The following is a 144,179-nucleotide window of genomic DNA, read 5'->3' as shown; positions in this document are numbered from 1 at the left end:
TGTTGTATACATGGATTCTATATTTCTAACGCAAACATTATACTTTCCGAATAAATCGAACAATGGACCCTTTTAATTTCAGGAAAGAAATCTGCAAATTCTTTAGATTGAGGACAATCATCAGGCTTGACCCTACACGCTGATAAAAACTGCCCTTAGAGCTTCAAATCTATATGGTATATACATTTGACATGACTGTTGTCTCGTAGAAAGAGTATACAAAACGTATAGTAAATATTAAGAGATCCTGTATGGTCGCTGCTTTTGAAATATATTCTTATGTAGTGGCCTAGCTGTTGATTTGTGTACATTGTGATATCATTTAATCAGTAAAACAAATTCCAATGACCGACATGAAAGTATAGTCAGCGATGGTATCGACAATAAGTAGTGGATCCGTGAAATACTGACGTCATCTCTGTTTTTAGGACAGAAGATGTCGACATACAGAGGTTGCCATCTGGTCCTCGTTTTCTTCTGTCTTATTTCCTTTTATACTCCCTCGCATGTCATCATGGCTATAGATTAGCATTTACAAAGGACTTCAGGCGAGCAATCTGAACCAGACGTTAGTGTTATTTGAATTTTGAACGCAGCCCCCGCACAGGTTTGAAATCCCTCGCAATTACTTACCGGGGAAAAGTCCCAACAAATACGCTTGTACTAGAGAGTCATAACACAAACGATCTTTTAGCCTTTAAAGCACATATACGACTGTTATGGTGGCACCGTCGGCATAGGAAATCGAAAAAAGAAATATTCATCATGATTACCCTGTATCTTTCATGCCCTCCCACGACTCTCTCGAAGCGGAAATGCACATATAAACATCTATGAAGAGAGAGATAGGACAAGATTGTGATAAGGTATTTACATGAGGAGAAGGTTTAATCCTGAGAACGCTGAGAAAATGCACATTAACTACACGAAGAAATAAATGCCTTTGCCGATCAGATCGGCCGGGAATATTCAGCAGTGTATACCACAAATGGGTCAAGTGCTCAAATATGCTGTATCATTTGATGTCGAGATTCAAATACACATACACACACACACACACACACACACACGCACGCAGACACACACACACACACACACACACACACGCACACACACACACACACACACACACGCATGCACGCACACACTCGCCCGGGCGCAACCTTCACCATGAAAGTGTATACTCAGTAGTTAGAAATTGTCCATGACATATTGCATGTTATCATGTTATCCTTCACAAAACAGTGCAAAAGGCGAACCGTCTGTCTGTAATATTTATTAGTTAAAGGACAGTTTGAAAATGGTCTGTACGACGCGGGGTGATACATTACATTAAAATTTAATTCATGGCGCTATTGCAAATGATTGGCAGGGTTTCGTTCTTGTTTGGTGTAATTTTAACAACAACATCAACCCTTTGCTTGCACAATCTTGTACTTTGGATTCAGAACAATACTTTCAAAGGTGTCAGTGCGTTGTCTATTTATTTATTACTCAAGATAAGATCTATTTTACATTGTACATTGTCATATTGAATTTCAACCAAACTGCGTAGATTCCGTTTAACGCTATAAAATCCATATTTTCATTCGTCACCGTTATTGCTAGTTGCCATGGCAAACGTAAACTGACAACAATTTCAGTGAGATTTTGCATGTTTTTCTGTTCCAGTTTCAGTTAACACTGTGATAATGGATGAAATGGGGGTGTTTCTTTGCTGTAATGTGATGAATTAAAAAACAAACAAACATGAAGTGATTATTGTTGTGAATGGCCCTGAAATGTTTTCTTATTGTTTCCGTTATCTTTTATGTGACATAGGCATCAAATAAAAGACATGATAGACTTAACTTAAAAAAACATTATTTTTAAAAGATTATCATTTTGTGTCATTTTGAATCTTTCACAAAGGTTTTGCCTGTAGTATCATTTATTGAAATCATCTACAAACTAAAAATTCAAACATTATGGGAAAATAAAATATGATAACAATACACGTACCTATTCCAAACAATACATCATAGGTTTCATAATATGTGTCGTTATGCTCTAATGAATAGCATCTCCATAAGGACGAGTGGTGACCCTGAGAAATCTTAACCAAGATAAACAATGAAGTTTGACTTGATTTTGGTTTGTGGCAAGAAAATTATTGGTCCAACATAAAGACATACACTCTGAATAAGAAAAAAAATATAAAGAAAAATCATGTTTTCAGCATATTTCCTATGTATTTCTGTATATTTTGGTAAATACCGCCCTCAATGGATGACCTTAGGAAAGTTCAAGTATAGGGTCATGTAGAGTTTGAGTTGCTCTACGCATGTGCCAAATATGACGGTGATACATCAAATAATACAGAAGTTATATACGGAGGCATAATGTGCCAACCTCCCCCCCCCCCCCCCTACCCCTTGGGCCTGGGAAGGGTCAAAATAGCTTGGGCTTTATAGGGTTAAGCAATACAAAAATTATTCCTGTATCGTTTTGAAAAAAAAAACAAACAAACATTGACCATACATTTAGGCATTATATATATGCAGTCACTAACTACGGTTCCATTTAACCCAATCCTTACAACAATATCAATGGCAACAACAATAACAACAACATAAACAACAACAAATCTGAAATGCCTATACAGTGTACACAGGCATCAAAAAGATTCCGTAGGCAATTGCTTAAAGAAATGCATAGAAATTCAAAACAAAAAGATGTATAGGTCTACACGTGCAAAACCATTATGGTCCCCTCCTTAAAAGAAAAAAAAACAACAAACATAAAATTAAAAAAGAATACACACATAAACGTAACGATACGTTCTTGTCGGGGAAACCGTATTGCCAATTCAACAGTGTCTCTTGGTAATTTTCAGGAATAAGATTTGAAAAAGATGCACATACACATTTTTTTTTAACAACACATTGACGCTGTGTGCGTCTTGAAGGTCATTTTTTGCCATTTTTTTGAAACATTTTCATTAAGAATTTTTCATTAGAAAGAAATCCCAATGGTACTGGTGACATAAAGCGCGTGTGCCGTGCACGAAGTCTACAGGAAATGAACTCGGTCTATCGGAGGCACAGCTAGGGTTTAATTGTAAATGCATTATGAAGACGTGCGCAGTCTCCCCGAAACATTTCAATGAATATAAAGAAACTGTCTTGCTGTTGCTTTCTCTTTTGTGTCCGAGAAAATATTATCGTATAAGTTACTTATCAAAACAGAACGATATGAGAAAAAGTCGAGTTTGCCCTGCCACTTTGATCTTGACGAAGTGAAATGTTAACCCATACTCTTTGATCTTTAAATAGGGAAGAAATTTTGTCTAATAACTGCACCCATTAATATTTTCTTAACATTCTAGTGCTAACCTCCGGGCTTATTGATCGTCTTCTTTTTTTCCTTTTTACTTTCAGCTTATTCCCGCCATCCGCTGTCTGTGCCTCCATTAGAGAGTGAAATTGACTCTCAATGCCGAATTCTCGCCGCGTGCACACGGTGTAGTTGGAGGACGCTCTCTTCATAATATTTATATATCGATTCGCGGGGCACCTATTGAAATCTCCCCATTGTTGGGACGGAATGATAATGCGATTATAGTAATCGCTCTTTTCCTCTTTTCATTCCCCCCAACTCAAATCCATCGCCATCAAGTGGCAAGTGTGGCAAGATGAGAGCTTAACAACTGAGTAAGTATCACCCTTTCGCTGCTACCCCCCCTCCCCTCCACTTAGTACATATATCCGGCTCGCCAAGTTTTAATGATTTGTCATAAAACTCAGTCGTGCCTATTCGTTGTTGTTTCTTTCAACTCTCTTTTTTTTTTCTCTTCATGGTGACGATATGAATAACGACCAATCAAATGGCTCACTCTTGGCTCATAGTCATTACAGGTGCCTCTTTACCTCGATGGATGACACTATGATAGTATCATGATATTTTAATGTATAGTTGAGAGGGAAGGAAAAGCTCTGACCTTTGACACATTAGGAAGCACGTACTCGTAATGATGTTGGTCTCAACTTACCTACCATTCGTTTCCTAGATCGTATAAAAGGCAATGGAACCCGAGCTATAATGCAATGCTTTTCAGACTCCGGTTCTCCGTCAAACCTTCAACACTGGTTTTATCTATTTAATCATTTTTAAATTTCAGGAAATTCAGCGCTTCTGCGCTGCGTGAATGAAGAGTGCCTTGGAATTAACAGGTGAGTTCGGTGGGATTTTCCAGCAATTTCTTTTCCTCTCTGCACAATCCGCCTCATTGCATGCAGGTTCCAATAATGTTCTGGCTATTACAGTTGAATTACTAAGATAAATAGAAAGATATTCAAGCTAAAATAAAAAGAAAAAGAAAAAAAGAGAGATTTGTGTGTGGTAAACTAGCAATCTTTAATTTTCAGATTTTGTTATTATCATCACGTTTTTCCTAAATACTTCACCTCGGAAATCGCTTCCTGAATAATTTTTTCCTTCGTTTTATACAGTTTAACCAGATTTTTGAAAGCAACACAACGAAATTACGATAACCGCACATCAGTCATGAATATCATTCAGAATGTAGCGATATTACTCTTTGCATAAACTCTGTACTGAATCCTGATTTATTCATCATCAAACACTTGTGATATCAAAATATTATGCTTACGTCTGGTATTTAGACTTGTCAGATTGATTTGCATGGCTTCCCATAATCTCATTTTTTTTCTAACATTCTTACATAGCAAAGGGCAAAAAAAAAGAAAAGAAAAAAAAAAGAGGCAGATTCCACATAATATTCTTTCGCCGGAAGCTCTAATACGTCACTCTACCAGTGTGATTTTATTAAAGGGATGGTATAGTATTGGTTGAGGTGAGGATTCAATTTTTAACGTCTTGCGAGATACATACAAACTCCTTTATGAAATCTTAAAGAGCGTACAATTCTTAGAGAAATTCAAATTTCAATTGATTAAAATCGATTTTAAAGGGGAAGGCTAGTAACTGATCAGTGGGAATCAGTGGAAATGCAGGGGGATGATTGTTCCGATCCTTATGGGATTCATTTAAGAGTACATTATATATCTATTGTTGTGTGAAAATTATTTGCTTCAGAATGGTCTCATATTCAAGTAATGTGCAGTTTAATGTTTCCAGGTTAGCATGCCTGGTCAGTGACGGAGCATTAAGCTGCACATTACCTGAATATGAGACCGTTCTGAAGCAAATAATGTTCACACAACGATAGATATATAATGTACTCTTAAATGAATCCCACAAGAATTGGAACAATCATCCCCCAGCATTCGCACTGATTCCCACTGATCAGTTACTAGCCTTTCCCTTTAAATGGCAGAGATATCCAAAATCAAAGTAAAAAAAAAATCCAAAAACCCGATCCTAATAAAAAGTGGGTCCGGGTGGGTCCTACCTCTTATCAGGATCGCTTGTTTTGGATATCTCAGCCATTTAAAAACCAATTTAGGTCAAATAAACTTTGTATTCCTTTTAGAATTATATGCTCTTTCATGTGAGAAGTTTCTCATTTCATAAGCCAGAATATCATCAAAAGAAGTCGAAAAAGTGAAACCCCATCTCATCCAAAACTGTACCATACTTGTGATTAACCTTTACGATGTTTGTATCACTAACAGCTGACTTGTCATTGCGTCACTTCTCATTACAACAAGGAAATTAAAGCTGCGCAAAAAAAAAAATGAGATCAAATGGCGAGCAATTGTAAAAGCTTATGAGAAAATGAGTTTCAAGAACAAGAATGAAAATAGGCCACTGTAATGATGACAACTACAATACGTGACGATCGCTCTTTCTCTGTCCTCGAGTACCGAATGGACTTTTCTTCACCTTCTAAGGAGATTTTAGAATCTCGTCAGGAAACGGTGTAAATAACAGATATCACATCCGGAGTTGTACAACTTCTCACGTTTAAGGGAAGACAAACTCAACATTTACTGAAATGACTGATGGTTTTGATTACACATCTGTGTTTGAAGCTGGGAACTGAGAAGAATTACGTAGAAACTGTAAACTCAATCCGCTTTCTATGAAGGCGAATCTGAAAGTTGTCAATTATCATTTTACTGATTTCATGGAAGAAAATAAAAGAAAAGACGAAAGTATAACACACTTTGTTCTGTAGCTACTAATAAGTGTGTACTAATTGTAAACTATCTCTCCTTGGCTAATTGTAATTAGTCAATATGTGACTTAATTATTTTATTAGTCGCTCATTCGTCCCGTGTTTTCTATAAAGGCAAATAAACACTGGTAAATAAAAAGTATTCAAATACAAGACCCCACCATCAAATCGAATGGCAAGCATTCGAAGCCATGTCGTGGGCATGTAATTACACTGTAGTTATTTGTTTATCTATTTTTTTTTTGCGGGGGATTCTTAATTCATAGGACGAAAACTGTAGTATCTGAAATCATCGATATATAATAACTGTTACGTTACCATTTTTTTTTTTTTTTGCTTCTGCGTTGATACGTAGAAGCCGCTGACCTTATGTTGACGTTTTCATTGACTGGAAGATGGCTTTAACTGCTCACTGAAATCGGCACATTTTAAGAGAAGGTGTTTTTGTTGAGTATATATTCTATACATAAGCGCATATTTATCATGCACAAAGTAAATGTCATTTATAGAGAATCATACCCAATTATCATAGGGCATTAAAGTCCACTAAAATATGTGGATGAATTCGGGCAGAAGGCTTGCTAGATTTGATAATATTTTCTGAATCATTTTGTGATGCTGAAGCAAAATCGAATCTATCGACAAGAACCTGCATTTCCCCACAGTTTCAGCAGTGCTGTAAATTTTCCTTAAAAGCAAAGCTTTCTCGAGATTTTGTTTTTTCCAAGAGTAGTAAATGTTGACCGCACTTTGGATAACACTCGGTCGGGGAAGTTGATTGGTCCTGACTCAGCCCCTACCTTTTCTTTCGAATACTGCCCCATCTGCCAACATTTATGTCTTAGCTGGGTTTCTACAGTCAAAAATCGTTGGTACATCACTCACACACCTTTTATTAGCATTAGCTCCCCCCTTTTTTTGTACGGCTTGAGGCATGAAATGAGCGATAGAAATCAATGTGCACACTATAGCCGCGAAGGACGACATCAATGAGTTACAATGTGCATTTGATGTATATAATGTATTATGGAAATATAATATAATTAAACCATATACAGTGGCGCCGCGTTGATATGAGCCCTGCAGATTTTTTCATAATGTCATCGCATTTCATTTCAAATTTTCCCTTTATTTTATAGTAACCATAGTGACATAGGCTAATCATTGGCTCCAGTCTCGTTTTGAGGAACATCGACCTTGGCTACGAAAAAGGGACTAATGATGTTCACATACTTTCAAAACATATTATATATCTGGGCCCCGTTTATAATTTATCAAAAGATACAATCGATTATAAATTCCCTTAGTACACAGGCTGCCATTCGAAGCCATGTCGTGGGCATGTAATTACGCTGTAGTTATTTGTTTATCTATTTTTTTTTTTTTGCGGGGGATTCTTAATCTATAGGACGAAAACTGTAGTATCTGAAATCATCGATATATAATAACTGTTACGTTCCCAATTTTATTTTATTTTTTTGCTTCTGCGTTGATACGTAGATGCGGTTGACCTTATGTTGACGTTTTCATTAACTCAAAGATGGCTTTAACTGCTCACTGAAATCGGCACATTTTAAGAGGTGTTTTTGCTGAGTATTTATTCCATACCTAAGCGCATATTTATCATGCACAAAGTAAATTTCATGTATAGAGAATCACAGCCAATTATCATAGGGCATTAAAGTCCACTAAAATGTGTGGATGAATTCGGGCAGAAGGCTTGCTAGATTTGATAATAATATTATTGTCTGAATCTTTTTGTGATGCTGAAGAACAATCGAATCTATCGACAAGAACCTGCATTTCCCCACAGTTTCAGCAATGCTGTAAATTTTCCTTGAAAGCAAAGCTTTCTCGAGATTTTGTTTTTTCCAAGAGTAGTAAATGTTGACTGCACTTTGGATAACACTCGGTCGGGGAAGTTGATTGGTCCTGACTCAGCCCCTACCTTTTCTTTCGAAAACTGCCCAATCTGCTAACATTTATGTCTTAGCTGGGTTTCTACAGTCAAAAATCGTTGGTACATCACTCACACACCTTTTATTAGCATTAGCTCCCCCCCGCTTTTTTTTTGTACGGCTTGAGGCATGTAATGAGCGATAGAGATCAATGTTCACACTATAGCTGCGAAGGACGACATGAATGAGTTACAATGTGCATTTGATGTATATAATGTATTATGGAAATATAATATAATTAAACCATATACAGTGGCGCAGTGTTGTTATGAGCCCTGCAGATTTTTTCATAATGTCAACGCATTTCATTTCAAATTTTCCCTTTATTTTATAGTAACCATAGTGACATAGGCTAATCATTGGCTCCAGTCGCGTTTTGAGAAATATCGACCTTGGCTACAAGGGACTAATGATGTTCACATACTTTCAAAACATATTATACATCTGGGCCCCGTTTTATCAAAAGATATAATCGATTATAAATTCCCTTACTACACAGGCTGCCATAGATTTATGATAGAAATCAACTATATAATTAATTATAACTCTTCATAAAACAGGGCCCAGGGAGGACGTGGCCTTCCAGAAAATTGGTTCAGCGTTTAATTTGCTCTTCAGCTTTAATATTTCTTTTTTCTTCCTATATTCTTTTCCTGTGAATCTTTCCCTCATTATGGCTGTTCAGCTTGAGTTCAACTTTATATGGGACGTGCATGACTGAGACTAGGCCATTAGAGATTACGTAACGAATGAATAAAAAGAAGAAGAGTATTTTGAATGTAGGCATTAAAACAAAAGTCTCTATTTTTAAAACAAAGTATGAAGACAAATGATGGTAATAATTTACTAAGATATTAATGCGTCCTTGTTGTCTCATATTGATTATATTGATAAACAAACAAACAATGAAACAAAGAAACAATATGACAGTCATCACGAGGCTCCGACGTCATCGGTGCATTGGTCATTATTTGTTTTTTAAACCAAAGTTTTCTCATTGATTTCTACTCAATATCAATATGAAACGTCGCACCACTGAAACATCCTGCGTGACAGAAGAAGTCGGGTAAATCAATGGGAAAATCAGGATACATTCATTAGATATAACCACAAGAATTCAGAATCACAGGACGAAGACTGCCATTTTGGCAATAATGTTTGGACAAAAATGTGCGTGACGCCATGTCAGATGTTTCGTACAGACACTCAACAGTCACAAGCTTTCTGTACGTTCTTTCCGATTTCTGTCTTAGTTACAGGGGCGGATCCGGAGGGGGGCGCAACCGGCGCACGCCCCCCTTATTTTTCGTTAAAAACAAAAGAAATAAAAAGAAAAGAAATGAAATGAAACCCGGAAGTGGCACCAGAAATATTAGTCACGCCCCCCTTTACAGAATTCCTGGATCCGCCACTGGAGTTTTACTGTAGTGATTGCATTACTACAGCTCGATCTGAAACTGAAAATGCTGTAAACTGAAGTTGTTCGATTTACGTGATCTGGTTTTTATTAATTATTTTTTTCAAAGAAATACTTAATAGATGTATCACTTTACAAAAAAAAATCTTTTTAGTAGATTATGAGCGATTAATGATGATTTTCAGGGAAACTGAATTCTTGACTTGCTTTACCTTCTCCCACTGTTTCATCTGTAGGGCAAAAACGAGAAACCTTCACATACCATGGCACAGTACGACAATGTACATGTAGATGTTGCAACGGAAGCGCAACTACTCGACTATGAGCTGACAGGCAGTGACAGTAATACCTTGACAGCTATAACCGTGACACGATCTTTCCCGTGGTCATGGAACGAAATGATGTGGTCCTGGTACGAGATCTGCGAGTTGGTTACCAGCATCCTCGGCATTTCTGGAAACCTCCTAGTGGTCATCGTCATCTTCTGTCGTCCATCGCGAGGCCGATCAACGGACATCCTTGTGGGAAACCTGGCGATCGCAGACTTTCTGACGTCGTTGTTCCTCCTTCCGTATCCTACGGTGAGGACCATGCCGATGTCGTTGGCGGGGTCGCTCTTCTGCAAGTTCATGCGCGGCGATTATTTCATGTGGACGTCGGTCATGGCGTCCATTTACGGTCTGCTGACCGTATCGTTGGACCGGTTCCTGGCCGTCGTCTACCCGATCCGCTTCAAGAGGCTCGTCACTCGGGGACGGGTCTCCCTGGTCATCATGTCTGTGTGGATCTGGGCGGCCCTGTCCATGAGTCCGGTCCTCTTTATCAACAAGGTGGACGGCGCCACTGGAGACTGCATCTTTACCATGCCGAATCGAGAACTGGACGTCACTTTCGGGCTGTACACCTTCGCTGTCCAGTTCGCCATCCCGACGGTTACCATGCTATGTTCACAGCTCGCCATCGTCCGATCCCTAAACCGCGCCGCTACGAGGTTCAAGACCGGCGACGCCCAGAGGTCGACGGCGTCGTTCCACACAGCTGCCCGTGATCGAGTGCTAACTCTCACCTTTACCATCGTGCTGATCTACGTACTCTGCTGGTCACCTAACCAGATAGCTTTCCTCGCCTACAACCTCCGGATCATCCCGGCCACGTACCTCTACAGTCCTTTCAACCGAGTCTCGATCGCCATTGCCTTTTGCAATTCCTGCATCAACCCCTTTCTCTACACCCTCCGCCACCCTCGGTTCCGCGATGCGGTGCGATCGTTCTTTGGGGGAACCAGCAGGAGTACTGCACCCATCTTTGAGGAGCCGTTGAGTCAGAAACCTCGTTCCACCCAAGATGTTTTCACCCTGGATGTTAAGTAGGTCCTTCTCCTTTCATTAAAAAGAATAGAGAAAGAGATAGCGGGAGGCCATCAGCAGTCTTGTTGAAAAGCGGATTTCTTTCAGGCCTAAATGTATTTCAGAACTCACCTAGAAAGAATTGATGATTTTAATGCCCAGATGTTAGATGATAACAAGTATAGGCTAGAAATGTGCGAAGTTTATACTGTCATGCAATCATTTACAATACTTGAATATCTTATGAACTGCAAAAACAATAGGAATCATCTCAAAATTGCTGGAAAACAACTGTTAGCCTTTTGCCGTCCATGCTCAATAATAACTAAACAAACACTCTTGAACAGATTAGCAAGTTAGAATCGTGAAATGCGTCAAATGCCGTGCTCCTCGTAAAAAGTGTTGATGTTCTATTTAGAATACTAATCCCTGCACACTAAGGTCAAAATTGTTATTTGAAAACAATTTCCTACATTTGAATCATCCTTTTCACCTCTCCCTCTATGTACTAATTTGTATCACGTTGGAATATTGTTATGTATAAATGGAATATTGGAGAATTGTCTATCACATTTCCCTCAATGTTTGTTAAAGATAAAACACTGATCATCGATGATCATCGGTGATATTCATACTTACCCTAAAAAACAAAGCGGATCCAACCACTTTTCCACGTTCGCACTATTTTTGCTCCTAAGGCATTTCCTGCTATTGGCGCCTCATTTTGGAATAATTAGATTCTGTTCTGATTCAGCCAATTTCTGTGAGTTCCTTCTTAATTTCTTCAAGGTAAGTCTCAAAGCCAGTTTCTTAAGAATATAATGTTTAATTGTCCTATAACCTGTTCACTGGAATTATCATTGTGTGTTTACAATGAAGTTTCCCGCGGGTGACTCAATTTGTTTGACCAATTTGATTACAAGCTTTGTGACCTTACGTTTACGTTTGTAATCACAAGCACTGTGTCATTTTTCGTGTGTTACGTAAAATACATTATCGACATTTAGTTTCTTGTATGTTTTTTCTTTTTTTTTTCATCAGTACGTTGTAGCAAACCCTAAAAATCCTAATCTTGGATACCTGCATTCTAAAAGCTTCTACTTTTTGTAAAGCTTCCAATATGGTTAAAGTGCATTCTTCCGGAGGTTCGTTATTCCGAAAGTTCGTTTTTCTGAAGGTTCATAATTCCGAAAATGCAATAAGGTTCATTATTTCGAAGGTTCATTAATCCGAAAAGAAGAAAAAAAAAAGAGGGTTTGAATATCGAAGGTTCGTTAGTACTCAATTTTTCACCCTATGGATATAAGAACCTTCAGAATAGCAGACCACTTTCCATCTTCCGATTAACGAACCTCCGGAATAATGCCACTATGCTTTACGTAACAAGCATCTAAGTATACAGAATTGGTGTGTTTAAGAAAAACTAACCCTCGAAAGAGTTAACATTTACCTCCACATATTATTACACGTTATTCATGTTTGTGTACGTATTTGTTTCTTTACATCTGAAATATCATGACTATTTTATAAGTATTTTGTGTCGGATATCTCTCTTGATATCAAATGGAATGTAAATTTGTATCAAATGTGAAATACATGAAATACGGAACAATAAATGCAAACAGTATCTGCCAAATTCTATAGGGCATTTAGCCTACATGCTTGGTTTATGGAACGAGTTTAGAATGGAAAAGGTTATTCATCTGTCTATATCATTTTTAGATAAGTTCACAATCCTTGTGATAAATACTTTATATACGCATATAATTTATTTTCATATGAGGCTCATGGAAACATCATACATGTTCGTTGTCATTTTCGTGATACTTTTAGCATGACGAGACTACAAAGTGATATCAACATTGTTTGTGATTATACGTAGTTAAGGTATCCTCCTTTTTCGTTGGGCTATGTAGTAACTAATTTGACTGCACATACATGGGTGTTTTAAAACTTAAACACTATAGTTTCAACAGACCTTAGATGTAATATAGGCGCAGAAGGAGAAAAAGTACATTGAGAGAGCAAGAGAGAGAGAGAGACTGGGACAGAGATAGGGTCAAAAGAATGCAAAATAAAGAAAAAAAAAAGACAGTCGTGCCGAGACTTCAAATATAAAACTATGAACTTTAGGGACTAGTTTTCGGGGTACAGTTACATTTCAAAATGACCTCATCTTTCAAGTGTGGTATAGCATGAATCTTATTCACACATGAACAACTATAAAGGACACAAGTTTGAGCGTTTTGGAGAGGAATGATACTTACAGAAATGACTTTATGTGTCATGTTTGCAAAGAGTTATGATAATATATCACTGAATATGATAGATGACCCAAATGGTGTTTGTTACAGGTCATGAATACGTCAGTTAAAAGTCATTCCATCTTGAGAATGAGATGAACAAAGAGACACATGGACATTGAGATAGAATGGGAGAGAGGGACAGTGACAAGTTGAGACATGTTTGCTCCGGATTGAAGCAAATCGGACCGTAAATAGAACAGCAACAAATTAGGGCAAAAAACGCTGTTTTTAGTACTTCATACATTTTCATCGAGAGAAATTCTGCAATTTGAAGAAATCGAAATTGAGTGGTTTTCACATTACACATTCGCATTCATGATTATGTGACCAAGTGGGAGAATAAGACAACACATTTGGGAATATTACGATGTTTTCCATTTTCGATCTAAAAAAATACGCAACTTCTCCCTGTATTCTTAGAAGTCGTAATTGATTGGCTTGCCATTTGCTTGCGTTTATCGTCATTCTTGTATCTGACATCCACACTTCCGCGCAGTATAAATAGAACGTCATGCCAATTGCATTAAGTGATAAAAAGTGCACAAAGGGTCGGTGATAGACGCAAGTTGCATGGATGATTAGGATACTTCAGCTCAAAGCCAAAAAAATAAAAAAAAATAAAAAAGATAAGTTGATGGCTTGAAAGCAGATCTTAGATATTATCCCTTGAATCGTGGTTGATGTGGATGTGTCGATCGCAAGGGCAAAGGACCAAATAAACACACACACCACACACAACTCACACACACATACACACACACACACGCACGCACACAACCACACACACACACACATACACAAATCGAATAATGGGAATCCTCACCGCATGGCTACTCACGAGGGATAAAACGTGTCTTGGTTTCCGGCTTTGAGCACTCACGTGTTCCGAGATATGAATGTTTAAACGCGGAAATTCTGCAAAGACCCAGGCAAAACACCATCGTTTATATGGCGCTATAAACAAGACATTGCATGTGATTATCGTATCAATGACGATGATATTTGAAGAGGAGAGAGGAAACAAACGTAGAAGTACGTCATGAATTCGTCTCATACCTGAACGCTGTGTTTTCAAAAATAAGATGTTTAAATGCATCATCGAATATCATGACGAAATATAGGTATTTAACGATATATAATGTATATATCATGGTGGTATTTGTACGCGCATGTATCCGTTTATTAATAATCTTACTTACAATATTCAGTTGCCATGACATTCGACATGTGGCATCATTAAGGTTTTATTATAGCAAAATATATCTACCACAACATTTTACAGAATTACGATTGCGCTTCTGATGTTCCGTGTCTTTCTGTGTAAAGAAAATTGCTATGTACATTCAAACTAAAGGATTGAAGAAAAACTTGATCACATTCACTGGCGCATGTCTTGCTTTCTAGGAAATAACCACACCGATTTCAATGAAGGAAATGACGTGCTACCGCATCAGCGTTTAATAAAGACACAGCTTTGAACGAATATATGCAGATCTGACAGTTAAGATTTTACTTTGAAAGCAAGAGAACTTTGAGTAGAGAGGCGAAGGTTGAGATGTGGATCTTCTTTGTTTTCCCTCTAACAAATGAAATTTGTAAGATCACAACTGCAGATCTGTAATATAACAAACGTGTCGGAAAAAGAAACCACGGGACTCGAACCTGTCATCCGCTGCTTTCCGGGCAGCGACACTATACCACCACCGAAATTCTAGTCCAAGGCGAACAAGGCATTAATGAAAGCGAATAATGAATTAATGACAGCGAATATTTAAGCAGAGGGGTGAAGGTTAAGGTGTGAATTTTCTTTAATATGTCTCCCTCTACAAATGAAATTTGTAAAATTGCAAGTGCTGATCTATATCATTTAACAAACATGCCGGAAAAAAAAGATATAAAAACTGTAATTGTTAAGTCATAGATCATCAGTTGCGATCTCAGGAGACAAATTGAAGAAAATTCACACCTCAAGATTTCACTTTGTTTGCACTTTACATAGAGCCAACGTTAAGTTTGGGGATTTAACTAATAAACATATGTATGTATGTATGTATATATGTATATGTACATATACATATATATATATATATATATATGTATATATATGTATATATATTATATAAGTATATATATATACATACATACATTTGTGTGTGTGTGTGTGTGTGTGTGTGTGTGTGCGTACATACTTTAATTCAACGTCTTCACGGATGATACACCAGATTGAAGTGACCATACATTAACTTCTTGTTTGGAGTTTGCATTTCATTATTTATACTCATTGATAAATTCTCTAATGATTGAAGTGCAGGCGTTCCATCAATTTAAAGTGCATTAATTTGAAGAGTTTGAATACAAATGAAAAGGTAAAAGCCAATTCCATAAGTTACTTAATATTATTAACTTATCAACTTATTAACTTAATTTTCTTAAGTTAGGTCATCATCAAATACAGAAAAATTAACTCTTCAATAATACTGCACTGACTACAAAACAAGAATAGCTTTGAAGATGTTATCAAAATTATCACATATATCTTGATCGTTTTCTTTTTTAGCAGACTAAATCTCAAATTTCTCAAATTGATAAAAAAACTGGATATCTGGGGTTTGGGCATTTAAACTCTTCATATACACACCGTATTCAAAAGAAACCTTTACCAGATTAATTTTTAACGGACAGCAAGACATATAAATACATATAACAAGACATAAAATAAGAAATAAACTTAAGGTGTCACATTTTCTGTGAATGGTGATATCCATTACAACCACATTCGAATTATCTGAAGCTGCTTAATGTCATCAACTTCCAATTTTCATATATCATAAAAGTTATGTTCTGATCGATACTTGAGCAACTACAACCTGGTTACAGTTCGTTATTCCGATGGTTCGTTAATCTGGAAATGAAATAAGCTTCGTTATTCCGAACGTTCATTTTTCAGAAAATAAAATAAGCTTCGTATTTCGAAAGGTTCGTTGGTACGCACCTTATTTTCGTTTTCGGGTTAAGGAATCTTATTTCATTTTCGGAAAAACACCTTTTTTTCCCCTAAATTTTCGCATTAATGAACCTTCTGAATAACGACCTTCATTTTATTTTTGGATCAACGAATCTTTGGAATAATGAACGTGTCACCCATACAAACGTATACCTCTGTAGCATAACGCAACAAATATCTTGATGAAAATGATATAACTCTTTCTTCCGGTTGAGTTCCTGTCGAAAAAAGAAGGAAATCAGGCGAAAATTCGTGTTTTTGACAGTGGGAGACTTGGAGCATATTACTTAATAATCAGCTCATCTAATTCCAATATGTGAATACTAGTTAATTGTTGGTGTATTGGTTTTGAGATGTAAGGAATTACTGTTAAAGCCGTAATAATAATAATATGTAAACTGCATGATACTTGTCTTCTGTTCTTCCTTGAAGTACAAATCAAGCCTTATTTTTTTTTTCTCAAGAAAAGGGAAAAACCTGAACGTGTCTTTCAGTCTTTTGGGAAAAAGTAACGATTGCCGTTTCTTAGCAACAATTACAATTTGCTCAGGCAATACCCCGCTTTCCTTTGGCACCAGACACATTCATGTTGGGTAGCAAGAGGGTGGGACGCATTAGAATAATTAAGCAAGTTGGGGTATAGCAATGGTAAAGGACAACTGCATTTATGATTTTTAGGAGGGCAACACATTCTGTTTTCCCTCGAAAATATACTTGCCCACCAAAATTTTGAAGGTTATACATGTCATGCATGTAGCACAGTCTTATGGAAAGTGATGATTATTTTGTTGTGTTGCAGTAAACATTTCTTGTTAGCCACTCTAAGGGAGAAAGGGTTGACGTTGTGGGTCATGTTCTTTATTCCAAAGGTTCGTTAATCCGAAATCGAGGTAAGGTTTGTTATTCTACAGGTTTGTTTTTACTATTAACAGGTTCGTAATCCGAAAACGAGTCAAAGTTCGTTGTTTTAAAGGTTCGTTATTCCGAAGATTCGTTAATCCGTAAATGAAATAAGGTTCGTTATTCTGAAGACTATAATAATAATGATGATGATAATGATGATAATGATGATAATAATGATAATAATAATAATAATAATAATAATAATGATAATAATAATAATAATGATAATAATAATAAATAATAAATAATAATGATGATGATGATAATAATAATAATGATAATAAATAGTAGTTGTAATAATATCAATAATGATAACAATGATGATAACAATAAGGTCATCTTTATCCAGGGTAGCCTCCGAAGTGTTGCACTGCATGCTCTACCAGAAGACCCTGCTTTTATTATTACCCTAGCGTTGCCGGCTACCCATTTATACACCTAGGTCGAGAGGGACATGGTGGGTAAAAACATCTTGTCTAAGGATGTAAGCACTGGGTGGGATTCGAACTCGGGTCCTCCGATCGGGAGTCAGGAGTCTTAGCCACTATTCCACAGCGCCCCCACACAAGGTTCATTATTCTGAACATTTGCCGAAGGTTCGATAATTCCGGAATCACGAACGATTCGACTTCGGGTTAACAAACCTTCGAGAAAAAAAAAACCGAACCTTTTTTTTTTTCATTTTCGGTTTAACAAACCTTCGGAATAAGGAATCGTAACTGGCGTTGCTTTAAACAACCTTCCAACTAAAAATTGATAATAATGACAATTTTGTGCAGAAAGCAGCGGAAGAGATGACGTCATCATTTTAGAAAACATTGTGGCTGCGATCACTTTAATCCTTGGGTATAAAGACTTGTGGAAACTCAGATTTCCTAACTTTCTTTGGTCAAGCCCGAGTTGGACGAAACTTCAATAATTCTGTCCGTCTTGTTTTGCTCTGTTTATTAAATGAAGTGGATAAAAATGTGGAGCTGAGCTTTTTCATGAAGATATAACTCTTTGCTGCTAGTTCTATTTTTGCTTCTTCTCAAAAAGTTACGATTTGCTTTTTTCCCCTCTCTTTCTCTTTCTTTTCTTTTTCTTCGAAATGGCTTCTTGATCCAAAACAAGATGCTCCCACAATGCACAATAATGCGCCCACTCATTTCTCAATGCAGTCCAAGTCTGTTCGGGGTATAACAGCGAAAGCTGATTCGTTTATCTCCTACACAGATATTTTAGTATGCATGGGTGGCATCGTATCGTTGAGGAGAGTGATATGACTCTATGAGTTGATGATAATAGCGCTGCCCAAGTGAACGGGACCCGGGTCTTTGGCATAAACTTCATTGATGTCATTGTTAAACGCAATCACGCCACCGCAAAATCTACGGCTGGAAAATTCCCTTTCTCCCTCTTCCATTGCCTCAAACCACCCTCCCCATTTTTTTTTTCTCATTTTGTGATGTGTTGTTTACAAGATTTGCCTGTAGCTTGTCTATGATTATTACGTGGAGAACGTGCAGTATGTAGAATTTTAGCTTCCTTTGGACCTATCAGGATTTGTCACATCTTAAACCATCCACTCCAAACAGAGATAATCAAGTGTGCCTTCACAATTATCAGTCCTAGATTCTTCTCCCAACAAATGGTAAAAAAAAAAAAAAAGTATAGGGAGAAAATCACTAGAGAATCTGGAAACAATCTATTCTTAGACTCGCCCGCCCCTTTTTCATTATTATATCTGTTCACTTGTGGAAGAGAAGTAATTACTGCGTGAAATACACTCTAATGCACACAATATACAACTGTGCCCAGTCCATCTCACGGGATTTTGAAGAGGACGGGTGTTGTTAAATCGAACGCTGCACCAAACGATAAATCCTGTGATAATTTCGTCAGATCAACCAGAGCTGTACAAACATGATAACAAAGCACTTGTTAGCAGGAAGTGGAAGAGAACGCGTTAGAATGATATAGCCACACGGGATGTTCAAACCGTGACAGCTGCGTAAAACAAGATCAGATTCGTCAATAATTCAGGAGAGATTTGAGTGACAAACTCTTTTTCGAGCACCCTGCTTTTTCTTCATTATCAATTTGTATCTTAAGGCGGGGTTGTTGCCACCGGAGCAGCGCGAACGAATTCTAACCCAAAACTATCGAGTGTGTTGGATGAGATATACAAACATAATCATATACTCCTAAATCCTCCTATTTCTGTGGATGCAAACAGGTCGACACTTCTCATCGTTGATTGCAATGACTTTCTTCTTTCCTGCTATCTCGTCATCGTTTTCTTCTTGAAATAATAATAATGATGATGACTGACAATGATAATGATGATGATGATGATGATGATCATATTAATAATGATAATGATAACAATAATAATAATAATAATAATAATAATAATAATAATAATAGCAAATTTATCAAACACCATCATCAGCAGCATCACGATCATGTATCATATTATTCGACATGAGGCCAAATTGATATTTATCTATTTAGTGCCTATACATTATGATATTTTTCTACTATTTCTCTTCAGATAGCTTGGGTACACGCCCACAAAAATAAACCCTTCCAAACCAAGGTTCTGTAAATAACATCATCATGTTAATCACTGGTAAAGTACTAACATGATTAACAAGATTATAATTATTACTATGCTCAGTCTTGGTGCTGTTCGTTATTCCGAAAGTTCGCTATTCCGAAGGTTCGTTATTCCGAAGATTCGTTAATCCGAAACACACATATTCCACAAATGTTCGTTAATCCGAAAATGAAAAAGGGTTCGTTAATCCGAACATTTGTTGCGTTATTCCGAAGGTTCGTTATTCCGAAGATTTGTTAATCAGAAAATAGAATCCTGAATAACGAACCTTCGGAATAACGAATCTTCGGACTGAAGAGCCTTCGGAATAACGAACCCTTCGGAATAACGAGCTGCAACCCTCAGTCTAGGGGAAGACGCTTTCCAGTTTCTTTTGTAAATCATATCAAAGTACCGTATGTCCCCCAAAAATTACAACGGGACCCTCCGCAATGATAACTTTAAAAATAGTGAATCAATCCAAATACAACTTCAAAACTACAAAACTATAACTCATTGCCCACATCTCACAGAAACCCCCATTCGATTTGCTTAAGTGGTCAAAGAGAAATGATGAATTTTGTAGAGCATGTCAGGAATCTCTTCTCTCCAAGTTCTGTCTATTGTGTTCACATACAAGAGCATCCAAGTGCTAAACTTGGAAGAATCAGACTCATATTATGGCATGCTTTATCACAACAATTCATATTTCTCTGTGACCAAATTGAATGGGGTTTTCTGCAAAATAGAGCTAAAATGATATATTTAGAGAGCCTGAAGTAGCATTTAGACAATTTAATCATATTGGGTGTTATCAATGCGAAAATCTGATTGTATTTTTTTTTTTTTTGGTGGGGGGGGGGGGGGGGGATAAACTGTACTTTACCAGTCGTTGACAGATGATGTCATCAACAGGTTTGGTTTGGAAAGGTTTTTTTTTTTTTCTTGTGGACGTATCCAAGTATTCTGAGCTGCAGAACAATAGTAGAAAATTAATAGAAATGCATTAAATGGCATATAATATATAATTCAGATATTCTATTGGACACACAGAGTGATGATCAAGGTATTCTGAATCAATACAAGTCAACATGCATTTGCAAAACATTGTTCCTTTAAAGGGGAAATCCAGTCCAAATATAGGTTAGTCTGATAAGAGACAGTAAAATGGTACGAGTTCAACGGTAAAATTTTGATCGAAATCGGGTGAGAAATAAGGAAGTTATGACAATTTGAAGTTTCACTATTTTTTTTTAGGAAACAGTTCCTTATAGATATGCAAATGTCAAAGTGAGCATGTCATCCCCTCACAACTTGCCATATAGTTTGCACATAAATTTTGAAATGTCCATTTTTTCACTCAAACGCGATTATGCCCGAGGCTCAAATCCTGGTATATCTAGCTAGATCACTATTCTGAAGTTATTCAACCAGGATTAACATCATGTTTCAAACGTCAATGACAGAAACATTGAATTTTCGTCTTTTTTTGCACACCGTCAATGGAAAACTGTGAGGTTGTGACATGGTTAGCTCACTCATGTGCATATTCATATCCACCGTACAAGAACTGTTTTGCAGAAATGCCATCACCTCCTTATCTTTCATCCAATTTCAGTCAAAATTTTACCGTTGAACTCGTAAGATTTCACTCCTTTTTATCTGACTATAACTTATAATTGGACTATATTTCCCCTTTAAGCAGGAATCATTAAATGTGAATCAGGCTAATAACAAGCTCACACTTTATTAGGCCAAGTGCCCCCCAGTTCTTACAGTTGTGTTGTTTACCTCTAAACGAGTTAGTGTCTTTTAACTCATTGGCATTCATGTACAAGCTTCACATGTCCAGTTCTCCCTCCTTATTTTTGGATTTGTTTGTCAAAAACTCAGTTGTTCATTCCCATAATACACGTCAGAAAAACCTTCTGCATCTACCTCGTGTAGCTACCACTATTGCCCTAAATTCTTTTTATGTGTCTTGCATAAAAGAATGGAACATGTTACCCTCAGATGTTAAAGATAGTACCACTTTTTTCCAGATTTAAAGTGTTGGCTCGGAAATATTTGCTTCATCGATATTCTCAGTCTCATTGATGCTGCTCCTTTTAAATTCTAGATACATGACTTCATCTCATCACTTTCCATCTAAGTAACATAGTCTAATGCCAATTATGTTTTGCTTTAAAATCCCATAGGTAGTGTGTGTGTGTGTGTGTGTGTGTGTGTGTGTGCACTTAGAATCCATCCATGTATAATGTTAAAGCCACTGTGTAATTCTGGTTTATGGTAAAAATTTAATAGAAACTCTCCTTTTGAAAGGGTCCTTGCCTGTGGAGAAGTGAGGGTTCTGAGACCATACCACAAAGTTGAAAAAAAAAACATTACTGCTCCCTCTCGTGGTCATATCACTAGCCGATAAAATAAATTTTAAATTGACTCGAGGGGGGGGGGGGGCAATAAATTTGGTGTCAATTTCTTTGGTCTCTGGGGTGTTGTTGCTGTGCTTCTTGAGGGATTCCACTAGAATTATTCTATGGCTTTGATATGTTTGTATATAGTAGTGAGTTGTTATATTACATGTCTTAACTTGCCTTTTCAAGGGTTCTTATTATACAAGCTTGCTTTTCTAAGACCCCTCCACTTTACATCTATATGCATCTACATGCATTGTCAATTTATATTCAAATATTCTGCAAATTGTTTTAATCGCATATATTCAACAATGTATTCCTTGTTACATATTATTGTTCTTATGTAATTTTTGTATTGTGGAAACTTTGAATAAACTTGAAACTTGAAACTTGAAACTTGAATGTGACTCGAAGCGATTCATGGAATACCATAAACGTTGCAATTATGTAAATACAGATTGGCTCGTGACGTGTAGTACGGTATGTATAATATATCGTCATTAATGGCGGGTATGATTATCTGGGGATGATCGTCCCGACAATTACATTTCTTTCAACTGTCGGCGATTTGAATCAAATTCATCAGCCATTACACCCACTCATCCATCCACCTACTAAGTAAGCCTATACCTGCCATCACTATTTGACCATTAGGAAATCTAGGAGAAAGAGAAGGAGATTTTTTTTTTTTTTTTAAAAAGGAAGAAAAGTAGCTGCTGTAGATTCTTCATTATCATTCTGTGATTACGTTCTGCGTGATACCCGTTATCATAAATGTTCTGCCTTTTTACCCATCTTCGATCACCAACAATGACTAAAAGGAGTTTGAGTGTTTCGTTTGTATGTTTTTTGTTGTTGTTGTTTGTGTGTTTGAGAGTTTGTTCCTTATATAGATATATTCCATCGATATCATTACGACGAAAACATTGTGGGTGGTATGTAGGTGTTGCGACTCGGAAACAACTTGAAAACACGCAGAAAATGACAGGTAACTAATTTGGATTGCGCAGGATAGGATTAAAAAATCAGACTGTTTCCTTGAACATGGTTTTTACGCAAAATATCGTCATCGCACGGCCACTGGCTATACTAGTGATTCGGGATGTTTTAAATACGTCACTTTATTGAACAATTATTGTACAGTACCAAAACGCATTCAAACGACCGCACATAGGTCTAATATTTTGCTGGTGGACAAAATAAGAAAAAGGATGGAAGAGACATAATATTATGAAATGTTTACAAGGCGTATAATATTATACAATGTGTTTCTGTGAGATCACCAACCAGTGATCATTATTATTTCCTCATTTTTCCGAAGACAAGCAGATGTATTTGAGTATGTTTAAGAGTGTATTTATTTTGTTCTTTTAGTCTTTGTATCACTGTTGTCCTGCGTTCATGTAGGGTTTGTTTGTTTGTTTGTTTGTTTAACCATCTCATTCAAAAAAAAAACTGAAAAAGAAAATCAATAATGACAAGGTCACAAAATATATTTGATCATTGTGTTGCAATCATTATCATTATCATTATTATTACAATTTTTATCATCATCATTATCATTATCATTATCATACTCAATATCATTACTACTATTGCTACTACTACTATACTGCAATTATCATTTTCAAGACATTCACACCCAGCTCATAATCACTATACATGGTAATATGAACAGATGTACGAGGACATATAATTTGCGACCACATACACATGGGAACACAACACGTTCATGTATATGTCTATACTCAATCAAAACATTTTTTGGTGATCTGCAGTAAACGCACAATTGAAATTGCACCCGATTCACTTAATTTACCACTTTGTACACTTATTAGCCATTTTTTTTTTTGCTTCTTTCCTTTCTTACCTATTACTCTTCCTTTGTTGATTCCATTATGTTTGGGCAAAACAAGTTTTAAAGTCAAGTTGCCACTTCTATGGGTGTATTCTTTCTTTCTTTCTTTCTGTCTGTCGGTCTTTCTTTTTTTTAGCTCCCATCAACTATCAAGTTATTGCTTTAAAAACTAGCATATTTTCTCTCTTAGTCTTTGCAAGAATTATGATTATATCTTAGATCTTTTTTATTTCAATGTATTTGCTCAAATATTCTGAAATTTGATAAATATTACTGAGCATTCATTTCGTAGATTTTGTTTTGAATATATGCGTTATTTGATGTAAAATTTTCAAGGAAAATGCAGAAATAAAGTCAAACTCAAACTGAAGACTGCGATCTAGATAAACCCTACTGCTGTAATACCTACATTACTTACTTTAGGATTAATTTCGTCATAATGGTTATGATAAAAAAGAAGAAAAAACATACTGTTTTTTTTATCAATGCCCGTTTTCACTGTTTCAATGAAAGGTGTGATTAATAATGCAATCATTGTCGGTATGATAACAGCAATAATAATAACGGTAATAGTAATGATGATGATGATAATAAAAATACTACTAATAATTTTGATAATAATAGTGATAACGATAATGATAGTAATGATGACAATTATGATTATAATTGTACCACTACTACCACTGCTACTACTACTACTAATAATAATAATGATAATAATAATAGTAATGATAATAATGATAATAATAACAATGATACTAAAACTAATACTAATATGATTATGATAATAGTGATAATAATTGATGAAAAGAAGAAGAATAATTTCTAGTGTTATTATCACAAAGAGCTTGCCATTAGTAGTGAGGAGAAAAATCTCTTTGTATTATGATCATTAGGCCTATTGTTATTATTGTTGTAAAAACTATTACCATTATAAGTCATCATCATTATGATCGCTTTGTTATTATTGCTATGATGACGATTATGCTAATGACAAACTGACAATGATTGACAATACTAGGGGTTATCTTGATATGAGCTGACCTAGTATTATTTAGTAATCGTCGGCTTGGTACCATGCCATAATGACCTTCGAGCACTTTTTTGCAACCCTAGCCTACATTCCAGTTTTCACACATACAGTTGTACTCGCGCTTACAAAAGATTGATGGGAAATGTAACGAATGTAGGCATCAAGGAATAAAGACTGGTTAGTTGTATCTTGGAAGGTAGGTCTCTCTCTAACTTAGATGTTGCAGACAAACGCAGTATTTGGAAACAAAACAAAACAAAACAAACAAACGCAAAATAGCCCAAAACGGCTGAAACAAGGAAATCATAATGTTTCCATCTGTGTTGCAATAGTGTCGTGTGTGAATGTTGCAGAGATATGGCCAGATTTTGCATCATGCCCCTCTTCTCGTGTATAACACAGAGAAATTTGTGGACGTCCACCAGTATGTTAACAGTCTAGCTTACCGTGAACAACGTCACTTGTATGGTAAGTAGCTGGTAAAGTTGATAAGAGCAAATATATAGCTCTGACTACATAGCAGACTACTCGTAGTGATGTTCTGCGGTCCCATGTACTGGTAATCGTGTTCGTCGTAGTATGGCGTATACAGCGATGCGTTGACACTGCAATGCATGCTGCACTGGCTGGGATCGTGATACTGACAGTATTGAAGACACAGCGATAGCGTTGCGTTGCATTGCGTTGGTCTGACTCCATGTGTTTTATTAAGGACTCTTTTTTCATACTGTGGTCAACGGCGACGTCATTTTTGAAAAGAGCCAAGATTGTGTACTTGGCGGCAGTGGAGGATAAAAGGTGTAGCGTAAAGGTGGTTGTACTTAAGTTTATTCAAAATGATTATGGTGCCATAACACAGTTAAAATCAATGCAATGATTGACGCAGACAGTCTGAAAAAAAAATGGTTTATTCTTGCAAGTATGGATACTGGTAACTACTGTAAAAGTGGATATTTTCGCGCGACTAATTTTTCGCGCTCGGCGGGGTAAGAAGAGTTTCGCGTGTTTTTAATTCCGCGGAATCAAGACATCGACTACTGGAACATATGGCAGCAAAAATATTCGCATGCTTTAATTTTCGCGCTAGTTTAGGTTGTGTGAAATGCGCATAAGTTTCAACACCGCGAAATTTCCACTTTTACAGTATAGTAGAGAATACCTGCTTGCTTGCTATATGATGTGCAAAATGTCACATTTGGAAGATGACTTTGCTTGAACATACGTTTCTTGGAACAATAGATTGTTTTGCAGTGTAAAATGTAGCCTAATTCTTCAATTGTCGACTGAGATGAGATTAAAAGATTTTTACATGAAGGAAACTGCATTACCGGAGTTCCGTGGGCACTATCCTTTGGTAGGCAGCAATTTCCAAGTTGCACAAGTTTTTAGAAGGTGTTGGAGCCTTTTTTATATCAAGCTGGCTGGCAGTAGTATCATCCTCTCATCTTTTGTTGTTTTCTGCACAGATTTGAAGTTATGGCGTGTCCATCAAGAGTCACCCCCGATCTCTCCTCGGAGGCAAAAGATGGGGAGAAGGAATTCAAGGGAGACGAGAAGTTGGGCAAGAAGATGGCTTACCTCCTCAGATATGGAGCCATGAAGGAAGGGCTGTCGGTGAGAGAGGGAGGTGAGTATTGCAAATATCTGTGGCAGGTACTGATTTATTTGATCAAGAATTCTTCAAGAAGGCCATTTACCATTGAGATCGTGAAGCAGTTCAACATGATTTAGTTTTCAAACAAGCCAACAAAATTTACTACAGTATCCTACAAATGATTTTCTTATCCAGATAAGTTGTTGACATTGAACTAAATTACTTTAACCAAGATGATAAATGTGTTGACATCAGTTCATAAAACTTTGTTTGCTTGTGTGTTTGTTTGTTTGTTTGTTTGTTTGTTTGTTTGTTTGTTGTAGTTTTTTTGCTGATATTACATCATAGTGAAATTATATTACACCAGATATAGGCCCATAGCATAAAATCCTTAGTGAAAGAAATCGTGTGTGTGGCTGTCTTCAGCACTGCTGCTTGACCAAAGTCAGGAAAGAAGGAAGTAGTGTTTTTTTCCTTTCTAATGTGATTATTTATGCGTGTACGAGGGTGAGAGTTCCTTTTGTATCCCCCCCGCCCAAATCTAAAAGAGAGAGAGAAAAAAAACTACAACGTATCATACATGGCAGGAAATAATATTTCCAAGTGTGAAGAGTGAGAAAGTTGAAAAAATTTGATTGGGTGTTGGATTCTTGGGTCCTAGAATTACAGTAAGGCTTTAAAGGGTCAGGGTCATTTATGGGGGGGGGGGGGGGGGAGGTGCTAAAGTAACTCTTTATATATATACAAGCATACATGCATGTACACATACAGACATATGTGTGTGCTCAGTATGTCTCAGATTACTTTATATACTGCACATTATCAGAGTGGACGCTAAGATACAACATTGCAATGTGCAGAAGTTGGTTAGACATTGATTACGACTAGCTATAACCATCACCCTCATGTTCTCAGGTTTTGTCAAGCTTGCGGATTTGATGGAGGTTCCCATGCTGTCGCGCTTCTCCGTTGAGGACGTGCTAAAGGAGGTCAAAGGGTCATTGTCCTACCAGGGCAAGAGGCGGTTTGAGTACAAGAGGGAACACAACGAGGTTTTCGTCCGTGCCGCGTATTCGCGAAGACTTGAAAGGGTAAGCTTCCCTCGCTCAGGGGGAGATGGTTAACCCGTTGAGGACGAGCTGATTTTGCTATAACACATGGTTCCCATAGACACCTGCCCGAGTACACTAAGGACTAGTCTTCAACGGGTTAAGAGATGTGGAATTATGATATGCTTCTTTTTCTCTCTGTCTGTCTGTCATGGCATACATTCACTTTAGTAGTGACAACCTGCAGCAGGCTTCACTTGGCAGTGCATTGTGGGAAGGTTCCTTTGTTTTAACATTGTATAAACATTGTCCTGTGACAAATTGTTTTGTGACCCTGTCTTTTGTATAGTGCTTGATCAGAAGGAATACAGTTGAAGTCTTTGTATTGATTGCTTCTACTTTGTAGAGTCACTCAACAATGCTTAGAATTTTACAAGGAAATTATTTCTCTGATGTAAAAAAAAAAATGATAATAAAAATGATATGTTCACCTGATGAAAGGCAGAGGTGCATCTTCACATCTGTCTCAAAATAAATTTTTGGGACATTGCCTGCTGCAATCACACATTGCTTTGTTCATTTTGCATGACAATACACTAACAGACCTTTTTGGGTCACTTAGGATACAATTCACAGATGTCATGTGATGGTAGATTCATTGCCTTCTTTCACCTTAGTGATGAAACTAGTGGTGGCGTCTCAAATTTCAGCCAAACGGGATGTGTGATTTCATTGCTTGATTCTGCAATCAAATTTTAGATTCGACGTGGCAAAGATCAGGATGCAAATTTCACAAAATTTATTTTCTTTAAACATGCACACACACCCCCAACACACACAGAAAACATATGAAAAGAATTTGTAGATTTCTTACATTCTGGATATGAGATGAATTTGAAAGTATAAGAGGGCAAGCAAATAAAGATGTAATACAGGTGACTCCCATTAGAGCAAGGTCCTCGGGGCAGCCTTGTTTATTTTGTTGTAAACTTTGTTATAGCCAAACATTGTGCTATATAGTATATATTCATGGTGCAACTGTAGATAAAAATGGTTGGACCTGAATTTTTGCTTTGTTGTATTTAAATGAAAGTTTCAGTGTAACTGTGTTTGTTATAATGAGAGTGAACTGTATGTCGAGTGATTGTCAATTCTGTCCAGCCTGAATCTCTATGTAGGAATCTTTCAAGCAGTCTTTAATATCAACCCCCATTTCTGCCCCTATTGATGGTCTTACAGAACCCCTACCACGAGGGCACCAGGGTGCCCCGTCTTCTGGAGCAGTGCCAGGACCAGATTTGCCTCAACATCAAGGATTACTGTCTGGAGGACTGTCCTGATGAATTTCTCATCGGGTAAATTTCATTTCATTTCATTTCATTTCATTTCATTTCATTTCATTTCTTTTCGTTTCATTTCATTTCATTTCATTTCATTTCATTTCATTTCATTTCATTTCATTGTCCCCGCCGAACGAGTTCGAGCAGGGGACTATGAAACGGGCTCCGTACGTGTGTGTGTCCGTGTGTCCGTCCGTCCGTCTGTCCGTCCGTCCGTCCGTGTGTCCGTGTGTCCGTGTGTGCGTCCGTGTGTGATCAAAATCTTCAATTTGCTACTTCTCTGTCATTTATGAGCCAATTTTGATTCTGTTTGCTTTATATGATAGCACTACATGGGAGCTTTGAAACTTCTACACAGAATTTCAGTCGTGACCTTTGACCTTGACCTTTGACCTATATTGTACATTTTGCTACAAAATGCTACTCCTTCGCCATTTCTAACCCGATTTCGATTCCGTTTGCTTTATGTGATGGCACTAGGTGAGGGCTTCAAAACTTCTACACAGAATTTTGACCTTTGACTTCTTTGACCTTTGACCTTGATTTTTTGACCTATATTGTACATTTTGCTACAAAATGCTACTCCTTCGCCATTTCTAACCCGATTTCGATTCCGTTTGCTTTATGTGATGGCACTAGGTGAGGGCTTCAAAACTTCTACACAGAATTTTGACCTTTGACTTCTTTGACCTTTGACCTTGATTTTTGACCTATATTGTACATTTTGCTACGAAATGCTACTCCTTCGCCATTTTTAACCCGATTTCGATTCCGTTTGCTTTATATGATGGCACTAGTTGAGGGCTTCAAAACTTCTACACAGAATTTTGACCTTTGACTTCTTTGACCTTTGACCTTGATTTTTGACCTATTTTGTGCATTTTGCTACAGAATGCTACTCCTGCGCCATTTCTAACCCGATTTCGATTCCGTTTGCTTTATGTGATAGCACTAGGTGAGGGCTTCAAAACTTCTACACAGAATTTTGACCTTTCTCTTCTTTGACCTTTGACCTTGATTTTTGACCTATATTGTACATTGGCTACAAAATGCTACTCCTTCGCCATTTCTAACCCAATTTCGATTCCATTTGCTTTATGTGATGGCACTAGGTGAGGGCTTCAAAACTTCTACACAGAATTTTGACCTTTGACTTCTTTGACCTTTGACCTTGATTTTTTACCTATATTGCACATTTTGTTACAAAATGCTACTTCCGGCGGGGACATATGTTACGCACCGCGTAATTTCTACTTTTCCTTGTTTCATTTCATTTCATTTCATTTCATTTCATTTCACATATTTATTTTCATTTTCAATGAGTAAAAAAAAATTACAACTCATATCATGCTTACAAGAAATAACAATCAATTTACATATTCTACATACATTTATGCCAAAATATAGTACTGCATAATCACAACACAATACAAGTGTTTTGTCAATGATTTTCACTGACAAATGTGCTCGCAGCCAATCAGATGCAAGAATTTTAGGAGCTTAAAACAGTTATCTATGACTGACAAGTTTCATGAAATGCTGCCCTTATGCCTACTTTACTGTTTGTGGAGATTAAAATGGAGCTGTTTTCATATGCTTTATAACAAACACCAACTTCGTATGGCAGTGATAATTGAGATGATGGAGTTAAGAGTGTTTTCTTGGTGCTTTATGTCCTCAGCGAGCTCCTCCACAGGCTGAAGCGGAAAGGAAAGCTGACGAACAGAGCGCTGGAAAATCTCCTGGGTCCCAACATCCAGACACTCGACCTAGGGGGCGCCCTTGTCACGCAGAGCGCACCCAAGATAATCGTCCGGCAGTGCCCCAACCTCATGCACCTCAGCCTGAAGGATTGTGGGTATCTTGTCACCGACCATGTCCTCATCTACCTCATGAAGGTTTGTGTCAAAATAGGTTTGTAAGTTTTGGTGGGGCTGGGGGAGGGAGCATTGACCTTTGACCCCACAAACCATGAACCTCTTCCCCTGTACTTGAAAATGACTGCTTTGTTCAGTGAGTAGAGGCTCAAATGTTGAATATGGAGGACTGACAATATTAGTTACCCCCTGCTTGTTCACATTATATGAGAAATATCTACAGTCTGGGGCCATATTCTGGTCTGATGCCAGAGGCTGAATGGAATATGGCACCAAACTGCAGATATGTCCCATATGACATGAGAACAAGCAGAGCACAATGATTTTATCTTTTAGTATAATCTCATCGATAAATTTTTGATGAAAATATGTTAGACCCATAATTCATATTTCAGATATTTTGGTCTACCTACCACTTGTGCTTTCTTCTCTTTCTTTCATATAATAAACTAATTACTGCATGCATGTACCGTTAGATAGTACATGTAGTTACTAGATTTTAACCTGTTGAGGACAAGTCCCGAGCATACCCGGGCAAATGTCTATGGGAAATGCGTGATGTAGCAAAAGCAAACCATCCTCAACGGGTTAACAGATCAAGTGTGAACAGCATGAAAATTGCAAAAAATACAATGGGGACAATCTGGCCCTCATTCACGTAATACGGGATATATATTGCATGGTTGCTTGACCACTCAGATTACAGAATTCACCATCACTAAAAGATAAACCATCATGTCTTGGTACGGTTGAAGGTTTGGTGGAAGAACAGCTCAGCCTATCTATGTGTTGATGTTGTCATTGCAGGTGATACAGGTGATGGGGAATGAAATGCCTCTACTTTATTAGATTTAAATGATGGGGGGGGGGGGAGACTTACTCATCAAATAGCATAATTGCGAGCATAATATGAATTCTATTTTTTTTACACCATTATTGATTCTACAGATATGATTCATTGCTCTCGAAGAAATTTTTTCGAAGATTTGCATGCAAATGAGAGACATGTAAGGCCACGACATCATCATATCATCTGATTTGCGTGATGGATCTTGGCCATTTTTAACTAGTGTGGGAAAGTACTAGAAGCTTTGTTATTTAAGAATGTTCTTTTTTGTCACTGACGTTTGAGTAACTTTTCCCATTCTATTCATTACTTCAAATTCAATTATTAAAGCAATGGAAAATGTGGGTTGACTTTAACTCTTTCTGTGCCAGACACTTTGGACAGTGTGTACAATGCTATGATGTTTTCTGTGCCAATCAGCACTCAAAAGCACACTAAGTGTTAATAAACCATCACTGAAACAAAGTTTCTGAAACTTTTGTTATCGCCACAGAGACTGCCCCACCTGAAGAGCCTCAACCTGTGCAGCTGCAGCCACCTCACCACCACCTCCCTGCATGTCATTCCCAGGCACCTGCCACACCTTGAGGTCCTGGACGTGTCCTGGGTGAGTGGCCTGACCGAGCGGGACATCCTGGCGGTCCTCGAGGGATGCCCCAGCCTCCGGAAGCTGCTCCTCCTGGCGGTCAAGCTCACCTTGTCTGAGGACACCTGCGTGAAGATGGCGACATTGTGCGCTGAGAGGGGGTTAAAGGTCACCTACTGCAAACAGGATGTGACGACGGTCAACGGCAGTTGATGCGGGGTTGGATTTTGAGGAGTGAGGGTAATCCACCCCCCCTCCCCCGCCCCCTCCTGCTTGCTCCTTCACCATAAAGAGGAGGAAGAATACTGCCAAACATTGATGACCGTGTATGTTGGATCATTATGAGGTGTGACAGTCTGTAATAGAAGTTGAAGCACCGGGTCAATGCGATGTGTTACAACAATATTTTTAAGCACCATCAAGATTGCCAAAAGGAGGATGTGGATAACTTTTTAAGTCTCTGCTTACTACAGGTGCACTGTCGCACATCCAGTCCATGCAAGTCCTGTGGTCCCACATATTGCTTTGCACTGAAGGTTTTAAAGACGTCGTAGACCACTCACAAACTCCTCAGGCAGTGCCCCGCACAGAACTCTGGATGAGTCTGAGATGAGCATGGTGACCCAATGATTAACCCATTGAAAACTAGTCTCAGGTATACTTGGGCAGGTGTCTATGGGAAACACATGTTATAGCAATATCAGCCTGTCGTCAATGGGTTAATGGGGTTCACAGGAAAAGAGCCAATCTGCCACTCATACTCCTGTAGCCCCCCATATCTTGGCCATACTAGCTGTCAGCTCACCTGCGGGTGCAGACTCCAGTGTTTCAATACACTGTACACTCAATTTTGAATAATGGTCTTCTGATCGAGCTAGACTTTGCAGTCATGGGTGTTGTCTTTCAATTTTTTTATTGTTTTATGTGCGCACTGTTTTGTGTATGTTTGTGTTTGCAGCTATGTGTGTCATTGCTGAACACTGCTTACACAGCCAAATATGAAAAAAAAAGATAGGGATTCTGTACATTTAATAGTATGTCAGTTAAATAGAGATATACATAGATACAAGTGTATATTATTTTACCTGATATATTAATTTCAATTTTTTACACAGTGCATTATTATCTTTTAAAGGTATTGAAAGGCTGCTAATGTCTTGTATCAGCTATACCTTGTGACGTGCATAATACATTTATAACTGAAATTGTAAAGTAGATCGAGTATATTGTAGTAATTTGTTGGTGTGTGTCAGTGTTTACTGAAAATAGTGACGTTTAAGTATGTCACCAAATTTTTGCATCTCCACAAAAAGAGAGAGGTAGGATTGTTTCTGTACTCTTTTTACAATTCACATTTTTCCTTTTTAATGCATAATGAATCATCAACAACAGTGCATGCAGTCATTATGATATGATAAGTTCTCTGCATGAAATCTTGGTGGTGTCAGATTTTCTTCCCATTTATATTCTTATGATTCCTTTTAACTTCCACTTGCCTCTGTTATGTTCCTGCTCTTCTCTTATTCTTAATCTATTTGTCTCTCCCTCTATCTCATGTACAGCATTTCACTCTAATTATTCATCTACCTAGTTATCTACTTATCTATCTATCTATCTATCTATCTGTCTATCTATGTGTATCCCTATCTATCTTACTATCTATCTCTTCTAATGTATCTAAGTAACTATCTGTGGGTATCTATTTCACTATCTCTCTATCTCTTTCAATCTGTCTGTCTTTGTATATTTCTGTCTATCTATCTATCTATCTATCTATCTATCTGTCTTTCTATCTATCTATCCATTTTCCTTCTGTCTATTATATGCTGTACTCTTTTGTTTCCCCAGTGACAAACCAGTATCCGTACCTCAGTTGCAATTATAGTGCAATATAACTTTGTTTGCCATCATGAAGTGGCATTATTTTTAAATGTGTGACATCAGACCTTTGACCTCTTGGTCACACATAAATGGATATTATTTGGCAGATGCAATTCACAGCTTGAAGCATTTGACAGACGAAAACGTGGCCCGAGATGAGCGAACATAGTTATAACAAAGTTTCCTTACAATGAAGTAAAAATTTACGTCCTAAAATTATTATTTGTGCATCTTTATTTAGTTTATTTGTTTTGCTGTTATAACATTTCGATATGACAGAAGAAAACTGTTGGTCTGGAGGATTTGTGATAATGGAGTCACCTATATGAGTCTCTGCAAAAATGAGTGACATGTTACATTTTATATCTCCTATGAGAGGAGTTATAAAGAAAAGTATACGACATATTACACAGCTCAATTAATAAAATATTTTTTTATACCTTAACTGAAGTTTGATGTGCTTTGATTTGATCTGGTCTCAATAATAAAAGACTGCTCTTGACTACTAAATGCAAAAAGGACCAACTTGGATGTTAAAGTGTGTGTGCTACTTTACAAAACATGGAATAATCTTTCAGAAGAGCAGTTGAAAAACGAATCCAAGCAGAAAGAGGTATGTTTTTTTCAACTGCTCTTGTGAAAGATTATTCCATGTAAGTGCTGCATGAATGTCTATCGTTAATTTGATTACACATTCACAAGTACATTCAGATATGCACCTAGTCCATACGTGAATATTTATAACACAATTTTCATGAAGACCTATCCAGTTTTATACCTCTGTTACAACTCAATTTCAAAAGAAGATCGGCATGAACAAGTGGCCTTTATCCGCACATGCTCAGATTGTGTAACTGTTCATCCATTCAAATGTATGGCACAATAGGCTTTTAATAGTTGATACCGTTTGCTGACTATTGCTAGTCACCTGGGGCGAAAGACGAGGGGTCGGCATCATTCGCCCGTTTTCTTGTGTAGTTCGGTAGGGGGACCACGACTGTCCGGTGAAATGGCTTCTTCTCAAAACCAATTTCAAGTGTTGCAGCGCACAGCCCCATTTGAACTGGAATAGCGCCACCTATTGTTCTAATATGGCTCGTAACTTGGCTGCCGAATTTTCACAATCAAAATGTCCACTTCCCTGAAGGGAAAAGGCGGCGGAAAAACAGGTGACTGATTTCCAGAGACCAGTAAGCGAGGAAACATTTTGAGAAGTGAAGCTGGGTGCGTGGCAATAGCAAAGTTTAGCTCTTAAGGCTGGGAGGCGTTTGCAAATCCTCGGATACTTCCTGCCTTTATTATGTACAATCCATTGTGAATTTCAATTGGGGAGAGGGTTGATGATAGTTAATGGCGACCTTCATGTTTGTTTTGCTGTACAGTTTTTTAGATCATCTGCACATATACATGCACGCACGCGTGCGCGCACACCAACACACAAACAAACAGACGCACCCACACTCGAAATACAAATACAGTCAAACCTGCCTTAGCGGCCACCTGTCTATAGCGGCCACCTGTCTAAAGCGGCCACTGCAAAATCCCCCCGAGAGAAAAGCCCTGTTAAAGACCCTGTGTATAGCGGCCACCTCTCTAACGCGGCCAGCAGCCACAAATTTTGTTTCCCGCGGGAGATATTAACCTGTCTATAGCAGCCAAAAACCCAATGGAGCCGTAGCCAAGTCGATAATTCAGCGTGTTTTTCTGTTTGGTAGCCGTGCGGGCAGCGTTCAGTGATCGCCACCGCTGCATTCATCCCTCATTCAGTCATAATAATGCACGATTCTTCACGACAATAAACATGCTACTGTGCAACAATTTCATGCACCGGCATGGTTAAATGCATGAAACACACGGTGTATGCATACGTACACACATACACTTGTACATGTACATGTAAGGATACAACGATGATACATGTACATTGTACATGTAAGCAATGCACACAAAGTTGGATTACCTGTCTGTAGCGGCCACCTGTCTATAACGGCCACTTTTTCCGTCTCCCTTGGGTGGCCGCTATAGACAGGTTTGACTGTACAGTCATAATATCTAGAGATAGATAAATATACAGATAAATAGATTATATTATAAAATGTGCCTTTCAAAAAAAAAATCAGAAACTACATGTATGCAGATATGATTATTTAAGTTATTGCAAGAGCTTCTGATGTGCTTGGTTGCCATCACAATATATGTGCGTGTGCGCGTGTGTGTGTCATACCATGGAGCTGCAGTAGCCCCATGGTCGCTCGTCGATAGACCATGTATAGTATACGAATAATTTATGAGTTGTGAGTGCATAGGGCACGAATATCGCACGAGGCGCGAGATGAGCCACTGGTCTATTCAACAAGGCGCGTAGCGCCGCGTTGAATAGACCAGTGGCGAATCTCGCGCCGAGTGCGGTATTACGTGCCCCAATGCACGAACAAAATCATAAATTATTCGTTTTATACAACACCTTGTCCACAATCACAATACAAAATTAGTGACCGCCAACTCAGGAAGGCCCAAAAATAAATGTAACAATTAGGCAGAGAATTGTAAACCACCCTGTGTACTGCTTTCAAACACTCGTCATGATTCGACCACACAGTCACAGGAATCACGAACTCCGCAGGGTCTATACCCATTCTACGCTAACGTTAGATCGAGTTAGGCCTGACTGTTAGGTCGATCTGAGATGTCGGTAGATCTAGTAGTAGGTCTAGACTTTGTCTATTTCCGAAAATGATTTTGTATAAAAACACAGAAAAATAATCAAATTACGGTTTCTCAACTTGAAATGAAGTCTTGATGTTGGGATCACTGTGGTCCACGTAGCAGATCAGAGTCAAAAGTAAAAACACAGCAGTACCGCTAGGTGTATACAGGCAACTAGCTAGGTAAAGTAACTGCGCGTACACGTTAACGTTGCAGTACTCCGCCGCGCCTGGTCTGTGAGACTTACCGGCAGCGCAGCGCAGCCGGCCAGCACGTACACTGTACAATGTAGTTTGCTGGCGCTTTGCTACGGGTGTGAGCCACAGAACTCTGTGAGCGGCCATGCATTAGTAGCCCCCCGCGAAGCCGTGCTATAGTACCTTCGAGCCGTGCTATAGGCCCATGCCAGGGGCCTATTGTATGGCTGTCACTCTCAATGAGTTTGATAGGTATTTTCTATTGAATGTCATGTGACATGTTCTTGGCCAATAACAATTCGACATCATTCTGAGGTGTTGTATAAATGAGTTTATCCAAAGCCTGAGTCTACCGCTCTCTGAAAACGAAGAGCTCCATGGCCGTATGTATAATACTGTACTAGTAGTCCCGTCCATGATCCGTGACTACCACTCTCCCAAAACAAAGAGCGCCATCTATAAACCACATTTCTCGGTCCATATGTGGCGTCACTGTATTACTTATTTTATTATTGCTTGGCTTCATTGTACATTTACCATTCTTTTCCTTTCACCCTGCTCGCTCTACCCGTGATCACTCCAAACAACGAAACATGAAGATAGACAAATGTAAAATATATACATAGAAACAACAACAGAAGGATCAAGTATCAAGTGATTAATTGACGAATTGAAAATTTCAGCAAATCAAATGCTCCAAGACCAGAGTATCACGTGCGTTTTAAAGAGGAGCAGGAATATCTTTGAAGGTTCGTAAACACAAGTGTGTGTCTGTTTGCGTGTGTGTATGTTTGTGAACGTGAATTAGATTTTGGTGACTATGACACGAAATAGAGATGTCTGTCCCAAAACAATCTGTCAAAGGAAGTTGACAGGTCATTGGATTATTGAACGAGTAATAACTTTGAGTAATTTCACTTAACCAATGGACAGCCATTGTAAGATATAATTATGATAAGGCGCTGGAACACACAAAAACAATTTTTTACGAGTCTTTGGAACGATGACTCGAATGTTCTTATAATGATCAAATGCATCGGGAATGTTGAGTTTGTGTTATTAATTAGGTTAACCTCTCTCTGAAATTCAAAACTTATATACACACACACACACACAAACACACACACACACAAACACACACACACACACACACACACACACACACACAAATAATAATTCGGTACCTAAAAGGGCAAGTTACTGCAATTGATAATGATTAATGATGACACCCTTTAAGAATAAAACACAAATCATATTGACGCAGCATTTAGGGAGCATTTGGAGAGCTTCCATGGTGATGGAACCTCTTTGTTGGTTGGAACGCTCTTTACCTATCACGTTCTAGTAACGCTTTGCGTTCTTGCGGTGTTGGGCTCCTGATCGTGTCCCAAGTTGAAATGGAACTCTGTACCACCTTGAGACATGTCGATCACTTCCTCGTCGACCGATGGATTTCGACGAAAATGTGCTGGGTAGATTTTTCTTCCTCGGAATTGAAAATATATAATGCTATACCACTACTGGAAGAAATTTAGATGAAAAGAGAAGTACGTCCTAAAATAAAGCTAAAAGGCTGCAAACTGACGCCTTTATTTGACATAAAACAACAACAAACAAACACACATACACGCACACACACATACGTACACAAACTCTCTCCACGTACACACATATCCGTGGATTCACGATCACCCATTCATTATTCTGTTCGATTGCTGGTGTGTATGTATTTATGATGATCGCATAATATGATATCATAATACATTCTCATTTTATATGTCTAGGTATTCGCGTATGGTTATTTTATAGCTGTTTATCAAAACTGTCCTGTCTAGAAGTACCGTCATTATGATCGCTTAGTATGATTATCATGATTCGTCTTTCCATCTCTCCCCCTTTCTTCAAGAGAATCAGAGAGAAAAACAACAACATACCTCTAGCTTTGCTCATTTGTTTCAAATCTCAGTAAAAGGCTGGACCCACGTCTACCGGGTCTACTCGTCAACTCGCTTGGGGTTGCCCACCACCGTTGACCGTCTCGTACGGGCACCGAAGACGGAGCGTTTTCGCTGATGACTTCACCAGCTGTTGTGGTAACGACAGACCGGATTAACACCTTCGGCCCAGCGATCCACACCTTCCCCAGGCCCAGTGCTTTAAGGGGAAGAACGGTATACCTTCTACCGCTCTCGTTCCCCGCTGATTTCCATCGCCTTTTTGGATGGTATTTCAATATCAGTTAAGAGCACATGAATAAATTTTAGATGAAGACGCTGTAAAGTTCGGTTGTGGGAATTTGCATTTTTGACGCTGTCTCGATTTAGGAAGATTTTTCCATCAATTATGATACCATATCATCACTAATAGATGAAAATATACATTTGTACTATTTATAGGTTGTAATCTTGATAGTCTTTTTTTCAGATGCAAATGCAATATTATAATGTTCATGTTTAATCTTTAATATACTTAATGATCCACGCTGCATTATGTATTTCTTACAAATTGCTAGAACAATGAAATTATGATTTGTGTATCAAATGTATAGGCCTACTTTACTTAATGGAACTTTGTTGGATGGAAATAAATGACAGTTGATTTGAATTGCACTGAATTAAATAATCAAATTATATCGCATGAGGATGGATGACGTAACAACAGATGCCATTCTGATTCGTATACGCAGTAGACGATGCGTAGGTTTGCCTGAGAGGTGCAGAAAGTGTCAAACACAAGATGGAACACCTTCATGGCTTCTGCGATTAGAAATGAAAGAGAGAAGAGAACACAGCATGAATGAACTTTATCTTGTCCATGAGAATTTCTCGTCCATGAGAACGCAGAGCAAATTTATGTTGCTATATATAACAAGGTGTATTCACCGATTACTTCTTGTGCATGTTGACCTCGTAACCGCAAATTATAACGGTTACGACCTGATGTTGAATACTCGAGGTGCCATTTCTAGTGGGCTATTCTCATATTTTTTTTTATTAAGACCACCCATGGTGCTTGTCAATGAGGGCTACTATCTTATCATAGCTGAGGGTCCGGATCATGCTGGGATGCCATAGGAAATGACAGACTGACACACAGACCGACACATACACACAGACAGACAGACAGAAAGGCACGCACACACACATACACACAAGATGTAATGCATAAAATGATGATGCATATATTATAATGAAAAAAAAAACACCTCCACACACAGCATAGACTTTGAAAGATCAGGACGATAATTATCAATATTTGATGCAATCTATCTGTAATTACAATCAATATCCTTTAAAAATAGATTATCGATATCGGGTGGATTTTCCTGCCACACAAGGTTTAGTTAAAAATACATTTGATAGGTAGCTGGTAGCTAGCCCATTATTTAATATAATATGGCATGATGATCTAATATAATGAAGTATATTATATTGTGTTATATCATATCATGTTATATTATATTATATTATATTATATCATATTATATTATATCATATTATATTATATATTATTATAGTATAGTATATTATGTCATATTATATTATATCATATTATATCATATTATATTGTATTATATTATATTATATCATATTATATTATATATTATTATAGTATATTATATTATATTATATTATATTATATCATATTATATTATATTATATTATATTATGTTATATCATATCACATTATAATATATCATACACTATAAATGTATATGTGTAAGTAGTTTTCTCCCACTTATACATGAAACAGTGTACAATTCGTTTGTTTACCAGAGGGTACACGCATGTTATGAAGTAGTCTGAAATCGTTGTGAGATTGCCTCGTACTTTTCTCTCCTTGGTTTCACGTTATTGATTTCGTGCGAGTAAAGTGGAATGAAAATGCCAGTAGGAATCGAAATAGCCATAAATCTTATGCTCTATAAAGACAGCTTTTGACAAGAGATGGAATACAATGGTAAGGAGAAAAAAAAAGAAGATGAACCAATTCATCAAAAAACTGATTCTTATGCGCTGTCCCTTTGCCGCTTCATGCCTCTAACGACGAATCATCGTGTAATTACAGTTTAGCGGAGACAGGTCGCGTTTCCAAATCAAGACTTCTCTCCCAGGTGGCCGCGAGTGCGTGAAAGGTTACGGAACGATGTGCGAAGCAATCATCAATCACTCGTATACTTAACAGACGACAATATCGCAATTTTGAATTTAATCTGCGCATATCGCGCTAATTTGTTGCACCGTAAGTATATTGAATAGGCATGCGATGCACCGTGTATACAACGAACCTCACTTTGCGCCCTGCGTCAAGATTTGTCTCGTTTCCTCCTTTGATCGACTGAGATTTTTATTTTTGTTCTGTGTTGTGGTTCTTAACACAGAGCAGATCACCACCAAGCGACCCATATCTTGCGCTGTCTTGATCGTAGACAAAGATCATGCCGTGGCTTATCAGACTCAAACGCGACGCATTTTCGGCGCATGTTGAACATGGTGCACCCTTTTGACGGGAAGCCCTACTTTTTCCATTACGTGAGAATGACACTACAAACAAGACATAGTGTTTTTATTTCTTCTTATGTTAGGTTTCCAGCAACAAGAATGGGTGAACGTTATTGTCAATTCATTTTTCCTTTCCATTTTTTTCTCTCCGGGTTTTGGAATCCCTTGCCTAAAATATGATGCTTTGTTTCCATAGTTTTCTTCGTTCTTTTACAAGCATTATATGACGTTGAGACAACATGGATTTTGTTCGATGAGATGTGCTGATACTTTCACAATTCAACTCCATATTTGAGTTCCTTTATTTCAGGCAACTTGCCCAGTTTGTTAGTCCAGTAAATAGTTGTTGCTTATGAGGTATCTGCAAAACACAAGCTCTCTTTTTTGGCTGCCTCCTCCATTTCCTACAATTTTGATTCGTACTGTCATCAAAGTTACATTTATTGTTCTTCAGTTCGTTGTGTCTTCTCTTATTACAATGTTGTATTGATATTGTGTAATTATGTGTATCTACATATCTTACTGTGATTTCGTTTGTTGGAAATGAAAAAAAAATATGAAATGAAATGAAATGAAATGAAGTTGGATATAAAGCAAACACAGCCCTGACAGTGGTACAGATTTTTATCGAAATCAGACCTTAAAATAGGGACAATTATGGAAATGTGAAATTGCAGATGTTTTCATAAAACGGTGATATGAAGTAGGTACCATATTCGCAAATTAGATGAGGTATAGCGATGCAATGGCCGCACAAGCCTCCTGTTTGACATACACATTATATTGTTGGTTTGATTTATTGAAGGCAACTAGCACATGGTATTGGAATACACCCCAACACTTCCCCAATGTCATCCACATTACAATTTGTAATACTGCATTTTTTTAATACTGTACACTGAATTTGCACCGACCAGCTGGTACTATATATAATTATTATAAAACATAACTAATATACTCGGTATGGTGTTTCCTCATAATTACATACTACTGATTTCTAGAATGTAGACAAACTGCGAAAGAAGCTTTTTTATCATTATGAGAAGGAAACAGGATGATGCAACTAAATATGTAAGTATTTCTAAGTAATAATGATAATGATAATAGGAGCCTACTAATGAAAATGATAACAGCAACGATGTACTACATTTTCAATTACATATTCACTCTCGCGATACTTTGGTATTTTTGTTCTGAATAAATGTGAGCTTAACAAAGAGAAGACATGTGGGTTAAAAAAAAAAGAAATCACATAAGAGCCTGCAAACGGCTGAAACAAAATGACTCCTATATGGTTAACTAATTTGCCTTTCCATGTACGTTATGCATTATTTCGTTACTTTTGTTTCTCTTTCAATGATTGTTGGTACTGTTCATTATACCCGTTTTGGGACGACAGACATGATTCTAAATCGGAAAGAACCTGTCTCAAATTGGAGGCTAGCCCATGCATCTATCGACATGATACCATGTATAGTTAGTTACGACGAATAGCACGACTAAAAACAAAATGGGTATTAGATTGATTTAAAAAAAAAAATGAGGAAACATATCAGCAGCATAACTCGAGTAGATATGAGTTCCATATGTGGCAATGATATTGTGTTCAGCTTGAGATTGAGCACCCCTCCCCCCCCCCTCCATAAAAGAAGAGGAACAAAACCAGGAAATGTTGTTCAAAATGAAGAAAGATAATCAAATTTGAAAGGAAATCACATGGAACATTGGCTGGAAACCGAAATGATAACTGCAACTGCGACCTGTGACGAAACATGGGAGAGAAGTTAGGACGACTGGGGGGGGGGGGGGGGGGGGAAAGGGGGGGGGGGAGAGGAGAGGCCGGGAGAGATTACGATTAGATTGTATGTCTCAGATGATTTGCGCAATTCATCAATGTCGAGTTGCGTCTCTGACGGCAAATTGTCGGCAAGCCTATATTCTCTCCTTGATCAAACCCATGCGCGAGGGCCAAGAGAACGAGGAATTCCTCTCGATCGCATTAAATACACTTTTCTCAATCCCCTGACACAGAAATATCGATTGTAACAGTGGAAAAGACTTCCCCCCCCCCTTCTTCTGCTTCTCTCTGGATCCACGTGAGCCTGTGAGAGTCGCTTATCGGGGAAAAGAAGAAAATTGGCCAACTGCTCGCCAACCTTTGGAGGGCCCGGCACTCTCCGGGGACCGCGTCGTCACGTAGCACCCTGTCATCCAGCGGCTCCGAACGGTCTGTTCGCAGACAGGTAGAAACGAAAAAGGGGGCCGGTCCTCGGGATGCGGGACGCAGTGGGGCACACTAAGGAGCTCCCGAAATATCAATTTACCCTGCTCGATCCATCACTGTCGGACCCAGTGCGATGCTACGATCGTCCCCCGATGACTTCGTATGTTCTGCTACAATTGTTTTTAATCCATCACAACCTTTCGTCTTCTTTCAATCTTAAAGGCGAATGACACACTTTACTTCTTTTTTTTTGTCAAGTGACTCACGGGACCAGCCTTACCTGCTTCGATCATTACGTTTCTAGAAGGTGGTTCAAAAGAAATTATTGATAATTCATGACTATCAATTAATCATTCGTCATCGATAAGATTTTGAAAGGGACATGATCATCAATGATTGAAATAAAAATACCAAACTCCTCAGTCTCCTTCATTTCTGAGCTCGTCATCCACTGCCCTTCCTCGTCATTGTCATCATCGTTCGTCATCGAGTTATCGTCATCATACATCCTCAGCACCCGACCCTCTTGGCATTGTCATCTACATTTTTCGTTCTTCGTTGATACACAATTATCGTCATTGTTTTAATCAAGAAGGTGGGTTGTCACACAGATCTCGAGCTATTCGACATCAACCTTTTGGCTGTCTTTATACGCGGAAACATACATAGATACGACACAGAGCTGTTCGCGTGTTTTTCGTTTATTTATTAAAAATCAAATCTAAAAAAAAAAAAACCCGAGGATATTGCTTATACTTGACCATTTTGTTTCGTTTCGTGTCCAAATTTGTAAATCGGAAGATGAATGTATAGAAAATAGACGTCACGACAGCATTTCACGTACCACGTGTTAATACCAACTTTTGACGTCTTATGCTATTGTCTTCCGCTGTGATCTGTTTTGTGTAATTCTCATTAATCATTGTTGATTTATGCTCTCAGTTGGGCAAGATACGAATCTTATAACAAAGCAGAAGCTTTGCTCGGTCATCAAATAATCATGATTAAGAGAATGATACCCAGCAGTTACAAAAGTAGATTTTATATCAGCGTGAATGTTTGCAGAAAATACATGAATATTCATAAAAAAGGAAAAACGCTTCATGCAAAAGATTTCAAAATAACCCTAATTGGAACATGAACCAAATAAAAACGCCAAGATTCTTTACGTTTACCTATCCTCGCACACCCTTCACTTACAGTAGAAAGGCCGAAATTTACAACAGATGATGTCATGGAATACTGTTTGAAAGAGGCAGAGCGTGACTTTAAACTTTCGGAACACGTGAGACGCGTTTGTGGTGAAATACATACGCCTATGGCACCTGGCGTACGAATGTAATTCCACATCTAAACACGAGTTAACTATCATCTTCTTTTCATCTATTCGAGAGAAAGAGAGAGAAAGAGAAAAGAAGCTAAAGTATCGAATGATTGTCTTCACAGACCGTCGGCTACAATTACAGAATAACGTTATGGAAAAGTATTGCTTTTGTTCATGTTGTCTCTGTCTTCTTCGTCAAAGAGGGAAGGATGATCGAAATTAAATCGTTAGGATTTCGTAATTACATTTTGAAGGCATATTGTCTTCCCTCATTGCCTTAAAGTTGGTAGAAGAAAGCGCAATCAAATTTGGTAGGGATCTCTCTCTCTCTCTTTCTCTCTCCCTCTCTCTCTCTCCCTTTTGAATTATGAGTAGTGCCATCTTAACAGGCAACGAGAATCTTACATACGGCGGGCTGCGAACTTAAATAACTTTCCTTGAGCGCTTTAAATATATTTTGGAAAGGCGCTATAAAATGCTGGTTATTATCATTATTATTGTTATTATTATTATTGTTAATAATAATAATAATAATAATAATAATAACAATAATAATAATAATAATAATAATAATAATAAATATATATATATAAATTATACATGTATATTATATATATATATATATATATATATATATATATATATATATATATATATGAAGAGTTTGTTTGCAAAAACCGATAAGTCCAGTTTTGAAGATTTTGAAGTACGGTCTCGGTCATAAAGTACAAAATAGTACCTTTTAAATGACATATTGGTTACTACATATAAGGTACATTTTTGAAGTTATGGTCAAAAGAAGCAAATATTTTCTTATTATTCTATTTATTTTTCTTGACCTTTAATCGCAAGTATTTCAATTTGGCAAATATGGACTTATCGGTTTTTGCGAACAAACTCTTCATATATATATATATATATATATATGTATGATAACCGAAAGCAACAAACTCAGCAGGTTCTTCGTTAATTCGACATTGTTTCGATTTTCCATTACAATGCTGTATTAAAGGTCCTATCGAGCAATGACCAGACATGATGCAGAAGTGTGAATTATGGAAAAAGCAGTGCCAAACAAGAGAAGAACGAGACAATTTTGACTGACGCCAACTTCCGTTACTCGCTCTGTTGTCCGCCGAATCGACTGTCCCGCACATTGACTGCCTGTTTGATTGTATGGACACGCATGTCTCATTTCAAACATTTTCAACCTTTGACCTCCAACACTGACCTCTGACCCCATAACCCCATTGAAATGAAAGGGGGACGGAGTGATAATTATTTTAACATGATCTGGGAGGGACAAGGAGTCTGACAGGGGGGGGGGGGAGGGGACGGAGGAAGAAAGAAACTGCACAACTATTTTCTGGCATGTGTAACAACGGGCCTTGGGGAAAAGCAATCGACTGTTAAATGGAAATTGGAAATAGGGCAGAACACAAACTAAGCAATTATTTTCACATATGAAGGAGGAGAAAAAAATAGCCAGGGCACAACTTATACGCCAAAAGTTCAGTCATTAGTTTCTATTCATCGAGTTCACTTGGGACGGGGCAGGATCGAGAGGGGCGGGTATATAGGATGCAGAGGGGAAAGAAAGGGGGGGGGGGGGTTAGTGACAGAGGTTGGAGCGGCTAGATCACGCGCCCAAGCAAGTACTCTGTAAAATGTGAAATCAAAAATCTTTAAAAACAGAAGCTCTTTGGTGAAACATGAGGACTATTCCTCGGAGTTATATATTGTGAGTCATCGACGTGACATTCTAAGGAGGAGTGTCTCTATCTATCTATCTATCTATTTATCTATCTATCTATCTATCTATCTATCTATCTATCTATCTATCTATCTATCTATTCATCTATCTACATTGTATCTATTTACGCATCTATACATTATCTTTAAGAATTCCATAATCATCCGTTTGGTATTTAGGCCTATGCATTTACGCAGGTCAGCTATTTTATTGTTGTCAAGTGTGTCTGTATTAAATGTGTGATATGAAAAGATGAAAAGAAAAGCGGAGATAGATTTGTTAAAAAAGAATGATAAAAGAACCAAATTTTAAGAAAGTAGGTGGGAGGAGAAAGTGATGGACGACTTTGTGCATGCGACAGCGAATAATTTCCTGCAGATTATATCATACCGTTTTTAATTCGGAAGTACACGGAACATTACAGATCTATATGCATGCAAACGACGGTGACTAACTCGGACGACTAAGTTACAGCGAGATTTCATTTCATATCATATCTCCTGTCTATCCTCCCTCCCCGAAAGTCTCTTCAGCGTCTTCCGTACAGTGACGCTTCTATTCTGCCAGGGCTGTATTATCATAGAGCTCCATGGTATTACTACACATTCCAGTTTTTCGAACTGAATGCTGCTGCTTAAGTGTTATAGATGACGTGTCGGACTCTCAGATGCACCCAACACCAGAGGGAACAAAATATCTTGAAGCTCGTTGGAGTCGTCAGGAGTCTCTAATGATCGCCATTTTTCACCTGTCACGTGCTTTGGCTGGCCTACAACAAGCAGCGCTTCTCTGGTTTATTTTACCTATATCCCTGGCTGCCTGAGCAGGATCGATTTCCAAGAGATTCTCAAGAGATTAAAAGTAAGACAGTGGATAACGGAAAAAGACAGGGGGAGCAAGGATGAAAGGTGAAAGAGCGTAAGTTACTATCAGGAAGATTAATATATCGTCTATACGAGCGTATCCTATGTAGATTGAAGAAACAGAGAGAGAGGGAATGAGAAAGATATAGAGGTATAGATGGATGGATGGAAAGTCAGTAGATGGATAAATAGAGAAAGGAATGAATCTTGGTGGTCGTCAACTGATTATTCGTCAGACATAAATATTTGCGCGGACGCAATTAATTTGTCAAGCTCGATTTGTATGCATCGGGATTTTCATAAACCCTGGATACGGTATAGTTCGCATCTCCGAAACTGATCGAGAAGACATCCGGGAGACTCCGCAACCCCTGCCTGTAGTATTCCAGGGTGGAATGAATAGATTGATGTGCCGGAAAACAATAGACCAAAACTATATCATAGGCCTAATACTTACATTACAAGCCGACGAATATCTATCCATTCAATGATAAAAACGATCTTATATAAATCAACCCGACTCGCTCGTCTTCATTGATTTCATGTAGAAAACGGTGACTTTATTGACTTCTATACTACACTATGCTACAACATTACACTACGCTACACTACACTACACTACACTACAGTATACACTACACTACACTACACTACACTACAATATACACTACACTACACTACACTATATATTAATATATGATATTTTGAAATTTCTCCTTTTTTCGGAAAACATTTCAGCAAGTTGACGATGTTATGCTCTTACAATTTCTTATTATTTCACACTCAGAAATTACAGAAATCTCACATTTCAGCTGTATAGATATAAAACTCAAAATGAAAAAAGAATAAATGTTACCTCTGATATATCTTAGTACGGGAATATGCTTTATTTACTACCTGTATTACCCAAAAATAATTTTTTTTTTCTGAATTTCATATATAAATATATATGTATATATATTACATAATTGAAAATTGTGAAGGCATGACATCATCAACTCGTTCATTTGAATATTCATAAGGATTGGACAAGAAGTGTTTTCCGAAAAACTGTGAAATTTCAGAATGTCGTAACTTCCTCATTTCTTATCCGAATTTGATCATTTTTGCTCTGTTCTGCAGGCTTTTTTTTTTGTCTCTCTCTCTTTCTTATGAACTTGAAGAAATTTTGGGGTGGATTTCTTCTTTAAGAACACAAAATTTCATCTAGCAGTTCAATATAATTTAATTCAATTCAATTCAATTCAAATGAAATTTTATTTCGAATAACACATGTTTGTTGTACAAATTCAATGAAAACAAAACGGACAATGTCTAGAAATTCAAACGTATATGCTTGTATCTTGTCACATCAAGTTATTCAGCGAAACTAAACAAAATATGCTTGTGTGTTGTTGATCTTTCAACGACTCAAGTTATTCAGCGAAACTAACAAAAAGAAAGACACCCCCCCCCCCCTCCAAGAAAATCCACGAAAAGGGGGGGGGGGCGGGGAATCGGTTCCACAATGGATAACATCCGGGTACGCGGCCGAATATTTTGCGGAGCACACCACGGACATGGCACTTTGAAGGGAAAAACAAGAACTGAATAGAAATGACGCGATCTATGTGTGTGTGATGGACCAGGTGTGTCCGTCTGTGTATGCGTGTGTATGTGTGCGTGTGTGTTGTGTTATCAACTGCAAAAGTCATTACTGTACTTACATGAGTGGACGGAATAAGTAAGTTCTGACAGCGGTGAGTTGTTGTTATTGTTGTTGTTGTTGTTCTTGTTTTTTCTTACCTGTGAGTAGCCCTAGGGTGGTCTCTGGGATCACTGCAGATCGTCCAACGTGTGGGTAATTATGACATATCGCGTGTAATTAACACACGATCCTTTCCAATTAGAAGGCAATAAATCACAACCGTGTCCATTGCTAATGGTGCGTGACAGCCAGGGGGATGATTCGCCCGAGCAGAGGCCGGTAGTCTTCGGCCGCAGACTTGGAGTGCATCGACTTCATTTCTGTGTATGAACAACGTGGTGTCGTCTCATCACCTCATGAAAACACCTGCAAGTTTAACATGTTTGATATTTATGTCATAACCATTAATCATTTGTAGTAGCTTGTACGTGTGAGACTAGGCGCAATTGTCTTTGTGTTAAAGACTTAGTATGTGCATAGACATTTTTTGCGCGAATTTGTGAATTCTGGCACATAAAATTCCTTCTTTCTACACGCGCCACTATACATGCATGCTGTAATTATGATTGCATACTCATCCCACGCGTGCGACATTTCTAGCATTACTTACAATGGACACCGGCAACGAAGGAATTGAGACAATAAATAAGTAGTTTTCCTAAACTTGTTCCCCCTACTCGAGGTAAATTAATGTACCTGCGAGTCACACAGACAGCGAAGGGCTGCACTACTGCCAGCACTGCTAGTGTTATTCTACCTTTTTTTCGGGTTGAAGTTACAAGAGAAATAATAGATATCATGGTATGAAAAAAAAGACCAAGCATAATATTGTGCGCCCTCTACGCTAGTGACTGAGAACGTAATGACTGGTGTTCAGTGTGCGTTTGTTCTTTGACGAGATCGATCGTTTTCTTCTAATTGTATAATCTAAGAGAGAAAGAGAAAGAGATAGAGCGAGAGGGGAGAGAAAGATTAAAAGGGAGTAATGATGTAAATTTTTGGGAAAACGAAAAGAGAAGAATAAGTTAATGCTGTTTAAGACAAAATTTTAGATGAGGTGATTAGAGCGAGATCTGCTTGTGAGGATGTGCGAAATACAGACTGTAATTGAAGAGTTTGTTTGCAAAAGCCGATAAGTCCATATTTGCCAAATGGAGATACTTGCAATTAAAGGTCAAGAAAAATAAAGAGAATAATGAGAAAAATTACTTCTTTTGACCATAACTGAAAAAATGTACCTTTATATGAAGTGACCAATATGTCATTTAAAAGGTATTATTTTGTACTTTATGACAGAGATCGTACTTCAAAATCTTCAAAAATGGACTTATCGGTTTTTGCAAACAAACCCTTCAATTTCTTCTGAACATGTCTATTTTTCTATTAACAAAATAATTACACTTAAAAATTTACATCTATTTGTTTTTATACATTTGTTTTGCTTATTTGTTTGATGTATCATATATATCCTTGATTAGTCTCTTCCCGTCAAGACTGGTCCCCCTTTTTTCTTTTTTTTTGTGTGTGAAAAGTTAACGCTTTCTGGCATGGATTACATTTAATTGGAGTTGTGTTAATGGAAAAAAGAACAAATAAAAAGCCGAAACAAATCCAAAAAGGCGAGAAAGAGAGGAAAGGCAGAAGTAAAAAAAGAAAGCGCATAAAATAATATGAAATAGTATAAAACCATTTAGACCATATAAACTCCTATAAACGATAAAAGAATATAGTCACATAGTTTTCTCTCACACACACGCACACACACGAGTCATAAACCACACTTATACTCCACATGTGCCTTCTACAATGATATACTAGCAGAATATAAGTACATATCCGCCAAGAAAGCATTTTCCTATATCTTGGACACAACTTGCATAGTTTGTACTTTACTATGTCAAGATGAATTATAGGATCTTGTTGCTTCGTGTCATGGTGGTTTGTCGTGCAAATTTAATAGAAATGATCCTTATTTGAACACGTACACACAGAGATGTTTTCAAACTATGTATCAAACTATATCATGACCATGACATAAACAGGTCTGTTACGCCACATCGCCTCTTTTAGTCAAAGAGTGGTCGGCTCTTGAAACAGTCTCCCTTCATCCGTAATCTCGGCTCTTTCGTTTAATACATTCAAGTCCAGGTTAGTCAAGCACTAGTCCTCCCTACACCAATTTCAAATCAAATCCGTTCACCCACCACGCACGTACACTAAGTTTTAGGTAGGATCACGTACAACTCGAAGGAACGACCGGAAGTCTCGACAGGACTACCTACTACATGTACAAGTTGTACTTCCTTATACTGATGCTGATGCTGAAGAGACGCTGCTCAAGCCTAGCAGATAACGATGATTCTATCCATGGTCAACCCTGACTGATCGATACCTGCAAATTTTTAGATCTTCCCTATAATATCATTATGCAACTCTAGCATTCCTGAATCTTTCGTGAAGACAATCTCCTTCAACTACTTTCAAAATACATCATAAAAGGACGTTTTTCCCCTCACATTTTATATAAATTCGTAATCACTTTGGAAAAACATATACGACACAAGGCCGATATCGGTTAGGTCTTCCATAACGGGTCGCTGAAATCATCCATCCGTTAAGAGAGAATTCCGTCAACCCCGAGAGTTTGAAAAGTAAAGAATGGTGAAACACGCCGAGCCCGAGAGATCACGGGAAACCCAATGAGGCGCTTCACTTTCCCGCCATCTGTGTTTTCTGGCCCTCCGACCCCAGCACGAGCAGACGATGCATCTTGGCGCGAGAGAGCGACGTAGCGTGACTAAACCTGTATGCCTATGATGCATTGCCTTTGAGCACGATCCTGATAGTCGTAGAAAATTAATGACACCAGTGCGTTGATGTGATTATCGATTCATCTCTTTTCCTATATTTTATTTTTTCCTTTTAAAGAAGACTTTTCGCAACATCTTTCCTTCCTGCGACCACTCTTGTTTCAAATTATTTTTATGTCTGTGTCATGTGTTCTTTGAGAAGTGCACTTTTGGAGTGTACAGTTTAAAGGGGATGGCTAGTAACTGATCAGTGGGAATCAGTGGGAATGCTGGAGGATGATTGTTCCAATCCTTGTGGGATTCATTTAAGAGTACACTATATATCTATTCTTGTGTGAAAATTATTTGCTTCAGAATGGTCTCATATTCAAGTAATGTGCAGTTTAATGTTTCCAGGTAAGCGTCCCTGGTCAGTGACGGGGCATTAATCTGCACATTACTTGAATATGAGACCGTTCTGAAGCAAATAATTTTCACACCACAGTAGATATATAATGTACTCTTAAATAAATCCCACAAGGATTGGAACAATCATCCCTCAGCATTCCCACTGATTCCCACTGATCGGTTACTAGCCATCCCCTTTAAAGGTAGAAATGACATAAATGCAATACAGGCGACTCCCGTCCGCGGGTTCGGCAGTTTTCTTTATATCAGAACAAATAAAGTGTATAAAGATATCTATGGTAATTTTGATCACTGAATTGTACTTCTTTGCATCCGAAATTTCGTTATGACCGTGATGGTTATAACGGGAGTGATAGTGGTAATTGTACATTTCATAGTTTCTCATACTGCGTAAATGTTTGGTCTCTTTACGTAACAATCTTGTGCTTTAAAAACACAATATGAACAGTGAGGGAGTAACATATCTATTCAAAATATCAAGTAGCTATGCATATGCCCAATTATCACCACTGCAAAGGAGAAGTTCTGTCTGTATATTATCAAAACTACTAAAAAGAAACTCTAGATTTTGTTTCTCTCATTGAAATAGAATAATGGTAACGCTTTGCCATAATGGCCACTGTCGTCATCGTCGCCATCGTCATCCTCCTCATCATGGAACTCTGGCAGCACTGTCACCTACGTACCAGTGTCATCCTCCTTACTGTCATCATTGTCGTCATTATCACAATCTCGTTCGTTTCCATCGTTATTTTCCACATAGTGACCGTCAACATCGTCACCACCACCACCACCATCACATTTCCATAAAGTTCGTCACCCTCACAGTGTTTTGGATTGGACCTGTATTTTTTACAGCACAGTCGTCATCATCAGCAGAATTACGTGTATTATCAATGCACATCTTAATAAATCCCAACCACCATGATCATCATCACCACCACCACCACCATCACCACCACTACCATCATCATCATCATCACCATCATCACCATCACCATCGTCATCACCATTATCATCATTGTCATCATCACCATCGTCGTCACCGTTATCATCATCATCACCATCGTCATCATCGTCATCATCATTATTATTAATACAGTTGTATCATCATCATCAACTTTGTATCCATTAGCATCAGCAGAGCAAAGTTCACAATATTTTGTTGGTTTACTCATTGATACAGCATAATCAATGAACGAGCTCATAATGGTGGAAACCGCCTGTAGAATGTTTCTTTGGAAACGCGTAGAGCGTATTCCGATTGTTAAAAGACGACAGTGTGTCATTTTGTAAGTGACTGCATTATTGCTGTGAATGTTATCATGCAATATCATTACGTCGCCTTTAGTGCCAGCTACAGATTAATTGAATTTGGTTTGGAATGATCTGAATGTTTTTTAGATAACTGAATGAATGCCGTTATAAATACAGTAATTACAGAATTTTGCTTCACTGAATTGGAATACATGGTATCGTGGTTAATAGTCTCACGAAAGAGCCAGGAAAACCTGGGCACAAATCCTGTAACACATACATCCTTGGACAGTGTGTATTACCCACAAGTGTCCCCTCCTGGTGTAAACGTTGCTGGATAACCATGCTTGAAAAACATTATTGACGGTGGTGGCGCCCTCTGGTATAGAACAGCGCTTACATCGCAGTTGCTATTCTCGGCGAATACGACCGAAAACATCACCGTTATTCTGCATCCGCATTAACATAATCAGATGAAACATAATTTTTTTTTTTTTTTGGACGACGTAATAAAAAATCAGCAGCAGAAGAAAGTTATCCTATCAAGCACGGTCTCAACATACAGGAACGACATTTACGATACACTCAAAAGATATGCACACAGATTGAGGGGTTTCTTTTTACTCTAAATTGACTTTATTAGTGATCTGTTGAGATCATTAAGAAACAGTTGGTTCGCGACCAAAATATCAACATCTCCTCGGCAAAACGAAATCCATTAATGAGCTGTTCACTCCATCCATCCCACACGGCACATGACTTCTTCGCAATCTTTTCCCCTTCACTCTGGAGTTTCCAACCCTGATCAAGACGAACACAAACCCACTCTATTCAGAAGAGTTTTCATGTATTAAAACTCGAGATAATGTCAGCCTGCTGGCCTTGACATTTAGCCTGCAGACATAAATGAATACTACCCATAGTGTCTCATTATCGTTCATATTTTCACATTCTCTAAAACACTGACATTATGACAAAACGCCCTCCACGCTGAATGAAGGAACAGGAGTTGATTACAATCTCTAATCACACGACATGATTCTTACTACAGACGATACTGTATAGGCTGTCCTGACAACCGCACACGACCACTTCGTGTAATAGGTCAGCGGACATTGGAACAATATTGGCGTTTTACTTTTATAAGTTTTAGATTATCAATGCAAGACATTAACGCTGGCAAGAAATTTGACATGACATTCGCTCTCCAGATCGTAACAGCTGAACAAAAAAAAAAAAAAGTGAATGAGTATTTATGAATACAAACAAGATTTGTTGAGTAAGATCCGTGTTGAGCAGTTCTAAAATATTTGCCTATGAATACTGCGAAATTTTGCTACACTGCCAACGCAACATTTGATCGCATGTCACGAACTAATTCACTTTCAAACCTCGGGTACCGTTTGGAAAGAAAAAGACAGGAACGTCGAATATGTCATATACTGAACCTATCCCTAAACCTCTACCGAGGGTAGAGGTTTAAACAACAACTGAAATTCACACTTTGGCCATCGATTCACAGGAGAAAGCCTGATTCTACCTATAGAGTTGAGTGTAACAAAAAGGACAGGAAATCATAGAAAAGGGAACAAATGCATCACGGTATATTCAATATTGTCACCACTCTGTTCTACAGTTCGTGGAAAACAGGAGAACATACGCTGCCAAAACTGAACGAAAATTCGTAAATCAAATAATAAATGACCAAATCTTTGGTTTTTATTTGTTTGAATGATGTAATACTGATGGAATTTCAATCTATTAATGTAAATGGTATAATTAATTTCATTAATTTCTCTACTAAGATCAAATTTAAACAAATACTATCAAGTTCATACTGATCTCCAAGCATTGAAACACGTTTTATTCTGTTCTTGCTCAGTGCAGCTAACTGTCAACATTAAAACATCGAAATCAGGGCAGCCGTTTGTAAGAGCCATCAGGGATATATTCGTGTGCTGTAATCATCTAAATGGGTTGAAATAATTCAAAACTCAGGAACGATTTATATTCTTTTGTAAAGACATAAACAAATTATTAATTCTTATGGAACCTCTGGCGAACTGTGGGCGACCCAGCACGCCTGCCTTTGGCTTCGGTCTGGTACTATTCATCTTTATTCTATTCATATCCACTGATTGGAGATTTCACTCTGTACCAGAAGTAATGTTAAAACATGACATCCTTTTCTTTCTACTCTGAATGCATTGACATTTTCCACTTCTTAAAGAGTTTGCAGTCTTAAAGAGAACACTGAATTTAGTCATCCCTTAAACAATCTCGCACCTCATCTCGTCTCCCGGCCGGACTCCGTTCAAATCATCATCCTATACTCCTCCTCCTCCGATAGGTCATTCGTGTCAAATCGTGTCCATGGTAACACAGCACAAATCCATCTTGCAGTACATTTCGTGACTTCCGTCCATCATTCTAAAAATCTTCATGATAATCATGGCGACTTCTTGTCTCTTTACTTTTTATTCTTTCTTTTTTTTGCGAGGCTTAAAATCTCTATATTTACACATGTCATTTTGGAAAAGAAATCATGATTTCTCTCCAACAATAATAATTCCTTTTCGTGCAGTTCACACGGGTGAAAAACATCCCATGATTATGCAATAATACAACATCAATAGATATCATTGGTCGTCATGCTTTTTTTTTTGCATTTCTTTCTCTCCAGCGTGGGAGTTCCTTTGGTAACACTGACCATTCCGTGGGCATGGCTACTACATACAGTCAGAATGTGTCCAAGTCTTTCAATGTCTCACTGATCTAGAGTTTACAGTCCAATGAACACTGACAGGTGTACAGACGTGAACCAATACTCGCGATTTCAAGCAACATCGTCCTGTTCGGTCCCGACTATGACGTACGAAAGAAAACCCACTCTGATCGGTCGGTCTCCGAACTGTACATGATGAAAGCACTATAACGCAAAAATTCCCTCGGCAAGCGATATATATACACGAATACTTTGGGTCTTCGATGACTGGGCCTGATCTGGAGAACCCCAGACTCGAAATGTAACAAAAGAAAAGGAAATCTTTGTACAGAATTCTTTTACAAACATAAAACATGTTCTCCATTCAAAAATGGGCTAAATTCGACATTTTCTCGTCTTTTAACAAAGGTCCGATCCACAGATACATCCTCTTGCTCCCATCTGGCAGAAAATTGCTACATCATCGGCTGCGTGTAATTTCTCCTCGGATCTATGCCGCCCATCATGGTCATTGCGGAAGGGTCATACGGGAACTGGCCATTCGTCCGGCCCATGTACGACGTCAGTCCGTTGGCGCAGTAGCGCGAGTCCCTCATGTATGACGTCATGTCACGTGAGTAGGGCGTGGGCCTGGTGTTGGACCGGAAGTAGCAGCTGCCGTAGTTGTACTGACCGTCCGTGGCTGGATATGACGAGTACGTGGCGTCCCCGGTGATCGTGCCGTTGGTCATCGAGCAGGGCGGGGCAGCGAGGTCGGGAAAACCTGGGTTTGGGTTGATAAGGGAGGCCGTGTTGGCGAGGGCCGAGGTGCTGTTGTCTGTTGACATGGGCGGCGTATTGGCGTTGCCTACGGACGGAGTTACTTGCTTCTCAGAATCTGTACATGTGAATGGATATAATAGTTCAAGCAGTCAGACTCTTCTAACGGCAGGTAAGCTCCAGAACAACCCCCCCCCCCCAAAAAAAAAAACAAAACAAAACAAAAACCAAACAAACAAAAAACAACAACAACAACAACAAACAAACAAACTGCGCAAGTAATTTACACCAAACACAGACACGACGGCAATGTGTGTTTGTTCTCTTAAAACGTATTAAAGAAAATCCCCAACTAATACTCTCATTGGTTTCTATTACATACAGAAATCAGAATTAACACAGAATTACAACGGAGTCGGAGATTTACCGAATGGTTCGACTGGTATTCCACTGAATTAATTTCATGACACACTCGGTTCGCGGAATTAATTGGGTTCATACAGTGACGTCACTATGCCATAAAAATTGACAAGACTATTTCTGACATACATTAAACGATTATGAATCATTTCATAATTAACATTTTAACAACGGCATTAATATTGATAGAACCATTGAAACATAGGAAGGAATAAGAGGCATTAGAGAGTAGGGAATGTTGATAGTAAAACATAATTATTCTTACTGTGTTCATTCTGATGCTGTGTTCTTTGCACGGGCCGGCTCCGCGTGATGCCGACGATTTGCAGCGAGCTGGGACGGTGGTGGTTGCGGGCTCGCGGGCCGTTGCCGTGCGGGAGGATCTCGATGATGCTGTGGAAGACAAGGATGGTATACGAACAAGACAACACGATGAACAATATGTAAGGAAAACGCTCAAAGAAAGGAGAGAGATATGGTTAGAGGCTGACAATGTTATGCGACGCGGATGTACGGCTCTATATTATGAAGCGATCGAGTTACAATAGTGCTTGAAAAATCGTCCATGCAAAGCGGGATTTTACCCTACAGGCAAAAACATTTGGATTCAGTAGATGCAGGGACGAGGAGAACGCATCAGTGAAAGTTCGAGGAATATTGGACGATCGGTTCAAAAGTTATGAATTTTTAAAGTTAAGGTTAAATCCTTGTGGCGCGACCGCTGAATAAGAAGACTACAACAATTAGTGACGTCACAGCAATGAAACGACATTTAGAAAATACAGAGAGAATTCCACAAAACTTTATTTTTAATGAGAATACTTGTTGCTGACATAATCATTATGTCAGGAGTAATTCTTCTAAATCCTTCTACCTCAAGAAGAAGGTAAGTCAGTTGCTCTTTCATTACGGAAGAAAGGGAAAATAATGCTGTCCAACTGTCTGTGTGTTAAATAGTTTGCTTGTGTCACTTTCAAGCTACGAATAACACTTTTCCACCGCGGATGGCGGCTATCTCACAAGGTTTACCACATTGATGTGGTGTTCTGGTACTTAGCAGCTCCTCCTCCTATCGAATGTGGCGATAAGTATACCTCCCGCGCTGGCATAATGATTAATGGAGGACCACGTGAACATGTTATCGTGAGAAGGGTGCTAATTGTTTCTACCACCACCACGGCACCATCCCGTGGGCGTCATTTGACGGAAACGTGATATGCAACCAGTCTTTGCGTTTTTTTCACTGGGGGCGTTTTGAGATACATTAGTGGAGTCACGTGCGCGCAAGAGGACTTCCCTTTTACACGATGTGCCTTACAATGTCTCCATAAAATGTTACCACTACCTCATGGCGTTAAATAGACTTTCAAAATATTAGAAGAAATAACTAGCTTATCAAAACTCACTGAACAGGTGAGAATGATAGGTTAGTTCTGAAAGCTATAAAGATAATTATGTCACACCATCAAAAATTTTTTATGGCTAATGGACAATGGTTGTAAATAAATAAATAAAATAGGTATAATATATGTATATACATATATATATATATATATATATATATATATATATATATACAGAATATACATATATATATTCAAAGAACATAGGGGACTTGATCGATAGTAGAGTTGATGGATTTATCTTCCCTATCATCATAAAACCATCACACACACACAAAAAAAAAAGATAGAGCGTATGTTCAATACGAAGAATTTGACTTTGATTAAATAATTAAGATCAGTAGAGCTGTACACAATGCCTAGACTTGGTAATATCATTTTTGTCTTCAACCACGAAGAAGTGCCTTCATCCTATTAAAAGAATAAGGATATTTTCGGTTTGTGCAAACAATCACCTAGGTCGCTTGTTTTCAGTTACTTTAAAAAGAAAAATCAAGACGTAATAATATGCCTGATATCCGTATCGTATGAGTTCTTATAACCTACATGTAATTAGTCATATGAACATCGTTCCATTTTACGAACATGGTAAAAATCAAACAAGCATTTTTACCCAGTATATCCTAACCACCCCTATTAGACTGACAACACTAATCTACAAAACAATTCGATTTTAGCCATGGCATCACAAGGTATCAAAATGTGATCCCCTAATATCATCATAAAAGGGTACACAAAACAAAGAAATCAATGGAAAATAAATATTTCTCGAGTAAATATGCGGCTGAGTGACATCGAAGAAAAAAAGAATCAAAACATACAAATTCAGAAAAAAAATCTTTTTGAACTAGATGAAATGATATGGGGGGTTAATTTATTCTTGCATGTCAAGGAAAATGGGGAGAAGTTTGATACAGCCAGCCAATGAGACGCTTGTTACTCTAATATTTATGACACTTGTTATTTTAATGCTCATGGCCGCTTAAGGACCGCAAATAATCAATTTCAAGAAGTTACATTTATCATGTGGTTTGATTTTCTTTTCTTTTTCCACTTGAAAGAGTATTTGGAAGGATTCAGAGAGTCGCGGGAATGCAAGTCGAATAATATTTTCTGTGATATCTATCTCTTCATGAATGTATAGATTAAGTTTAGTTTAGGTTAAGCTTATCATCTTACGTATTGTCCACGAATAAACAATTTAGAGTTGAAATGAAAATGTTATCACTTGTATTGGTTAACGTCTTCACTTCAGAGTTTGAGCATTTCACTACATCATGCCTTATGTTGACACCACATTTACAGTTTGAAATTAAATAAAAGTTAGGCGAAAACAAATGGAATTTGAAATTTGTCTACAAAATGTAATGTTGTTTGAGCAAAACAAAACAAAAAATGTGGTTAAAACCTTTCCTAAAGTTTGTGACGCCAGGGGGGAAGATGCAAATAAGAAAGTACAATGTATGCATTTCTGGGTTATTTTGTCGATCAAAAGTTTTGATGAGAGAGCAGGGGGTGAAAATGGATATTAGTAAAATAAATGATAATGATATTAGAAAGGATAAAATATTCAAATTACCGGGGGCAGCTGTTCTTGTAGTTGGACGCAGCTACCCCCAGATCACGACACGGCCCATAACTGAAAATAATCAAAACCAAATAAAATGAGGAAATTATATAGGAGGCCTCTTTACAGAAACAGAAATAACAAAACAATAATAACACAAAAAATAAATAAATGAATAAATAACATGACAATTAACAGAACATTGCTGAAATTTCGCGGTACAGTTTACAAGTGGCATCAATAACTTTCCATACTCACTGTATTTTCATTCTAGACATGTCAGAAAACAACAAAAAACAGAAGAAAACTCACGAGTGATTATTTCATTGGGGAACGCCGACCAATTCAATGATGGTCTGCATCTGATTAACAGTGAAAGTGGACTATCGAGGTGGAAAAGTGGGATATGACCAAAACTGTGTTCCATTTGCGGTATTTTTGGTCACAACTTTTCCATTCGCAACTCAATGCACAGCGTGTGGCATGAGAACACAGCACCAACACAGGTAAACAAATACTCCTCAATGAAATAACTGCTAACCCAGAGAGATTCCTATTTTCCTCTGTTGCTTTATTTCTTTTTTTTTTTAATTTAAAACAAATCTCGTACGAAATGGCTGTAATCTATACAGGGATGGTATTGATTTGGTTGAGATGGGGGCTCACATTTTTATGGTGATTTTTTAGATAATGAGAGACTTCTCATGGAATATGTAAGAGCACATCATTCTAAAAGGAATTCAAAGTCTATTTGACAATGTTTGATGAAAATTGGTTTGAAATGGCTCATATATCTAAATCAAAGCAACCCTAATGGACCCACCTTTTATTAGGATCGCTGTATTCTACTTCGATTTTGGATATCTCAGCCATTTCAAACTCGCTTGTCATCAAATAAACTTTGAATTCCTCTTAGAATCGTATGTTCTTCATAAAGAGATTTCTAAGTACCTCGCAAAAATTTAAAAGCTGAATCCTCATCTCAACAAATACTATAACATCTCTCTAAGGTACTTTTACTTCCTTTCCTGGACCGGAAGGGACATTGGGGGAGGGAGTGAAATATTACGCAAACCGTTAACTCACCAGTCGTCTGGATCGCACTCTCTGAAGCCTTTGGCGAAAGGATTACTGGCGATCTTGAGTTGTGTTATCTGCGAAGAGAATAATAATCATGTCAAGAGATAAGTCCAGATCAATCAAGGCCCACATATCTGTCATGATGGAAATCATCTATAATATATAATGTAAGCTTCGAAATGAATAAGGAGTTACCGATGTCTTCAATAATAAAAAAGAGAAATATGAATAAAACCCTTACATATAATTTTGAACTTTTTCACTGAATTTGAAAAGAAGAAAAAAACGTTACACACACACACACACATATATATATATATATATATATATATATATATATATATATATATTATTTATATGTACGTTTGGAAAAATGAGATGTAAAAATGATTTTCTCATTATACTAATAAAAAGATTTAAATGAAAAAAAAAATGATATCATCTTGACCTTGAATAGAAACTTTGTTAACCAAAAAATCCATTTTGAAAAATAAGATTTGATTTCGAACTTTTGAACCAAATACGAGAAAAACCAAAAAGAATGGAAAGCAACGTTGTAATTAAACATTCAAACAAAACTACTGAGACGTAACAAAACTAGATTGACACAGCAATACATTTTGTTCAACTCTAAAATTCCTCCTTAAGTATCAATGATCAAAAAGAGTGTATTTCAAAAGCCAAGCAAAAGCCTGAATCTAGATTTTGAGCTTCTGCACTGATTTCGAAAAACGCTGGTATACTTTCGTCTTTTTTTTTCGTGCTTTCACTACAACGAATTTCAACAATAGCTGCAATCAGCTTTGAGATAAAGCAGTCTTAATGAAATATGGTCATTGCTATAAACACGCTTTATGCATTCCTTGATATACATTTTAATAGGAAGATTAAATGAGAACTTACCTGTTTGAAATTTAATCTTGATTTTATAAGTAAGTCGTAGAGAAGAGACTACATGTCTCATCGGGTGTAATATGAGATCCCGCTGGTCACGTGTGTGGCAATTTTTTAAAGCTGTACGAGACTACAGGATATATTGATAGGAAGATGAAGATGTTGAGAACTTTACCTGCATAAGGCTACGTAAGTCGCAGGGTGGGAAGAGGAGGGATGTAGTCTCTTCTCTACGACTTACTTATAAAATCAAGATTAAATTTCAAACAGGTAAGTTCTCATTTAATCTTCCTATTTTATTACGTAAGTCTCCGATCGAGACTACATGTCTCATCGGGTGTAATATGAGATTTCAAAGCCCTGTAGTCACGTACAGAACAATACATCTGTAAGCCATCAACGGCATCACTACAGACAGACATACCTGTGCACTCTGTGCAGACTGCCATTCCATATGCAGACTGAAGTTGCCAAGTCACATTTTCAGTAAAGCCTGGGCAAATTGGTTAGTATCTTGTAAGGGCTTGCAATAAAACTTGCGGAATGTCTTCTCAGCCACCCATCCAGCCCTTGAGAGGATTTCTGACACAGGCACCTCACTCCTTTGTGCTGCTGACGTAGAGGCCGCCCTTGTGGAGTGAGCACTGAAGATCTGTGTATCAACACCAGCGTCATGTAGGACAGTCTTAATCCAACGTGCAATTGTTGCTTTGATGCACGACGGTGAGGCTTCTTATAAGCTACTAACAAATGTCTCTCCATCCCTCTTAGATTCTGTGTCCGCTGCACATACTCTTTCATATAATTCACTATGCACAATCTCCTATCTGGAGGGTACGCATTTAGTGTGACACTGAATCCCGTATTTCCAGGCTTGTTTTGTTTCAGTGTGTTCTCAAAAGAAATCTCCACAGATGATTTTTTCCACCTCATCCTGTCCAGGTGGATAACATGAAGAGACTGCACCCTTTGTGCAGAAACAAGTGCTATCAGCATAGTCAATTTCTGAGTAAGTTGCTTCAGATTAAGTGCCTTGGATGGAGACAGCTTTCTGAGGTAGTCCAATACGACTTTAACATCCCAGATAGAAGAGTAGCGAGGAGCAGGCGGCTTTAAATGAAAAACTCCTTTCATAAACCTATTTACAAGTGGGTGCGACCCAAGAGGCTGTCGTCCACCATCAACTATGAGAAACGTGGAAAGGGCACTCCTGGCTGTATTCAGGCTACTGTATCCAACTTTTTCTTTGTCTAACATATTTGTAAGAAATGCAAGGACATCACAAACTTGGACATTCAAATAATTAATGTGTCTCTCTGCACAAAATCTTTTCCATTTTCTGATGTACACCTGGTACTGTGCTTTAGTGGATCCTTTCCACGACGCAGCTATGATGTCTATTGTCCTTTGTGTGAGGCCCTGCTCTGCGTAAAGTCCCTTCCAAGCCTGCAACATAATAGAGACAAGTGATTATTCAAAGGATGTGGGGTGCCTGAAACTGGTTGACATAATAATGTCTTACTCTTTCGAATTAACATGGGTTCCTCAACCAGCATACTCTTAAGGATAGGGTACCAAACCTGTGTTGGCCAATTGGGCACCACTAAAATCCCACATGCCTCATCCTTCTGAATTTTCTGCAAGCACATTGGCACTAGATTGAATGGGGGAAAGGCATAAAACTCCCACTGACTCCAATCAACTGTGAAGGCATCTACTGCCCAGGCCTCTGGTTCAGGCCTCCAAGAAATATATCGGTCTACCTGTTTATTTAGGCGGGAGGCAAACATGTCAATTTCAGGCACACCAAATCTCCTGATTATTCGTTGAAATATGCTCTTATTCAACATCCATTCTGTGCTGTCCGAGAATTTTCGAGACATGCGATCTGCTTCAATATTCAATCGCCCAGGTAGGTGAGCAGCTGTAAGCCAGATGTCCTTACTAATACACCATTCCCAAATATCAATGGCCATTTGATTACATTCAGGAGATTTTGTGCCACCCATATTGTTCAGATATGCGACAGCCGTTATGTTATCTGCTCTAACAAGTACATGATTGCTCCTTTTCTCTGAGCAAAAGGCTTTTAGCCCATGACTAACTGCTACCATTTCTAGCAGGTTAATTTTATTCTGATTTGCCTCTTTCAACTCATCACTATTCCATCTGCCACCTGTTGAAGTGCACAGATTTGTTGCCCCCCAGCCTTTACCACTGGCATCTGTGTGGATTTCCACATCTGGTTTTGCCCTCTGCATTGGGCTAAACTGTGACTCAAGGTTCCATATCCACCACTGAATTTCATGGATGCTTTCTCTTGACAAGGTCATATGCCTATCGAAATGTCCCTTGTTCCTTGCAAGGGCAAGAATCTTGTCTTTCTCTAAGGCTCTATAATAGAGAGGGCCATATTGTACTGCTGGGAATGATGCCACTAGTTGTCCAATAACCTTTGCAACTGTTCTGATAACAGGTTTCTCAGTAGCCAACAGTTCTTTACAAGACTGCTTTATGTTCTCCTGTTTTTCTTTTGGAAGCCTAACACTCATATCCAGAGTGTTCAGATTGAAACCCAGAAAGGTAATCTCATGAGTAGGCTCTAAAACTGATTTTTCAGGGTGAACAATAAACCCCAAATTTGATAGCAACTTAGTAGTTGCGCTCACTGCTGCCTGCATTTCCTCGGCAGTTTTTGCAATGATGAGTGTATCATCTAGATATGCAATTACAATGTGGCCCTGCTCCCTGAGCGTTGCCAAAACAGGCTTTAGCAGTTTTGTAAAGAGCCTTGGTGCTGAACTAAGCCCATTGGGAAGTGCTTGAAATTGCCATAACCTTCCCTGCCATGTAAATCTCAGGAATTTTCGAGAATCTGGGTGGATAGGAACCGTGAAGTATGCGTCTCGGAGATCGACTGAAGCTAAATAATCTCCCGGAGAAATAAGCGGTAGAGCTGTCTTGATATTATCCATCTTAAAATGCTGATACAAAATACTCTTGTTTAATTCTGTCAAATCCAAGATGACCCTGAGGCCGCCATTCTTCTTTGGCCTTGTGAAAATATTTGATATGAATTCCCCTTCTACATGTTCACATGCTTCTATGACATTTTTCTCAACCAGCTTGTTGATTTCTTCCTGAATCGAGGCCATTTCCTCAGAATTTCTTTTGAATTCATGAAGGGGTTTTTCCCTACAAGGGGGATATTTAGCTGGGTCAAATTCAAGCTTGTAGCCCTGTACAGCTTGCAAAATATATGTATCAGATGTAAGCTCTCCCCAGTTGTGCATATGTAGCTTCAGTCGACCTCCGACTGCAATATCATTGACATTAGATGTTATTGTCTCCCTTACCTCATCACTGTTTGGGAGTTGCTCTATTTCATCCTGCCCTGCCCTTGGCCGAGCTTCCGGTACTGTGGGGCTTGGCGTCCCTCTCGAGACGCTGTCGGGGTAAACGTATGGGGAGCTTGTGGGGTCCTCTTCCTCCACTGGTTTCGTTGGCCTAAAAAAGGCCTAGATGTGCTCCCTGACGAATCCGCGTAGGATGTCCGCGACACCCAACCAGCTTCCTTGTATCTGCGTTGAGACCCTTGGCTTGGGTAGGGGTGATAGGCCGGCTTGGGTCTTTTAAACCCGCCTCTCATCACTCCGGCCGCCGCTTTGTGCTGGTCTTGCAAGTCCTTTACTTGCTTGCCCAAGTCATCCCCAAAGAGATACTTGGTTACAGGGTTTGTTGGTTTGCAGAGATGAGTAAATTTCGCATTCAGATCCGGCTTGATCAATTCTTTACGAAGAGCATTCATCTCAAAGTTTGCGTTGCACAACAAAGCTAGAACGTCTTGCTGTTCGGGGGATATGTTGCTTGGATCGAGCAGGCTGACGTAAGCCGAGATACCTCTTGTTAGGGATTTTTGGACCCTCTGAAGTTTCACATCCTTCGTACGAACAGGGGCAGAGAGGTTGTCCCAGATCGTCTGATTCACTTTCGGGGTGTCGATCCCTCGACAGTTCGACGGCACTGGGTATTTGCTACTTGTCTCATCGAGCACTTTCTCTTCCAGATGATGGCTCATCAAGTAGTTGACAGAGCTTGCTAGCTCCTCATCAAGAGGCTGTCCAATATCTGATGCCACCGCAAATTTAGCAGCAAAAGCTGGTACTGTCTGTGCTTCTGCCCTATCCACGCACGACTCCAGCTCTGAGCTATGCCCTGCACTCAAGGCATGCACCATGTCATCATCCTCAACATCCATTTCTTCTGTATGTGCCAAGTCATAATCTGCACTAACGCTAGAAGTTGAAGCAGAGGCTGAATCACTTCCACTGCGATCAAGATGTCGGTCTGGCTGTGCATGTCCCATGCCTGCCACCCCTTCCCTTTTACTGGGAAGAGCCTCCATGAACTGACAGAGCAAGCCTTCGAGTCTATCAAGACGACTGTTTACGGTCCCAAAGTTATCATTTGTCAACTTTGACGAGTTGGATTTCGTAGCAATCCGAGGCCGAGTCGCCGCTACCGCCGCGCGGTCGCCAGCCTCCATCACCGCCGGTACTCCCCGTCCACGGCCCGTGTTGGCAGCCGTACCTTTCGCTGCCGCTGCGCGGTCAGCTTGGCTAGCACTCACCGCCTGTTGTGACTCCATTGCTGCTCTGTTTTCGCCCGAAGATTCTGCCGCTGCGCGGTCAGTTTTCTTCTCTTTGTTTTCTTTTTCCGCGGCCACGCCAGCGGATCTTCTATCCTTCTGTTCTTTCATTATTCTGATAAGTCCGAAAGGAAGAATTTCCGCGAAATTCTTGAATATTCGAGGGTTGTGAAAAATCCTTTTCACACACACAAAACGCGCCAACGAATTGCCACACACGTGACCAGCGGGATCTCATATTACACCCGATGAGACATGTAGTCTCGATCGGAGACTTACGTAATAAAATAGACTGAGTGTTCATATCGAAAATAAAAGGCTGCTCAGCAAATCATGGGACACTCGCTCGAGTTGATTTGGTGAATGAACACTCATTGGTACAGAGTTGCAGAATACTCTCAGGAGAAACGAACGCGAGAGAACGAGGGACCTAGTCCAGCGGGGTGTCATGATTTTGAGGAGCCATCGCTCCTCAAAGAAAAGGGAACAAAAAGCAATGTGAAAATAATATATTCCATAACCGTGTAGGTTTCAGCACTTCATCGAGTTCATGAATATCATGCACTCCTAAAAAAAATCATCTCCGATGCTTTAAAAAAAAAAAAATTCCTTTGTACCAATACAGAGAAAGAGTGAACGGATTTCGACAAATTTCTATCTAAATTGTTAGAAAATTATGCATAAAAAAGTACGTGCAGAAAACACGGAGAGAAGAGCTATACGACTCATCCGGTCGTATCTTTCATACACCAATATCACCTGAGCGATCCAGTTGACCAGACAAGTTTTATGTCACACACGTATGGATGAATCTAAATTCACGTCGATATACGACATGTAAGTCATGATTAAAATTCGGACCCTTTCCCCTCTCCCCACCCCCCCCCCCCCACCAAGCCAGTAGTTCCTTTTAATCACCCGAATTTCCCGCCTTTGAGATTTCAAGTAATTGGCTGGACAATCGCGCCCAGGGGGTGGTAACCTCCTTCGACGGACATCGAACACAATCCGCCATCCGCAATAGGCCAATTAACCAATTAGCGCGGTAATTTAGACGTAATAGATTCCAACTGTCACGTGGTCTGATATGACCGGAGCCTGTGTGTGTCATAATATACTGGGTTGACGCGCTCACTCAGACGGCTAACCATTTTGGCGGTAAAAATTCTCATTTGACTTTAACGGTGTAATTGTGTACATTGGATAACTGTTATGACGTCTCGTGTGTTTTCGAGTCCTGAATTCGTAAACCGCATGCAAGGAACTATGGGTAACTTAAAAAAAAATGTTCTTAATGAGTCACAAGATAGACAAATCAATATGAATTTCAGTAATGGACAGTGTCATCGCTTGGATGAAAAAAAAAAAAGAAAAATAACTGGTATGACTGGACCGGAAGTGATTTTAATTTATGCGTTTTAAACATGAACTAACCATATCTTCCAGCATTCGCACCGTACAACTTTAACACCCCCTCCTTTAACCCACTGAAGACTAGTCCTGACTATATTCAGGCAGGTGTCTGTAGGAATAGCATGTTATAGCATAATCAGTTCGTCCTCAGTGGGTTAAAACAAAAGATTCTAGGTAGGAAGAGGGACCCCAATACTGTCATCTTTCCCTGCAGCCTGCGGGCGCAAGGGTGCGATCGGCGAAGAGGCGCCAAGCATAATTCCTCGGCGCGAAATCCGATACAATATCTATTTTCTTCTATTGGGGGCAAACGGGAAAAAGCAAAACAATATTCATGTTGGGGCGAACCGTGGCACCGATGACGGACTGAAAGTAGGGAAACGTGATGAAAACTGTGACAAAATGAGGAAAAATAGAGAAAGAAAGCGAGAGAGGGGTGGGGGAAAGAAAGATGAAAGGTTGGAAGAAGGGGAGATCATGCAGCGGAAGATGGGAGTTTAAGTGTTTGATTGGAGTCCCTGCGGTGGAACCTGACGAAGTTGTTTTGTGATTGGATAGGGGATCATACGGGGGAGTCAGGTCTATTATCTGATGGGGAACATTGTTTCCCCCCTCTGATCCTTGAACCGTGAGAAAAAAAAAATCGTGACATATTTCCCTCTGGCCAAAGATGCCAGTATATTATTATCTTCCTCAACATTATCAGCAACTTTTTTTCGTCGTTGTAAGCTCAGCTTGTTTAATATTTTCTCATTTAATTTGCCAATACTTTACGTAGTTCCTATTCTTATGATTTCATCTACAATCATTCGTCAGCTTCATTGTTACTATCCATGACATTTTATTGTACCATGCACATAGCTCCTATAATTTATGGTCAACATCCTTCTCTCAATCACAATGTTTTACCGAATGAGACACACGAGAAGTATGCACCGAGCAGCTACACTCTGTATCCTTCAATAATTTTTGCTATACATACTATGGACGTCGACTAAATCACGATTGGCACAAAAAGGTTTGCACCGTTAACTTGTTTTCATTATCCTATAGAGTGTGAATTCAGTGATTGGTTTATCAGTTCATGACGTCAGACTAAAGTTCTTGACACATCTTCATGCATGGGACAGGGCTACAATGCGCACTTTGTCAAGACGAACTGTCAAGTAAAAGCCGACACTCTGCTACGCCATTCTTGTCATATTCCTTCTCCTCTGCCACACACCCTTGACATCCACACATACCCACATACCCACGCACACACATATATACACACACACACACACACACACACACACACACACACGCACACACATATATATATATATATATACACACACACACACACACACACACGCACACACACACACACACACACACACACTTATATACACAAAAAAAAGAGAAACAAAAACACGAAGTCATAGAGAGTGCAGACGTCGCGCTTTTGGTTCTGGAGTGGGGAATAATGCGAATTCGCAGCCAAAATAAAAACACTGACCCCATTATTTCCGTGTTTAGATATACCCCTCCCCCCGGAAAAAAAAAGAAAAAGTAAAAAGGAAAATAGGGTCATCTGGAATACCACAAATTGTACTCTCTTCACATCGGAAGGCATGAGATTGGCTGTTCCATAAGAGCCTGGACTCTTCTGTGTCGCTTTTGTTGAGATTCATATTTCTTTCTTCCCTCGACCCCCCCCCCCCCACACCAAACCTGCCTCATTGCCACTTCAATCGTTCCTGCGTGTTCAAAGGCTTTCAACATCGATATTGTAGTCAATCGCCTCATTCACATAATAAATAACTCTTTAAATGGCATAAACAAGACCACAACCGAAATGTACAGTTTGGCTTAGTATAGAATGAGAATGCCAAAGTCGCAGTAGGCCTATAATATATACACCATAATCCTATAAATAAAAAGGTGGAGAATTGAGTAACGAAGAACACAGTAAAAGAATATACACATAGTACAATTAGCAATACTGCATTTATGACATTGCCACCATCGCATTGTATAGGCCTACACCTAAAAAAAAAAGTGCATTTCTCTAAACACACATACGGCACAGACATCCACAGGCCTCGAGACAGAGCAGTGGCGGGAAGGAGAGAGATAGGGACAGTAATACATGGAACGAAAGAAGCTGCTCTTGAAGACTTACCCTGTGATTCTGGTAAGCTGTGACAGCCGTGAACTGCGTCTCGGAGAAGATGAAACATTTGAAGTCGCGCTCGGGAGCGTTCTCGAAATCCTTCCGGCCACTTACGTGGACGACGTGGAAACGAGGTTGGTAACGATGCATCGAGTTGAGAATAATCTGAGGAGAAAATAGATTGATACGCGGAACTCATCAATTCAGTACACGTTGTACCATTTTGTTTTTGGCTATCGTAAAGTTATATATTATTAAGTAACTTCTCATTTTAAGCAACATTCAAAAGGCAAATAAGAAAAAAAATTACGTTGTCATTACATTACTGTAAGGTTCATCAAAGTTTAAACATATACATACATAGATACATACGTACGTACATACACGCACACATGTTATAGAAATAAAACAAATATAAAGGTGTTATTCAGTAAAATGCATTTAGATAAGTACATATATCTAATAATATAAGCACACTATTTATTCATGCGATATGATTTACTGTTCAGCCTTCTGGATATCCGTCTAATCCGTGTAGGCTACTTTTCTTTTCACATGTATTATAATGTTTCAAGTTCGCGTCATAATAATTCAGTGACATTACATGATATTGCCATAATGTTGTCATTGTTTGCAGCACCCTTCTCTGAAGTCATTGGATATTTCATAACCATCGTTTCACAACCAATTGGAATGTGCATAAAACTCACACGATGCCGACTGATTAAGGTAACATGAATGGGTAAAGCTCTTCTTTACAAAACAACATTCTGAAGTAAGAACAAAATCTTGATTTTTCATTCCAATGTTCGAATCTGACTGACGTTGAACGAAACAATACTTAACAGTTTTGTGTAACACCGCTATTTTGTTGATTTATTTGTGGCTTGTTTGCTTGTTTGATTGTTCGTTTGTTGTGTCCACTCACGTGGCCGTTGTCGTCCAGTAAGTTGTTGGTCAGCTTGAGTTTGTCGAAGGAGACGATCTGCTTCATCCACATCGCCCCGCGGGCGGGCGAGTCCGGGTGGACGTGTATTCTCCCCGGCATCTCCGGGTCGGCCTTTCCTGCGACCAGCCAGCTGGAGCTGTGGAACGCGTAGCGATAGCGTTTGTCGTCGACCTAATGACCACAACAACAACAATCATAATGTATTGTTTTATTGACTGCGTAAAGAAATGATTGGGTTTCTAGCCATTAACTGTATACATGCAAAGGCAACAACTTTCGTAATAAATTAGTTTACTGATCTCTTTAAAACGAAAACAATCAGAAAGGGATCGGCTTATCGGATTTAAAAACAATCATTACGAAATAGCATACTAGTCGCTGTTTTCAAACAACAGCGACAACAATCACAGCAATCTTTAAATATATAAATCATAGTATTGTTCCCATAAATATTAAGAACACGTCATAATCATAAAACAGATCATAATAGAAGCCAAAACGTGATGTAATCTCACCCGTCATGACAGCATGAAAACATGATGATTTTCGACCACGGCTGAATTTAATCTTGGCAGCAACCACGTATAATGGAATGGATGTTTCTACTTCTTTTGATTTCTTTTAATTTACAAATTTTAAGTTCCTGTCAACACGTATCACTTCACTGTAAACCTTAATACTTTGTTCCGACCACTATTAATTCAATTTCAATTTTCAATTCAATACAATTAATTATTTCCATCATAAAAAAATGCATTAAAGTATGCATTGTTTTTTTTTTTGTCGGTTCATGTTATTGAGCAATTTGAAAAAAAGAAGAAGAAAAGAAATACAGATCTTAAGATATAATACAAACGTGCAGATAATTATATATGACTGTATGACTATAGTTCCATCGCTGATAGGAAATCAGTCCACTCGGCGTGATCAATATCAAAGAAAAACAAATAAAACTATAGTTAATAGATGTCAATTAAAGCCACGTAAACCCTAAGACATGTAAGATATAAAGGAATTCAAGTCAAGATTTGTTCCTTAGTTTTTGTTAATCTTGATAGAATTGACTCCCCTACATTAATATAAACATCCCTGAGTATTTAGCCCCTGCATTACGACAGAAATATTGTCTGAACATAGCGCATATACTTACCGGAACAAAATCCATCATTAGGATATACTCTGCCATTGGATCCATTCCCGAGATCTTTACCTGAAATGTTGGGAACATTCGCCTGTGAAGCAAGATAAAAGATGACACCCATGAATGTACCTGTCACGGAATTTTAGAACTAAAGTGTTAAGTCAACGGTCATTTTGCGTCTTTTGAGAAAGATGAACCTTGCATTTTTAAAGATATAAACTAACGGCATTTTAAACACCTTACGTGGTATTGGAATTAAGGCTGAATTCACGGCAATGGTCGATGCAATGAACTGGCACAGAATGATACAAAGTAATAAAAAGATCATAAAATAACCTCATTTTCACTGCAATTGGTAATGGAAATTGTCGTTCAAGTTATCGCTGAGACCATTTTTAGATCATTCACGGATTTCAATAGATCACTTATCACGGGTGCAACCACGATTTTTCATCTTCAGTGAGAATGGAATGGAGTACATCGATGTTAGGTGTGTTGGAATGTTTGTATTTGTATTCACCTGATGTGAAATACAAGTAAATGTATCATCACACTGTTTGGAGAGTGCGCTGATTTGAATAAAAGCAATTATCATTTCATTTCATTTCATTTCATTTCCACAACACATAACATTTGCATAGACACATAATAACACAAAATCATACAGTCCACAGTAACAGTCGGCGGTATTTTCGTACAGCATATGTGCATGTGTACGTGTGTGTATATGGTGTTGTTGTTGCTGCTGCTGTTTTTGTGTAATTGTTGTTGTTGTTGTTGTTGTTGTTGTTGTTGTTGTTGTTGTTGTTGTTGTATGAATGTCTAGTTAATGCATCCAGTCTGGTCTTAATCTCCGTTATTTTTACTGTGACCTTTCAGGTGTAGCGTGACTCAACGCACACCGTACACAAGATGAGGAGATTGATGCGACACGAAGTGCGTCAATTAGTCATCAATCGCAAGTGCTTGAAAATTAGTGACAGAATCAACATGAAGTCCCAACTGGTAAGGTAAACTGCACACCTAATACGCACAATTATACACGTCCGAGAATTCATAATCTTGGTGTTTCTCCCCCCTCCCATATCTCTTTATCACTTCCGCACTCCTCCTTGAACGTCGCAGTCTAATCACGACGTTAAAACAAAATGGCGCAAGTTTTCTCGCTACATTGCGAGTTTGGACAACCCTTCGTAAACAACAAACCTCGAGTTTGTTTTTGACACTGTCATGTTGATGGAAAATTATTGCTCAACATATCAGTTTTATCCCTTACCTCGAGCACTCCCACATTAAGAAGCAAACATCAATGAAAAGTGCTTCTGAGGTATTTTTGCAACTTCGCCATTGCATGCATCAACTGACGTACAGGCATCTTAAGTTTCTCTCAAACGCTTGTTTGTGCAAGCTACATTCCGACAACAAACCTTGTATATATTCGACAATTCATCATTTCACATTCAAGGAGTAACTCGGTCAACCCCGGACTGCCAAGTTCTCTTCCGCGCCGTGCAGTTTACCCGGGGACATATTGGACCTGTCGTCTGCAAGTTATATTTACGCGCGAAAACACTTGCACCCAAAAGTTGACAACAAATTTGTCAACGTCAGATATCGGTGAGACTGTGCATTGTCAAAATGACGTATTCGAGCGGTCCGAATCGGGGTAATATACAATACGTGTGTTTCTTTTTCTCGCTCGCTGTCCCCCTTCCCTCTCGGATCTTAAATGCGATGGTTGGCCAACTTGACACATTGTGGCGTATAACCATCTCATATTTCTCATCGACTTTGTGACCTTATACGAATTTGTCAGCCCCGAGGTCAATTACATGTACTGAACGGTACTGACAGCATAATTATATGACAGAAAGTTTTTTTCCCCTCTTTCAGCACTGACAGTTTATAGAAGTAGAAACATTCTGTTCCTCGTTTCATTTTTGGAATAATCATTAACCAGTTTCACTCCAACATCCTGCTTGTTCTATGTCTAGAATTGACGTCCTCGATGTTGGAGGGATAAGTCCTGATCAGTGGACAACATCATTTCAAATATTCGAATATTTCTTATTCTGCGTGATTATATCTTTAAAAACGAGCAACTTATACTTCACACAAGACTAAAGGATTTTCATAGGCCATAAATACTTTCACTTTTAAATCTGGCGGCAAAAACAGAGTCCGTGATTTCAGACTGGACATCTCATGCTAGAATGTACTAAAAAAAATTTACTGTTGTTACTTCGTCAGATGATACAAAGAACGAATTTAGTGAAATGATTTCGGCTGAACTCGAATAAGATGACAAGAGAAAATATAGGGCAAATGAGTAAAGCTAACAAACTTCGGTTTCAATTAAGAAAAAAAAAAAGCCCATGTAATAATTATTAGTATATCTTAATATTTCAAAATCTTAAAAACAGATGATTTAGAGTTCCTGACTTCACTGGAATGTAAACATCAGAACATGCGAAGTTAGTTATGTTCATCTTCAGAAAGACCTACCAATGCGACATAAAGTTCACATGAGTTGCATAAATAATTATTATTCTCATGGCATGTAAAGAATTCTCATAACATAATACGAATGCCTATTGCTCAGTTATTTTCGCAATTCTACATATTGTATTGCAGGAGAAAGTGCTGTGGACAATCACCAATATCTCTATAGCACTGTATTCAAAATCATATTCTTTAATATACGCCTAACACTCCAGTATATCTACATTCTCCATCTATCTACTTATATAGTACACACGTTTAGACACGTATATCGTGAGATATAAACTTATCTCTATCTGGCATCCCGTATCTATCAAACGATTTCAAGATGTTATCTGTTCGATATTACGGGGTAGCGATTCACGTCCGATTTGGTTAAAGGCATTGATGTGAATATCATGTCGCATTCCCATGAAACCCCCTTCACCCCCTCACAATTATCATCTTTTCCAAGAGTTTCAAACCCCAGATTTTTTTTTCGAAATATGCCATATGTATAATTTATCATCAGATTCTTGTATGAATCACAAAGAAAAGGAATAAAAGGAGAAAGTGAGAGAAAGGGGGAGGGGGAGGGGGGGGGGGAGAAAGTGAGGAAGTATGTAGGCGAAAAAGAATATGCTCGTACAATTACTAGTAATTACTGGGCAAAATTTGAGGCGTTATCATCCGCCATCTACAGCGCGCACCAACGATGCCCGGCTGCCGATACTCCGGGGTTCGCCTCAGGCAAAATATGACCTCAGGTTCCGCTAGCACCCGCGGGCATGTCAGTGATGTGCAATGGTCATGGAGGAAACAGGCAACTTGTATCAATCTCAAGTATTTCCTCTAAAAGAAGAAGAAAAAAAAATCATTTCACTCTTACGCCATTCATTCCTGGGCTTGTTATCTATTTTATTCTTAAATGAATCTATACTTGTGAATCAGAATTCAATGGTTTTTCGCTGCTATGACGCTATAGGTCTGTTGGGAGAAGCGTAATTGCACGGTTACATTGTGACACGCGACTGCCGCAACTGTTGGCTGCTCTGAACGCTGACTCTAATCGATCAAGCACGTGATTACTATGATTCACCAATCATGGAATGCAATAAGCGCGCAAGGGTAAATCAATAGAGAACTACTCACTATTTCTCTTCCTGAAGTCTGTAGATGGCAATCAAATGGGATAAATTTCTGTCTTGTATTTAAATTTTCTACTCACTTTTCACGCATTTGTGTTTTTGTTATTTTGTTTTTACACTGCATGAAAGATGTTTTCATAATGGCAAAAAAAAAAATGCGTGCGTCGCCTGTATACTGGAAGCATTACAACCTGTAATGGTAAACAGTTAATTTCATGAAACTCGTTAGCGCAATAAGACAGTTCAAAGTTACGAAATAACCTTTCTCTTTTTCTCTCAGTTGGTTAGGCCCTTCATTCATTTTCAAAGCGACAATATGCATAAGCTTGCCCGACATGACAATTCATAGAATTCATCGGTCATGTTCAAACAAAATCAATGATGCGCATGCCTAAACTAGATGACCAGAATGGTCCATCAATTAACACTCGGGAAAGGCGTCAATCTCATCATATTTTGCATTGAATACATTAACAATCTTTTTCTATTGTCTATTGCCAAATATCACCTTGGCTGTCAGGCGGATGTGCTGGCAAGCACCATTCATGATGATTTCTTGAATAATCAGTACATTTAATACAGATTTTTGTCTCAGTGAAGTTAAGAGCCATGAAACATGCCGTGTTGGTACAAATGACCTTTTTCTAGAAGCTCATGTGCAAAGTGGAACCCCGAACTGCCTTGTGGAGTCGAAGGAATCGCATGGCAGAGAGAGCGACGTGCAAAACGCGCAGGCACGAACCCATGTAGCCGTTGCCATTCCTGAATACCGCAAGTTGCGTCCTATTCATTCCCGCCTACCGATTTCGCTGCGACAATGATGACATTTTCGCCAGTATTTGACAGCATTCATGAGGCAGACAAGGGGATAATACCCGGCTGTCAGCGGGATCAAAAACTTGAAGCACTCAGCCAACGAGTGATTGAACTATTCGCTATCGGGTTGAGCGAAAAGTGCAAGGCAGTTTAGGCGCTATAAATATAGCGGGATGCCTCCACATTTTTTTTTTCCTTTCTTTTATGAGTGGCGACTCGGATCGTATACAACGCACCAGTCTGTGCGCATGCGTACGCGCGCGGGTCGTGAAAATCGTGTCAGAAATTAGCCGACAGATGCTGCATACAGATTTGGAAAATACATCGTGAGAATGTGTGGGATTTGATGTGCCCGTACTTTCAAAATTCCCCAACATTTTTTTGCAACGTATTCCTTCACATTCAGCGTACATTACACAAGTTCTAGTGGCTTCACTGTGCATCGTTTCTCATTATCTACTACCTCACATCGATAACACTCGACCAATCGCCAACTGTTTGTATGTAATAATGTCACCTGTTTGAAAAAAAAAAACTGTTGCAATGAATCAAGAGCTGATGCGTTTATCCTCGCTTTTTAATATACCTTCTAAATGGATATCATAATTGTGAACGCAGAAAAAAAAATACATATAACGGGCGAAAGACGGGGGGAGGGGCAGAGGTATGGGAGGGGAGGAGGGGAGAAGGGGTGGAAGGGAATAACGGATATCATTACCCCATGCAGTACTATCCAGTTATCTATTTACGATACCAGCACAGTGTTTGATGTCGACATAATATAGTTACGTAGTTACCGAGCAAAATCTGTATAGGTTTCCTATCTGTTTAGGAGGGCATAAAACGAGGTATTACGGACAAGTACATTAGAGGCCAAAGACTTTCTCATTCTCCTGCAAGATGCAGAAACTTGTGTCAGATTATGTTCGTTTCTAGATTTCGTTTAAATGTTATTTTTTTCCACGTATAAGTGCTGCTACCAAAATATCGGAGTTTTAATAGCACGCGGCATCTGCCGTGATATGTTTGTCGTCCCGTTGTAAAAGTAAATGATTGGCTTACACTTGAGACAGAATGGAGCATTTTGCATCTAGCGATGTAACACAACCTGACTTCTTGGACATAGTAATGAATAACATCCTTTCGCTTGGTTTAATTGGAGGACGGCTCTCTTCAAATACCGCAACCACCCCATCAGTACGTAAGTAGTAGGCCTACACCGTATGTGATGTGGTTGCGCTGACCGAATTAATAATTGAACACTATACAAAGGCCTATATAGTATAGGAGCTTACGTGACGCTGAGTCTGAAACAGCAATAGTTTCTCAGTTTCCGACTATAGTAGTTTTTAAAACTGTTTCTACGGTAGAGTTGAAAGAGAATGACAGCGACTTTTTCACAATAAGCGTATCGTGCCAAATCTGGTACAGCTGACGAATACGAGCAGAAATCCGGTAAAATGTCGATACGCGGACTATTGAAACTAAATTGATGGGAAATGCGTTAAAAAATTACTCAACTCCATATTTCAACAAAGCTGAATGAAAAAAAAAAATGAATAAGACATTATCCAAATTGAAGAGTGATTTTGTGCACATGAGAAGGAAATCGACATAAATGTCAATAAAAATAGAGGCCGCCGAAACTATCGGCAACTCCGACAGATTGATAGAACACATCCGAAGAAAGATAATAAAAAAAGTAGAGAGTTCCAGCAAAATCTAGACGAAACTGATGACCTGTCAGGAACAATAAATTTCACGAAAAAAAAGTGTCCCACATAGTAGTCATGGTAGTTTCCTCCTCCTCCTTATTGCATTCATCACCTTCAATTTATTGTAGAAATATAATTAACGGTTCAAACTGTCAGTTTGGGATTATAAACCATTATGTTGGTATACGGTATGCCGATGTATGGATAATGAAGTTGTATGGAAATAAAACTTTTTGAATTTGAATTTGAATTTGAATTTGAAATTGTATCATCGATAACTGTGTCAATCGATGAAACTTTATATACGATATCTTTCGCCATCATGCTTGATGATTTCGGTTGTCCGGCATGGACTTTGTTCTGGTCAGTGTTTGTCGGCGTCAACGTCCGAGATGCATTGTGACTGCGATGACCACGCTGCCGGAACTCTGACACTCCGCATTTCCCGCCTTAACAAATTAGAGCGATGACAAATATCGTCTGCAGCGTCCGCAACTGCTCAGAAGCCAATGTTGTGTATATACACACAAAGAGAGTCACCCCGCCAATAAATAATTATCGGTCACCCCTGGATAATTACATTACACACTGAATTAATTGATCGTGATTGCACAACACCGCAAATAAAAAAAAAAAGCTAGAGTATAGGACCGCTAATTGTGGCAGAGCATGCAGTATTTTGACGAATCACGAGGTTTGAAAATAACCGCTAAGCAGACCATGTCAACTGATCAATCTACAAAGTGATGGTACATGGGGGTGGAGTGAAAAAGTGTTAAGCACTGTATCACTTCAAGCAAGATCATGATTGAGTATGTCATACTAGAATGTCTACATCTCAAGAACAACGGGATATCGATCTTTGGGTAGGTATGAATCAAATCAGTCTAGAATAGAATTCACATTAAAATTCAATAGAATTCATAAATGTGGGTAAACATCGGGTGATGGCAAGGAGATATTTTGTTCTAGAAATCTAGCCCGATTTTTACCGTATCGTTTCTTCTTTACCTCCTTTCGCCCTTCTCCGCATTTTCGTCAACTTTCACTCGTTCTTGCTTGTTTTTTCTTTTTGCAAATCATCGTTGGAAAAAAATGGTCGTATCTTTCTGCGTCCCCTAACTTCAATTGTCGACGTAATTTATAGACCCGAGACTAATGTTTCCGATTGATTACGTAAGATTGTGACAATATCTCTGAAGTGATCACACATGTGCTGGGCTTTCCCGCGCTGACACGTTTACGATGCACTTCGAAGTCGGTAATTATCTAAAGGGTTAATGATCGACTTTAAAAATAAAAATGTTGCATGCAAGTAAAAAAAAAAAAAGAAGTAAAACTTATAATGATGCATGCAGGTGTCTGCGGTCCCAATTTTGTTCCCATAATTACGCAGATATTAAACTTCGGAGGTCTATTTTTGAGAACTTCGTTTGTTTGGGGCAGAAGGTTTTTATTTCTTTTCTTTCTTTCTCTTTTTCTTCACTCTTAATTCTCTTTTTTTTCCCGCTGAATGTTAAGCTCTGAACGACAACAGGAAAAAGAAGGTGATTTACGATTGGTAATGAGGACGAGTTTTTGTTTGCCTTTCATAATGAAATATAGGGAAGTGAGGCACTCATGATATAAGTGTTGGGCGACGACAGATCCTACACAGAACCCGTGAACATCCGCCCACTTAATGAGCAATGAATGAATGTCTACATACCACTTATGGAGCGCAGACTTATTATATTTCGTCACCCATTCTCATTCAACCGGTGAATCGATGTGGAGGATTCGGCAGTTCGCAAAAACCCTTCACTTTTAACGAGAGATGGAGCGGGCTCCATCGAATTCAAATGTAATTGATTACAATTCCAATTGTAAAACAGAATCATTACTTTCGTTCTTGTAAATTAAATTGCCAGTATGTTGGATAATATCTTCGTAGCTAAGTATCGATCTTGTAGCTAAGTATCGATACACTTCGGTGTCATCATAAATAATCATTAAGGCGATTAGGTGATGAATACTAGCATCCTCACCATAAGATACCCATCACCGTGGAACGAATAATACGAGAATGTAATTATTGTACTCTATTTAAATCTATTATGACTTTTATTACAAATGATGATATTACTGCACTGCAGTGACCTAAATTTTGTATCATTATGTCGTATTCGTGCTTCAAAAATAGCAAAATCATTGCTTTTTGGTCAGAAGGCCCTATACGACACATGCTTTGTTGTGGCAATACCGCCATGACCGCACTGTACCAATACTCTTGTCGGTGCCGTTGATGGATATTATCACACTATTACTAATATTGTCATCATCATTCATCAATACTGCACTAAATACTGCTGTTGCCGCTACTACTACTACTACTACTACTACTAAGTACTACTACTACTACTACTACTACTACTACTACTACTACTACATTACTAGTAGTAAGATAGTGCTACTACTGCTTACACTACACGTCAATACGGAGTAACCCAACAAAACACAAACATGGAAACAGAATCCATGTGACTCTTCTTTGAAAACAACAGCTGACGAACTCGCTTGAAGCCTAGAGCTGATGGGCACATCATTGCAGTCCGCGCGTCGATCGCTTGCCAAGCCCAGACGACACGACACGGTAATCAGACATTTTTTCCACTGACGTCATAGTTTTCTTAACTCGTAGACGTCGCCGCCGCCGTATGTTTGAGGCCACCATACACAGGGGGACCCTCTTGCGGGTCGATATCCTCGCCCCTTTTCCGCCCAGCTACCATGAATGTTCACTGTTGGCGAGGCCACGCGCGTATTAAAGATTCCCGGATGTTCACCTGTTGTGTGTTTACCGATAGGCCAATTAAATTGTCACGGGTCATTAATATAACTGTCTTCATTACGCAGGAGGAGCACGAGTAGTCATTGAGAAAAGTTTAGAACGCAGTAAAAAAAACCCCTCCTCATTGAAATCTCATTTTGCTTTTGAAGGTTTGTGAAGTAGACAATATTGTGTTTGGCATGATTAATGTCCCTAGTGTATACTATTCAAAGAACTACAATCGTTGTTTTTACATGGCGGTGTAAACAAGATCAAAAGTACCACAACGATCTTTCATCACAGTGATATTGAGTCCAATATAATATGAGATTTATAAATGTGTATTAGCGTTGGCTAGACAATGATAGGGTGAAGACAATAACCCCAAAACTACCTGTACAATGATCTTTTGAAGTGTCCGCATACATATTACTCGAAAGATCGCTTCAAAATCAGATACATGCATCAACTCAGTAGTGACGTTGTGGTGGTTTTAGGGATATGAAATACAAAAAAGTACGAAAATTTTACACGTTTTGCCAGAAAAATCAAATACAGAAAGTATAGATATTGTGATGATGTCATGATCGCACAAGTTTTGTATTTTTTTTTCTGGGAAATAAAACTTTACTATATCAATGTTTCGCTTTAAATTTAAATTCAAGAAGAAGAATTGTCATCCTCCACATCGAATTAATCTGGAGTGGTATCGAATTACTGTCGGTGACCTTGAAGGGAACTAAAATTGTGATTTGGGTATAATTGACGAGGAAAAAATAATTTCATGTTGCTTTTATACAATAGACAAGGTAATGGCATTCTTAATGCTGTAATTTGTAACTTTTTTTTTTCCGTACGCACCACGGTTACATGGGACAAAATGTACATCAACCTGAAAACAGATCATAGAAACATATTAAGAAACGGCTGAGATGACCCTCTGAAAGTCTGCTTTCTGCAAAGCGTCTCTCATGTTGTAAACAAGCACTTAACATTACTCACATTACATTGATACGGTGAGCCTCTCCTTGCCTTTTTTTTTCTGGCCTCGACACACTCACTCTCTCCCTTTCTATCTCTCTGTTTTCCCCTCCTTTCTCACTTTCTCTGGCAAACTGAGCGAACTTTTTTGAGTCATCACGCCACGACTCCGGGTATGCGATTCGCTCTCTGATGATCTTTAAATTGAGACAGATCGCAGCTTACGGACGAACAGCTGATGCGACGTTTGATCGTCCAGACGGTGCGGGCATCTCCACAGATAGATCACTCGTCGCTTCCCGCCTAAACGATTTCTACCTCTCTCGAATCCAGTCTGAATAAGCCATTGTCCGGTGACCTACGTTCAATAGCGCTGACCCCTTTTATCTATTTCGTTACCAGCATCCCAGCGAGGTGTCTCTTTCCACCTCTCTCAGCGTGCATCCCATCGAAAGCATCAAATTCCTTTGTGAGATAAAAAAGAAAATACCTGCGTAACCAAGGAGGTACAGTGTGCAAGCCTAGTACCTCTTTGGCGCCACTATTACCTTCATGCACACTATGGAGCTATAACACAAACGCACAGACCATACCGATAGGTAGTGCAGTAATGAAGTTCAAGCGGTTAAGTGGACTAGGAGCCAGAATATAGAATCGGTTCGAAGCCTAGCTCTGATACCTCTGACCAGGGAGGTGGCCAGCGTTTGCCGCATTCGCAAATTTTGAAATGTGTCTCAAAGATTCGATTCTCATGATTTAATCTTAACTCTGGGGTCACAGTCCATGTCAGTTAAACCATCATATCTCATTATTCGGCCGTGCCGATAAATGGAAGGCTTGATATTACTGAATGACCTTCATTGCTGCACTGACAAAAAAAAAAGAGCCAAACTTCCTGGGTACAACTTTGGCGAAAAACAGTGAATTCTTAATGAAAAGCTCATTATATAGCGCCATAAAAATATGCCATCCCCCCCCCCCCCAGAAAAAAAAAAAATAAGCATAGCAACATTTGAAATGATGTAAGAACTGATACACCTCCGCAACTCGAGTTGTGTTTGACCAAACCCAAACAGAACGTGGATCTATGTAGGGTATATTTGCATCCTATCACCCCCTCATTTTTGACTTCAGTCCATCATTTTCTATCAATTATCCATAAATCAGCTTTGACAAAATTTAGCCGAATGTAGTTATATACTTCTTCACAAATACACTGTGAACATAATGAAACTTCAGAAGTTATTTACTTACACCTTTCTCCCCTTGGCCTTAACTAAGATTTTGCCCAAAATGAAACAAAGTCGATGTCACGTATTCAAGCATCAAGTTCTTCAAAATGATGTCAAATATATCTTGATTTATTGCAAAATTAATAAGACAGCCACATTTGAACCTTCCACACGTTCATTCCCGAATTTTCATACCTCCCCACAAATCTCATCGCATGAATAGTCATAATAATATAACAGCAATCCCGCGCCAAACAAATACAAAACTCTCACAGGTAATGTACCGACTAAACATTAAAATCTTCAAACGACAAACAAACAAACAAACAAATAAAGTTGTTAATTAACAAACAAACAGGCAAATAGAGTGCTGTCCTGTGACCCAGAGCGTCATTGGATCCCTTTATCTATGTCTTCTGCAATGTTCCAAAATAGATTATTCTTAACTCATCGATTCCTTCCGTTGACAAGGAAAAATTCGCGAACAGTCACATGCATATCCGGCACTGATGTCCATGCCCACACATTCTTAATCAATGGTGAGAATGGGTTAAGCAGCTATCGAGACAAATGCACCACGTATTCTCATTCTTATACATATCTGGGTGTTCTTTTTTTTTTCGTCAAGCACCAGGGCGTAAAACGTATATATACGTCATCTCTTTGACGGAGTGAAAATTGAAAATCGTTGCCGTAGTGTAATGGCAGTAAAGCGAGTGTCGAAGTAATTGTAAGAGATGAGTCATCGCTTTAAAGGGGATGGCTAGTAACTGATCAGTGGGAATCAGTGAGAATGCTTGAGGATGATTGTTCCAATCCTTGTGGGATTCATTTAAGAGTACACTATATATCTATTCTTGTGTGAAAATTATTTGCTTCAGAATGGTCTCCTATTCAAGTAATGTGCAGTTTAATGTTTCCAGGTAAGCGTCCCTGGTCAGTGACGGGGCATTAATCTGCACATCACTTGAATATGAGACCGTTTTGAAGCAAATAATTTTCACACAACAGTAGATATATAATGTACTCTTAAATAAATCCCACAAGGATTGGAACAATCATCCCTCAGCATTCCCACCGACTCCCACTGATCTGTTACTAGCCATCCCCTTTAAAGGCAGACGACATTCTCTCGAGATCCTCAGAAAAAAAAAAAGTTAAATATGAACGCAGTGACATGTATGCAGCCTTTATAGTCACGGATAGTAAAAATCTCGTGGTATACCTACAAGAAACGAAACAATTTCTACCTGTCAGTCCCGCATACTGATATCCGTGGAGGTGTCTATCTCCTGTAAGATGTTTGATGGTAAAAAATGTTCATTTTTTTTCTCGATATCTAGTGTCATGTCACATCCTCGTAACTAATTCAGAAATTCAGACTAGAAATCTAACGAAATCGAACTTTTCCATCAAATAAAAGTGCAGCCATTTTTCTATCATTAGAAAACTCGCCATGATCGGAAACAAATTAATCAACTAAATTCCAGTCTCCTGACCCTATAATAATGTTCAATCAAGAAGATTTGCCTAAAAGGGTTTCCCGACGTTGGGAAAACAATCATGTTTCATTTTTTGGATTGTATGTCACCGAGTTTCACTTTGGCAAGATAGATAGATAGATAAATAGATAGATAGATAGATAGATAGATAGATAGATAGATAGATAGATAGAGATGAATAGAACTATAGATAGACAGAGAGAAAGAGAAGAGCGATTACGTCAAATGTGACGTGAAATATGAAAAAACATGCATGGTGCAGTCACAGATCGGACAAACATATCATTATCCGTCTCAATACTTCAGCATAATAGAGAACTGAATCTGCCTATGTTTATTTCAATTACCACTGACAGGACACCCTTGAGCTTTACTATAAGATGAGGGTCAATTTGTGTCTTACAAGTTTACAAAAGTCGCATTAAAGAAAATGGCAGATTGATAATCATGGCGATTGTCTGCAAAAAGAAAAGAAAAGAAAAAGATGTGTGTTACAGTATAGAGCTTGGACGGTACTCATGCAAGAAAATCCGACTGAGCTGTGAACATCATGCTGACGCATTCTGTTTGTATGGTGTTAGCTGGGAGAAACTTATATTATATGAGAAGAGTCCTGATGGATTTCACACGAGACTCCGGCAGATGGTAAATATTGCGCCCTCCACACTCCATCGCAAATTGATGTTGTTCTTCCAGCGTTTAAGCCCAATCCTTCTTCACCTGTTCCCACAGTGTCAAGACCAATGTCAGTCGCTTAATAGATTCCCCTCCCCCTTTTCCTCCTCCTTACCCCCCCCATCTCTCTATTTTCTCTCCCCTCTCTTCCCTTTTGAATATTCCATCTTTCTCCAGCCTTTATATTCCTTCCTTTTTCTCAATGGGCAAACTATCGTCATCCAACGTGCGGTGTCAAGGCTTGGTGAGTTGGCAATACGTGATTTCGTATGTTTCGTTTTTTTAGTATTTCTTTATATCTTCAATTTCTTTCGTTATTTTCGTAGGGTGGAAGGAAGGGAGGAGGATGGGTGTTTGCCTTAATCAGATGACATTTTGCAGCTTTCGAAGATAACCTATAGCATAATATGTCACTGATGGCAATGACCTGGCCACGACTTGTCTCGTTATATTGAATATTATTATTATAACCTACTCGACTGTATTAATTAATTTCGTAACATTTACATGTAGTTACATCATACACATCTGTATGCTACAATGAAATCATCATTGATGAAAATGGAATAACTGCCGTCGGAAATAATCTATCACCCTGATTCGCGAAAAGTCAGACAATGAAACTGCTGAAGCATCCTTTTGTTATCTCTATATATTTTGTTCTAAATAATTTCATAAGTATAGTATGTCCACATGAGTGAGGATGTTCAGCGTGAAATTGCAAAAGTCTTGCAAGAGTGACACGTCTGTTTTCATCCCTTTTCATGAAATTGCCAATGTCATGACGACACGCCCATGCCGAAAGCTCCTCTCCAAATCCACACATGATGAACTGCCTTGAGTGGTTGTATGTATTATTATTGTGGTCGCGATGGCGGCTTTCTCCTTTGACCAGCCCCCCGTGAAGCCGGTGTGTCACCCTCCGCTTCCCCGGCTCCATCATCATCGCATTCTCGTCCGGCGCTCCACGACGAGCGACTGGACTCGAACGAATTCGTTGCCGCCAATGCTTTTATTCTTTCCTTCTCGTCCGTGTACACGTGCGGAATATTTGAACGTAAGTTATGTATACCAATGGCTTGGAGGTGTGTTGTAGCTCCATGGTATACACCCATGAAGCTACCGAAGCCGCCATGAAGCTACTGAAGCTATTGTAGTTCCATGGTAAGAATACCTATCATGCCTATGAAGCTATTGTAGTTCCATGGTAAAATACCTATAAAGCTATTGTAGTTCCATGGTAAGAATACCTTTGAAGCTATTGTATTTGCATGGTAAAATACCTATGAAGCTATTGTAGTTCCATGGTAAGATATGAAGCTATTATAGTTCCATGGTAAAATACCTATGAAGCTATTGTAGTTCCATGGTAATTGGTATACCTAAGTACTAAGGGAGTATCCAAACCAATCTGGAACATGCCGTCCCTCAATACTTGGAAACTCTTCCTCTCGGTTCTTTGAATTCATCTAAATCCTGAAATGCCTCCTTTAGCGTGGATCTTACTCGCACTCATTCATATTTTGATATTTCGATATTATATTGTCAACAAGTAAATTGTTTCAATTTCTTGACATGACAGTGATAATTCTGGGGGATAATTTTCTGTGGACTTGCTAATCTGAACTCGGGTTCTGTAAGTCAAATTCGGTGTGCAAACGAGTATCATTATAGTACCAACCCTCCATTGGAGAAATTGTCGGTCTCACTTGTACATGTAAGCTATTGGAAGTCTTTTCGTTTCGCGTCTGCTGAGGAATCGTAACAAGAACAAGAAGACAAAGACAGAACTGGGACAAATAGAACAGAATACAAGAATGTATGAAGCGAAGAAATGTCAACATGCCAAGGACTGGCGGGAGATGTTCTAGCTTGCCACTCTGTACAGTTATATATTCAAATCATTTGCCATCTACTAATTCCTCAATATACATGCTAATATTAGTCAAATATTTCAACTTGTACCGACAAGTTCAAAGGCTAAAGCTAACCAAACAATCTGACGGACAACCGCGCGCTTTGAGATTGCACTCGCCAATATGCAGTCATGGAAGCGCGCGCGTATACAGATCAACGTCACTCTGCAATTTCCAATATCGAATTAATTATCCGAATTATTCCACACGGTGCATTCAATCCAATACCGACTACCCGGAGTGGGTCGCAATTCCACTAACCGACTTTCTCCCCTTGCTAAAATAAATACGAACCGGAGAGCGCCTTTACGGCACAAAGCTTGGGCAAACATTCGGGTAAAACCAGACATACGGTTTCTCGGTTCCAAAAGAAGCTGTTTCGGACATAGTATCGATTTGGCAGTCATCCCCTAAGACGGGGCTTTTCCTGTATGCGAGTGTCGAATTTAATTTGATGAGATGACGGTTCTCGCCCAATTATTTGGAGTCAGGATTTTCTTCAAAGTCCTTTTGGTACAGCAAGAAGTCTCTCGACCTTTTCGGAGTCTGATCCATGAAAGTGCATCTCGAAATATACGAAATATTACACAGCAAGGCAAGTCGAATTCACGGATATTATGCATGATATCATAACGGTAAAAGTCACGTGCGAACACAGAAAGCCAATATTTTTGGTTGAGATTTTACAGTATATAGCATCTCTTTATATACAGTGTGATAGTAGAAATGTTATTCATTATGATGGTCTCGTCGTGATGCAGTCAACACCCAGGGACGTCGAATACATACAAAATATAATGCCCATTTACAAACATTAATATATCTATATCTCCTTACAGTTATATGTAATCATACTATACAAACATATCATACTATACAAACATATCATAATATATAAATTATGTCTGATTATATATATATTTCATATATAGAAAGATATCAAGAGGTGAAAAACTTAAAATTGAATTAAAAACTTAAATAAAAGGGAGAATAATACATGTAGTGCCACTTCCTCAGCAGTGCTTCGAAAGGTGAAGATGCGCATTATAAAGGTATACATTATTTTCATCCTTTTCTTTTGTCTTTGGCTAATATTTCATATTGGCCTACATACACAATATACCTAAAACTTAATGCATATAAAATGTTCCCTGTCTTTTCGTATTGCCACAGCTCATTTCTTGGGGGGGGGGGGGGGTAACTTGCAGATCAAGGCCAAGGCTGTAGAGGCGTTCTCCGATTTTGCTTCACCCCCCCCCCCCTCCTCCTCCCTGCTCCAAGTCTAACTTGCGTGATATTCCGAGAAAAGAGTGAAATAAGAGCAAAGATCGGTACGGATCAGAAGTCCCCGACGTGTGGGCACGCGGTATCATCCGTTGAAATTGACGAGATCAGTGTCTGACCATGGGCACTGGGGCCACACGTTGTAGCCGAGCGTAATCTCTACCCGTGAAATTTTTCCTCCCCTTTTTTCTTCATCATATTTTGAAAATTAAAAAAAGAAAAAGTTAATCTCAAGACGTGATAATGTCATTAATCACACTGCATCGCCTGGATTATGACGTGAGAAGAGAAAGAAGCACGCCGTAGATTACGTTCAAACAAAAATTAGAGACAACAGCGGGGAAATGTTGGCGATAGAGAGCCTTGGTAATCATACCTTGGAACAGTGCCATCAGAAAATAACTCAGTTCTTGAAAGAAGACAACCGCACTCAATTATACAGCATGAATTCTCATTCCAATATAATTATTTACGGAAGCAAAATTTGACTGGGTGTAATAAAGTGTTCTTGCTGAAATTCGTGCTGAAACATACAGTTGTGTGTACATGCATAAGCAACGTATACTAAAACTGCATTTTGAGCAAACATATCTCAATTCATCTGCATTAACAGACAACGAGGATCTTTATAGTGTTTATGTGTACTTCTACAATCGCAGTTTATACATCACAAATCTCTTCAAATTAATATGCCATTGATTACCTATTTCATACATCACTCAATTAAGTTGACGATAGACAAGACCAGTGCAATTTTAGTAAGTTCAATTTCAAAATGTGTTTGGAACATCACATCTCAAAACAATTTGAATTTTATGAGTTGGAATGAATTAAATATGCACTTTGTAAGCTTCAAGGCTTCACAACTGCACCATAAAATATCATTCTAAACTCTTTTTTTTTCCTGAAAGGCTAATAAAGCAAATCAAAACTTCTGGTCATAAACTTGATTTAAACAAAAATCTTGAAATCTTACTTAAGTATCTTGAAAGATCGATTGGTGGTTATGGATTTATGTACATGTATGTATGTGTACATCAGTCAGTATGTGGTACAAGAGCAATGATGAGCAGTATTACTGCGATGTGACGACCCCTCCCCTTCCCAAGCAGCTTCGCTGTCATGTGCTGGTTAATGTGAAACATTAATGAGATGTCTGATTTCAGAAAAAGCTCGCACCGGCGGCGAGTGTAAACACACGGTAAACGTCGGCTGGCTGCAATAATTAAACTAAATATCGCACAATGACGTAAACAGTTGGCCTTAATCCATCAACATTACGGCAGTCGATTTACAGAACGACCCGACAGCATGGCCGTTTTGGGCCCCACGTGAAAGCTAGCTTTCTACATACGTCGCCACTCCTCTTCTCCTAGAAGTGTTGAATGTGCTCTCAATACAAATGATGAAAAAAATGACTCAAATTTTACTTGAGATACTACGGTTCGTCTCATTCTAACAAGTACTGTAATTCAAAATTCGTTACAGATTGCTGGAACAAAAGGAGATGTGTTTTTTTTTCCCTGTAAAATCAAATTACAAATGTCTAAAAAGGTACTAGAAGACCATGATTATGAACTTGTACAAGAAAATCTTGTATCTAAACCTGCTTTAGCATCTCGATTATTATCGAGTTCATTTTATATTAGACGAAAATGTTTCGATGCACTCTGAAGAGCTAGCCACTATTACAAGAACAATTTTCACCAATGGGTTTTCTGCAGTGGAACCTCTCCGCAATGCACGTCGACAAAGACGTTGTCATTTCAAATGTATTACAAATACTTTGAAGGGAGCCAATGGCGTGAGGAACATGATGGTAAGTTTATAAATATCATAATCATGAAAATATTATGATACTATATCAATACGAAAACCCTTCAGTGCACGACATATTTTGCCTAGTAGGATCTATACTTAGCTGCACATTTCTAACACAGAATACACTGCACATAAACTGAAAAGTACATTCTAAGGAGAAAAATATTGTCCTAGGACCAGATTAAGGATGAGCGATGAATGGAAATGACAGTGTAGAAGGCTCACAGACTTGGTATCTCTTATGCGCCAGCTAGACGGCAGAAAGGAGTAAAGTGCTTTCGTTACGAAATAGTGCGATGTTGCTCAAATTCTGTGAGCGTCTAACTGATTTTTTCCCTGATCAATTCACCGATTTTCATCGATTGATCACTCGTTCCATTCCGACATGACTTGAGGTGTGCGTGCGTGAGCCCACCACCCTCTCGGCACTTCTCTCGACCCGAGCTGGTATTCGCTCGTCAGCAATGGATGATGGGGAAAGAAGATGAAGAATGGGGCTGACGATAGAGTGGCAGCAAAGGGGATCTCACCGAACATGTTCGAGGTCGCGAATGGGTGTACACAAGAAAACAAAATTCGCCACGGATGCGTGGCAGGGAGGCGCGTCATCGCACGTCGATGCTCGGGTCGTCCTCCCGACATTAACCCCTACTGTCTCGAAGAATCTGCTCGTAAGTGTTTTCCACCCGGCAGTTCCTGATCTTCTAAATTCCCTGGGTCGTCACTGTGAACTTGAATTCCTTGCTTGCGCCTATATTGACACCAGGGCTGTTAACAATTCACAAGTCAAAATCCCGGGGATTCCAAAGAGCAACCAGGGAGCTTATCATGCGTTACATGCATCTCGCGAAGCAAAAATTATTACTAGGGACAAAATATCCCCTCAAGCAAGGCAATCAAACAAAAATGAAACGACAATTGCACTGTAACATATTCGCTGAAGATTGGTGATATATATACCTTAATTAATTTCTTGAAAGTCAGACTACCGGATCCTGTATGCCCAAGACCACAACGTATGTGCCCGATACACTATACAGGACAAGCAGTGACAATCGCACCTTTTTAAGGAAAACTTCGAAGATTGCAGGCCCTATCCTCACTCTTCATGGTACAGTCGCACTCAAACATTTTTGTTATCCACTCGTCCGAACCTCTCGATGCTCAGTATGACATGTGTGATTCGAACCCTAGGTCTGATTATGGAGCTACAACGCAGATCCGTGGATCTGATCGTCATTCATACACTACATGCCACACACCGTTATCATTTACGAATTCCAATATACAGTGCATGCTGTCATCACAGAGCGTTGCTATGACAACCGCACTGTGTGCGCGATGCTTCTGATCCGCAAGCTGGTCGATGTACTCTGAATTCTACCTGATGTACAGTTGCAAACTGTCGCCATCCCTCTTATTGCATCGCTTGGCTCTACGAGAATAAGAAGGAAATCTTGTCTACTTTCGAAGATTATTTGCAAACACTGTGAAAAAAACTGCTAGGCATGTTATGCCGTAACATACAGTTCGCGGGACGGTCAGGGCCCATAGAAAATATGAAGAGATTGATCGCAAAACTAAGCTAAGGGCCATTTTCAAACATTTCACAGTATTTCCACCATCACATAGAGCAAAAGAAGATCATTTCATTGATACCCCAGTTGTTACATTACAATGAATAAACTTGAATTTATGATTTCAAATATCCAACATATTCTTATTATCATCTTTGTTTTGTTAGCTGGTTTAATCACAAATATCTCGAATTGAAAAGAACGGAGTTAACTCGCTTTGCAATAAAACTCATCATAAAATAATTGAACCAAACTGGCACTCTTTGCAAGGTATAAGTGTGACCCGTCACCATGAAAATATATGATGCTGATAAAATATCTGTCTATAAAGTCGCCTGTTTTCAACTTTACTCTGTGACGGTATGCACTATCAGAGCATAGTTGGTGGAGGGTGGCACAATCACACTCATCATTGTGTCATGCCTAACCGCCTGAAGAAGACGTCACTATTCCACAAATGCACGGAGAATGTACATCGATGACTGCACTGAATGAATGCGTTCAACATGGTCCGGTGAACACACTGACTGATACCAAGCGGAATGTGCAGATCCATCAAGAACTTGTCGAACTACCAAGCAAAAGCGCCTCAAGCAAAAAGATGTGGAAAAGGAGCACAGGTATACAGTACAGTGGTGAGTATGACTGTGTGATCTCAGTGACAGTGAAGGTATAATAATATACATAATCATAAACCATTCATTATATAATATATAATACATAATATATACTATATAATATATAATATATAAATAATATATATATAATATATAATATATCATAATATATCATAATATATAATATATTGAATATTATATATTATAAATTATATATTATATATTATATAACATATATTATATATCATACATTATATATTATATCACATATTATAAGTATCATTATGATGATTATATCATACATTACTATGTCTGTTGTGTTATATAATGTTACACGAATTATTCCTCCAGTCGAGGAAACTATTTATGATAATGATGATAATAATTCTATTTCTTCATTTCATTTTATTTACTTTTATATCTCTAACGCTGTCCCTGGTACATAAGAATGTTGATGATTGCTCTTGGAAGTCTATGGTGTGATGGTTTTATCTTCTGTCCACAGTTCTAATTCTAAGAAGTTTTGAAGGTCATTTCTGTTTGCTTCATGTAACTGCATGAGATGATTTTGGACGGCGTATATTAATGACTTATTAGCAGCAAGTGAATGCGTGATTGTATCTAACCTACAACACTAACAGTATGTAGGTTCTTTTTAGTAACACATTCATCCAAGAAATGATGTACTTGGTGCACAAGAAACCAAGGTGGCTATCAACAGCATCTTAGTTTGCGCAACGTTCAGAGAACATTATAATCGAAGCTGATTTTCTAACAACTTTGTTCAACTGGTTGGTAGTTTCTAACGACTTTTGAGGTATATTACTTGAAATAAAGAGGAAGTGAGATGGAAGAGTTATACACCATCGGCTTACAGTCTGCAGATTCTACAAATACCACTGTCAGAAAGTCTACGTAATGTATTATACTTATGTATGGGAGGCGACAGACAGTCTATGAGGTGCGTATGCTCCTAACTATGTCTGAAGAAACTCAATACGTGCTGAATGTCAAGGGCAGACCATGCAGTCTATATGGCAGTGCGCGTTTCACATGGAGAGGATCCCCGTATCATTTACCACGTACCTCCTCAGATGTGGGTAAGGTATACGCGGTGGTGAAGTTTGTTGTCAATGCAACGGGCCAACTCGGCCCGTGGATATCGCAGAACAGTGATAAGTACTACACAACAAAGGAGGCCGGCTAAAAAATGTATAAATTATTCGATCATAATGCATTATAGAGAGGTTTGCAAGTACAAATGGATGAAGCCTGAGTACTGTAATACTGATTCCGTGGAATTCATTTGACATCCTTTGTGCATTGGAGGACATGCTCACATCTTGGTCATCAGCAAATCTGATGACCAAGATGTGAGCATGTCCTCCAATGCACGACGGCTGTCAAATGTAGAGCATTTCATACATTTCATACTTAAGGTGAAGAAAAATATCTCCCTCTCAATATTTGACAGGCTATTTGATGTAATGAACCTATAGCGAATTTCTAATGAACCAAAGCAGCTATACGAATTAATTTCATTATCTTGTGCAAACGATTTTATAAAGTAACAGAAGCGAATTTCAAAATATAAAGCCTTCCTTTGATCACCTCACTTCCTTCCTTTGTTTGAAAAAACAAAACATAACACTTTAAAGCCTCTTAAATGAAAAGATGGGCACTCGTTTTTGTTTAAAACTGTTTTCCAGCTTTGATTGTTGACCAGTTTTGTAAATTTATCACGTTGCTCATTTACATTTTGTATGGATTTGATATATCTCAATAAAAACATAAGACCATAAACGTGAAAGATCAAACATGGAAGTACCAGTCACTGTGATGCGTATAGTCCACTGTGATTGCATGTTGTGGATGAATTCTTCAGAGTTATTGAGGTCCATTTGAACTTGGCGACCGAAGAACCTTTGTTTATTGCGTTCATTCATGAACTTAGGGAATCAGAAATTTGCTGTTTGATCTCTTGTCCAAGCTTAAATGTCTGTGAAAGCAATGTATCTTGACATTCTGAATTTTTCGTTTTTTTTTATAATGCATACTTGATCTATTGATTAATTGAATTATACTGTCGAACAACTTTCAAATTCCAAATGATATGACAAACTTCCCTGCATCTTCCTTATATTTAACTGCGTCTGGTGGGTAGCTTTCCTAAGAATACAAAGTGTGGAGAAATCAATAATAATGACATCAGAAATTACCAATATCGATGACTTATATCAAGCTTTCGTGGTGACCAGTCACAAATTGCACCTCGCTTTATACGAACATGGGTAAGTAATGTACCTCGTCTTTCACACTTCAGACGCGTCAACACAGTCATGGATATTCAATTTTCACTTTCTCGGAGTTTGCTCTTGAGGTGCCACGAGTGTTTTGGTCCACCTTTCAACATTGCAGTGTATGACCAAAAAACACTCTCCCCTGTTTGGATAGTACATCCGCCGACACAGTTGGCCCTCGGAAAGTGCAACGGCCTCCCTCTTTTTTTTTTTATAGCTTCTGCTTTTTATTTCGTTCTTTTTTCTTTACCATCAGACACACGGACCAAAATAGGAATACACCCAACCTCCCAAGAACCTCTCTTAGGGATGAAGTAAACTATTTGGAACTTATTTTCCTCCTCTTTTTCTCTCGCCCTCCTATCATTTCCACTTTCATCTAGGGATGCCGTCGATAATTCAGACACCAAATTTTCGAGGGGTGATCAAGACCTTAAGACGGCCTAATTGCGAACGGCACTGCCACCCGGGCGGCCGCTAATGCTCCTTGGGTTGTCTTTCAGCCGCTGGTATCTCGGGTTGCTGCGGACCAAAGGCTACAATCGGAGGAAAATCAAAAGGATATTTCTAGCACGTCCCCTTAATCCCCTCATTCGTTCCAGGGAAGACGAGGTTGCTGAATTGGCTCGAGGAAGGAAAAAAAAAAGACCCGGGCGTATCCCGTTCTTGAAGACGGAGCAGGGTGTGTTAAGGGGTAGAAGAGAGGAGGAGTGAGGGGGGGGGGATGGGTTAAGGGAATGTGTGTGGGTGTGTTGGAGAGGAGAAAGGAGAGGGAGGAGGAGGGATGGACGGCAGAGTTGACGTATCAATTTCAACATTGTAATCGTGTTCAGTTGCTATCCTTGAAGATGTTCTAGTTGGTAAAGATCAACAGTGTTAACCGTTTAAGAAAGTCGTGAATCTTCTTTTGAAGAAATTAGATTAACAGGGCGCCCTCTAGGAGTATCCTTGCGGAACACCTTGGTTCCTCACGTATTCACTTTCTTTTGTCGCGATGAACACATCGGCAAACAGATTCATCGGCAAACAGAACATCGTATACCTGATCCACACTTCTGTAGGGGATACCGTTTTATGGCAATGCTATCTAATCACGACGCATGTCTCTTCATACTTCAAATTTGCACCACAACGTGTCGACCTCGAAGAGGCACGTTAATCAATAGCGGTATCATCAACGACCTAAGGTCATCGCCATTATCTCAGAAAGGACCGATTGCCGCTTCATCTTCTCCCCCACCCCACCCCTATATAACACCCTGCCCCATCCCCCTCATTCTCCATCTCTCCCTCTCTCTCTTCCGTAGAGTCTGTCGCGGAGAAATTGTAGTAGAGAGGGAAGATGCGGTGACTTACATCGCATTTTCTTTCCCCACATCTCTTTAATCCCAAGACTGATAGGAAGGTAAATATGTCCTGATGGGCACAAGACGTATGCTCTTGTAATCGCTCTCTTAGCCTAGGCTCCAGACTTTGATTCCAATAATTTTTCCCAGTATAGTGCCAATCTTTTTCTTCCGTCATGATGGCTCTCAATGAAGACATTGTAAAAGGGGTATATGTCAGACATGAGAAGGGATATTGTGATGGAATGCTCGTGGCTTTGAATTTGAAAACGGGTGAGTTTTGCGAGCGGGTCATCAGCAGTGAAGAATATCTCGTAGGTGTTTGGTATTACAAAGCACTAATGGATAATTAACATCTTCATTAGATCTGAAGTTGATTGAAGTATAGCACGTATATGTCTTTCTTTCCTTTGTGTATATGTTTCAGTGTAGTGACTTATCGGCAAAGATAATTATATGAAGAAAATAAATGTACAATCACTGTAATTCAACATTGACCTCTGCTTTACATCATCAAATATACCGGCGTCTATACTGCCAGAGAAACGGTTGTCGCAAAGCGGACCTGTCAAAAGACTACAGGCTATGTAGCGAAAGTGCCTCTTGTTACACATCGGACATGCTAGGCGAAACTAGCAGTAACGAAAAAGACGGTCACGTTGACATTCAATATGAGGGACCGAGGCAAAGCGAAACAAGAGGCAAAATTGCCTGCGTGAAATTTGAGCGCGTGGGACTAAGAGGAAAAATATTGTGAGACGTTCTGGGGAGAATGCGCGGCGCGTCTGTGACATAGATTCTTCCTAGAGATATAGAGAGACTGCTTCAAGACAGACAATGACGTCTTCAAACTCTTCATGTCCATTTCTCATGTTCCTTTTTTAACGGTGTGAAGCATGTCCACCTTTGGCCCCTGTGTCGACGCGCTGCTTTTATCTATCACGAAAAATCGAACACGTAAAAGTCAAGCCAACTATCACATAGACAAGCTGCAGGCTCAACGGATATTATCGTAACAATTGGGTAAGAATATGTTTCTATAGACAAGAAGTCAGCTAAATTATCTTTGACGCCAAGCGCCTTTGACATTAATGCTTATTTGCATACTGAAGTACAAAATGATTAACAAGAGGAGGAAAAATGTGCAGCACCAAACCCCGGAGAACAAGTGAGACTAGGAAGAAAGAGGATTACGGGAAATCTTATCATATTATGAAATTCCTTTTCAATGCAAAGATTGTGTGCTTCTTGTAAAGGATAAAGTTTTGACATTAATGAGTTAACACACCACACTGCTGAACTAAAGATTGTTGTCAAGCATTTCGGAAAAGAGGAAAAAAATCTGCGCCCCTTTGCCAGCTAAAAGAAACTACAGTTCTGTAAATATATAACTACATGTATGTATATCTATATCTATACATCCATACATACACATAATAAAGATATACTTTTCACAACAGATGGTAACGTTTAACAGTGCTTTCCTGCAAATTTGACCGCTGTGTTCGTAATCAGCACTCACCAGGTGGAGTGAGGGTGAGCAGGTAATTATACACAAGCGATCACTATCGCCTAGATGTCTTCCTTGTTTTGGCAACAGAAGACGTCCTGAAGGTCGTGTCATGGACGTACTTCCCATCATGCACTGCACTTTCGCTGTCTCTTCACCTAATACAGGGCTCACACGAGTAAATAATTCCTCATAGCGACGTGTGTTAAAATTCAAAATAATAATAAAAAAAATCTGTAAAATAGCTGGGAGATATGAGGTGTTTCATCTTCGGTAACCTGAAAAAGTGAGGCACACCCTTTCGTCCATCAAAATTTCAAGGGGGGTTCTTCAGCTCAACTCTGTCCAAGGGTCCGCAAAGCCAGACTACGAGTTCTTTTTACTCAAAAAATCACATATTTTCTGTACACGCACCCAATCAAATAAAGTCCCTTCAAATTCCATGAAAAAAAAAACCTTTTTTATCTTCCAACAAAAAATGTAGTTTTAGAGGAATTCACGCTCAATATCTGTAGCTATTCAGTTTTTGTTTTTTTGCCAAACTGCCTTTTCTGATTTTAATCAATTTTTTCTTCACTTATTTCAATATTTTTGGTACGATTTTGTGATGCGGTCAGGGATATTCCATTATATTTACAGGTGTGACCCCTACATGTATACATGTGTTTCATCCAGCATACGAAGGGTACCAAACACTCAGACCGGCAATTCCATGTGCCGTGCTAATGTTTATCAAGTCGTGTATCATAATATTTTAGCCTAAGGTTTACCGGTCATTTGCTACGTTCTCAAAGTCTCTTCTGAAATACAAATGGAATTATCAAACTTCCTCATACTATACCGGCTTGTCTTTGGCATTGGCATGACCTCTTTTCTTTCCAAATGTCTGAGTACTTGTCATCTATATCGACGATTGTGAGTAAAAAAAAAATAACAATAACAACACCAAACACACACACACACACATATACATACACATACACAAGACACACATTAAAATCAACTACAAGGAATAATTTTGTTTTATTTTTCACCTGTCACAGAACAGGTGGTGGCGTGCGAAATGCAAGCATCTAAACGTCGATGAAAAGACGCTCTATATACCGTAGAGCCCCGAGTCACGTGGTAACTAAAATCCCATACTACATGCTGTCCCATTGAGGCAACGATACGCAAGAATCATACAACTACGGATAAAACCAAGAGCATAATATGAATTTAATTAGATTAAGGGATGCACTCAAACCTATAACTATCATTTACCTTATTTCGTCATAAACAAGCAAAACGAGTGGAGATGTTGAGGGTGATCGAGGTACACCAAAAATAAAAAATAACACACTAAAGTGCCATCGTCCTATATGCTTTCAGTGAATCGGAATTACAGCCGAACCTGAAGAATGAATGGATGATTGTGGTCAGATCGAGTCGAGTTACAGAAATGAGTTGACATCATGGATCATCATGGAACAGCATAATAATTTTATATTATTATAATCTTCGACAGTTGGGGGAAAATTCTTCCCATTTTCAACAATGCTTCGGATCTGGGTTATGACAATACGGTGATTCCATCACTTGTTCTATTCTTGTTTCAGCTTGCTTTCTTTTTCTTCGTCTTTGTCTAACGATGCGTTCACACACAGGACCGTTTTATTTGTGCAGAAATCAGTATACGCACACACATACATTTTCTCTTCTTCTGTATTTCATCTTCCTATTCCTTTTTCTCTCAGTCTCCAGCTATAAATACATACATACATACAAGTGTACATAATAACATACCCAACATACACGCACACACCCTGCAGACACACACACACACACACCACATAATTATATATAATCTGTCTTTTTCTCGCTTGCTGTCTCGCTCCTTTCTTTCTGGGGAATGGTAAAGCACATCAGAGTGAATATTATATCGTAGAGGTTTTATATTCTGTCATGTGTGTGTACGGATCTGAACGCTTCTTGGGGCGGGTGATAATGTCTCCTAAGAGACCAGCGAAAAGTCGGTCAGGCTCGCTTGGAATCTGGTGCTTCGTACGAAAACACCGCAACTTCAAAAACGGGGGGAAGCATATGTACAGGCTCTCCCCCGCCTGCCCATGTATTTATTAAGAATGCATTTTGATGTCATTCGATCCCACAGATACTTGTGACTGTGTGTTTATCCCGGCTCCGGAACAAACCACGCACTATGAGCTGAACCAATAGTATAGTCTTGGCATAATAATGCACCGCTCTGCGGCAGTTTCCGAAAGAGACATTCCAATTGTTGAAAAAAAGCTTTAACCGGAGCATATCTTTATCTAATCATTTTAGCACATGTTGTATGCAGAAGAAATACAGACTCTTGATATGTTTGAGCAGAATCACTGTTTTCATGTATTTTCTTTTTATCGTGAAGACGAATAGGAAGACAGCAAAGTCGAAAAACACTTCTTACAGTCAGATGATCATATGATAGTTAATGATCCTATAGAGGGCGGCAATTTCGTTTCTTTCATAAGTATCAATATGAAAAGAAATAAATATATAATATATATATATATATATATATATATATATATATATATATATATATACACACATTAAATTGTGTAAGGCACAAACGGAGATAGACTATTCGTATTGAACTGCAAATTCCAAATAATAAAAGTCAACATTTTCACATTTTCCGGTATCAAGACCGCTTATTTGATTAAAATCGAATTCAAATCTGACTCGTTGATCAAGCACTATCTTCGTGTGCACATAAAAACAAACAAACAAACAAACAAACAAACAAAAAAACAAACAAACAAACAAACAACAAAGGTTTTTATGAAATTATGAAATTTTTTATGAAATTCGCAAAGACAGGCAATGTTCACTTGTTTTGTTCTCTTGAGATATATTTGTGCTATCATTCTCTCCCATTTGCTTTGGTCTATGGATCGCTAAACATTTTTTTTTCTTTTTTTTTTTGCCATGACCTATTTTAGCACACCTACTGCATCATAACAAGCGATAAAGTTTTAGTACCCAGTCTTTGTGTATAATCACTTTAATGAAGTCCCTGCCCAGTTGTAGCAATGTTTTTCTCATATTCTGTCTGTCTGTCTATTTGTCTGTCGGTATGTCTCTGTTGCTATAGCTATCTCTCCCTTTTGTTTGACAACTGGGCTTGTTTTCTTGTCGTTGTTGCGTGTTGTTGATGTTGTTGTTGTTGTTTTTTTTTTTTGGTGTGGGGGGAGGGGAGGGCTGACACTGGCTTATGAGCTTTGTACGCTCGAGTCTGACCAAAGCAAGGCCTTATGAAGAAAAAAAAACCACACTATTATGTTATTCCCTCCACTAAATGGGCTTGAACGTAGAGTATGCCTCTTTCTCTTTTATAGGCCTACTCATACAACAACTGAGATGAAGATTGAATTTCGCTTGAAGTGACTCTTTGAAGTACGGCAACTGGACTTTAAAAAATCAAATCATGCACGCTATTTGTGTTAAATGTCAGATTGTATAATGCTGATGAAACAAAACAAAACAAAAATACAATGGGTGTACCGCAGTAGCTCCTGAGCGGATATGTCAGAAGAGCGTGGATATAAATGATTTCTGTATTAACCAGAGGGATGATCGTGATGTACGAATACATCAGTCCTGATAATTTTGTAGGTGAGACGGTGGCATCTGGTCAACACATGTCAAACTTTGAACAGGTTAGTGTGGGGTGATGGTGTGTGTTTGGGATGGGATGGGGGGGGGGGGCGGCGGGTGGGGATGGGGTCTTCTTACCTGCCAGCTTTCGTCACGATCATTTCCGTCCCCAGGGAGTGAAACTCGTCCCACAGCGCCTTCATCTCCAGCTTCACCTCCACTCCGGCCACCTTGGCGCTCATCGGCTTCTCGTCCGCCTGCCGCCTTTTCTTCAGCGCCTGCAGGTCCTGCTCGCCCGAACTCTCCCGGCGCCCGTCGCCCCCGATGCCGCTGCCGCTGCTGGGGCTTCCGTCGCTGCCGTACGCCATCGGTGAGGACTCGCCCGTGTGCGAGCGGTCGCTGACGGAGTTCTTCCGCTTCGGGTTCGGGCTGGTGACGTCCGTCTGTCCGTTCAGATTGGCCGCGGTCAGGTGGTTCGATTCGTAGTCTCCGTTCGCTCTCGTACTATTAGTCCCTGCCATGTGAAAAAAAAAAGATGTGTTCATACCTTCATTTATTGCCACTGAAAATGATTTCAAAAAATGAATCTCCGAATTCATTATCAACAACGACAAACTCTTTATTGATTTCCGTGCTTACTTACTGCAGCCTACTAAGGGCATTTTCTTTCAGCTGGTCTCCTCTCTTTCCTATTCAAATTTCATCACAAGCAATTGAACACGGTCTTATTTGACTTTCAATTCTTTCACACATAACGGGGCCAATGATAAAAGTACTTGTCAAGATGGACGCTTGATTTAATGTCCTGAAGTGCGTCGAATGCCTGACAGGAAACGTGCCACACTCACAATGCACGGCTTATTGCAAGGTAGCCACAAATCTACGGCGACGATAACAGTACTTCGTACTAGTATAAGGCAGAGCACGAGCATTCTCGTCAAACCTGTGAACAACGGTGAATGCGTTTCGTAGTTGGTGCTTGTCTCATTGTTGTTGATGATTGCACTATTGTTTCTTTCTATTTAGATTTCACTTTCACTCTTTACGTCATCCCTTTCAGCATGTGTTCAGTGCGGACCCAGCGTGAACTCTGTGGAGTAACCAGGTTGCGTTATCCAACTTTTCCCGGGAAAGCAAAACAACTCCCATTAATTTGACATCTTGTAAGTATCATGTACAGTTATTGGATCTGATAACATGGCTTTATGCGATCCTTGTTCATATCTTTTCACGACCCACAACAGGCTGATCGAGGCTTCAGGCTTCAGAGAACGTGTGCCTACGATACTCAGCGACATATAGAACGACGTCATAAAGACCATTTTTGCAACAATATGCAGGTCCTGTGTTGTAGACGGCGACGGCTTGGCGCTCAAATTGCTGTTTATGAGAGACGTTCTCTGAAAGTGGTAGGATAACATCGTTGCCGGCACGCTAAAGGTCAACAGAATCAAGGTTCTCGGCCAATAGTGTTATAGCAACATTTCAGGCAAACACACACACACACACACACACACACGGAGAGAGAGGGAAAAAAAGAAACGCAGAAAGAAAAAAAACAAACAAACGTATGGCATACATTTTAATAGCTTATGTTATCGCAGAAATTTAAGGTCAATGTTTCCATAGCTAGTAAAATTTGCTATAAGGGAATCCACTGCCAAATAAATATGTCAAAACATCGTAAACGGATGCAGCTACTTATTAAGCTCGTCAGAATAAACACACACTTGCCAGCATTTGAAAATACGACCAGAAAGATATTTTAAGAGAAATAGATTAACACCCCAATCACTGTAACAGGAAAACCAGTTAAATCGTTGTACAGTATGTCAAACTTTGGCCACGTCATATTTCCAAACGTTGTTTACTCAGGTAAATTACATCCTGTTAAAAACAAATTGAGTCGTCCATTCAAATTTTAAAATTATTTTTCAATTTCTTTGAGGGAGCCCACTCTGTGCATGCACATAATTTCATGTAGGCCTAATATGATCCATGATATCTCAAATAATCATAAGGTATTCTTTTTTTTTTTGGTAACTGCAAATACCAAATTTGTTTATGTCAAGTTTACCTCTACTGTTCTTTTTCACATGGTACTTATGTTCTTTTTATTATAAATGTTGTATTTTCCACTGCATTATCAGCCCGGAGACTGAATGTGAGTTTTCTTTTTACACCGTATTGAGATAAAGCAAACTAACAGAAAAAAAATAAAAATCCTTTACGCTACAACCATTTCCGTTCACTTGAGCTAAACTCACTGATTTTGCACTGGACGAGTTCGTCAACTTTTTCAGGAAGGAAAAAAAGATACATCTCATCACACGTTTGATTGTATCAGCATACGAGAAGTAATAATCGATTAAGAAATCATTACAGTCACGACTCTGAACAAGTCACGACTCTGAACAAGTCACGCATCGATAATCAATGCAGTACCAGAATACACGTTGCGCACACAGACACGTCGTAATTGGACTGAATTCTAGGGGGCACTAGGGCTGTCTTACCGTGTTTTTTTTTTTTTGAACGGTCAATATAAATACGTAAATGAGTGAGTTGATGATGTCATCAAATCACAACTTGCCATATAGTTGGTATATAAAACCTTGAAATTTCCTCTTTTTTCATGGGAAATTATGCTCTAGTCTTTTTTTTTTCATCCAGGAATAACATTATAATTATCTTAAGATTTCATTGCAGAAAATTTGAATATCAGTCAGTTTGTTGTGCAAGAAGGAAAATTGAGATGTGATGACATGATCAGCTCACTCATTTGCATATTCATATCAGCTGTTCGAGAACTGGCCTGGTCCGAAATTCCCCTTTACGGCAATGATACCAGACGACAGCAGCGAACTTGAGTGACATCCAGTATAGAGTGAACATTTCTGCCCACCGAAGTGAGAATCTTAAAGGGATGATACAGTTTTGGTTGCGATGGGGATTCTGGTTTTAACTTTTTGCGACATAATTAGAAACCACATATATGAAACATTAAAGGACAAGTTCACCTTCATAAACATAAGGATTGAGAAAATGCAGCAATATTAGTAGAACACATCAGTGAAAGTTTGAGGAAAATTGGACAATCGATGCAAAAGTTATGAATTTTTAAAATTTTTGTGTTGGAACCGCTGGATGAGGAGACTACTACAGCTTGTGAGTCATATGCGTACAACAGGATAAAGAAAATGTAAAGAAAATTCAACATATTTTCACTTTTTTCGCATAATAAAAGAGCACTTGACTTGTCTCTTTCTAAAAGCAGGGGGAATAATATTACCCCTAACATATGTCGGTAACGAGTCAAGGGAATATGTACTTTTTTCAAAAGATGGAATTTTGTGGAAATTCTCTTTATATTTTCCTTATATTGTTGTACGCATGTGACATCTAAGTTATTCATACACTGCAGTAGTCTTCTCATCCAGCGGTTACTACACAAAAACTTCAAAAATTCATAACTTTTGAACGGGTTGTCCGATTTTCCTCAAACTTTCAATGACGTGTTCTCCTAATATTGCTACATTCTCTCAATCCTCATGTTTATGAGGGTGAACTTGTCCTTTAAAGAGCATGTAACTTAAAGAGGAATTTATTCTACGTTTATCTGACAAAAATTGGTTTTGAAATGGCTAAGATATCCAAATACAAAGAGGTCCTAATGAAGGTGGGATCCACTATGATTTGTTTTGTTTTGGATTATTTTAGCCATTTCTCTCAAAAAGTTAAACCTGAATTCCAATCTCAACCAAAACTATACCATTCCTTTAAAGATGGCAAACTCGGAATACCTGCATACTGGCGACTTTGGTCATATGACATTTAAAGTATTAACAGTAATGATAACGATGATAATATAAAAAACAGTGACTTCCCGCTTTAAATATGACATCTTCTATTTTCATGTATAAAGGCAGTATATGAAAGAAGCTGAATTCAGTTTAAAAATTTATAAGGTGACTGATATGTATATCGTTATTTCAATATGAATTTAAACAGAAGCACGGATTGTTTCAGGTGACAATGTAGGTGCGCTGCTTTTATCTTATCCCTAATTGAAAAAGAGCAGTCAATCTATCCCATTATCGCCTTCCTCATTCGTTTACGTATCTACATCAAGCCTTGATTAAAGGTGACCTCCTGATGATTGTCAGATTTTTACATTTGAGCAATTATAAATCAGTAATACTGAGGACAGAGTTTCAAAATGTATGATAATTGGGATGAAGAATAAGAATATTTTCAAAATTTATAACAAATCGAAATGAACAGGATGATGACATGGCAGAGTCACTATAAGAATGCATGAGTTGGGGCTCAAGGAAGCAGAACAAAAGAAGAAGGCATGCATAGATTATACACAGGTGAACTCGCAAGCAAGCGGTATTGTAATGGAATTACACTGCTACATTTCTGAAATATGTGAACCTCCTATATGTCATCATCCTTGTTCAGTGTAATTTGTTTAAGGTTTTTCAAAGTATTGTTTCTCTGCTCAAGAACCACAATAAATTCCACAAATCTATACATGGGGTTGTCGATTTATGTACTAGGGCCTACATGATGAGAAATTATGAAAATCGTCTGGAATGTCCCTTTAAGCCGTGCTACGATGCAGCTTTTTGATTAAAAAAAAAATGCAAATGTTCTATAGCGTGTTTCATGTATTTTGCGTTGGCTTCACGGTTTGTTCTTGTACAGAAAAAAATTTGTATTCCCCGAATTGCAATCACCTGAGAGGGGGGGGGGGATGTTTCATCAATATAGTCAGCGCTGACTATTTCAGTAAAATCCGTGGTTTTGATTGGTTGAGACGCTCTTGTCACTGACTGTTACTATGGTAATTGTCAGCGCTGACAACTTTCGTGAAACGGTGCCCTGATATTATTGTTTTGATTGATGTATGATGACGATGATGCAGAAATACTGACAAACCAAACAAAGTCAGACTGAATCAAATAATATTAATTCAGACCAGAAACTGCACGACACATCCATACACATTCCTTGAGTATGCCGATATATGTTGTGCTTGAGTCATTGATACAAGAAAGTAAAAAAGCTATTTTTCTTTCTTTTCAAAGCAATGATATTCTGCATACACTGGCTCTCAGCTCTATAATCTGGATTCAAATACTCAGTAACAATAGAATAGTTGAGGAGGAATTTCCCTCATATTTCGACACAGCAAGTCATGCAGTTTTCCTTTCTCTTGTTTTTTTTTTTTTAGAAGAAATTTAAGATTAGCACCTCTGAATTTCAGTGCATAGTTATTCTAAATTATATTGGAATAAGCTCAGATGAAATTGGGCAGCCCAAGTTAGGGAAGACATTCAAGGTTGCCAATTTGAGGGAGGAGCACGAACTGAAAGCTTTTTAATCCTTTGTGTGCTAAGGAGTCAAAATGTGCACAAAATTTCACACACACACCTCTGGACCGGTAATTAGTGTGGCACACAGAGGTATGTGCGCGCGTTGCCAATCCAAGAATCAATTTAAAATGTAGCAATTATATGAGGCTTACGAAACCGCTGCAACTAAAGCAAGCAGGCATGTACGACCATCAAATGACTCAATAAAAGAGATTTATTTGGTTTATTTTACTGAGTTTATCTGTACTAAACATCAACAATGACGGAGGGGTAGTGAATTTATAGTAAAACGTTGCATCATCAAACCATACAGAGGCAAAATCGAGTCTCTCCAGAGCCGTTGATACCAGCAACTATTGAATATGACATGCATATCTTGTGAAATTTATTGTTTGTGTGATTAAACAAGAGATATGCGCGTGCTTCATCCTTTTACAGAATTAGGCCAAAGTGTTTCGGAGGTCACGTCGAGGAATAACAAACCTGTAAGTATATAGTAGGTCCTCATATTAAAGGAAAATTGAATAACAATGACACAGCAAAATCTGATGGGTAACGTCGTATCAACCCTGACGGTAATGTTCCAGTTTGATGAGCTTTATCTATTACGTGTTGATCTGCCTTATTCTAGTCAATATCATCGTCATTGCATGTTACGAATGTTTGTTGTTGTTGTTGTTGTTTCTTAAACAAAATAAGTTTCAACAGAAATCGCTCAAAGATATTATGATTGCATACAGGGCATGAATTACAACAATGCCGATACCTTATGTCATCAGAGGTGCGTAATGGACCATTGGTGTGACATCATCATGAATCTACAGAGAATTCTTATTACGACATAATCAAATTTTGATTTCCGGAATGCCATCCCTTACACTGTTATCTGAAAGCAACTGGGAATATTTTCCTTAACTGACCGAGATAACCTAGGGGTTCTTACTGTGGAAAAGCAACAACAACATAATAAACTAATCCATCAACAATATGTAAGACAGAGGGAATATAGTGTAGCGTCAAATCTAAAATTACTAATACATTTACTGCTAACAATATGCAAGTGACGGATCCTAACTGCCAATTTGTAAAACTACACACGGGTAACTGTCACATTACAGATCAACTTGACAGTTTAGGGCATCAATTTATACAATCATTGATCAAAGAACATGAAATGCAGGTATGGGCAAAATGTAAAAGAAAAAACTACAACCAGCGATAACTGGATCTATAAAGGTATCTGCTCCACTATGACGGTTCACTCAACAAGCTTACACAACGGCACGTGGCTGGGTGGACGTCGATTGGTTTGCTCGACTGGACAGTTGTATGAAGGGTATAGGTTCGAGTCTCTGTCACGGTTATCCTGTCCATAAGCATGCATGGCTACTGTCAAAAGATGACCTTCTCTCATCATGTTCGGGGGGGGGGGGGGGTAGAGTTGGAGAGAGGAAAAGAGTGGGGTGAGAGAGTATTAAACCTAGTCCCTGGAAGCAAGCATACAATCCTCCCCATAGGGGCGGTGAAGACGGTGCTCATCAATTGGGAGGGGGGGGGGGGGTGGGGTTGGGAGGGGGTGTGAGGGTATATTGGTGTTTGGAGGAGGTGGCACAGTGTACCCGCTGTACAGAGGGAGGAAACTGAAAAGTCACAGCATAGTCGGAATACATTCAATACATTCAATACATTCAATACATTCAATACATTCAAAGTGTAAAACGGCTCACTGTTAAAGTTGACTTCGTACAATAGAACATTACTAGATATTATGAGATTGTGGGGTTGAAACTGTGTATACATGCATGCTTTTAATTACGTCTTAAATTTCATTTCACAGTTACCAATGGATACTGAAGACAATTTGCATTTCTTTCTCAATTATGTTCTGTGGATGAAAAATGAAAATGATTTGAAATTGCAAAAAAAAAAAAAAAAAAAAAAAAGAAGAAGTGGGAGAACGTTCAAGAAATGCACCTCACGACAAACAAAATGACTCAATACATATTGACTCCGTAGAAGGACACCGGACAGGGTAAAACTTAGTCTGGAAAGAAAGAGAAAAATTTTATAAGCTCATCGGTGAAAATGTGATCAAACTCACTTAAAAATTAGGGAAAGTATGAAACTGTGAAGTTTCGCTAAGTTTCATAAAAGAAGTTCTCAAAGTCATTGCGAATATGCAAATGAGTGATTTGAAGATGTCATCGCCTCAAATCTTGCCATGAAATTTGTTCATAAAATCTTAATATTTACAGGGTGCTTTTTTTTTTTCAAACGCAATCATGCCCCAGTCTCAAATCATAACCTGGTAACTCACTGATCATTATATTGAAGTCATAATTTATTTATCTGAATAACATCATGTAGTCACACAGCAGAAGAGTTGAATCGTCGTCAGTTAGTAAGCATTCACGATAAATGGTAAATTGAGGTGACATCATCAGCTTACTCATTTGCATATCATCATCTGTTTGAGAACTGTTTCGCTAATACATCGTCTTTAAATTTCATAATTATATTTCTTATTCTTTAAATCTGATTTTGATAAAAATTTTCATTATTGCGCTTTAAATTATCTTTTTTTTTTTTTTAAATTAGGTCATTTCTGGTTAAAAAAAGGTCCTTTAAGTACATACTTAAAAAAAAGACAGACAGAAAGGCCACGATGGTATACGGAACTTAGATATTGTCCTGTTGGCCAACAAATATAGATAATCACTTTACATAAAAGTTATCGAAATTCAATGAAAAAGGGAATGGCTTGTAATCTTTGCATCAAATCGTGGTGCGGGAAATTCGCAGTGATAACTTCTCAGGGTAGGAGTCGCTAAATATCGGCCATAGACTTCAGCAAATAATCTTTTGGTCATAAATTATATACCGACAGGAGAGATGAAAAGTGATGGCATCATTACATCATCAAATTTACATTGTGGTTGCGACCAATATCAGATCTTGGCAAAGAGATTTCATAGTTAACAAACTATAAACTGTGCAAAAGAAAATATGCATTTCAAAATTCTGTCATTGTGTTTATGTCTGATTGCAATGTGAATTTGATGACACTTTGTCTATCAAAAGTAAACATAAACATGGAAGGGACATGTCTCTTTTGCTCACACCTTTACTTTTACCTTTGCGAGGAATCATAACGAAAAATGATTTCAACTATTTATCGAGGAACTTTAGAATGCTAATATTACCTTAGACCAACATGTCGTCCATTCTGATGAAAATTTAAAAACACAAATACCTCATTCGTGGGAAGACATTCATCTCTTCCGTTCCTGGGTAAGACGGAACGCCGGGGTGCGTCAAAGTTGAATGGAAATCTCACACACATAACCGTTACACAACTGGATTAACCCGTTGAATCAATATTGCAAGGTTCTTTGAGCAAAGTAAAGCGTGTTGCTGACAGTGAAATGTATTTACTGCATTTTGCTGAAGACATGTTCCCTGGATTCATATAGCTGCTAGCTCATGACGCTTCGCCCCAACTGCAATTCGGTCCACGGGGACTAATTTGTCGGGGGAGATTATCAATACCTCGCACCGACAGGAGCCCGGTCGGGACATATTCTCGCGCCCGCTCGGACTTGGCGGGTTCTCATCGAGCAAGGGGAACATTATGCAGGCAGAGAATGGGGGAAAGGGAAGAGGTCGGAGAAATGTATGATTTCTAGAATACAAACACAAACCCAGGTGAACTTTGCTATCATGTTTGCAAAGCATTGCTCTCCCGCACTGACACTTCGTGCTCTATTTGTTTTCATGCAATGTTTCTTCGTTTGTTTAAGGTTACTGATATGAATGGATGCTGTAACTAGACCTATACGAGCAGTAGGCCAAAATTTCATCCTTTGTAATTCAGTAGCAAGTTGTTTATTATGCACGTCAACATTTCGGTAATTATGTTTTTCAGAGGGTTGCCGAAAATCAACATTCTTTTCTTTTAAATATCTTAACACATCTCTAATACCAAAGCTAACTTGCGAAAAGTCACTGTGTGTCTTATTGCTCTTTCCCCTCCTTTGTTGACAAAACAATAAATCCATTGAAATATTCGGCAAATTTGTGATTAGTTCATGCGCACATTGGAACAACAATACAAACCTTTCTTCTTCTTTTTTGTTCTCTCATTTAATTAAGTACTTCGCTCATTTTCAAAACGACATAATGCATAAGCTTGCCCAACGTAACATTTATTCATGTTTAAACAAAGAATGAACTTGTCGCTTGTGTAGACCAGTGGATGACCAGCTTGATCCGTCAATGAGCACTTGTGCATCCAATAATCATTTCATCACGTGCAGATACTTATCTCAGTGAATTAAAAACCAACATACCTGTTGGTACAAATGTTTGGGTGTTTTTTTTCTTCCAAGAGCCGGCTTATTCCCAAAATATGACGTCACGTGTTACTTTCCCGTTTGAATTTTCTGTCAGTTACAGATCTCATTGTGACGAAGAGGCGCCCTCACACGCCTATGCTCATGCAGTCCAAACACTATGACAAAATGCAGGACAGAGTTGTGACACATCTGAGTGCGTTTTGCCATATTGTAATGCTTGCCTTCTCGCATGCTGGTCTCGAAATAGCAAACGGCTTGTAAACCGGCCATAATCTAATGCATAAAAAAAAAACACTACAAAAACTATGAAAAAATAAAAATCTTACTTATTTACCATTTGAGAAGCTAATGTAAGTGATGAATTTCGGAATGCCAGCCTAATGTAATGAATTATAATTTCGTGGACGGGATCTCCCACTATACACATCTCACATTCAAGACGAAGGTGTGCTTTTGTTGTTGTATTTTAATGCTTCGCGTTTCAGCGTCTATTTTGTTTGTCATTTTGTTGGTATGTTTGCTTGCTTGCTTGTTTTGAAGGTGCATACATCTTCCAACTCTATACATGCATACATGATAAGCCATTCCTTGTGTCATTTTGAAGAGTTTTACTCTCTGAAATGAGAGTTCTACCACAAAAAAAAAGAAAACACCTTCTATGTTCCATCGTGCCGAAAAGCACACATATTTTGTTGATGAGATAATTGTGTCTTCCTCCTGTGTAGGTGTAATTTAGTGACGCAACAGCGGGACTTGGCACTACTGAATATGAAACAAATGCTTTTTATCACAATGCCACGAGTTCTTTCCCCGCCATGAATCCTAATGATTGAAAATGTATTCATGGTGGCTTCGTAGCACACAAATATTCAATGCCAAGAGAATCTCAGCTTCACAAGGTCACATACTTGGCACTTATAATCGATGCAATGATACAGATCAAATCACAGGCTTTTTGGCAGAAATGGTAATGAACGTTCGGTGAATACTGATGTGTGTGTGTCGTTGTCATGTTGCTGTGGAGGTTAAAGTGCGAAAGATTTTGCTGTGAACATTTCAAAAAGCGCTGTCTATCATATGCAAACATAATATGACGTTCATATTACAAAACTTAGATTCAAACAAAACCGTCTCCTTTAATTTGCTAAAGGAAGTGTACTTGTCTTCCTGATACGTGATGCAGAAAAGGAAGACGAGGGAAGTTTATGCTTTGAATAACTTGTCAACCCTCCCCTTTTTCTCATATTGAAGTTCACTCTTCAAGAATTAATTTTCACAATATCATATGGACGGCGGACCCCAACGTTATTTTTTTTTTTTATGTAGTCAGTGAAAAAAAAGTACCTTACAAATTACGGGCAAAACGCACAGGACACCACTTTAATAGCTTTACACATCTTTCATGAGGGCTACGGAACACCATGATAAGTAATTCTCGAAATGCTTGCTTTTTGAACAGAATGTAGACGTATTGAAAACATGAGGATCTCCACAACTTACCTCACTGGTAGATGCCTTCAAAAAAAAAAATAAGTCTTATTTTCGTAGGGCTGTCGACAAGATCTGTGTGTTCACTTGGCGAGATCTCCAGCTTGCCAGAAACCCAAATCGGAAACCGAGGGCTTCTATCTCTCGAAAACACTGAAGCGGGCGCTCGAATTAGGTTATAAGATTACGTGGGAGTCCTAGAACTGCACTCCACACGGTCTTTCTCTTCTCTCTCTATCATTCTGCGAGAAAAGTCACACACGCAGGTAGAGACATTGATGGGAACCTTCTTCTAGAAAATTGGGTTCATCATTATCGTCTTTTTCTCGTCCTCCTCCTTTTTCTTCTCATTCTTTTTCTTCATCCTTTCATTCATCCTTCATCATTACAAGTCCTCTTGGCTGTACAACAATTCAATTCAGCTGAAACTATGTTGAAATCACATTACCATAAGCAGCGACCATGTCCCCAAATTTTCCTTGTAATATCCAAGACTACGTTTACCAAATGACCCAACTCATTTTTTTTATATATTCATTGTCATTCACAGCTATACAGCAAAGAAACTTCATTCAAAAAACTTGCCCGATATTTTCTTTTGTAAGTCAGAATAATACAGCTTGTGGCCAATCTACGCACCGGAAGGCGTGTAACAACAACAACGACGACGACGACGACGATAAGTTTACCACTGTTGAATCAACAGGCACTTCAAAGGACAAATGGTAATTCAAAACAATATATCGAGCCATTTCTCAAGTGAATATCTCTCAAAGAGCACAAGAACTTTTCGGAAATGGTGCAGCATAAAAAAAGAATCTTCTTGGACAGATATAACGATCTGAACACAATTCTTTCCCGCGAAACAAAAAGTTTAATCAAGCACAAATTTGAAGCACACCATACTAAAGTACACAATTACAGCCATTCAATTCAATCTAATTCGATTCATTAACTCTATATCCAATGAAAGATCATTTCTGTACAAAGTAATATGTTTGGCAAATTATACTGTTTTAACAATTTGTAAAAAGTGCAGGTCATTAAGGATAATAAAACAGATTTGTACGATTTAATATATATGGAAAGAAACAATGGAATGAACAACATAATATGTATTCAAAAATATTCCTTAAAACATTTTTTTAAAGGGAAAAATTTGATGGTCTCGATTTGACAGCGATGATTCATTCCAAGAGACAGTGACTGGAGATGTTTCCTTCAACACTTGATCTCCTGGACCAGCCAAATCTCAACGCAATCGACAAGTCTTAATAACCATGATATATAAAGTTGGGAAAAAATGTCAACTGAGAAATGCTCAGTAATATTTACCCACATTTTGAATATCTCTATTGACACCCCTTGATATATCCAACTTCAACAGGACCTATATTATGATGATTTATATTTGTGACAGTGCACCTCAAAACAAACAAAAAGTCGCCAGATATGAGTTTTTAGTTAAGACCATATTCTGAAAGACCAGACTTCAAGCTTTAAAATGATGTATAACTCAAATCAAATGGACTCTCCTAACCTATCTAAATATTGGAAAGAAAGCACAAATTCAGGAAAAGTATGAACTGAGAAAAGAGGCTCTGAAGTACAGTGTCTATTCAAGCGCTTAATCTTTACCAAACCGTGCTGGCTGTGCGATGAATGGGACAAAAAACAGGAAGTAAACCACTAGAGTAACAACAATGAAGGAATTATCAGATTAATCTGAAATTAAGCATGCCTCATTAACACATTCTGTCCATAATTAATGCTAACTTTTAAAGCAGTAGCACTATCCTTTCAAAAGTTATTAGAGTTGAAAGTGAAGAGTGTGGACAAGGTTTTACAGAAATGAAAAAGGGATTCGAAAGACGCACCTAATCACACTATTCTGCCAAAAATGTTCGAGATAAACTGCTTAAAAAACACATTTTCCTGCCCGTTTTATGATACCAAATTTTAGTATAATGTAAAAGAAGACCCGCTCTTTCAGAAAATATGAAAAAGTCAAGTTCGGCTAGGTTGACCCATTTCACTTATTTTCAGTACTCACGCAAAATCAGTGTGTGCGACTTTATGTTCGTTTTGAGGTGCACGGTCACATTTTGTAAGGGTTTTATCGGCGGTTTGGAGTATGAAATGAGAGTACAATTAAATTGAACTCGGTTTCACAGCAAAGTGTTTGTGTGGGGGAGAATGTGATACAGTCTGCTTCAGGATGATCTAAATTATTGACACGGATTCGATAAATTCGTTGAAATGATAATCATCATGGCATTTGGAATAAGCGAGAAAAAGTGATTTTCGCTTCCAAGAACGAGCATGAATGTGCGACGCAGAACGTTATCTTTACAAATCAAAGATAATTATCCAAAAGCAAACTTATGATGTTTGATAATCTTTTTGTTTTATAAACCTTCAGATTTGTGTTAAACTAATCTGGTGTTAAAAAACCTCATTAGGCCTACTACATGCACACATCCTGGTAGCCTTGTGTGTTTTTTTTCTCTGTTAATTTGCGAACATGCTTCAGAATTGCTGACTCACTGTGGGTATGTAATCGGGTCGCACACGCTGATATTTTCTTGTATTGGATTAAGTCAAACGCAACACGTATTTAGTTTAGTTTAGTTTTGTTTTGTTTCATACACCGTGCGCGTCATCAGTAATTACGCATGCAGTACCATCATCCACGTGCGCGTACGATTCAATTACCCGCCTAATCAACACACCGACATCTTGTGCAAAGTGACGAACGTGTCAATATCCCCTCTACCTGTTCTTTTAAATGTTTGCAATCCTATATGAAGCAGCCAGTGAACTGATTCGTTCCTTTCTTTCCCCTCGTGATTCTCAAACCCTTCCAGGCAATTTCTGGAACCCTGGATTGGTTGATACCTCCACCTTGTATCCATCCATCTTTTCCTGTTTTTGCCGATTCAATTTAAGTAGGTCGGGTTTTTGTTATTGTTGTTTTTGTTGTTGTTGCTGCTACTTGATCTTTGCTTTTATTCTTGTTCAAATTCCGGAAAGGAAAGAATAGCTGTAACCAGAATACTTTCATGGAAATCATTCTAACACTCGTCTTGCAATGATCTTATTTGGCGATTGATGTCACGAGGAAATCATACTATAACGATTCCATCTCTTGACTACATTACGACGTTCATAATCATGACTAATCCTATAGCTACGCGTGCTTGACAATAGTAGACGATATATAAACTCATAGGGGCTATAGATAACGACATGGATCGTCTTAACCTGTTGCATGCCATGTATTGCCAGGCATACTGCACGCCATACAGTCAATTAAACGTGGCAGATCCGGTCCCGGGAGACATGGGCTTCTACAACGAACACTGATACACATACACACAGGCAGACACACCGACAGATATATACACAGACAGACAGACAGACACACACACACACACACACACACACACGCACACTCAAAGTTTGAGGAACAATGAAAACCATTGCAATATATCAACATCTGTTCTTTTTTTATGCCTCAATCGCACCGTTAGCAGGGACACATGACACAAGACTGAGAATCCAACATTCAACATTATCAAACCAAGGAGATGTCCTAAGAGCAATCATGCAGATAGACCTATTTGTTATATTACATGCATCTCAGTTTTGTTTGGCGAAATAATTCCTACAAATGGGAGGTTTTTATGATTTATGGTTTTTATATACGACATGCAAAGATATTTCTTATAACTGTCATGGATGTCACGACATCTTAGCTCCTGCGACATTATTGGTCTTTATGTTTCTCCAACGTTTATATCGTTAGTGATAGGGCTGTGATATAGGGCCCTATGAAAGTTTTAGGTGTAGTTTGATGTGAAGATAGGGTTATGTTTGTGGACAGGTTCTATGTTTGGCCTCGCGTGGAGATATTTCATGGGGAAAATGTCGCAGGAGCATATGTCAATGATTGTCATGGCACCGAATTTTCATCTTGGTACCCACTGTTTTCTCGCATCTCATTGCTTCACATAAGCTTCAAACGCATTGTGGAGAACGTCAAACCTTTCTTCTTATTTTTATTGAACCTAATCTCTAAAAAAAATCGAGTGAAAATATTCACTCTTAAAAGAGTGAATTTCGAGTGAAATTGGAGTGAATTTTGAGTGAAAATGTTCATTTTCACTCATTTTGGAGTGACGTCAGGGATCACTCCAAAATCTTCGAGTGATCCCTGACGTCACTCCAAAATGAGTGAAAATGAGCATTTCCACTCAAAATTCATTCCAATTTCACTCGAAATTCACTCTTTTTTGTATTCACTCTTTTCAGAGTGAAAATTTTCACTCGATTTTTTTTAGAGAGTAATTCGTATTGGCGTGACCATAGTTATGCCATTTCAATGCATGTCATATATTTGTCGATACCATTGCAAGTGGGAATAAAGAAATGCCTAATAAAGGTGAATGAACTTCTACGACTTCAACTGCAGTGAACATCATATGCGAAAGTCACGATGTTCCGTCAAGAATACATATTTACCTTAAAAAATGAACACACACAGACACACACACACACACACAGACACACACACACACAGACACACACACAGACACAGACACACACACAGACACACACACAGACACACATTTGCGCCATTAAAGGGATGGTACAGTATTGGTGGAGATGAGAATTGGGCTTTTTAACTTTTTGCGAGATACCGAGAAAACACTTATGATATGGTACAGAGCATACCATTTTTAGTGGAATTCAAAATTATTTGATGAAAATCGGGTTTAGAATGACTGAAACATCCAAAAACATAGTAAAACAAAGCGATTATAATAAAGTGTGGGTCCCACACTTTATCAGAATCGCTCTTTTTTGGATATCTCAGCCATTTCAAAACCAATTTTCATCAAATAAACGTTGAATTCTTCATAGAAAGACATGCTCTTTCATATTTCATAAGAGGTTTCTCATCATCTCACCAAAGAATGTTAGAAACCTGAAATTGGGTCTCAACCAAAACTATATGATCCCTTTAAACATCTCGAACATTGGAAACTGACCGGAAGTCGCATGGAAAAACAACAACACTGGAATATTGATTCAAACCTTTGTTGGTTAGCTATAAGGAAGAAATCCTGGATGGAAAAAGCACATGCAACAGGTAGGTACGCCTAGAGCAAAAATTCGACTGCGTAAGAAAGAAAAAGAAGAAAATAGGTTTGGCAACCTGTATAGTATTTGCTTTGTCTGAACCCCGCAGATTACAGGCGGGAAGTATGAATTTAGCGATCTCCCTCTCCCATCTTCCCATCCTGCTCCTTTTAAGCTCAACGACCCCCGACATACGACGCGTTCCCGCGTCTCTATCTTGTCTTGCTTGAGTCGTGTACATGAAATGCTGAAGTCCACTCGAGGTTATTGAACATGGCAGCCTACATTTCGGATGGGACTTCCGATTGCGCCCCGAAAACCGCGAAGTGGCCCGGCTGGACATGAGAAATCATCGCTAACTACAGACAGGGATTGTGGGGTGGGGGTGGGGGGGGGGGGGGGAGGCGCTAAGCCAAGGGCGGAGAGGTCATTGACATCGGACGTATGAGAAAACACTATAAAGAAGCATCAACTATCTTGGCCGATATCGAAAAGTGGTATCCATTGTTTGGGAACCTGAAAACCTTTCTGTATGTTATTCAAGGCAAACGACATTAATGCAATTGACCTTAAGACATCTCACAACCCTAAGCAACTCCAGTTGCAGTTATCATGCTTATTGATGATTCGTTAAATTACGTGCTATCCCGCACAGAATCTTTTCATATTTTGTTGTTCTTCGGAGTTGGCAACATAGGTTTGCTGCGTGGTATACCAATTCATTATTTGCTCTCTCTGAAACGTCAGGAAACTAAGGATTTCTCGCCCAAACAACATACTGAAGAAGAATCTGGAAGCTCAGCATATAACTTCGTCGAACTGACCATTGATCAAATTGATCATGGCTGATACGAATGGGCGCCACTTGGAATTCTGTACAGGGGAAAACACACACCTCGATTCATCGGTATCTGAAAAATGTGATCGGTGAGCTCAGCTCTGCTGTCAGCCGCCCATTACACACTCGACATCCTTGTTTTACCTTCCTGTTACAATCGAGTGCAACAAGTCAAAGAGAGCACGTATATAGCTGAGTTAATGCGAACAAGATCCAGCCCTTCCTACATAAGTCTTCATTCACTATTGTTCTGCCCCTCTTCTTTCCGGGCACTTCTTTAAAACCGAGTCCGCCGCGCGCGGGATTTTTCGGAAACCAGGAGAAAGAGTTCATTAGAAGCAGACGACAGCACAGCGCAGGCAAGGCAATTGATCGCACATGATCGCTACAGATTTGACGCTGATACGGAAACTAGCCAATTAGTACTTCAATGATTCACATCAGAGAAAGCGCTCGATCTCTTCTGAACCCGCTCTTTTTTTTTTCTGTACGCGGATTATCAGTTCGTCTGTCGAGGCGTGCATCTGAGTGCCTCCATGCTCAATGTGGCCTTATACTGTTGCACCTTTGCCGATTTGACGCTTGGAGTTGAGCAGACTACCTAGATACCTACAAAAAAATAATGGCTGCGTTGCTGGGATGGCAATGCAGTGCTCGACATATTTCTTGGATGGTTTGTAATTTATGATCATGCCTCTGACGACTGCCTGATAGGGACGCTAAGAAGCCGAGCGGTCATCTTTCTGTCAAGCGCCGGGCGCGAATTACAAATTTGATTGGGCGTTTATCGTCTGTGGCGTGAAACAGCGAGAGCATTATGGTCAAGTACCAAGGCGTTCAAATTCTTGCGCGAGGACGTCGCACTACTGATAGTTTTACGGCCGTTATCATCGATGGATGTACAACTTAATGGCAACTTATATAATATAGTACCATCATCTCCCGCAATCTGCTAATATATCGACCTCAATTTACCGTGCGTTATACGAAGGCAAATATCTAAACAACGTAATCGTGTCAGCAATGGGAGTGTGGACACAACGCTAATTTCTGTCTAAGTCTATTACCTTCTCGCTTTCATTTTTTGTTCTCTACCGTTGTACTTATTTAGTACCGTATACGAAGGCTTTAAATGTATTAACTGAATGTTCCCGTATACGTGATACATTGAGCAATCGTTGCCGAATCATCATACATTTTGACCACCGCATGTTATTATTCCAGCACCAGGATTTTAGCAAAAATGTTAAAACGTCGCGATCTTCATAGATCTCACGAAAAATTCCCAGTATTTACAATGATATTCAATACTCTTTGCATATCCACCGATGGAACATTTTAGTACGAGTAAAAATTTCTCCACGAAGTATTTCATTTGGTAGTAAATGCATGAATAAATGAATAAAAGGAGTTTATATATTATAAGAATTAATAAAAAAAGTAAATATGACATTATAAGAGATCGTGAATTTGTCTGCTTCAGCAATAAAATTGTAAAATGCTTTTTTATCGCAATCACTTGATTTGAAAACATTCTTTGTCGATGCATGCACAAATCCATTCACTACGTGGAAACATGAAATTTAAGATAATAATCAATGGAAATATCATAGATGGAAAGATGCAGGTTGTATGTTGTGGAGAGACAATTCGTATCAAAGCTGTCACTCTCGTCATACCAAGTCATTGGAGTGATAAATGTTTATGTACGTAAACTGCTCTAAATTGCAATTCAGAGTACCGACGAAGACCAGAAATTTCACAATTAGAGATAACAAACAAACGTGTTTACAACACTTGGGATTTGTAGGTGAGCTTGTAGCGCAGGATTGCTTCCGTTGAATTAGCACTTTTGAAGACTGTTGACAACTCAAATCAAAATCATGCAATATCATGAATCCTAGTTCGTGGTCGACAGGTGTAAAACGCATTACTATTTCAGAAATAAAAGTATTCCTAAGTAAACAAAGTCATAAAATGCTGCTATCCTACGGTTAAATAGGCGAATGAACCCAGTGACAATGTGAAAACATGATCGTGTTCTTTCTCATGAGATACATAAACACATGTATTTGCTGATTTGTATATAGGTCTGACATTAAATTTTATGATAGAAACACGAGAAACCACACGGGCAAATAAAACAATACATGAGCACACACAGTAAAATCAAGTGTTCACCCCTTGGTTACATACAGAACTTGGCTGAGCAAACGACAAACGCATTGCCATACACGATGCGATCGGCGGTGGATGCATGCATGCCACGGAGGGGGCGCGCTCTATGACTAACACGGGGAGGCTAGCTCACCACTGAGCCAGCGGAGACCTTTTTCTCGGTGGACGTAATCGTTGGGATTTCGGAAATTCAATGTCAAAGAAAAAAGCGCTTCAAAATTTACGACTAACTCCTACCCCTCCCCCCCCCCCTCCATCGACTTGACCAACATACTCTCCAAACTATCTTCTTTTCATTTTTTTTTTCTCTCTCTCAACTGCTTTCTCTGTCGACCTTTGCTTCTTTTTCTCCCCCTCCCAAATTCAACGTGGGTCGTTGACTTCATACAACCTTCGACGTTAAATCCATATTCGCGATTAATTCCGTTTAATTCCGCTCCACATTGGTACGTCAAAAGCGGCACAGCTGCGGGTTTTTAACATTGCACCTACAGCCGTATCAATCAGCGTGGAAGCAACGCACAAACAGACGCCGTTTACCCCCAAAACCCCGCCAGCCCGTTACTGCCAATTATAACATTAGATATGGGGCATATTCCCTCTTTTTTCTGTTATGTTTGTTTGTCAGCGGACTATCACCTTGGCCAGTTCTGGAATTGAAAAGCGACTCTAATAATGTTGTCAACAAGGACTGCGATAAATGAGAATTTTCCTATCGTCCACTGGAGAACGAAATAAAACCTGAAATTAGGCACATGGGACTGTGTGTCTGAATTCAAACAAAAATATATCATTGGACCGTTCCATTCTATCCATCATGCACTATATGTTACAATGTATCGAGCTTGGATTCGTTAAACCTAATTCAAAAGGACAAGAATGTGGAATATCTTGAGGTTGATAAAGAGTCATCATATCGTCTTCATTTCTTAAAATCATATAATGGCCTTTATCAATGTTCAATTTATGACTGTCTCAATATTATGTACTTCTTGCCCAATGACGATACTAAACACAGGGTCAGCTTGTTTATTCAATAAGAATTGAAGAAGAATAATAACCAACCAAACAAACAAAAAAATACCGCAAATAATGACGCACAAAATTAACCAGTTAACAATCACTCCACATCCAAAAAACAGACCGAAACTAATACGAAAGTGGAGTTGGACAGATGAAGTTTGACTTCCTATAATATTCTCTATTACAACACATTGTGCCACCGAAAAAGCTTCAATTGTTATAATGTTCGATGGTGTCAGTAAATACCTTAATCAGAGCTTAACTTCACTTAGGATGAAACCGAGTTTTTTTGTTTTCTTTTTGTTTGTTTGTTTGTTGTTGTTTTTTTGAGGGGGGGGGGGGGGCTTAAGTGATGAAGAAGAATAGAAAATGCATACTTGATAATCACAACACATTCTCTTTTCCAATAAATTTTAACGACGGAAACGAAATCAGGAACTATACTATTTACGTTACTCAATTCAACTAGGTAAATGTGTAGACATTTCTTTTGACTGGATAAGGTTAATGTAACTTTTTTGTTATATCTATTATTTATTATTATTATTATTATTCTTTTTCTTTTCTTTTTTTTTGGGGGGGGGATACATTCTGTAGTTAGTTGTATACTCTGATGGAAATCGTCATGGGCCCTGTTGATGTTAGCCCAGGTTAATTTCATTCTTTTTTCTTTCCCGAGGACAATACCGTCAAGTCTTCTTAGAAACTAAGCTAAGAATGAAGGAATATGATTTCTACAACTCCATGCATACTTGTACTTTACAAGTGGTGGATGAAAAAGGAGTAAATCAAATTGAATGATTGCCAGAATAACTAAACTATGCGGTACTCACTTAAAATGCAATATGTATACACAGAGTCTCTTGCTAACAATTTAAAGGTTTTATTCCATTCTTCTCTTGGGATCGTGACGAGAAAAAAAAAGAACTAAAAGAAACAAGCAAAATTCAGTATTAGTCAAGGCAATTCTGCGTAACAATCAATGATTCCATTGTATTGCCGTACAAGACGTGTGATTACACTATTAAATACAAATGAATGTGATATGATTTAGAACACGGAGCATATTATCTAATGTTCTGAAATAAATATCCTGAAACTCACTGTATGACTATGGCACGAAAATTGCATTACGTAAAATAACGGACAAACACATCCTGATCCACAAACTGAATTCTTATATGTATCTTGGGTGAAGACAACGTTCAGTCGTTGGTTCAAGTTCCACATAATATAGACCCTAGGCTTTTATACATACACACTTTCAGCACTTCAATTCATTTATCTATCTTTTATCAAGTCTTCTTTAAAAGCAGGGTAGTCCCATTCAGAGCCATAATTATGCACAATTATGCCTGCTTTACAGGAGAGCCCTGCGTAAATACAGTGTTGTTGATTGATTGTGTATATGCAGATTAGGACCTGTACATTGTTGTTTTGGGGGTGTGACATTGACAACAATTAGAAAATCGGGCTGTATTTCATATTTATAGACACAGACCGCCGGGAAAGATCTAAAACAAAGGAAAGCTCTTGTCCCCCATTGGATTTCAAAATACTTTCCGATTTCCACTATATTTTCGAAGGCACAATTTTGTAATTCTCTTTTCTTGCACCATTACATTACACAAAATAATATCATTTCATTTTTAAATCACTAAATTACTCCTCTTCATGACAAAAAAAAATGTTCAATTGACAGACATTTTAAGCTGCATATAAATCACTGAAAATATCAAGAGAGTAACTAAAACGTTTTCTTTACCTGGTCTTGGCGCAGTCAAGATATTAAGTATCTACTTAATAACCTCATGAAATGAAGAAAATGAACTGCTCAAGCATGTTATGCAATTCTTCTTTTTTTTTTCTTTACCGTTGTTTTAATTCCTCTACAACATGTAGGCCTACTGGTACAACACAGGAATCCACATATCCTATGAGAAGTTCCCTCTCAGTTGTAAACACGAAAGAAAGAGTAAAGTGGCACACACTCTTTTTCCGGATAATTTTTTCTGATATTTCGGCGTCATTTTCTGAAAGCGAAACTGCCTCGGATATATTCAAGAAGAGAACTAGAACCAGGTGTCACCTTACGTAACTTGGACAAGTGCAAACCCCTCCAAACGTGGCCGTTAATAATAATCATGACACGGGGCAAGAAATTAAAAACTTCCCCCCTTATAGAGCTGTCAAAATAGGGCCGTAAATCTTGGAAATCGTCTCCGCACGTACAAAGTACTGCCCACAGGTTGCAGTTATTAAACAGGGCTGGGATTTTTTGGACACGACATTACAATCATGATAATGACACACACTTTGCCTCCCGACTCGTTTCTGCTGCTACTGATGATGGTACGCCAGCTAAGTCTCGCCATACGTCGATATACACGTCAGTCTACGCAGCATATGGCACATATGTCTGTATATCCGGGGTTGAGTAAAGGGGGAGGGCGAAACCGAATGCCCCAGCTCTGGGACAAGATGGTGGGGAAGCCCAAAGCCAAGGGGACAACGCACCTCAAACACTGGAGCAGCTAGGACATACAAGGCGGAGTGAAGACGGTCCAGGAGTAAAAAAAGGAGGGCAGAAAACAAGAAAGAGAAAGGAAGGGAGCTGAGAGGAGGAGAAGATGGGAAAAAAGAGGAGTAAGACGCTTGCCATTCTCTGACCCTTCCTAAATCCCTGAAAATGAAAATGCTTGTCGCTTGTGTTTGTATAGCACGGGGATCAAGGCTACGCGAGCGAGTTCACCGACGTACACGCCACCGGATCAGCGGCAACGCCGCCTCCGCTAGCTCCATCGGTCTGGCTAGCGAGGTATACGGTACCCGTATACAGGTGCACTGAAACAGCACGTCTAGCTCCCGATGTGGGATGTACTCTATCTTTCCTAAATTTACGCGGGCTCTTAGTACATCAATTTTGCATCTTTCTTAAATTCAGACGATATGATTTCAGATTATTAAAACATCTGCCACAGGAAGTATATCATGCGTTATTCTGATCGACAATAATAAGTGAACGAATTACAATTTTGATGCAGATGCATTCATATGATATGCGAAAAATTATACCTGCAGGTACAATATGCAAACGATCAGAAATTACACTACTATACAGCATTCTTGATATCCCAAATCAAAGTTGAGATGGAAATCACAAACTACAAATCTTGGTACATATAGGAAAATAATATACAACGGAAGCAAAAACTAAGAGAGATTACTGAAGATTACAGTACTCTCAGCCTTGAGTAAATTATGATGAATAATAAGATCCCCGAATCCTGCAGTGTTATATCTTATGCTTATTACAGTATTTTTTTAATGGATTTAGGCCTCTAAGATGGGTGAAGCATTTCGGGGATGTTTCTTAACATACATAATATACTCAAAGTTATACTATATTGGTATCACTACTACGCATCGTCTTATAATTTATGAAGCAAATATAGAGACACTTTATAATCAGAAGTTAGTGAATCACATAATATATATCTGTCTATTTCGATGTTTTACAAATAAGTGTTTGCTTGATTGTATGTGTGTGTTTTCTATTCTGTTGTATGGGGGGGGGGGGGTACCAAATTAAGTGAGAAGAAAACTGTTTTCCCTTCATACGACTGCGGGGACCACGTTATAACATTATTCGTCTTTGACGATTGCTTTCCAGTGGTTAAATTGAGATGATTTCTTCAGCAGGAAAGACAATAAAATGACTATCTTTTTTTTTTTTTACTCTTGCCATCTTAATATTGCAGGTACAAATGCATGCGATATTCCTTAACGAACAAGTGTGAATGTTCTTGATGTTGTTTCCAATATCAACAGCTCAGTTCTTAATTAAGTTGCAACAATTATCAAGTAGACACAGGATAATTTAATGGCAAGTTTTTCTTATCGGCCGATTGTCCTACTCTTCCCTCCGAGGTCGGCTTTCCTGGCATCTATAAACTCTGCATATCAGGAATCAACTCCTATTTTGATGGAAATTACAGGAATTTTGTTTCCATTTTGCTTTCGTAATCTTTGTTTATTCATCTGCTACGTGCCAACGGGAATACCACGTAAATACAAGAATGCCAACATAACACGTAAATACGAGAAAACATTTTAAAAAACAGTTTGAAAACGGTCCACATTAAAAAAGATAATCACCAAACAAACGTCCTTCGCTTCGCTCCATTTGTAAAGTGGAGATGATAAAGCCGTCTTCCCTTCGTTTTTATTGCCCTCTGTGTTTTCAAAAAGAGTGCCGACTTTTCTTCGATGCTATACCAGCTTCCGTCACCACCTAATAACGAGCCGACCGACAGACAGGGTCTTCATTATGCTGTCGTAAGCACGAACGAAAGAATAAATCAAGAAAACGGCATATTTTCACACCTCCCAGAACATCTTTTCTCCTCCCTCTCCTCCGATTCATGTACGGGGGTAAGCACATTACTCTCGGAGATGCCAAAACCACGCACATCATTTTAATACATGGACGGACGCGCGAACTCCACCCAACTTCTCTTCCCAAACAATCGTTCACCTCTCATGGCATCAACCACACGGGGATGACATATTCCAAACAATTTGGAATCTGGTGGGAAATACGTGATATAAGAAACATGCACACATTATGCACACATATATACACAAAAGATTTTTTTTTTCCAAAGATTGTATTTCTGTCTTGCTCCTGAAAGAAGTCGAGGTGAGGGAATAAGGGGGCGAAGAGTGGAAGAAGCACGCGGATAAACAAATGCTTCTCGTGACGGTATCGACATATTTACGAGAGGTGTGAGGGGGAAGAGTTCGGGAAAGGGTCTTCCACTCCAGAAGAAAAAAAAATATAACCCCCAAACCTGGCAGGCCGCCCGTGGGGCGTGATCGCAAGGGGGAACGGCGCGGCTGTATACCGTGGAAGAACGAACTTCTGTATTTTCCCCCTTCGCTGCGCTTGTCAGACAGGCGTCTCGATTTTTACCAATCTCTGTCACAAATTCCTGTCTCCTGTCAGCAGAATGAAGGCTACGTTACTTCTACTACTAGCAAAAGAGCTAAGAAACGCTAAAATGGAACAGTAATTTCAACATCAGCAGGATCTGTCATGGGAGGAGTGAATGGTGGGAGGGATTCTCTGCGTTGATGCATTCATGCGCGTCCTCTTCTCTAGGAAAGGGTCTCACACATGACACGAACAGGAATGTTACATACCCACGTGGGACGGTTATCTCCCACTGAAATAATTCAGATCGGTTCCTGGCAAGATATATCTTGCAGATGTGAGAATATTTTTGGTATATTCAGTTATTTTGTTACATTTCAACTGAGGTACCCTAAAACGAACGAAAAAGAAAAAAGGCTTTTTGGAATATAATAGCATGTATCTCAAAATCAAACCTTCAAGTTGATGACATTCAAAACATGACATTGCTTCGAAACTTTGAATATGTCAACATCATACTAGGTATTGGCTATTCCTAGATGATTTACTAATAAGTCATGCTAATCATGCAAATAACATATTACGATGACACACCTAGCACACATACCTAGCATGAAATGATAGTTGTCCACACTTGATATGAGAATGACGTATGGAAAAAAGGAGCGCAGAAGAGTAAAGGTATATAAAATAAAAAAACAAAAACAAAACAGCAATGGCACAAAGTATCCTGGTCTTGAGTCCGTTAATTACCTTCCATGTTGTGATAATCACTGTTGCTATATCTGATCCCCCACTCACTGTTCCCGTTCTGTACTTCGTGCAAAGCCTGCAGGGTTCCCACGGAATTATCCTGGCACACCACGCCGCCAGTCCCGGCGGTCAGGTCGTCCTCCTCCCCGTCGCGATCGCTGGGCGAGATCAGCGAGGCGATGCTAAACGCGTTGGCTCGGGGCGATAACGGATCCGCAGTTTGGCTTGTAATATCCATAGCCAGCCCACGAGCTGACTTATCCCCCCGATGAGTTTCAGGTGAATTTGCTTATCTGTAATTCTATTCGATTATCCTGATAAATGAAAGAGGGGCTGTAACACACAGTAGACTTCCCAGCAGTGTGAACCCGTGGCAGATAAGTAGGTACCAATGAGTAAGCGTGCCCGCAGGGCGAAATGACACGCTCTTATCTGTTGCGCGTAAAAATCCGTAGCGATGACTCGATTGACGACGGCGCGTTAGCACAGACCCCGCGAGTTGAAGGAGCGAGGGAACTTGGGGCGTAGGAGCTGTCAGGAAGCGGTCCAAAACTTTCTCCAAAAGATGTGAAAAAGTGTATCGGTATGATATTCACGCGCTGAAATGACTCGCTGTATGTAAAGGTAGAGATACAGGGCTCACAGCAGACGGTCAGAGAACGGAGGAAGGGTCCGTGTGGCGGTCCGCTCCTCTTGCTCGTTGCGGGTATCAATGAAGAGAAGACTTCGCACGTCGGGGTGCCCTAGACTAGGCCCAGATCTCACCTCGCGTTGTTTGGAGATTAGAGCACAAGTGTAGCAATGATAGGTAGGTATACACACCGACAACCAACCCATCCAGCGACCACTACCACTCTGCTGTCCCCCGACTTGTGTCTATTCCTCGAGGCGACACGAAAAGAAGGGACAAATTGTCTTTCACATATTTTTGGTCTCTTACTTCATTTGTGGCTCGTAACCCATCTATGCGGTATTCACCATCTCTATATATGTCATCATTCTTGTGGCAACTCCCCACAAAAAGAACAAGATAAAGCAAAACAAAAACAAATGAGGGGGATGAAGTCAGCGACTTGTTACAGGTAAATGGTAATGAAGTGCTGGGCTCTGATTGGACAGTTCTCCGAGAGCAGAGGGCACTGTGAGGCCGCTGCGACGCACTGTGACTGAAGACACGGGGGTGAAATTATGCAATGGTCCTCGTAAATCATTGGTCCTCAAAGGCCGAATCATTTGACTAATTATGTAGATGAATGCAACGGTTGATCGCGAGCGAGAAGTCGATAGATCTTCTCGGCCGATCACAGGGATCCCTCCCAGTCGACCCCTCCCCCCCCCACTTCATCATCATCCACATACTCTCAACTACACATCTTTTTCTTTTGTTGGTGTTTTTTCGTTTTCAGTAAAAAGTTTCCATAATTCGACCCTTCCTCGTATCACGTCACCTGTCGATTCAAGCAGAAGACTTCACTTGACATTATTTCATGTACGCAGCGACGTAATAATCGAAACTTTGCTCACGGAATTTTCGCCTTTGTAACCAATCCTCCCTCAAAGAGAGGAAGGATTCTTTTGTCAACTGGCATAGAATTGATCACTGACATTTCATTCATCCCCATCATTTGCGAGATGTATTCTTTTCCCCGCAAAGTAGTATTGTATGATATACACGTATCTTAAGTTTGATATGATTTAAACACATTTTCAAAATATGTTTTGACTGAAAAAGTCGTATCTTGCACCAAAACGAATATAGTGACACCCTGGGCTAATCTGACATCGTATTGGGAAACTTGTGACCATGAGTTATTCACCTCAAACGAATTGAGTCACTCAGATGGCTATTATGACGTCATAGCTCTCCTTCTGACTCAGAAAATGCAATCAAGAGAATTTATCTATTCGGTGATAAACAAGGATGATTTGATGCACTGAAAACATCACAACTTTCCAAATTAATTGAATCAACTTACAGACGCATTTCTTATATATTTCTTTGTTAGATAATTAACTTACATTATTTTATTCAGCCATTCTACTTGCACTTCGGCTTAATTCTTATAGATTTACAATCAAAGTCAATTGCTAAGAATAACTTTTAGTGGTAATAGTAATCAATCATTGACGGATTTACAGTTTAGGAAAACATTGAATTGTAAAATGTCTGATTGTCGTTATGAGAGAAGGTACCTTTCGGATCAATTCTAAAAACATCGTTTCAGAAAAAAAATGGCTGTGTTTGGTTTGAGGTATCAATTCATAGGTAATTACACTATTCTAATTCTTTGATATTGAAAACGCATTTGTTTACAATGTAAGCAAACATGAGGCTCGGCACCATCATTGTAACTGGAATTGTATGTTTTTGTATAATCTTTTCATTTTTTGAGCGCATAGGGACATTATCACTTTGTGTTATGCGCTATATAAGAACTGTTAATTATCATTGTTATTATAAAATCATCCGGAAAAACAAGGGTTACTATACATAATGAGGTGTGTGGTTCGATGTTTCTACACCTTTTCTCACGTAACAGGTAGGACATAGGCCTATACCTCTTTCTTTTTCTGCTCCTTTTCATACCACTAGTTCCTTTTCTTATGTCTTCTTCTTCTTCTTCTTTTTCTTCTTCTTCTTCTCCTTCTTCTGCTCCTCCTCACTTTTCTTTCTTTCTCCATCTTCCTCTTGTTCATCTTGTTCATCCTCGTCTTCTTCTTCTTCTTCTCCTTTTCTTTTCTTTTCCATTTTCCTCTTCTTCTTCCTTGTCTAGTCCTTTTTCCATCTCTTTCTCTTCGTCCCATCATGGCTGACACGTCTACCAGTCTCTATCCAATCTCTGGAGTAACCCACAGTATGCCCATCGGTGACTTCTCTGGTTTACCGGGCAACCTCTCCGTGCATGGTCTCGTGTGTAAGCACTGTTTTGTCCATTCCGTGCACCCCTCCTCCCCCGGACTCACCCTACCCCCATACCTATCACCTACCCCACCCCCACCATCTCTCCATCAGCCCTGGTTTTCTCATTGTGTAAACGAAAAACACTGATTTTTTTTCTTTCCAGGAGTTGCCAATAAAAACCATGCCCTGCAAGTTCATCAAACTCCAGCATCTGTATGAAGAGGTTCTCTTGAAACGGCCCATAATCCTTGACCACTAAAAGAATAGAACGCGCCACATTACTTACGTTTATACTCCTATGTAATGCTCAATATCTATCCAACATAACGTATAGTGAATTCGAGCTAACTGCGCGATGGCGTTCTTCGAGTTTGTGCAAAAAAGAAAGTGAGTTGTTGCAAGCTCCTAATTGACTTCAATAAGAGCGGAATTATCACGGTCAAGAGGCCATCCCCACGAGAAAGCGATTGAAAGTTGATGACATAAGACTTTCTGGATCAAACGGATGAGCAGACACAGGTAATAAAAAGCACTTCACTCTCGCTCTTCGCAGACTTGAGAGCGTGCTCCGAGTTACGTTCCTCTTTCTAAGGCATTTGAGAGAGTACACATGGTCTCAGTATTTTCTTAAAAACAAATTCGAATGAAATGTATGCACGTCGCGTGCATGAATTAATAACTTTCTGACGTCTTCGTTTACTTTCATTTCATTTCATTTCATTTATTGTTTCTGCATGGTACAAATAATCAAAGAAATCAATGTTACAGAGAACAGAGATCAACAAATAAGAGGGAAAAAAATTGTTTTGTTTTGTCAGGAAACGTCCAAAATTGACGTCTGAATTTCTCTTTTCAGTAGGTATAGAATAATGTAGGAAGTAAACAAATCATTCGCAATTTGATGAAAATCGTGCAAAACCAACAAACGCATACGACTGTAGCTAGTTGCATGTGTTTCTTTGAGTTGGCGATCATTACCAATGCGTTTTTACACTGATTTCGGGATAGATATTTCTTAAACCAAGAATGTTTGCAAAATTTACTCCTCAAAATCAGTAGGCCTATTGTTTGAACTCGTACGTAAAGAGATTTTAAAATGTTTTCCATGTTTTCTATCTTTCTTACTTTAAGTACTACGTTTTTCTACAGAATTGCATAATCATTCTATGAAGATGCTCTTGACATCTTGTGAATTTCGGAGATTTTCTCGCTATTAGAATAGATTTTTTTTCCTTAGTATTATCATTGTCATGTTCAAACTCGTCTTCATTATTTGTTATTATCATTACCATGATTATTATCATCATCAGTAGAAGCATTGATGATATTGTTATTACTATAGAATTATATTCTATGATTACGACTGTAGATATTCATATGATGTTATCAACATAACTATCACCATTAGCAGTTTTGTTATCATCGTCAGAGAGCAGAACGTAAGACAGTTTGAATAGTCCTTACTTCTCCGGTAGACGGATCTGTGTCTATGTACATACAACGTCTTTATTGTTTGACTGCTTTCGTCCACAATAAATTATCGATGTTAGTGTAAAAACTCTCTTTGGCTGAATAGAGAGAAAGAAAGCAAGAAACCAACTGCTTTGCATTCCTGGCGTTGCTTGGAAACACACCACTCTTCTCTGGACCAAGAGCCATGAGTTATTCCTCGGGACCCGCAGCTCCCCCCGCCTGCCAAGCACATCAGGTCCTTTCCACGTGGGTATTAACGTCTGGGCTTAATTGGATTTTCACCCCGAGGGGGGAAGGATAGAAGGATCCAGAGAAGAGAGGGGCAGGAAGTGTGGTACGAGGTATTGGTGGTGGTAGACATTTGGTATAGTAGTGGTGGTGGTGGAGGAGGAGGAGGAGGAGGAGGAGGAGGAGGGGGGGGGGGGGGGGGGGGGAGGATGGGGGGGGGGGGGGTAATGTGTGCTTTAGGAGGAGGGAACGACAAACTTCTCTTCGACCTTCTAGATGTCTCTCTTATCTAATTTACGGTCATCGTTTTCTGGTGTGTGTAAGGCGATACGGCATTCTTCAGGAAGTGTGGAACGACTTCGTCCGCGCCGCTACATCTTACGGGTCGTTTGTCACTGTGGAGTGTCCAAGCCGTGATGTTATCAAGGTCCTAATGTTGCTTACATCTCGGTGCTGCACGCCAGTCTCGTATGACTTCTTGCTGTTGTTTTTCATTCCTCTCAAGATGTAGATTTAACAGTCAGTTCTCTTTGGGGGATCCATCTTATTAACAGCATCGTTTTATTATCAGTATCATCAACCGTGTGACCCCTGATTTGTGATAGTCCCTTTAGACATCAGCCCATTTGTGTAGGCCTTCAATGTTTCTAAAATGTCTTGACCAATGGTATGCAATTACAATGAGGCATCTTGAAGTCACCTGACCCACATGGATTCCACTTATTATCTGCCTACTACCTAAAAATAATTCGGCAGACAACAAAACAACAGAAGCTAATAATATCTGAACTTGCACATGCTAATAACGCACTTACTAGAATAAACTTACAACAATTCAAATGTCCCTTGCTTAGTTTCCACTGATCTCAGTGGTTCAGTGATTGATTGAAAGATAGCGTGGCCCAACTCGAGGGTTCACCCTTCAAACGATAGCTTCTTCCGGATAAATCGCTGAGTGTTGAGCATGAAATTCAAGAATACAATGCTGTTCGATCATGAGTTTCAATCACATCGCGTGTAGGCCTACATAGAAGGCGATTTTCCCCACGGTATCAACAGGTTTGTTGTCGCAGTAATCTAGTTCTAATCCCTGTATACTTTGAGAACACAGCATGTACCGAAAGTAACATTTCCGCACCAGATTCTACTCCAGAAACTCGCTCTCCTAAATATATCTCTCATTTTGATTTATCATATTGACGTTTGCTCAACCGTTGTGCCTTGATCCAGCTTTCATGAGCTATCTAGTCGAGTGGATTATTGTTGAATAGGGCTGGATGAAGTGAAAGTAGCATTTACATCCTCACTCTCCAAGTTTGAGAGCTATTTATATAGGCCTAGCTCTCAAACTTTTAGAGTGAGGATTATAGTGTAACAAGCGTGGCACAAACCCGGAGAAACCACGTCAAGGAGCAAGGCGATCTTTTTTCGATGCTGCAGTGTAAACAGTCCAAGGCCCCTGTTAAAAGTTCCTCGAAATATTTTTCTCCTTTTTTCTCCTTGCTTATCTAGATTTAAAGAAAAAGTATACGACAGTATTGGTAATGGTTTCTGAGGTACAACATACACTACAGAAATGTTTTCGTTAACAATATAATATATATATTTTCGTTTTGTTTATATCTTAGACACCTGAAATTTCATTACTAGTACTACTGCTAGAAACACTAAATTTTGTGCTTGTAATTTCTACTTCATTTATGATGTCTTAATACAAAGTATATTTTGTTCAACGTTTAATTTGCTTTTTGTTTTTTATCATTTTCACATAATATATATCCATATCCATCAAGTAGTAGATATTCGGTGTTTTCCATCTTTGTGCCATGGAAAAAAAAAAGAACGAAATGATTCAATATTTTTGAATTCGACAAAACACGCTATGCTGACACCGTCAGATCTTCAACATACTACTGCCAAAATGTAGGAGTCATATGCAGTGCCGTCTGCGCGCCTGCAAGGAAAGTGCTCCTGTGTCTTTCCACAAGGACTAAATATCCATGGGCGCCGCCATTTTGTTTTGCTTGATGATTTTTCGACACCGTATGTTCCTCAGTGCATGCTGCGAGTGAGAGTGACGGAATGATGCCCGCCGCACTTTCGGAACAAGCGAAAATGGTAAGTTACCTTTCCCTCTCAAAATGTAGCTTTTCTTCGCATACTTAGAGATCCTTATTATCTTGAGACGCTTTTTGGAGTAGAAAAAAGTGAGTACAACCTGCTCTTGAGCTCGCTAAACCTGATAGGTTTCGATAAGAAGAGTGTTGGGTTTCGTTCTTTTTCTTCTTACGTCGTTCAAAATGGTTTTGGCGCAACGGAGCACGCGTGCGGGCAATGCAGACGAGACGGGTGCTGCTGCGATGTGCCCAAGGCATTTCTTGCTCTGTGTGGTGGGTAGTCGCAGTACAGCAAGACTATCGTGTGACATTTTGCACGATCTGGTTGCTCTGAACAGGCTCGAATGTTTACTTTGTTTACAAATGTTGTTCCCATGACTGCCGGGGGCACCAATGTCCTCTGCCATCATTTCCGATTATTATAGCATTTGCTTCCTATTTCCATCCTCGAAAATCATCAACATCGGTGACAATTGTAAGAAAAGCGCTGCTATGATTCGAAGCCAGCCAGCGTCCAGGACAGACAACCTGTAACTTCAATTACTCTACTCTGCACCTGACTTGTATAGATCTCTACTCTTCTTCTTTTTCTTTTTCTTTTTTTAGGCCAAAGAGAGGCATGCGAACCTAGACCACGTTTTGTACTATCAATCTCTTGCTTACTATAGAATCAAATTATCCAAGCTTCTCAAGTACACGGTGATTATTATCTCGTGGACTGTTGAGACTTCGACGGCTTGTAAGAGCCTTTAGAGAAGGCACGGGGGTGGCATGTTGATAACACTATCAACGATGCTGACAGTCTTCCCATTGAGACGTATTTCATGTGAAGATTATCTCATGTCTGTACAACTAAGGCAAAGTAATGCATTTTGTCTGTTGTGTGAACATGAATAGTGTATGGTATTTGTTGTAGGAAAAGAAAAAAATAGCACCATTTTTTAATAAGATTTTTAATCAATAATAATAACATTTGTGTGTGTGTGTGTGTGTGCTATGATTGTGGTAGAGCAGTATCAAAACACATTCTATACAAAGTTAACAATTTCGTCTGTGGCATTTCATAGACTTTAGGGCCTAAGTTACCTTGGGCTTGAATTTACCTTGAAGTGCCTTCACCTCCATCTTCACATTGATAGAATGTGGCATTGTAAAGGGGGCTTTGTAGCCTTTAGTTTAAACCCAAAGTGGACGATCACACAATACTGCAATTAACAAGATTGGAGTGTGTAGTACAGGAACTGTTTTCCTATGATTTTCCCCTCCCTCATTCACCATCTCCCTCTTGCTGGAGAGTCTTTGCATGTTAAAAAAAATGTCGCGTTAAAAAAAGGCCTTTCGCCATGCAGTCATGTCCTAATTACAAGACAAAACACATCACATTGGAGAGGATATTCGACTCCTACTTGTCGCGTTTACCACGTTGGGTCGGCATGACGATGTTCTCACAGCAGGCGGTGCTGAAATGTACCCCGGTGCCTCGAGCTGTTTCTGGACTACTGAAATGTCTTCGGCAGCTGATATGACGTAACTCAAATCAACTGAGCGCACCTCCCTGGAGAAATGAAGAAAAAAAATGGCGGCAACATCACAACTCTGGACATATAAACACTGGGAAGTGACCCACCAGTTGTTTTCTTTCCCCTGTTATGTCAAAAAGTCAAGAAGGTTTTCTTTTACAGATCCAAACTGTATGCCTGATGCTCTGAAATTGAAGTAAATTTATGTACTTCATCATTTTTGTTTTAAGTTTGTCTGTTTAACAATATTTTTTTTTTCTTTTGAGATATTTGATTCAGGCAACAGTCAGAACTAATCCTTCATTTTGGGAAAATTAGGGTTATGGATGCAAGATTACAAATGTATAAGGAAAGACAATGATTCCTTTGGGGCTGCACAGTAGTCCAAAAGAAAATATTTTATTAGAATCGCTTCAGCCACACACCAAACACTATCTGACGTTAGAAAGCTCGAAAATTATTATTTAGAGTAAAACTTGAGTAAATGAATGAATAAAAACGAACAATTTCAATACAATGTGCCAATATATGGGTGAACAATTTGGAAAATACCTTAAATAATTTTTCTATACTTTTGGCAGTGCACTCGTAAAATTTTATTATAAATTACTGCATAATCTAACATTCATAACAAAACATTATTTTGCTTCAATATCTGTAAGCATGATTTCAATGAAAATTTTGTGCAAAATGTGTGTTTCATGCTAAATGCACTTTTGAAACAGAAAATAGGATATATTTGACTTCGTAAGAATTAGAGATAAAAAAAAAGCTTCGCTGAAGAATCCCTCCTCCCCTTTTGAAAAACCCATTCTGTTTAGAGTACAATCTTTCAGCAGTGTTGAATATTGATGAATTTCTCAACTAAATGGCTGTGTATATTTAATATTCAGTCACTAAAATTCTTCTTTCGAAGTTCACGAATATATAGGGCCTATAAAAAAGATATACAGGAATTAAAATGAAACAAAAAATTGAAAACAAAATGTTTTGTATGAGTGGATAGGCCTATAAAAATCTGTGCATAATTGTATGTTTTATTAAAATTAGCGATGTTGCTGATAGTTCAATGATAATGATTTTCATACTGAGAGACCAGAATAACCTAATAGGGTGATTTTCATGTTTCAAGTCGGTAGTGATTGTCAGGTAGTCGGTAGTGTGTTCATAAAATAACTACCCTGTATCGAACTATTACTAGAGAAAGAAAAAGCATTAAAGAAATATAAGAACACTCAATACACACACACACACACACACACACACACACACACACACACACACACACACACACACACACACACACACACACACACATACACACACACACACCATTCATCCTAATAAGAGATTGAAGTGCACAGAGTGCTCCATGTTCTATTTCCCTGCAAATTTTGACCAACTGGTGCAGTAAATGGTTACATAGATTTACCTTCTGATAGAATATTGGCGTACTGTCAATGATGACTGTGTATGACAGTCCCACCTATAAAAACAGCTACGTGTTGCAGTAACTTGTATCAAGAAATAGTGAATTATCAGGCGTAGGGATTCTAAGACCTTGAATATTTGCCTGCATGTTTAGCGTTGAGGTAATGGAGAGTGGTGGCTAGTGCAGTGAGTTTAATTATTCAACTATTTCTTACTATTTGTCCTCTTAATGTTTAATAATCACATTTACTTTAACATAACTCTATTCAGCATTTTATTTTTCTCTCCTTTATTTAAACGAAATCTTCTTCAAATCAATTCTTTGCAACGGTTTCTCTTTTAAATGTGCGTCCGCATACTTTTGCTGGTGTGCGTTATTTTATAAACCAAATCTTCTTATGACACACATGATATAGGCCTATTCGTAGTTACCGAACATGCGAAAATGATTATGAAAACACTGATTACATATTCACGAAACTTTTTACTTCCTCTACGTATTATAGGTGTCTGAATACCGATGTAAGTCCAATCAGAGATTTTCTTTCTTGTATTTTATGTTACCACTTATGTAGAAGTGCTGTGTTGTCTTTTAGTTCAAGTGGTTAAAAAACAAACAAACTAAGACCCAAAGAACAAGAACGAAAACAAAACAATGCTGGGGCTTTTGCGATGTTTATAATGCCAGCTTTCATTTACGAAGAAAGAAGAAGAAGAATCATACGATTCATCGTATATTATATCATCGTATAATATTGATGTACTGCCATCACCATGATAAGTAATTATGTGGGTATTTAAGACACAAAATGATACGGATTTGGCAAACATGCTATAAGATTGTCAATGCTCCCCTGAAAACCAGAGCTTATTTTTGATAATGACGAATTCATATCTGAATACATTAGCTCTGTTTTGTACCGAAAAGTATGATAGGCAAAAACTGCCGTTTCTTATAAAGATTGGTAAATTCCGAACGAAGTTTATAGAGAATGCACGCAAACGTAGCCCACTTATATGGACAGGTATTATGGTTATATGCAAATAGTAAAAGAAGTATATTAAAAAAAATATATTTCAGTCATATTTAATAGCATTTTACATTCGCGTCTTCAAGCGATGCGTGTCACTTGTCGCGCTGGGTAATTCTTCCAAAACATTAATGGGGTGCAATTCATCTTCAAATGAATTACCAAACAACAAGCACAATTCATTTTGTTGAAGATATCAACCGACGCTCATTAAAAGACAAAAGCAAAAATGGACCTTACTTCAAGTAGTCAGGCATTGTAAAAGTAAGAACGTTTGCATTATTCAGATATTGAAAATAAGCCGATGTGCTTGCACTTGTTTGTGTAGCGAGTTCAAAATATGACTGTGAACATTTCCGCGATTATGAATGTGACTCAATGACTCAAAAGATTTAACATGCGCTCAACTGTATGCTGTGTATGTTATGGTATGATGTGAAACGCAAACGGGCTGCAGTATATTGGATAGAGAGCGCTAACATCGTCCCTCTCCGAAAAAACAAGGAATCGGGCAATAAAATCGCCTGCACAACCAAGATGTAATGCGACACCCCGAGTTCGCTGGAATTTGACCTCGCATGTTTACATACGACCCGCCCGCGCCCGTTGTACTACCATAGGACCGCAGAATAGGATGCGGAACCTTCTCCGCATGCTGTATGCATAACGCACGGTCGTAAGCACTGTGCGCTGCATGGCTGCATCCAATACAGCGCCTCAGACCAGGGGAGCCCCTCCTTATGCAATTTGCTGCTTCCATTATTACCCCACCAGTCCATCATTTGTATCATTTGATGGAGTCTATGGAATCTTTGGTGTCATATGCGATGCGAGCACTGATGAAAATCTATAAATTTTGATTAGCATCCGCGAATTCGTTGCTGGCAATTGATAATCAGTCGATCATGCTGAATGTTCAGTATAGGCAGTAATAGAGCCAATTAGAAGAACATTTTTAGTGTTCATGTCCACTTCAATTGGCGACCTAGTGGATATTCCTTGCATTATGCTCCAAGGAGAAAGTGGACAATAGAATACAAACACAAACGACATCGATTTCAATGTAAAAGTTACAGAGTTCGTTTTATGAAGGTATCGCATAACCCATGCTGGAGGCCCTATTAGTATAAATGCTCCTATGCAAGTACATCTTGTACTAACAGATCTTTCAGAGTACAGTTATGAACTTAGGTAAAGACAAGATGATTCCTGCTAAGATTTTTGTATTTGATTTTGTGATTATAAAAGCTCTGAAACAAAAGTAATTGCAGAGTAGTTCGTTTTAATCCTATTGACTCTCTGGAAAATAGTGCTCTATGCCTGCTGTCATTTTTACTCCCGATAATTTCGGAGTTACCTTTGCCATCATAATGAATGGAATCAAGCATTTTATTTCATTTTTCTTTCTAACGCGAAGTCCCAAATACCTATTAGGAGGCCTATATACCATTCGAGCTAAAGTCAGGTCTGTCTATACCTGTGTGTGTGTGTGTGTGTGCCGACATTCATTTAAATTGCGATTGATAGAAGATGGAAATGATGCATTTGATATGAAAATGATAGAGCCGTGATATTGTTTCAGTGACGAGTAATGTGATAATGTAAGACAGTCCGTAATACCGATAGATTCAGTAATACTAACGAAAAAATAGTAATGAAAGCAAAGTTACACGCATATCTGTCGAGTGTATATTCGTAAGTATTTTACGGTCCCGTGTGCAATCCTAGTATAGCTGAAGAGCGGCAAACCATAGCCATAACTTTTGGTGCTAATCCCGACACAAATCAATTTCCGGCTGAGCAAGTTGGGAATAGCCAACCGTTCTCCCTGAGCGTTACCCGAACGTGAACTCGTGACGTCATCATCGACTAGCCTGTGTCTGCGACCGTTGGATGTGAGACCTGCAGGGGTTCACAGCTCTGGCTATTTAAATGGGAACCGCTCCAGACTCCAATATATAGAGTCTCAAGATTAGAATACATTGATACGGAAAACATAGAAATATGATATCTCCTTTAATACGATGGTGGATTGTTTCGCGGTAAAGGTTTTAATTTCGTATTTAGGAAAGTGAAGTACGAATTGTATCATGTGCTGAGAGGTTATTGTTATCTTGAGAATTTTGTCTTTTGACAAATAGTTTGTGTCAAATTAAATGAAGTTCAAGCAATTAGTTTACACCCGGCAACATGCAAAAACGCTCATAACTAAGAGTATATATGACATTTCGTTCAAATGGAAATCTATTGGAATTGCAATTTTGATATGGTCGTGATGACGATATCTATAGGCTTAATAAAATTCAGAGTGATTAGAATTTTTCCTGACGTGCTGTGATTATAAGTTGTTTAATTTTCTTCTTCATTGTGCTATGTTTTCAACCAAATTGTTACTCTAAATTGATTTAAATTTGTCCTCATTTTCTCATTAAAGGTTTGTCAAAAAGTACTGGCGCGCGCGCACACACACATACACACACACACACACACACTCTTGTAATGTTCATCCTTGTTCCTTTAATGTTAATCCCTTTTTTATTTTATGCTCTATATCTCTCATTTTCTCTCACCTTATACGCAAGTGTCATTGGGGCTGTCTTTCCCAATTGAACACACACAAGCATGTACAGACAAACACATACTGTCCCAAACACACAAACACGCACATATACACACACAAACATACATACGTTCATAAATAAATGCATACCTACACACTAACACAGGCACAGACACGCACTCACATTCACACTTCCAAGCCATCGAAAAACACAGGTTCATTTTCCGAACTTCCTCTTTACAAGCGACGGGATCCGCTCCCCGGGCCCGGGCGGCAGTCCAACAAGAAGACGTTTCCTCCCCAAAGGCCGCGGGGTACTAACTGTGAGTCAGACAGTCCTAATATAATTGAAACTACATGTTTGGAGAGAGGAATTGAATGGGATTTTTCCCCCTCATTTTTGCGGGTCCTTTTATTATCCTACGTTCCTTCCTTGTTCCAATATTAATCACCGTCTTTTAAAGAGTTCTGTGGAATTGTCAAAAAAACGAGAAGGTCATTATCTCATTATAATTTTGGTGATAACTGTAAGAGTAATCCTATCTACTGCGGCTGGGAAAGATGACAAAGAAAGGAATGTGTAGTGCGTTATAACCGGTCTATATCTATTGTCATTATTTTATTTATGATGCCGTATTGAAAACAACCCTTTTCTGCATGTTACGTCATAGTTTAAGAATGTGATGTCATATAGGCCTATATGTCATATTGTTTTAAAGGAGAAAGAAGGAAAATTCAAAGCTGAACCCCAGAAAAAACAACAACAACAAATGCAATAGATGCTGAAAAGTTGTTGTAACAGCAGTGTCAGACAACCCTCAGAGAATAGTTGTTCGAATTCCATAATATACCGCTCATTGCCTGCTTATAATACCTAAGGTGTCACGAAGCTGTTCATTATTCTTCCTAAAATCCTACAGCAGTATGTGAATATGAAATTTTGTAAGGATATTAGCTTTAATGCATATACCGCTCAACCGAAAGTAGGTTCCGTGGAGAGAAGTCATTTTAATCTTATGGTGTGTATTAAAATGAAAAACGTGGATTGTGAATCTTACGGAAGTGACGACACAGTCACGTGAACCCATGGGTATGTCGTGTCGTGGTCCCCCTTGCGTAGGCATGTTTCGCAGACATACTGACCTACATACTGTTCAACTTTCTCTTTATACTGATCTAATTCTCGAGTTTCATTGGTCTGATACTCTTAAATGTACCGAAAGGAGACGATATACACCTGTCTGTCGAGAGAGGTACATGCGAGAAGAGAACTTTATGCTCTTTGATCGTTAGAGTGTCTGACTGACGACTCTGTCTTTTTTTTTTCTTTCTCGCCATCACTAGCAGAAGATTAGAAGCTAGCCGTTATTTACAACGGATGACTAATCATGTACAAAACATGGCTTTTATGTCGCTCGAGACTGCGATGTAAGACCTCATTGCTCTGCAATGAATTAGATCTGTTTCTCTCCCCCCTGATTCTCATCGGGTATTATACGAGTGAGGGGGGAGGGGGGGGGGGGGGGGAGAGGGGGGAGGGGGGAGGGGGGGCAAGAGATGCAAATATCATACTCTGATCTCTCTCAAAGTTTTACGAGCGACATGAATGTAAGGTTTCGGCGCGCAACGAGAAACATATGGTCAGGGAACAAATCACTCGCAGACGACTCAACAAAAGACGCCAGACATGTGCTTGTCACTGTGAATTTCTGCCCAAGCAACCTGATGAATTTCCCGCCTTTTTTTATAACTCTCCGTCTCTCCCTCTCTCTTCTCTCGTTGTCCTATGTCTAAAAGCCTATTGAATTGCTCTCTAATCAATCCATGGGCGTCTTTTAATAGCTTTTCTGTCCGAGTCCGAGATAGATAGTCAGCAGGACAGTGACCGCTGGTTAAGAAGTATATTATACCCATTTACATCTGCTATGCATTTCCTGAAACTGAATGATATATATTTTTTCTCAGTAGAGCTTTCTTTATGAAGTCCAGAGCGAAGTTCACATATAGCCAAAATGGCTGAGGTATGGAGCCCTTGGAATAGACAGGAAGGAATGTTCGTATCTCAACCTATCTGTGTGTGACTGTTTTAGATGAAGAGGAGGGAAAAACCACGACTGATTTAGTCACGAAAGAATTCATAAAGGTATGCGTCACGAAATGAAAATTGCGTATTGATTTTAAGTACGATTTGTTTACACTATAGTCTAGAGTAGTAGGCCTACATTCATTTGGAAGGGAATACTATCGTCCTTTTATGTGCGTGTGTGTATGTGTGTTCGTATGTACATGTGTGTGTTTGTGTGTATGTGTAAAGAGAGGTATGACTCTCACTCCCTGATGTGTGTGTGTGTGTTTGTGTGTGTCAGTGTGTGTTTTAGCTGCGACAACAATGTTTCTTATCAAATAGCAAAATAACCTGGT

The 144,179-nt window shown here is 38.8% G+C and overlaps 2 protein-coding genes across 2 annotated transcripts; both read right to left on the bottom strand.

The window, feature by feature from the left end:
* Positions 1 to 56,819: 56,819 nt before the first annotated feature.
* On the bottom strand, positions 56,820 to 128,734 carry LOC139711941 (uncharacterized). Its single transcript, XM_071623789.1, has 9 exons — positions 128,497 to 128,734; positions 102,535 to 102,910; positions 73,034 to 73,115; positions 71,863 to 72,054; positions 70,944 to 71,099; positions 61,828 to 61,895; positions 60,754 to 60,813; positions 58,040 to 58,164; positions 56,820 to 57,481 (listed from the first exon to the last, which is right to left on the bottom strand). The coding sequence occupies exons 1-9, from the start codon at positions 128,732 to 128,734 to the stop codon at positions 57,048 to 57,050; spliced, it is 1,731 nt and encodes a 576-aa protein (XP_071479890.1). The 3' UTR covers positions 56,820 to 57,047.
* Positions 63,455 to 67,637, bottom strand: LOC139711940 (uncharacterized). Its single transcript, XM_071623788.1, has one exon. It carries the CDS (start codon positions 67,472 to 67,474, stop codon positions 66,095 to 66,097), a length of 1,380 nt encoding a protein of 459 aa, XP_071479889.1. The 5' UTR covers positions 67,475 to 67,637; the 3' UTR covers positions 63,455 to 66,094.
* Positions 128,735 to 144,179: the final 15,445 nt, after the last annotated feature.

The sequence above is a fragment of the Diadema antillarum genome, unplaced genomic scaffold (assembly GCF_040938485.1).
Source record: "Diadema antillarum isolate AM-2024a unplaced genomic scaffold, OU_Dant_1.0 seq00001737_RagTag, whole genome shotgun sequence".
NCBI classification, from domain to species: Eukaryota; Metazoa; Echinodermata; class Echinoidea; order Diadematoida; family Diadematidae; genus Diadema; species Diadema antillarum.
The sequence above is the reverse complement of the archived record's forward strand: the minus strand, read 5'-3'. Positions and strand labels throughout refer to the sequence as shown.

Coding starts and splice junctions, on each gene's coding strand:
- LOC139711940 (XM_071623788.1), bottom strand. CDS start 67,474: ATGAAAGAACAGAAGGATAGAAGATCCGCTGGCGTGGCCGCGGAAAAA.
- LOC139711941 (XM_071623789.1), bottom strand. CDS start 128,734: ATGGATATTACAAGCCAAACTGCGGATCCGTTATCGCCCCGAGCCAAC. Junction 73,116..102,534: donor ATCGTGACGAAAGCTGGCAG/GTAAGAAGACCC, acceptor CTTGCTTCACAG/GCGAATGTTCCCAACATTTC. Junction 58,165..60,753: donor TACAAGAACAGCTGCCCCCG/GTAATTTGAATA, acceptor TGTCTTCCACAG/CATCATCGAGATCCTCCCGC.